General features: G+C 37.8%; 3 protein-coding genes across 6 annotated transcripts in view; all 3 read right to left on the reverse strand.

Annotated features, from left to right (window-relative positions):
- Positions 1 to 9,717: 9,717 nt before the first annotated feature.
- Positions 9,718 to 65,973, reverse strand: klhl4 (kelch-like family member 4). Of its 2 annotated transcripts, none has more exons than XM_067457786.1 (11): positions 65,857 to 65,973; positions 45,426 to 45,593; positions 42,998 to 43,134; positions 38,130 to 38,326; positions 32,437 to 32,649; positions 30,620 to 30,806; positions 30,194 to 30,418; positions 27,512 to 27,674; positions 14,966 to 15,178; positions 13,648 to 13,819; positions 9,718 to 10,583 (listed from the first exon to the last, which is right to left on the reverse strand). In XM_067457786.1, the coding sequence occupies exons 2-11, from the start codon at positions 45,566 to 45,568 to the stop codon at positions 10,524 to 10,526; spliced, it is 1,710 nt and encodes a 569-aa protein (XP_067313887.1). In that variant the 5' UTR covers positions 45,569 to 45,593; positions 65,857 to 65,973; the 3' UTR covers positions 9,718 to 10,523. The 2 variants fall into 2 exon arrangements, with proteins under 2 accessions (XP_067313887.1, XP_067313886.1); XM_067457785.1 differs by lacking the exon at positions 65,857 to 65,973 and adding an exon at positions 62,220 to 62,789.
- Positions 65,974 to 66,281: 308 nt separating this feature from the next.
- ahnak (AHNAK nucleoprotein) lies at positions 66,282 to 97,637 on the reverse strand. 3 transcript variants are annotated; one of them, XM_067457788.1, is made up of 6 exons: positions 97,374 to 97,637; positions 85,899 to 85,960; positions 85,462 to 85,618; positions 85,052 to 85,257; positions 74,879 to 84,770; positions 66,282 to 74,002 (listed from the first exon to the last, which is right to left on the reverse strand). In XM_067457788.1, exons 3-6 carry the CDS (start codon positions 85,616 to 85,618, stop codon positions 67,323 to 67,325), a joined length of 16,935 nt encoding a protein of 5,644 aa, XP_067313889.1. In that variant the 5' UTR covers positions 85,899 to 85,960; positions 97,374 to 97,637; the 3' UTR covers positions 66,282 to 67,322. The 3 variants fall into 3 exon arrangements, with proteins under 3 accessions (XP_067313889.1, XP_067313890.1, XP_067313888.1); XM_067457789.1 differs by having other exon boundaries at positions 66,282 to 72,442; positions 73,790 to 84,770; XM_067457787.1 differs by having other exon boundaries at positions 66,282 to 84,770.
- Positions 97,638 to 129,834: 32,197 nt separating this feature from the next.
- eef1g (eukaryotic translation elongation factor 1 gamma) overlaps positions 129,835 to 144,179 on the reverse strand; it is a 15,722-nt gene continuing 1,377 nt past the window's right edge. Inside the window, exons 4-10 of the mRNA XM_067457791.1 lie at positions 136,648 to 136,790; positions 136,420 to 136,563; positions 134,897 to 135,026; positions 134,098 to 134,323; positions 133,839 to 134,011; positions 133,536 to 133,660; positions 129,835 to 130,131 (exon numbers count right to left, since the gene is read on the reverse strand). Of these exons, the coding sequence (XP_067313892.1) occupies positions 129,973 to 130,131; positions 133,536 to 133,660; positions 133,839 to 134,011; positions 134,098 to 134,323; positions 134,897 to 135,026; positions 136,420 to 136,563; positions 136,648 to 136,790 (1,100 nt within the window). The 3' untranslated portion in view covers positions 129,835 to 129,972. The remainder of the gene's footprint in view (positions 130,132 to 133,535; positions 133,661 to 133,838; positions 134,012 to 134,097; positions 134,324 to 134,896; positions 135,027 to 136,419; positions 136,564 to 136,647; positions 136,791 to 144,179) is intronic.

Consider the following 144,179-nt stretch of genomic DNA (forward strand, 5'->3'; position numbering starts at 1 on the left):
ACTCCTTGACAGGCTTCCACATCCCAGTGCCTTGGTTTAAATAGCAATTTTCTCACAATTTACAAATAGCTGGAAACATGGGATATTGTGATTAATCAACTGAACAAATATATAACACTGGCCTGGTGGTTTTTGGATATTTTACTGAAAAATATATTTTAATATATTTTATATTTTAAATATTTTACTGTTTTTAAAAATAAACAGTTGCCATGATTTACTGATCATGTACTATTTTTTAACAGCATGTACTTTTCACTTAAGCAAAAAACACGGTCAGGTCAAAATGTGTGAATAATTTTGGTCCCAATTTTTTATAAATTTTACTGGTAGTCCACTGTATACAGGCTTTTTGGGTATAATATTATTATGTCACAGTTTGCTTTATTTTGCTATCCTAACTTACATAAATCACTTATAGTGTCCTGTACCCACTAGTAAACAGTTATATCTGGTGACTGAATATCTTTTGATTTGACTGTAATGGACAGCTTGTAGAAGTATACTACTTACTACAGAGTACACGCTAATAAAAATCAGTATGTAGATTTTTTTCTTAAATATTTAAGTATACACATAGATATTTAAGAAGAAAAAAAAAATCTGCAAACTGATCTTTAACAATCTACAGCACTGAATTCTTTTTTCAGTCCTGATTTTCAAGAAATGTTATATTATTATCTATTAAAATGACATCAAGGATATTATATTTGTTGATGATCTTTACAAATATAACTGAATCAACTGACTTCATCTGAACAATGACACTATTTTCTTTTAGAGCTGCTGTACAGATAAAATTAATTAGTTTCATCGTTGAATAATTTCCTGTTGAATCACTAAATCTGCATTTAAACCATCTTTATTGTATAAGCCGCTATATAGACAACGGAGACTTGACTTGACTATTATCAAGGTTTTCTTAGTAATATCACATATAAATAGGAATGTCAATGAAGTATCAAACTTGTTTTTCAGTAAGTGTGTTATCTGTGGCTTTGGAGTCATTTTTATTTAAAAAAAATGTGTTGTACTATTTTATTTTTCATTTAATTGAAACGGTTATTTATAATATTCAATAGTATGCCTGGCAGATGACAGTTCTGTTACGTTTTACAAAACTCTGGTAATGGCGTCTGTGAAAGCGGATAACTTCTTTACTCAATTAAATATTTTACAATGTGGAGAACCTTTAGGGTAGTGCGAACGCCTTTGAATTGGATGCATGGACTTTTTACTGCCTCAAAAAAGTCCCTGAACTTTGCAATTTCCAGCTTTAAATATCCACACAATGACTTGGTTCTTCAAATGATGTAAAGCTTGTTAAACATTAAAAAAGGCAGGTTGGAAAAGACGCACAAGGCTGCATTTAAAGAGAATCTACCTTCTCAAATTTTCAAGCTGAAGGCTATACTACAGTATGTCAACTTATGCAAAGCACCATAGCACCCCTGTGAAATGCACGGTAAGATCAAATTAATCTTTTGAAGTTGTTAACAGCGATAGGCTGAAATCCAGAGTCTGAACCTGGATCAGGCAGGTGCAGTATGTGCTGCCGTGGGCAGGCCTTCTGGCAGTGCGTATGAGCTTTGGGCTTACACGGTGCTGCGAAGCAGTTTCCCACCATGATACCACCTACAAAACGTTCCAAAAGTGATTAAATTAACTCGGTGTGCTGCAGTACTTGTGTCCCTTTGGCTGGCAGCTATAGACTATGACCCATAGGTTAAACACTGCACCTCTGCCCTGGTTTTCTGTGATTATCCTCTGAATATTTTGGGGCATTGGCTGATGTGAATAAGTGTAAGTGACCTGCTTTGCATCTGAACGTGCAGGTGTACAGTGCTTATGAGGTTGGGTGCGATTCTAGCAGAGCAGATTGCACCACAATTCCAAGGGGATTGCAAAGTGGTGAGGTTGCTATGATGATTTATTATTAAATGATGTTAGATAAGAGTGATAATGTTCTTTCTGTATACTGATTCGGTTTTGGTGCCTTGTTTATCACGGTGGCCTGTTGTTTGAGGTATTTCCACACTTAGTAGAAAAAAAAAATCAGAATAACAGAATATCTCTGGGACTTGACAAGGAACTAGACTAACCCAGCCTGAGGTCTTTTTAGAACAGTTAAGCATTGCGGGTAACCGTTTATTCAGCAAAGTAATGGCCTGGAACTTTAATTGTCATGGGTAGTTCATCTTCACCAACAAAAGCAGCTCACAATGAGGTCTCGGTAGAATGCCTACTTTTCACCTAAACTGGTGGTGATTAAGTTCTTGCTACTTTTTGCAGCTGTGCAGAGCAAAATAACTGCTCAGGGGGGTGTACGTGTTGATCTATCAACTGATTCAATAGCATATTTGATATTTATTTATTACTTTGTTTAACCTACAGTGTCCTTAAGAAAAATGGTTTACACTTTATTTTAAGGTGTCATTGTTACAGTGTTCACCAACTAGGCATAACATTAGGACCCTATTATTCCTATTATGGTGCACTTTTTGCTGCCAAAACAGACCTGACTGGTCGAGCCATGGACTCCACTAGACCCCTGAAGGTGTGCTGTGGTCTTCTAAGTTGAGAGGTGGGCCCCCTATTGATCAACGTAACATGGATGCTGAAAAATAAAGTGTTACCCAAAAATGAGAATTATTTCATTATATGTTAGCTGTCATGATGTTCTAAATCCGTATGACTACTTCCTTTCGGTTCTGTAACACGAGAGGATAAATTATCAGAAAATATCATATTTGTTGTGCAGTTACAATGAACAGAATCATAAAAGTAATACATACCGTAGAGCCATGGGCTCTATTTAAAGTATTATAAAGCCATCCAATAACATTGTGTGAAGAACAGACTACACTATAGTTGTTTTTCACTGAAAATACTGTGACGTCCACTCATTGACACAACACTCCTTGACGCATTTATGAGAGATCCTGATGATGTCTGATTTATGAGTGAGTTCACAACACCAATCTAAATTATTATCAGTTGAAATGACTTACTGGAGAGGAAGATTACAAGTGAATAACATTTGAATATTGTAAAATTGATCATATATTTCAGAACTTGTGTTATAAACCATCAGTTGTATGAACCAGTTTTGAAACAATACTTACAAGTGTTGATACTTTGAGGATTTTGCATCCTTTACTTGAATATCCTGTCCTTATTCATTTCAGGTTTGGAATGATTTGAGGGTGAGTAAACGGTGGCAATGTTCATTTCCAGGTGTGCTGTTCCTTCTCTTTTTCAAGCTATTCATATTTTTGTTTGATCTGAAATGTGAGACATATTGTATTTGCGCTCAGCTTGTCACTGATCCTAAAACTGTGAGTCAGACAGCAGACTTAGTTGAATTTAGAAGGGTGTTTAATTAATAATCATGACAGCCTAGGGAGCATTTCTGATGTAATTGCAGCCTATTATTTACTAACGTTACTAAAGTTGTTAGAAGTGTTAAACTTGGGCGCAGGTTTGATAGGCCCAAGGTCTAATACATTTCACATCTTCACTCTTCAGTTTCTTGTGCTATTTTCTCCTGAGAGGATATTAAAAGATAATCAGTATTTCAGTTCAGAAGAAGACATGATTTTGTCAAGGCACTCCTCACTGAAGCTTGATTAGTTCTGTGTTCCCATTCTTCCCTGGTTCAGATGTTACAAATGATTAGAAATGCACTGCAGGACAAAGTCCATCGCAATTTATACACAAGGTTTCCTACAGGTAATGTTGATATGCTTGTCCTTCATAGCTTTGTTAAAAGTTCACTTATGAGCTTGTCTGGGAAATTGGCATTCATATTTGTGGAGGATCAGTCCTCTTGTGTTTGTAATAGTGACTCAGTGTATGTAGTCACTGAAATACAAAATGTCTCCCTTGGAAGTTGAAGCCCATTAAAATGATAGATTGCACTGTGTCGTAGTTTATGCTTAGGGACAGTTTACACCCACAAAGCAGTCTAATTGTATTCATTCCGGTGAAAAATCCACAAACGTTGAATCTGGGCTCTCAGGCGAGTTGGCAGCAGTCTACCTGACATCAGAAGACTGCCTTTGAGGGAGAAGAGTGAAAATTTAAATTTTGACAATGAAAAGACAGGCTCTATATCATCTGAAGTCAGTGGACAGGCCTACCATGCATAATTTCAAAGACAGCACAAAGCCTGTACAAGCAAGCGATGGATGGGTTCATTTCTTCTCTAAAGCTTGTTGATCTGCACATTCCTCCCATCACATCTTGTTAAAATGAATGACAATCAGTGCATCATTTCAGCCTCTGAGACAAAGTCTCTACTTCTCATTTCAGATTTGAAACATCTGACAAACTTCACACTTGCCTCTTATGCAGTGTGTCATTTTCTGGCACAGCAGAAAATACCTCTGAGAATGTATGAATAGCAATTAAGACATTTTCAAATGAGGTGGCTTTGGCACAACAGTTCATCTTTCTCTGCCTCTTGCCTCCCTTGCTATATCACTTTTGACATTTTTGACATTGACAGCAATTACTATATATATATATATATATATATATATATATATATATATATATATATATATATATATATATATATATATATATATATATATATATATATATATATAGTTACATGTACTGTATATAGGCCAACTCTGTATATAAAATCATATATACTGTATTGTTGCTTTATTTGTATTCTCTATTTGTTTTGAGCTTGAGCCAAGCTGGTTTGGTTTGTCAGAGTTTTAATATTTGTTGTAGGGGCCAAAAAACAAACAAAACAAAAACACTTTTATAGAAATAGTATTTCTCTTGACATTTAATCACCCATAAAAAATATTTGCTGGTCTGAGGCATAGTCCTAGATTATTAATTTCCTCCTCAGGGGAATATTCTAAGTTTCATATCAGTCACTAAAAGTAAAAAACAAAAAGAGCACCAAGTCTTCTGAAAACTTGAAACAGGACAGTTTTCAAGTTATTGTATATATACAACAATCAGGCAGAAGATTATGACAGGTGAAGTAAATAACACTCATTATCTATTTATCACTGCACCTGTTAGTGGGTGTGCTATATTAGGCAGCAAATGAACATTATTTCCTCAACATTGATATAATCAGGAAAATTGGTCAAACGGAAGGACTTGAGCCAGATTGACAAGGGACAAATTGTAATGGCTAGAAGACTAGGTCAAAGCATCTTCAAAACTGTAGTTCACTGTGTAGTTCTTGCCCAGTCTGCAGTGGTCAGTATCTATCAAAAGTGGTCCAAAGAAGGAACAGTGGTGAACCTGCAACAGGGTCATGGGTGGCCAAGGCTCACTGATGCCCATATGGTCCCATCAAACAGGCAAACTACTGTAGCTCAGACTGCTCAATAAGTTAATGCTGGTTCTGACAGAAAGGTGTCAGAATACAAAGTGCATCACAGTTTGCATATGGGGTAGCAGAGCTGCAGACCAGTCAGGCTGCCCATGCTGACCCCTGTCCACCGCCGAAAGCGCCAACATCGGGCACATGAGCATCAGAACTGGAGCATCAGAACAGAACCGATAATGGAAGAAGGAGGCCTGATGAGGCACGTTTTCTTTTGCATCACGTGGATGGCCAGGTGCGTGTGCATCCTCAGGAACACATGGCACCAGGATGCACTATGGGAAGAAGGCAAGCCGGAAGAAGCTGATTGATGCTTTGGGTAATGTTCTGCTGGGAAACCTTGGGTCCTGCCATCCATATGGATGTTACTTTTACACGTACCACCTACCTAAGTATTGTTGTAGACCATGTACACACTTTTATGGAAACGGTATTCCCTGGTGGCCAAGTTTGAGGTGTTGATTTGGTCTCTAAATTCCCCAGATCTCAAGCCAATCCAGCATCTGTGAGATGTGCTAAACAAACAAGTCAGATCCATGGATGCCCCACCTCCCAACTTAAAGAACTTTATATATATATATATATATATATATATATATATATATATATATATATATATATATATATATATATATATATATATATATATATATATATATATATATATATATATATATATATATATATATATATATATATATATATCATCCATTAGTTTTCTTATTATTTTTCCCCAATGGGTGTCTATATGTCAGCCCTAAATGAACCATAAGTAGGAAGGTGATGAAAACAGGCACATTTGTAGTTGGTAATAAATAGTAAGCGAAAAAAACTTTGGAGTCTTTAGGACCAACTCTATAGCGCCACCACCAGTTCAAAATTTCACATTTGAAATGGTTATAATTATTAACCCTTTGTTCTAGAAACATTAAACTTAGTACCTATATGTTCATGAATTTTGTTTTATTATTTTTTTAATTCGGAGATACCATTTTGATATTTTTGCAAAAACATACTTTTGAAAACATAATTCAGTGTAATAACGTTCATTGGTTTATGCCTATTCTGAAAATGTTCATTTTTTCAATAATGTGACTGCCATTTTGAAGCAAATTAAAAACAGTTTGTTGATTTTTTTTTTTTTTTTTTTTTTTTTTGTTGCTTCTACAAATGTTGCCCAATTTAGTCCAAAATAAACTCAGATGATATTTGGACCAAGGCACAGAAATAACTAAACAGATTTGTATTATTCACTACAGTTCCTGAGAAATATCTTGTTGTCTTAAGCTAGTTAGCTATCTGCTTAAAATGTTAAGTAAAGCTTTTGTGTGCTCATTCTCACATAGAAGGCTCTCATTGGCAGCCTGGTGACTGTGCATCAACTGAGTAGCACACTGTGCTAACAGGCAAATGCAGAATCTGAACTTATGCTGCGCATTTATGTGCAAAATCTTCATTTTGAATTGATTCTCACAACCACGGAACTTCGGCATCTGCGACGCGCATCTTCCCAGTGGTGCAAAGAGATGATTGACAGGGACTTGACCCAGAGATAGTGGGTTTACATCCTCTGTGTACAAGTTGGTAAAATTATATTTATATGTAAAGTTGTGTCATTTCCTTTATTAATCAGGTAAGCGTTGTTCTTATTCTTTCTCTTGGAGTAAAAAAAAGTGTGTTCGATTTGAAGTCTGTGTTCATTCTCATCTCAGCTTCTGTTCATTTTGAGTTCATTCTCTCTTGTAGGCCTACCTCTGAACGGACGGACGGACGGACGGACGGATAGATAGATAGATAGATAGATAGATAGATAGATAGATAGATAGATAGATAGATAGATAGATAGATAGATAGATAGATAGATAGATAGATAGATAGATAGATAGATAGATAGATAGATAGATAGATAGATAGATAGATAGATAGATAGATAGATAGATAGATAGATAGATAGAGTATAAGCATAATGTATATATAGTTTCTTCATATTTCATCAGCCCGGTCTAATAATTATGCAGCATCATTATCTCAATTACGTGCCCTTGACCTATTTATGCAAGTTGACATTTATTGTTCATAGCAGGAATAGAGAACTTTTTTCATAAATCTTTTTTTTCTTTTTTCTTTTTCTGTAATGGGACAAGAAGTGCAACAGCACCATCTACTGTAAACATACAATTATGCATATGCATAAAAATGTAAAGCTATGTTCTTTAGAGCCAGGTTGAGTCTGTCTCACTGTAAGTCATTGCAAGGTCTGCTGCAACTTTTACTGGATCGAGTCCAGGCTGTCGTGTTTATATTGAATTCTTATTTGAGCTCTGCAATCAGTATGCAAAGTAATTTGATGGTCCTGGTGATATCGACAGGAGCGTAGATTACTTTTATGTAATGTCCAACAAAATCACATTTTCTGTTTTTTGTAAGATTAAATGAATGTATGCTGAACATTTTGTGACAGATTATTAATACGTTTTGTGATTTCACAGAGCTAAAGTGAATATTCTTATATTAGAAAGTTGCTAATGCTAAAACGGATGAAACGTGAGATGTTGTGAGTGGAGATTGATTGATTATATATATATATATATATATATATATATATATATATATATATATATATATATATATATATATATATATATATATATATATATATATATATATATATATATATATATATATATATATATATATATATATATATATATACTCCTACCTTCATTTGGAGGTCTTGTCATTGATTTCTCAGTTCCTGCTTGGATGAAACAGACACAGCTTTCCAAGTTTCCATGAGGCCATGAACTGGAGGTCAGGTAATTTCTGAAGGCTTTTCAGATATTGCCATTTCCAACATCTGGACGGACTGAAACAACACCTGCAGTCGTTTTACCCTTTTGCACTCCCTCTCCACCTGTCTTCTGATGTGCTGCAGCAATTGCGTCGCATTAATAATCAATTTTTATTCCCTTTGAAATGTTCAGTCTTTGTTTTGCTTTTGCTCCATTGGAGAACAAAGAATATAATTGCAATCTATCCATTTTATCAGATACAATCTGGCTTTGGACATTGCTCTGTCCTTTCGCATCACTTTCATCTTGTGACATTTCAGACTATCAACAAATAACACATTAATTTTTTAAAGGTTACACTGCACCAATTCGGGTCTTTTTTTCTATCCTTGAACCTCTTAGGTGAACCTCCTAAGTCTCTGGCCCTGTTTGATTGAAATGCTATTGCCTCTTTTCATTTCATATTGATTCAGTTATGTCCTTCATGTAGAATAACGATTCTGTCCATGTACTAGATGTATTGACCGCTGTAGTATCTTGCTGTTATTGTTAGATTTTGACTTCTAATCCATAATAGTTAGCATAAACAGTAGCCTTACTCTTGGGAACATGTTGATTTTGTTGCAGATGACGTAGTTAATCATGATACTTTTTCATATTAATAATTTTCAGATTAGTATTTCAGGTATTAGTTTCATAGAGGTTGCAAGACATCTAACAGGCACTACAGCTGAGGCAATATGTATCCAATGTTGTACAAGAGACAACCACTGGAGGCCACTGGAGTATTACCAATAAGTAAAAAGAGCACGAAACAGCATATGCAGGACCTGCAGCGCCTATTAAGATGGTATACGGCATTGAAATACTCAGAAAAGAGAATAACTTTTTATTTCTAAGTTTCTTCAGCATGCCATATAAAACAATGAAAAAGTCAAAGAAAGCGTTTCTGTATTACAAATGCGTCACACTAGTAAACGTATTCTTGATCAGCATGTTACATTCCAGTTAAGTCAGGTAATGAGGCTCTTCAATAAAACATTATGGCAGTCAAACAACAAATTAATGTCAGTACACCACAAAGCAAGAATTTACATAACACAGTTTTAATGACTGATTTGGACATCATGGTTAAAGACCCTATTAAATCAAGAGTTTTGTGGCATTTGGCCCAAGTCATATATTGCTATTGTATTTGTAAATGTAGGCAAAATTATCTTTTAGCAGATATACAAATTTTACATCTTCATGGCTGACAAAACTAAAGCCGATTTAATATGAAAAAAGGGAACGAGCCCTTTGATATATATATATATATATATATATATACATATATATATATATATATATATATATATATATATATATATATATATATATATATATATATATATATATATATATATATATATATATATATATATATATATATATATATATATATATATATATATATATATATATATCATGATAGATTTCATAGGGTCTTTAAAATATTTCATAATGGATTTCAAACATATTGAAGTAGCATGCCAATATGTTATGACAATAAATCAATAAATTACACAGGAACAGGGACTATATACAATACAAATTACAAAACCTTTACATTAAGGTGAAATATCAATATGATATAATAGTATATTTTCTACTGTAAACCTTATTACCATTAAACTCATGACTTACCAACACGTGCTAATTACTTTGGTGTTTTTTCTTTGTTGTTATTATCTGTCGCTTTTTTTTTTTCACTTTAGTAATTTCGTGCTGAACCTAGTCTCAGACAACATGTGTACTCAGATGAGATGAGTTTTCACAAATATTTGAGCAAAACCAGGATGATTTGTTGCAAGCGTACAACTGGAAGTATTCACAGTGGTTTTTAAAATTGTGTATCTAAGATCAAAATACATTTTCCACAAAATTGCACAAGTAAACAAGTATGCTGCTGTCTTTAAAATACATTTGATTCTGATATAGTTAAAAGATAGAAGAATGTCAAAAATGTGTGATGAGTTTAATAAGATATATTAAATATTAAAATGAAAAAAGAAAAAAAAGTCAGCCTGGGTACATTTTCAAAAGTATTCTTTTTTCTCTATATAAAATGTGAAATTGTCTTATATCATTTTATTACAATTAAGTAAAATCTTATAAGCATGATTTATTTATTTTAATTTTCTTTTTCTTTCAGTCCGTAATAGTGCTGAAATATCTGAGCAAAAACAGAATGAACTTTAAATCTGTTGAGATGAATCCAGTGTTGGCGATAGCTTTGATGAACTCTGTGTATAAGTGAAAAGAGCATTCCAAGAGTTGACATGGCATGCCTCTTTTTGAGGTCAAAGTTAGGGGACTCTGTGCCTTCAAGGCAATTTCACGACCACCACACAGGCCCCAGCTCTCCCGATGTTTAGAGGAACCTCCTGTAATAACAAGAGACAGAGGTTAATGACCAGTGTCCGACCGCAGCAAATTCCCTCCTCCGCAGTGCTCTCAGTCACACTCTGTCCACTTACAGCCCATCGCAGGTAATCTTAGGAAAGAGAGAGAAAGAGGCAGCCATGGGAAGCTCAGACAGGAGGCAAACTAGACCTGAATAGAGTTGTTCTAATGCAGACTGGTTGAGGAAAGAGTGGTTAACCTCATGGTGTTCAATGCCATTGTGACACAGTGGAAACCAGATGAATGGCAGGAAATGCTTGCACTTCCTGTTCACAGACGTACATCATCCAAGCATTGAAGGAATTTTCACAAAGCGGATTGTTTTGACATATCCCATGTTCTTGAACAGTTCTAAGTGCAATTTGTATTATTCTTCTATAAGCACATAAAATGCTTGTTAAAAATATGGGCAGTTATAATATTTATTCTAGAGTATTTCAATTTAATACAAGTTTAACTGGCAGTACGGGTGGCATAATAACATAAATATTAATATTGAATGGTGTCTTCTTTCTTTAAAAAAGCACAAATCTGTCTTGCATTGAGGGTCAGTGAACTTACAGTTCAATACAATTGAATGTGGCCGATGAAGACGCATGTTAATTTTACTGTGAAAAAAAGTTATATAGAGATGTTTTCTGTTGTCATAATGTGTTGTCATAATGTGTAAAACTCTAAACTGACCATAAAAATTAGAGCAACTTCAAGTCAAGTCAACTTCATTTAAATAGCGCTTTTACAATAATGATTATTTCAAAGCAGCTTCACAGTGTTAAACAGGAAAATATTGCAAAAAACATTGATACGGCTGTACAGTCGTTCTGGAGAAAACAGTGATGTTAGCAGCTCATTTTAATTTATCATATAGTGACAATGTGGGCAGATCAGTATTAAAGTTGATAAGATTGAGAATCAGGAACATTTCTTTAAGCGGTGGTTCTAAACCACCGTCATTGAAACTATAAACATCTAGTTTTTTTTTGTTTTGTTCTTGCTGACAACACTTTGTTTGTTATTTGTCCCAGTTATCCCTTTTAAATATTCAGTTACACTCAAGAGCTTCAAATGCTGTTTCACAGACAGTAAAGCGTCACAATAAGGAAAAGCAGTCTGCGGTTTGCCTATTAATTTGTCCCTATAATTGAAGATATGGGTGCAAAGATTGCCCCTCTATGAGTTCTTGTTTATAACATTCATAAGATATCGTTAAGCAAATCAGAAAAAAGCTATTTTTCCTGTATATCAGTAGAATTGCAAATGCGATACTGTTTTTGGCCCTGTCCCAAATGGCACCCTAAACCCTCACGGCCTTCCTCTGAGTCCGCACTTTTACGATGTAATGCCGTTTTGATTGCCGGGAAGAAGTCAGTTGTGTAACCCGCACCAGAAGTGCCCATTGAGGGCACATAACGAGACTTTTGAACAGCACGAGCGAGCACCCTTCTGAGACCTAAAATGACAAATGGGACCCCCTGCGTTCTTATGGACTTAACGGACACGCGCACACAGCGGCCATTGTAAGTCCAGAAGACTGAAAGTGCACAGGAAGTGTGCCATTTGAGACAGGGCCTTTGTGAAATTTAAATTGAGCAAATGATTCAATTACCCATTCAAATTGTGACCAGTCTCCTTTTGAAATAATTGAATGGTTTGATGACTCACTAATTAAGACTTTACACCACCTACTGGCAGTTTTAGTTTAAAATTTTAAAACGTCCCCCATGTAACATGCATTGACAATAGTAATAACTATAAATTACGCATAATTACATGCAACTAACCTTAAACCAAACCATATTTCCACCATGACCCTATTGTGAGTACATGTACTATATATATTCTACACTAACAATGACACTAAAATAATACGTGATCCAATTTTTAGTGCAACATGAATCATGCAATTTAGTTTGCAGTGTAAATATTCATACCACCTTTGAGCATTCAATTCTTTGTAAAGACATCAAATTCAACTTCAGAAAGATGAATTTTGTTGATATTTATTTAATTTGATTGGTATCAACCCTAAATTGTTTTATAACTCTAATTGAATTTACTGATTAAAAATATATATTTTTAGAATCATTTTTTGAATATCCTGCTGATTTCAGTAATAAAAATGCTGCAGGTGCTTTAAATGGATCACAAGTTGTTGTTTTTTTCTTCTTTTGAGATGGGAAATTGACAGGCCTGTGCTGCAGTTCTAAGGATGTTATTCCCTCCAGGTCTCTGTGCCAGTCATGTGACTGAAAACTATGAATATGGTTAGAAAAATCAACCAGAAATGGACAGCATCATTAGCCGCTTTTTCACTATCGAGCCAAAAGGTCCTAAGAATGGTAGGGACCGGTTCCAGTTGTGTTTCCACTTGTGCCTGATACAGCATGGCACGAATACAAACCATTCTCAGGCTGGAATTCTCAGCACGGTTGTCTGCACACATATAGGCTAGTAGTATCTGTGAAGTGATGTCGCCACTCAGGATTGGTCACTTGTCTGTTGCCTGGCAGGCAGTTTCTCTGTAACTGGCTATGCTCTATTTTGAGCGATGTAAACACAAATTCGTAATACATTTAAAACAAATATATTAACATTCTCCCTTATGCGGTCGATATTTACATCTCGTAAACCATTGTGTTGCCAAGACAACGACTGACGCTTTTGTACGACATTTTAAAGAGCTACCTTTATCTGAAAAAAACAAAAATGAAACCAGAACTGTACCAGCTGGCCTGGATTGGCACGGAATAGAACGGTTACGCAATGAGAAATATTCGGCCCGACGGTGGAAAAGCAGCTATTTTCTGTTGATCTAAAAAAATAAGTAAATAAGCACAAGGAGAACAAGAAAGAAAAGAAGAAAAAAAGTATGTGTTTTAGCTATGTTTTGTTTAGTATTTATTAAATGTGATTGTTAGAACTGGAAAAGTCATGTAAATTAATAAAATTATTTAACTCTATGGGCATTTTTTTAATCATTTCATTTTATTTATTATTTTTGTTGAGAAGCAAAACAAAAACAAAGAACGGATTCAATGTACCCACCTCAGTCCATTCATTGTTCTGTGCGTCATAGGACTCAACACTGTTTAAGTAGGTCTGACCATCATAGCCTCCGACCGCATATAACCTGTCTCCGAGCAAACACACCCCCACTGCATCACGGGGGACGCTCAGGGAGGACACTGTGGTCCATGTGTCTGTTTTGGGGTCATACCTGTGAATGCAGTACAGAATGTATGAGACGTAATACAACACAGTACAAGCCTGTGCTAGCACTTTGAAAATAAGCCACTGAAAGAAAGAAAAAAGAGATAATTGCACAGAGCAGTTAAACACCAGTAAGTCTGTAATCTAGATAGTGGAAGCCTTTGAAAGCACAAGGACTGTGATTATCATCTCTAACAATGAAATCTATGTACTTTCAACATTTAGGCCTGGGCTTAGGGCCAGGATTAGACCTTAGTTCAATTAGGATATTTACAGCAAGTAGCTTTTATAAACGTGCCTTATATATATATATATACACACACACACTGGTGTGCATCTTGAGACAAAACAATGGCACTGACATATTTGTCAGTGCAAGTTGCTTTCAGTTAAAACAGCTCAAATCATATTAGTCTGGGACTAGTTTTAGACTTATACACTGTAAAAAATTATATGTTCAATAAGTTATGACAACACATGTTTTACATTGTTGTAACTCATCAAAATAAGTTAAGAAATGTTAAACTTGTTTTTATTAGTTATACAAGATGTAACTCATTTTTTAAAGTCAGTTTAACATAATTTAAGTTGAAATAACTTAAACATCTAAGTCGATTGTACTGCAAAAGTTCAAAATTTGCCTTTTTTTTACAGTGTAGAGTAATAACTATTAAGTTGTTCAAGTTTCCGATGGTCTTTGTTCCTTAATTAGGCTAATGGCTTAGGTAATGTAGCTACTTATTTAATGTATTTAATTATACATTGACTCCAAACCTATTTGTTGCTTGGACACTGAGCCTTTTTTATTCATCTTTTCCACCATTTGATTTAACATGCTATTATTAAGGTAAGGTTTACCCCACATTGCAGCTGGTGTAAACTCTGTAGTTCAAGCTCATCACCAGCAGGAGGCGTTTAGCACCAGTTTACTGAGGCTTCCAACCACATTCCTCGATAACCAAGGTAACAATGATTTCACAATGAAGAAAGGTGTGTCCAGATTTGCAAATAAATGTGTAAATTATAGTACTTGGCACCCATAACTACCTGCCAAGACTCACAGCCTGCTTTTGCAGGGTGTTGTTTTCATTATTATGAAGATAATTAGGTGTTGGGTTTCTTTCTTCCCAGATGTTGTGGCGTGGTAGCTTACCTCTCCACACAATCAGACAGACGAGAACAATGGCTTGAAGCTGGTGCGTCATGTCCCCCGACCGCATACAAGAAACTGTTATATGTGGCCACACCCACTCCTCCCCTTCTTTTTGACATCGGTGCACACATGCTCCATTTATTGGTGTGGGGATCAAAACATTCCATCGATCGCAGACAGGAGCTTCCATCACGACCGCCCACAGCGAACAACCTGTAAATACACAAAGACAAAAATACATTTGCAACTTATTTTACTTCAGAACTGTAAAGTATTTTTGTACTGGTATATGCACTGTGGTAATTTTGAACGTAAAAGTGGGCAAATGCCTTTGCTGGGTCAACCTTAAAATACTTTTTTGGTGATTTTATTGGTGATTTGGCGTGTTATCGAAACATTAGTTATTAAAACAGGCATTGAAACAGTGTTTTCCCATTAAAGGGGTGGTTGCATGCAATTTCACTTTTTTAACTTTAGTTAGTGTGTAATGTTGCTGCTTGAGCACAAACAGTATCTGCAAAGTTACAGTGCTGAAAGTTCAATGCAAACAGAGATATTGTCTTTTAAAATTATGCCAGTTTATTGCCTACAAAAACAAGTTTCTTCACAGGTTGGTGATATCATAAACCAACCCGATCACACATAAATGCGTATAAATAGTACGAGTGTGCAATGTCGTGGAATGTATACGCCAAAACTCATTTTGGCGTGCATATGATACGCTGTTTTTCGCGTGCATATGATACGCTCTTTATGGCGTATATATGACACGCGCTTGGGTAGGTTTAGGGTGGTGGGGCGTATATATGACACGCGCTTGGGTAGGTTTAGGGTGGTGGGTTCGTATGTATAATACGCCATAAAATGCGTATCATATGCACGCGAAAAACAGCGTGCCATAGACACGCCAAAATGAGTTTTGGCGTATACATTCCACGACATTGCACACTCGTACTATTTATACGCATTTTTGTGAGAATAAACCCTTGCTAGTCACTGCAGGGTGTGACTTCTGCCCATAATGGTAAGGGTCATGACGTTTCCGGACAACCTGTGCTTGGCACTTCAGCCAATAAAAATAGATGAAACGTTTGGCCATACGACCAATCTAAGACCATTGTGTTTTTCAGAGGGATGGGCTTCATAGAAGCAGGAAGCAAACGAGTCATTCAAAGGACAGTGGAGACAGCGGTGTGGAATAAAGGTAAAATATAAGAAAAATGTAGCGTTTTAAAAAAGAAAAAAGTATTAAGACATGTTATACTGCACCCCATAAACACAACCAAGCCTAGAAAAAAAACACGGAACCACCCCTTTAAAGTCAGCATGATGTTGTGATGGTATTTTCTTCCCTATTGTGATTCACACTAGCCTAACGAACCAGACACATATCAAGATGTTGGGTCTGGGAACACACCATTGGCAGGGCTCAGTCTGAGGCGGGATCAATGGTTGTCTTTCAGATTCCCTCTGCACACAATAGGATAGCGCTACAACCAACCAGAGCACTATCAGTGGTGAGACAACAATCACAAGCGGGTTGTGGCTGAGTCCCATGCGTTTTCCGACCAGTAGAGCAAGTTGATAGATAAAACTTTTATATACGGCAAAACTCAGAACGCATCTTGCTTTGTTTAAGAATGACTTCAGTGCCATTCTTTGTTAGCAGGGAAGTAGCAGGGATTTCACACAGAACCGTCACAATGTGTTTGGATTAACTAGAGTTTGGTTTTTCAAGCTCGCAGGTCTACGGAGAGTTGCTAGATGCCCTGGCTGCAAATTACATTACATTTGCTGTCACTAGGGTGCTTCTATATTTCTAGGCTAATTTATCACAGCTATCAGCTTCTAAAAATTGAGCGGATCATTGGATCATTGTGGTTTGCTATGGCTGCTATTTACTGCTGAAGAATTGTCAATTTTGATTCATAGTGACTTTAAAGACTTGTACCCATTACCTAGATAGAAAATAGCTGCCAGAGGCCATTGTCAAGATGGCTGCTGAGTGAACTGGCTTTAGCCAGCCCTGTATCTGAGTTATAAATAATTATAGAGGACTAGTCTACTGCCATCCTGCATCACCTCAGGCACCAGTGTCAGATATTAACCTTTTTAATTGAGAGGATTTATTTGCCCCCTTAAACAGAAACTGATAAATCTGGCATAAAATCAAACATTCACTATTATGCATGTTGTCTTTTTGTGAACAATTCAAATATGTGTGTTTAAATGGGTCAATGGCATGATGTACATATTTTTGTACAAGTTCATTATTTGCTTTTAAAATAATTTGATAAATTCATGACATATCACTTTCAAAACATATTTAGTTTGAAATCATTTTTAAATAATACATATTTTTTGTTTGTTTGTTTTGTTATCTTAAACCCCCAAAATATCAGGTGGTGAAACTGTCTAAACAAATGAACAAACTACACTGTAAAAAAATCTTCAAATTGAAAATTGTCTAGTGACTGATCACATCTAAATTTTTCAGTTGGCCAAATTGATTTTTTTTACAGTGTAAGAAAACTATATATATATATATATATATATATATATATATATATATATATATATATATATATATATATATATATATATATATATATATATATATATATATATATATATATATATATATATATATATATATATAAAAGAAAATAAAAGAAATAAAAAAGAAATACTATGACATCGTTTTTGGGATTGAAAAATTCCACATTGACAAATTGTATAAATATCAGTAGTTTTAAAGCTGTTAATAAAATGTAAAAACTTTTGTCTAGCAATTTTTATATTCTTAAATGTTAGGGTGAACTGTAAAAAAATGTTTTGAGAATTTGAGTATTTGAGATAAGTGGTATATTTCAGATGAGAGTTTATGGGTTTCTTTCAGGATTATTTGGATATGTAAAAGTACTTAAATATTCTAAATGTATTAAAAATGTATGTGGTTAAGGTTTATGGTCATAAGCATCCAGAAAAAAAAACATGTTCTATTATACCTTTCTTTTCTATTATTGACGTTATAGGCATAAAACCCTATAAATAAATAAAGTAAATATCTCTCACTGTCAGACAGTTGGTGCGAAGAAAACTAGGAAAATTAGGTATTGAGTAACGTCTCGGTTACGTATGTAACCCTCGTTCCCTGAAGGAGGGAACGGAGACGTACGTCAGAACTGAACCGACGAATGGGATCTTACTTTAGAGACCAATCCTACTTCGAGCATCTAACAACGAGCCAATGAAATTTGGCATGCGATCACGCATTCCACGCTCGCCCCGTAGCGCGGGTATAAATAGGAAGTGGAATGGTAGATCAGCGCTTTTTCTGCTGAGGAGCCGAAAGGTGACCGGACTCCCAGCGGAAGCACAGCATCTGGCGACGGGACGTACGTCTCCGTTCCCTCCTTCAGGGAACGAGGGTTACATACGTAACCGAGACGTTCCCTTTCAGTCGGTCACGTTCGACGTACGTCAGAACTGAACCGACGAATGGGATCCCTATGGAAAACGCCAGGATGCTGGCCCTTCCAGCGTCCTGCTTGAGCGCACTGCACCGTCTAGTATGGTACGGAAGTCAGGGCTCCAAGCAGGGAGTACAGTCACTGCTGTTTCTGCAAGACCCACTCAGAATGACTATTGGATAACGCTGGGAAAGCGTGCCTACCTCGTATTTGAGAGAGAGGGTACGCTGCGGGGCCACGTCCTTCAGGGAAGGAGAGGTGGCAGAATACACATAAGGACTAACCTGGCAGGGTAGTGCAACATATGGCAGTCTCTGGGGTGGTTCCAGCCTGATTGAAGGGGGGAAAGAACACGCCCAGAGACGACAGAGCGGGCTCTGTCGAGGGAAAGACACGGGGCTAGCCCGAAGGGTAGCTGATACCGTGGAAGAATACACATATGGGGTTGCCGTGAGGGAACCGCTACATATGGAACCCAGCCTACAGCCACGTTTCACAAGCATACGGGTGCAGGCCTGGCGTCAGACGGTCCGCAACGTCTGACACCGGAGGGGTGACGGAGGAGCTCGACAGGGTTAGCCGGTTTCCCGGGGAACACAACTGGAGACAATAGACGCACGTATCCGGCCCAGAGGGCGGGAGTGGCGTTTCGCAAGCCGACACTTAGAACGGGCACTTAGCGCTCCTGGCCACTGGGGGCGAGGATGCGGGAAGATACCGGCTCTACACGTAAGCTATAGAATCTAGCAAACGTGTTAGGTGTCGCCCAGCCCGCAGCTCTACATATGTCTGTCAGCGAGGCGCCTTGAGCCAGCGCCCAGGAAGAAGCAACACTCCGAGTGGAGTGAGCTCTTACACCGAACGGGCAAGGCACGTCTTGGGACTGGTAGGCCAAGACTATAGCATCCACTATCCAGTGGGCTAACCTCTGCTTGGAGACAGCCTTTCCCTTCTGCTGGCCTCCGTAACAGACGAAGAGTTGCTCTGAGGTCCGAAGGCTTTGGGTCCGGTCAACGTAAGCGCGAAGAGCGCGGACCGGACACAGCAAAGCCAGGGCTGGGTCTGCCTCCTCCGAAGGCAGCGCTTGCAGGTTCACCACCTGATCCCGGAAGGGAGTGGTAGGAACCTTGGGCACATATCCGGGCCGGGGTCTCAGGACAACGTGAGAGTTACCTGGCCCGAACTCTAGGCACGATTCGTTGACCGAAAGTGCATGCAGGTCCCCTACCCTCTTGATCGAGGCCAATGCCGTCAGGAGCACTGTCTTCATTGACAAGATTTTCAGCTCACAAGACGCCAAAGGCTCGAAGGGAGGGCTCTGAAGTGCTCGGAGCACTAGAGCTAAGTCCCAAGAGGGTATCGAGGATGGACGAGGAGGATTTAGTCCCTCGCACCTCTGAGGAACCTGACGATTAGGTCGTGCTTCCCCACGGACTTACCTTCTACTACATCATGGTACGCTGCTATTGCTGCAGCATATACCTTGAGGGTGGAGGGAGACAGCCTTCTCTCCAACCCATCTTGCAGGAAGGAAAGCACGACACTGATCGAACACCTTCGGGGGTCTTCCCGGCGGGAAGCGCACCACTCAACGAACAGGTTCCACTTCAGCGCATAGAGGCGCCTCGTAGAGGGGGCTCTAGCTGAAGCGATGGTGTCTACGACAGCTTGTGGTAGTCCATCTAGAACCTCCGCGTCCCGTCCAGGGACCAGACATGAAGATTCCAGAGGTCTGGACGCGGGTGCCATAGTGTGCCCCGTCCCTGAGAAAGAAGGTCCTTCCTCAGGGGAATCGGCCAAGGAGGGGCTGTCGCGAGGAGTGTGAGTTCTGGGAACCAGGTCCGGTTGGGCCAATACGGCGCAACTAACAAGACCTGCTCCTCGTCCTCCCTGACCTTGCACAGAGTCTGTGCAAGAAGGCTCACTGGGGGAAACGCATACTTGCGTAGGTCCCGGGGCCAGCTGTGCGCCAGTGCATCTGTGCCGAGGGTACCCCCGGTCAGGGAATAGTACCACTGGCAATGGGTCGAGTCCGGAGAGGCAAACAGGTCGACCTGTGCGGCTCCGAACTGGTCCCATATCAGCTGGACCGCCTGGGGGTGGAGTCGCCACTCTCCCGGAGGTGTCGGCTGACGAGAGAGCTCGTCGGCTGTCTGGTTCAGCACACCAGGGACATGAATGGCCCGAAGCGACCTCAGCTGCTTCTGACTCCACAGGAGGAGGTGGCGGGCGAGTTGGAGCAAACAACGGGAGCGTAGACCACCCTGACGGTTGATGTACGCAACGGCCGTGGTGCTGTCCGTACGGACCAGTACATGCTTGCCACGCAGCGGCCCCTTGAGGCGGCGGAGTGCCAGATGTACTGCCAGTAACTCGAGGCAATTGATATGCCAATGCAATTGCGGCCCCGTCCACAGACCAGCAACTGCATGCCCGTTGTACGTGGCCCCCCAGCCTGTGGTGGAGGCATCCGTGAATAGCACAGCATGCCTGGACACTTGTTCTAGGGGCACCCCGGCCCGGAGAAACGAAGTGCTGGACCACGGGCTGAAGGTTTGGCGGCAGTAAGGAGTCACTGGGACCCGGTACTGACCGCTCTGCCACGCCCACCTCGGAACTCGGCCATTGAGCCAGCGTTGAAGCGGTCTCATATGAAGCAATCCGAGCGGCGTGACCGCGGCTGCAGATGCCATATGCCCCAGGAGCCTCTGAAGAATTTCAGTGGGACCGCTGTCCTGCTCTTGAACATATTCAAGCAGTTCAACACCGACTGGACTCGCTCCTCGGTGAGGCGCGCCGTCCGGTTGACCGAGTCCAGCTCCATACCGAGATAAGAGATCCTCTGTGTAGGACAGAGTTTGCTCTTCTCTCGGTTGACCCGAAGGCCCAACTGGCTGAGGTGACTGAGCACCAAGTCCCTGTGTTCGCACAACTGGTCCTTCGACTGGGCTAGGATCAGCCAACCGTCGAGGTAGTTGAGAATCCGAACGCCGCGTTCTCTGAGCGGAACAATGGCTGCCTCCGCGACCTTCGTAAAGACGCGGGGCGACAGGGACAGCCCGAAGGGCAGGACCTTGTACTGATATGCTTTCCCCTCGAACGCCAAACGTAGGAACGGTCTGTGTTGAGGGAGAAAGACACACGGAAGTACGCATCCTTCAGGTCGATCGCTGCAAACCAATCCTGGGGACGGATGCATTGGAAATGCGTTTCTGCGTCAACATCCTGAACGGGAGCTTGTGCAGGGCCCGATTCAGAACTCGCAGGTCCAGGATTGGTCGTAACCCACCCCCTTCTTGGGCACAATGAAGTAGGGGCTATAGAACCCCGTCTTCATATCGGCTGGAGGAACCGGCTCGATCGCGTCCTTCGCCAGTAGGACCTCGATCTCTGACCTCAAGACCTGAGCATCGCTGCTTCGCACGGAGGTGAAGAGGATGCCCCTGTACTTGGGCGGCCGGCGCGCGAACTGAATCGCGTAGCCGAGTCTGATGGTACGGATGAGCCAGCGAGACGGCCCGGGGACCTAGCCAGGCCCCCAGAGACCGTGCAAGCGGGACCAACCGCACCACAGACATGCCCGGGGTGGGGCAGCGAAGCGGAGTACTCTGGCCCGACTCGGGAGGCCCGGAGGCGGCCCGAAGTGTTGCCTGAGCACTCCTGGTTTGGACAGAGAGTGGGTGAGAAGGCCCGGAGGCGTCCTCGGAGCCCACTCTGCTGCCCACTGCCCGGAGGCAGGGAAGTGAAGCACTCAGCCCCGACCCGGGAGGCCCGTGGGCGGCCCGGAGTGTTGACTGAGTGCTCACGAGAGAGGAAGTGTGTGGGTGAGAAGGCCCGGGGGCGTCCTCGAGGCCCACACAACTGCCCCCTGGCGACGGGAGGGTAGGAAAGGAGTGACAAGGCCCGTGGGCGTCGCACGCTGCCAACCTGACCCTCTTGGGGCCCAGAGAGAGAGGAAACTGCTCTTAAAATGTGGGTACCGCTGGACTCCGGAGAGCCAGTGGCAGAACCGAAACCAGTCAGGGCCCCCCGGTCCTCCTCCGGGGGGGTGGGGGAGGGATGCGAACATCGTCTCCCCCGAGCAGCTCCTGTTCTCCCTAGCCGGCCCGTCTCAGGGCCGCGTCCCCTTGCGCTTGCCTGCCGGTTAGCGGGCCCTGGACGGGTTGGGCGTCCCTCGCGTCCGGCACCCTGCTCCTCCAGTGGAGGCTGCTGCTCGGCTCTAGCAGGGTGGAGGCGGACGCAGGAGGGGATGCCCTCGGCGACGAGCCGGCAGAGGCGCTGCGACCGACGACCGAGCAGCTGGTTGTCGGCACCCTGGTGCAACGCCTCCGTCTGCTCTTGGGCCACCAAGAACTGCTGGGCAAAGTTCTCGATGGTGCCGCCGAGGAGGCCAGCCCGACAGACAGGCTTTTCTTGCGCATATCTGCCAGGTTAGCCCCCTATTCCTGGACCACTAGTGTGGACATCGCCTGACCCAGGGAGCGTGCAGTGATTTTCGTCGCCCATAGGGCGAGGTCCAACACCGCACGCAGTTCCTGCACAACCCCTGGGCTGGGACTACCCTCGTGCGTGCAGGGCAGAGGGCAGTGAGAGAGGGAAAACAATGATACTTTTTTTTTTTTTTTGTCTCATTTTTGGCCCTTTTGACCCTCCATATTTCCCTCTCTCCGATGCAGCAACTGACATCTGTCCTCTGCCAGAGCCAAAAATGAAACGCTAAGCCCTTTTCTCTTTAGGATCAGCGATTCCACCTTCAACTACCAGCAGGCATGCGAGACAGTGAACGTGGCCGTCAGAACGGCACACAGCGCACTGAGCGCTCAAGCCTCTATGAAGAAGGCAAGGCGAACAATGCCCTGACGTGGTCGTGTTCTCATGAGAGAATCCGTACCACCCACGAACAGAGTCTCAGCATGCTTTTGATGCGATAGAGGAGTGGGGGCCCGAGGGGATTTACCCGGCGGGGAATCCCCACTGTAATCCTCAGGCCACCAGCGCTTATCAGCCAAAGTAGCCCTTTTCCAGTAACACTAGAAATGAACTAGATCGGGGGATAGGCGAAGGGACTCGACCCCATCTGAGGTTTCATAGTCTCGACCGCGCATCTAGAGCGCCGACTGACGCGCGCCGGTTGTCGTGACAACCACCGCTGTCAGCCGGCCGCTCGACGGCACACGGCGCGCTGAACACTCGAGCCCTTTATGAGAAGGGGGAGACGAACAACGCGCCGACGTGACCATGTTCTTTTACCAGAACATGAATCACCCACGATCGCAATCTCACATGCGCTCGTGGCCGTCAAAGAGGACAGGAAACAGTTGCATACCAGGAATACACGGTTTGAATGACATCTTGAAAAAGACGCAGGGTCAAACCGTGTTGCTCTTTTGTGAATGGAAAGCTGCTCTTTTAGTGTGCTGAAGCACTCAGGGAGATGACCGCGGCTCCACACAGTTCGTTCTGCAAGCCTGTGTGAGCTCTCAGTGATGTGTATTTGTGTGTAACGCCCAGCGAACCAACAGTTTGTATGGGAAACGCTCAGCGAACCAACAGTTTGTATGGGAAACGCTCAGCGAACCAACAAGCTCCTTTAGATCGCTTGATCACTGATCAGACGGTCTCTCACTGACGCGCCGTATCACCCGCACTGGCAGACTCTCTCACTCAACACTCTTTGACTCGTAGTCAGACACTCTTCGTAGGAAACAGTAAGCACTGCTCGGCTCCGAAGTAGAAAGCGCTGATCTACCATTCCACTTCCTATTTATACCCGCGCTGCGGGGCGGAGCGTGGAATGCGTGATCGCATGCCAAATTTCATTGGCTCGTTGTTAGATGCTCGAAGTAGGATTGGTCTCTAAAGTAAGATCCCATTCGTCGGTTCAGTTCTGACGTACGTCGAACGTGACCGACTGAAAGGGAACTATAGGTTCTAACATAATACACTAACGTTTTTCAGCAGACGATATTTTAATGTCAATGTCAACCTTATTTATATAACATCATTAAAAACAAAGATTGATGACCATGGTGTTGTAAAATAAACACTACAGGTCCTTCTCAAATAAGCATATGCGATAAAAGTTAATTATTTTCCATAATGTAATGATAAAAATTAAACTTTCATATATTTTAGATTCATTGCACACCAACTGAAATATTTCAGGTATTTTATTGTTATAATACTGATGATTTTGGCATACAGCTCATGAAAACCCAAAATTCCTATCTCAAAAAATTAGCATATCATGAAAAGTTTCTCTAAACGAGCTATTAACCTAATCATCTGAATCAACCAATTAACTCTAAACACCTGCAAAAGATTCCTGAGGCTTTTAAAAACTCCCAGCCTGGTTCATTACACAAAAAACCGCAATCATGGGTAAGAGTGCCGACCTGACTGCTGTCCAGAAGGCCATCATTGACACCCTCAAGCGAGAGGGTAAGACACAGAAAGAAATTTATGAACGAATAGGCTGTTCCCAGAGTGCTGTATCAAGGCACCTCAGTGGGAAGTCTGGGACCTGCGGAAGCAGTGGACTGAGTCTGGAGTAGAAACATCCAGAGCCACCGTGCACAGGCGTGTGGAGGAAATGGGCTACAGGTGCCACATTCCTCAGGTTAAGCCACTTTGGGCTACAGAGAAGCAGCACTGGACTGTTGCTCAGTGGTCCAAAGTACTTTTTTCGGATGAAAGCAAATTTTGCATGTCATTCGGAAATCAAGGTGCCAGAGTCTGGAGGAAGACTGGGGAGAAGGAAATGCCAAAATGCCTGAAGTCCAGTGTCAAACCCACAGTCAGTGATGGTCTGGGGTGCCATGAAAGCTGCTGGTGTTGGTCCACTGTGTTTTATCAAGGGCAGGGTCAATGCAGCTAGCTATCAGGAGATTTTTGAGCACATCATGCTTCCATCTGCTGAAAAGCTTTATGGAGATAAAGATTTGGTTTTTCAGCACGACCTGGCACCTGCTCACAGTGCCAAAACCACTGGTAAATGGTTTACTGACCATGGTATTACTGTGCTCAATTGGCCTGCCAACTCTCCTGACCTGAACCCCATAGAGAATCTGTGGGATATTGTGAAGAGAAATTTTAAAAAGAGACACAAGACCCAACACTCTGGATGAGGCCGCTATGGAAGCATCCTGGGCCTCCATAACACCTCAGCAGTGCCATAGGCTGATTCCCTCCATGCCACGCCGCATTAAAGCAGTCATTTCTCTTATGGAAAATAATGAACTTTTATCATATATGCAAATTTTTTGAGAAGGGCCTGTATATTGACAAAAGTATCTTTCCAAATCAACTGTGAACTTCTGTCAACTTTCTGGAGAGCCAATAGCTACAGACTTTTAAACTTCATGTGGCCTTCAGATTAGCTCAGAAACAATGAATTTCCATGGCTGAGCAGCTGCATCCAAGCCGTACATCAATAAGTGCAATGCAAAGTGTTGGGTGCAGTGGTGTAAAGCACTGGACCAGTCTGGACCAGTCTGGGTTTGGTGGTTTCCAGGAGAACGATACTTGCCTGATTGCATTGTGCCAAGTGTAAATTTAAGTGGAGGGGGGATTATGGTGTGGGGTTGTTTTTCAGGGGTTGGGCTTAGCCCTTTAGTTCCAAAGTGAAAGGAAATCTTTATACTTCAGCGTAAGACATTTTGGACAATTCCATGATCCCAACTTTGTGGGAAAAGTTTGGAGATTCTGAAATCTAATGCCATAATTACGTTTACAATAAAAATCGTAATCAATATTTATCCTACTATATTATCATAATGGTTTTAATTATTCTTTCCTAGTCTATTTTCTCTTAGCCAATCAGAATCAACTTGCATTAATGAAGTGGCTAGACCTTGAAAATAGTATACATTTTGGGACAGTTGTATGTACGAGAGACGGGTAGAGAGGGAGTGCAGCCCACAAACTCTTTGTGAGACTTGAAGCAGGCTTCTGCTGATGAAACTGCAAACTATTTTTCTGTATTTTTTTCTTTAATTAATTGCACTCTTCACTCTTGGTCTTACTTTTTCAGAACTGTTCTTGGGTCCGAAACTGTTATACCCTAACTGCCCTTTCCTGTTCCAACATGACTGCACACCGGTGCTCAAAGCAAGGTCCATAAAGACATGGAAGAGTGAGTTTGGTGTGGAGGAATTTGTCAGGCCTGCACTGAGCCCGATAGAAAATCTTAGGGATAAATTAGAGTGGAGACTGCAAGCCAGGCCTTCTCGTCCAACATCAGTGCCTGACATCACAAATGCGCTTCAAGAAGAAAAATTCCCATAAACATAAGTACTATATTTTTAGCCAAACCTGGAGAAAATTTAGCAATCTATGGTTGGATGACCTTACTGAGACCTTTTACAGTGTTACTAATAATTTAGAGCATTTTTTTTTAAAATCTGGATGTCCTTGGATATGCAGAAAGTCGTGGCAAGGGGTCCCTGGGTCAGAAAAGGTTGACAACCCCTGTCCTACAGAAATTCAGAAAGATATTCTGTTGAAAAGACAGATCAATTAATCACTTTGAAAAGTAGGACACTGGGCTCTAGAGGTAGCTTGATGGGTTTGTTTTTGACCTGGTTACAGAAATGCCCCAAGAGTCTTCAGTCAATGTTCTGCTAGATTCAAAACCAGCTTCTGTTTTCTTGGATAGAGCTATCAGAAGCTCGCCTGCCACTCAAGTGACTTTAATGTAAAAGACACTAGAGATGCTTCGGTCTCAGAGCCTATTAACTCCCGTCTGGCTGTACAGGGTTACGCAGTATATTGGATACAGAACCTAATTCAGACCTCATCATGAGGAGAATCCATGGAGGAAAGCGATCAACCACAGCACACTGCACATATACTGCTATCGATAGAAAAGCATTTGTTTTTGTGTTTTTTCACTTCTTTTTGAGTCAATTAAATTCCAAATAAAACATTTTTACATACTGCAATGTTATTAGAGTGGTAATACAGTGTAGTATCCCCTGTCTGAATTTATATTTTTCAGTTATTCTGTAAGGAGCGGCGATGTTTAAAATCGCAACAATTCTACAAAGACAATAAGAACAAATGAATTCCTTACTTTCCATTGAGAGCAGTGACTCCAACAGTGCTTCGCGGGGTGGACATACTGGCCACATAATTCCACTGCCTCGCCTGAGGGTCCCACCTTTCTACTGTGTTCAAATAGCTCCATCCGTCATGGCCTCCCACTGCATACATTGGCCCCTCTAGCACAGCAATTCCTTTTTGAAGAAATAAATAAATAAAAGTAAAGAGAAAACCACTGTGCTCAGCTTTTGGTGGTGCACATCATGCATTAGACAAACTCACAATCCAATAGCACTTGTCTGTCTTGGTCTTTGTGCTATAGTGAAACTGGCAAATGTCAAAATTTGAATGGAAATACCGTGGATTTAATTTCAATGAACATCAATATCACATCCTTTTTAACCAGATATCAGTAGCTAAAGACATTCTTCCGGTCTGACCCTGAGGATGAGAGCCCTGAGACGCTGTGGTAAGCATTAAGTATTCATGGTGCATCTCGCTGCTCCCTTTTACAGAAAAGGTCTCTCATGTTTCTGTTATAAATCTCTGACTGTCGCTTTCGGGGGCTTGACATATAAATTGTCTCTTGACCGACATTTTGGTTCTGATATTGCAGTGCACTTTATAGACCTCAATGAGCAACCTTTGAGTGTCAGTTTTATGGGATTATTGTACAGTGCATTTTCTCCTCCTTGAGTTTAAATCACCTGCCATATTTTTTATATACATTTTTATGGGTGGCCCATATTGCCTTTATTAATTTACACAGTTGTTTTGATGTGTGACCACCTGGTTATTTTTATAGTTATTTATTGAGGCATGGGTGTAAAGCCACACACGTTCTATTATGCCTCACCTTAGAAATAGTTGAGCAGCAATAAGGCTTGCCTTTATTTTATAACCGAACAATTAGATTTTCTATTAAATTTAAATTATCTATTAGGTTAGTAACAAGTAAAACTCAATGTCATGAAAACCAGCACTATTACTGCTGATTTAATTTATTATTATTATTATTATTATTATTATTATTATTATTATTATTATTATTATTATTATTATTATTATTATTATTATTATTATTGCGTCTGTTTTAAATGTTAAACTGTGCCTATTGCTGGCGACACCTGCTGGTCAAGAAGTTGTAAATGCAACAATAATAGCCCAAACATAGGCTATAATGACACCTTTTACAAACGAACTGAAAATGTTTTCATGAAAGTGTAATCTGTTAAATGTACAGATCATTAAATACAATTCAATGAGAAGTGTCTGTGTTATTTTTGTAATGTATAGCTTTAGGAAGGACTTAGTTAACAAGGCCAATTATAAACAAAATAAAATCACTTTATTTGTTTGTCATTAAAACTGAATCTACATTATAAATCTGACTGGAGATACATTGTTACATAAAAACTGCAGGCACCATTTCGAAACAGTGTAAACTTTGCTATAATAAAAATAATAAAATAAAAAAAAACACGTGCCTTGGACAGTTTGATATGCCCTCTGGACCATTCTAAAAACAATGTTTCGTAAATGTTTCAAAGATTCATGGAGCCGTTTCAAAATCACCCAATCACTAAACCAGACTTATTCAAATTTTTTTTTTTTCAGTTTAACAGGTTCAAGTTATAAACACGCATCGTCTGCAAATTACTCCCTAGTGCAACCTTTGAAGGACATTATATTTCACACCCTGATTGACTGCTTTTGGTAAATTGAGACACTGTCACACAGGACACGTTCTTGCATTTCTTCTGGCTTTATTCTGCAGGAAAGTCTTGTCTCATCACGAGTCAAAATATACTGATACACATCTTGAGACATTTGTATTCTGTTCCATTCCGTTGAGCTCTGTCTAGCAATTGTTGAACCAAAACTTGACATGTGTGAACAATGATTATGTATGGGTATTTTATAGTGTGTAAATATTAATTCAGTCATGCAAACAATGAAGTGGTAACCTAGAAAGTATAGCAATTTAGCTTAGCAAATTAATACGTATCAATGTATGAGCTATGCCTTCATAATAGTAGGAGTTCTTCTTCTTTAGCAGCTGATTAGCAATGTTTTTCTTTCAGCTAATAAGTCAGGCCTACTTGGTGAACTAGCTTCATTAATATTAATGAGCAAAGCCTTATATATTACATCATTTATTATTAATGTGAAGTAGTTTCTGTGCTCTTTACAGAAGTTATGTTTAAATGTTTTGCCCCCCCACAATAAAAACTGCAAAGCTTTGATCATAAAACGAAACATTTAAAAAGGATCTTGCAAAGATATATTATTGGGAGATATATGACAACTGATATTTAGATTTATTTTATGAAAATAGTTTTAGTTGAAATAGTTGAAAATAGAAAATAGTGCTTTACTGTTATAAAGATCTCATTTATTTACATTACAAGCTATCAGTATTTCATCTGGCACTGCAACTGCACCAATTGCATATCTTTTGCTCAGTTTTGGGCCTCTGAATAAAACTGGGGTGTTTTGTTGTTGTTGCAGTCGTTTTGCCAAATGTGAGCTCCATATTCTAATATATTATACCATATGAGCCATAAAAATCTGACGCATCAAATGATACCCATCCATATTTCATACTGTCAATAAAATAAGCATATAGTGAACATTATTGCGTAAGTTATTAGCATATGATCATGCTTTGTATTAAGACTAGACAAACATCTGAAGCATTCAAAGAACACACCTAATCCGTGTCTGTGGGTTGACATTGGAGGCATGGTGGACCACACTTTAGTGATTGGATTGTAGCACTCCACCATGTTAGAGGTCTTGAGTCCATCCCTTCCTCCTACCACATAGAGTTTGTTATCGATCACTGCCACCCCGAACTGAAGTCTACGCCCATTCATGATGCCAACCTGGATCCATTTGTTTGAGCGAAGGTCGTACTTCTCTATTGTTGTAGACCCTAGAAGTAGACAGACAGTTTATTGTTAGTTGTAGTGTTGCATGCTGCTCTGCTAATAGCTGTCAAACTGTCTCTCAGATAGAAAATCAAATAATGACTTGAATTCTGCTGGTCAGACTCTGTACAAAAATGTCTTTTTTTACTATTTTTATGTCAATGAGAGGTACTGCTTTAAGAAAAGTCAGTTAAATAATAGTTCACCTTTAGAGGCGTCCATCCCTCCAACAGCGTAGAGTGATCCAACAGTGGATTTCCGTGGTTTGGTTCTTGGGCTCTGCAGCATGGGACGGCGCTCTGGTAAAAGATGGTACTTCATGGCTTCCATCAGGAGCTTTTGGCATTCCAAGTCTTCTGAAAACATCTTATTGTTTTCCAGATCAGCAAGAAGCTAAATAAAGACAACAGTGCATTAGCATCCAAAAAAAGGGACTAAACAGTAGAATGGGTAAATCCAGCCTGATCTGCCGACGACTTGATTTTGCCTGCAACTCAGTCTGAAATGCGAAAACCAAGAATGTACTTGTCAATTCTACAACACGGTCTCACTCCCAACTCGTCCCATATTGACACTTGGTCAGGACCTCTCTGCACAGGGTCCCCCTTTAACATAATTTTTTCGATGGACAGGGTGCTTTATTAATTTCAATGAGAAACCTCTGGCGTCATACACAGACGTGTTGGGCATATCATCATAATGAAATTATATAATGGGTTATGATTTTGCCATTATGACATGTTGGAGTATATTTTTATTTACATTTATTTTTATTTACGCTAGACACGTTTTAACATGTAACCCAACTCCATCCCTAAACCTACCCATTTGTGTGTTATATGATATAAAACACAGAATATAAAAGGCAGATACGACTGCATGCACAATTTATTCAAAAAGTACAAATATTCCAATTGTTCCGAGGACAATCGTTGATTTGCGTGAAGAAAATCTCCAAAAGCAATCAGCGGCTCCATCCGCCGAAGATCATGCACAAATCAAATTTTAAAACTTGCCGCCCAAAGAAACGTTATGTCAGATTTTATAGTGAAATTCCATTGGTTGTTGTATGTCTCATGACCGATTGTGTCATGCTAAAGAGTTGTGTGTATCATTTGAATGAGATATGAATGAGTTCGTTCTCAGAGAGACAGGATCATCATTTCAGCGATTAAAACATCAAGATCAACTCAGTTCTTTACATGAAGACATCGTATGACGCCTTGGGAGTGAGAATGGGTTGAATACTTTTATACTGTTTTGGTCAGTTTTTGCATTAAATACCTGTGACTGTATTTGTGTAGTTTTATATTGTTGAGAAGTGGGTAGGTTTAGGTCAGGAGTTGGGTTAGTTGCTCCAAAATATAAATAGCCATTAAATATTCATAAAATCATGTCTACTTTTACAAATGCAAAGAATTAAATACGTCTTGATCTGACGCATTAGGCAAACAATTCAAAATTAATGGGGCACTCTGCTTGTTAAAAAATTACGCTAAAGGTGTACAACGTGTGTTAAAAAGAGATGCAGAGGGGTCCTGACCAAGCATCAATATGTGACGAGTTGGGAGTGAGACCTTGTTGATTTCTACTGCTTCTGTTACACTTTCGCAGACTGGCTTATCCCCCTGGCACGCTATTGGCGGGTTTAACACAATGACGGATAGAGAAGCGATAGGTCGTTGCCCGTTGATTACGTCTCTTGTGGTCTGATTGGTTGAAGAACTATCCAATTGAGTACAGAGTCATTTGAACTACGCTCGTTGATCCAGCCTCTTGTGGTCTGATTGGTTGAAGAACTATTCAATTACGTAAAGAGTCATTTGAATTATGCTCGTCAATCATGCCTCTTGTGCAATAGAAAATACTCCCCAGGCCAATGTTCAAACTTAAATTGAGCTTGGTCTGGTGATAGCCAGACAAACTAAACAGTGGAAAGGTGAAGAATACCATTATTGGATTAGGTTTTTAGGTATTACATTCAATTCTCTGAAAGAGTCTTATATGCATGTTATTGGCAAACCTGTGGTGGTAAAAGGGGAAGTCGAATATATGCCAGTAACACTCCTAGATCCTGCTGCCGGTGCTGCACATCAAAGCGAACCCACATCATCAGTGCTTGAAAAATCGTTTCTTCATCTGGAACATTGATGTCATCACTGGACAAAAGCTTGACGATTTCCGTTGTGGGTAGCAGGAGGAACTCCTGATTCTGAATGACCTCCAGAAAGTGTTCCTGAAATATCAAACAATTGTATTTGATTATATTATATATGTGTTAGACATTAACTCTGCCTAAACAAACAAAAAATATTTATTTGAAATATCAGTTAGGTTTTATTCTTTTAAAATGTTGTCTCGCTGTGTCTAATGCAGCAATTCAGTTTTAAAGGGTTATTTCACCCAAAAAATTTAATTCAGTTCAACTCTCAAGTTGTTCCAAACCCATACAAATGTTGTTAATCTGCTGCACTTTATTCCAATTTACACTGTAAACTGTACACTATTTTTTATTTATTTTTTTGGTTTGAGTTTTATGAACATGTTCCATTTCATTTGGAATAACTTAAATGTAACCGAAACTGGGTTTCCATTCTATTGGATTTATATTCTATTGGATTTATATTTCACAGCATAGTTTGCCATGACAGTCAAAAGAGACAGTAAATGCCAAAATGAGGTGTTATATTGTGTTTTTGTGCAAGATTAACCATAAGCAGGATATTTAGTAGTGATTCATGTTTTTGTTATGCTAGTTTAAAGGAGTGGTTGGCAAGGTGGCATTTCTTGAATTAGCTAGTTAAAGCTAGTCAAGTTTCCACTACTATAAATTAGATATTACATGATATTCTTAAGTTAAATGTATGAATTAGCTTACTCAAATATTTTAAATTCAGAGCAATTCAAAAATGAGATTACAAAATAAAATTCTGCAAGTTCTGCTTACTCAAACTTTAAATTTCTTAAATTAACAACTGATTGCCTCAATTATTTTAGTTTTGCCAACTTATTCAGGTTTACAGTATAGACATTATACTGTCAATAGCAGACATTAGAGTATTATTAGATTATTAGTCTTAATATTTGCTAACACTTTGTTTTGATGGTTCCCAAAAAGACATTCTGCTGACTATAAGTAATTTTGCAACTACATGTCAACGTATTGTACCAAATCTAGTCCTAGTAGTCTACTACTCTAATAAGAGTAATAAGAGTTGTTTGACATGTAGCAGCAAAATCAGTGGGATGTCTAAAGTGGACTATCAAAATAAAGTGCAACCCCTTTACTGTAATCTCAGTGATCCAACTGTTCAGGAATCATTACAATAATGGAGTTTGTGAGCCTGGAGTGTAGTGTGCACCATGGGTTGTTTTTTGTTTAAAAAAAAGCTTAGTTTAAAGTTGTGATATAAATAAATAGCACTCATAACCTACTCCTGAGATAGTATTTTCACTTGAAACAGAGTAGAGGTTTAGACCCAAAAGAGTATTCGATATGTCATGACTTATCAAGCGGATGGCACTGAAACAGATTATAACATCTTGTTTTGAATGATGCGTTATGGAGAATCTAATAAATGTTTAAAAATCGGCCTTTCGCATAGGTCTTCTTCGGCCATTCATCTCAGTGATATAATGATCTGCTCCAATGCATCCACAAGGACATCCGAGGTTGCTCTCTGATAAAACCGTTTTGCAAGGTTCAACTTGAAGCATGTGAAGAGGATGCCGGAAATCTCTTTAACAAGCTTGTTCATTACTTATGGCACTTCCAGAGTTTCCTTTGTGCATCAGAAGTAATCTCCATTGATTCTGTTACAAATAAGGGTAGTAAACATCCTATTGATCATTAATCAGATCTAAACAGCATCATCTCTGCTAAAGCCGTGCCTGGGCTCTCTGAGCTTAGCTCAGACACACATAATTAAATGAGTACCATGCATTGATTTTCAGCCCCTCCTCAATATAGATTTAAACTCTACTTCTTCTGGTGACATTGATATAGATTCATTATTCGCAATTACCATCACAAGCACCCTGGCAATTAATTGAATACATTAATTCTGTTTTACTGCAAACATTCATTTAAAGGCCTCTCACGGGCATATATTTTAGGGGAGGGTATTAAAATTAACAGCAAGTAACAGGTCCTGCAGCAATATCAGTGTGAGAGGCAAAAGGCTCCATAATATATAGATTGATTAAATTTTAAGGGAGGATGTGATAATTTAATGGGTTGTGCCAAATCTAACGTATTCATGAGGGTAAATATGACCTAGAGCAGTGTTTGTGTTGTCAGTCATTTATCCAAGCATTGTCTCAGTTGCTTTATTCTGCAAATGCTTTTACTTCTGTGATAGCAAACACATCGGCCTTTTCATTTAAAAGAAAATACCTAGATGTCCAGCATGCTATAGGCCATAGATCTTTTGAACTATGGCATTAACCCGTGGGAGACTGCACCTTCTCCAAAAAAAAAAAAAAAAAAATGCAATGTGATGTGATGTGATGTGATGTGATGTCAGGATGAGACAGAAACGAGGGGAAAAAAGTTTATCACAAAATAACTTTATAATCTGACCACCACGGCGAGCAAACCAGGAAACTCTGTTAACGCTGTGTTCATTACCGAAGCGATGGAACAGGAAATTTTCTGCTTGTGTTCTCTGATTAGATTAACCTCTCTGCTCTGGAAAGGCCTTTGTAAACAGCCTGTGCAGATGTCCTTCAGGAGATAACGGCTATCTTCCTAAGTTGTTTCCGCACTTGGTCAGAGAAATGTCCATCAAGCAAATGTGTTCTGTGGATCCTTGTGCTCCTGAGAATACTTAATGTATTGACATTATTTAACCAAAGCTGCTTTAGCTATATTTCTCACACATCAAAGAGATCTGCATACCCCAAACTGACCGCATGCTGTATCCTGCTGGGATACAAAATGTCACATCAAGTAATTTTATGCTTGGTATTCTCTATGTCAATGACTGGGTTTTAAAACTTTTGGTATTTCCTGTTTTTGATATGCAGAAAAAAAGTTGACTGGTACAACATTTTACTTTAAAGTTTACCTCAAAATGAAAATTCTGAATTTAGTTTGGTCAATGGAACACAAAAGGAGACATTGTGAGGAATGTTCATGCTGCTATCTTCCATACAATGAATGTGAGTGAAAATTAAGCAGGGCAATAAAAGATAAGTACTAAGTTCTAAGTATATCTGAAAACAAATGATATATTTCAGTCTGTCATTTACTCAAAATCTAGCCTTGAATTTCTTGCTTGACAGTTCTAAAAAAACCATTTAACTTTCTTTGTGTGGAAAAGAGCAGCTTGTATACTCTAATATAAATATCTCCTTTTGTATTACATTTGGCATACGTTAATGTCACATGATCAATCTGAATCCAAAGTTACAGTGTGAAATTGAGTACTATGCTCCCAAGCATAAGGGGCATTCCTTGCCATTAATGATTGGTTAACACGCCTAAAAATAATGTGCGGTGACCATAGACTGTAAAAAAATATGGACGTAGTGTCCGTGATGTCACCCATAGGATTCCGATAAGCCGTTCTGAAGCTTAAAGTACGGGCGAGCTGGGCGTTGCCATCTTGTGAGCGAGTCATCGCGTGTCACTCCTGGATAACAGAAAATGGGCAAAAAGGCGGGATGTGCGCGGAGCTGAGGTGACGCAATGACTATAGACGGCAGATAAATGGCTATCCACTTGCAACCACGCCTTTAATTATGCAGAACTTTAAGGCTTTATATAACGTAAACGAATGAGTTATAAAAAAAAATCACCCCCCTCACAGTTGTCATGAAGATCAAAATTAGCCGTATAGGCCAAAACCACAATTTGTACCAGGCTGTAAACATGTTTTTTTCTGCTGTAAAGTTGAGAATTTTAACATGGGGCTCAATGAGATTCTGCTCCCTTCTGGAGCCAGTTGAGGAATTGCAGTTTACATTCATTCCGTATTGGCTTCAAGAGAGATCGCGAGAGGATGCCGCTTGGCGGTGACTGATATCATAGACAGTAAAAGATATGGACAGAGCTATCCCATTGACTTCAACGGCCGAAAATGAGGCCAATCAGAGGCACTCACTTCCTGATGGCTGGGCGAACTGCGCAGGCTCAGACTGAGCTTGACGACGTAGATGTGACGTAAGCCTCCTGTCTGACAGCTGTAGGTCTTCTAGTAGTTGTGGAAAGTGAAATCTGAATCACGTTGTTTAAATATTTTCTCCCGTTGGTTTTGGCTCACTATCGGCTTCTCCCCATTCTTCTCCTTTGACGTTATCAGACTTTATGTCTCCACGTCCCCCCGACTGCCTCATAGACAGTTAAAGATTGCTTCTGAGCATCTCCTCTTGTCTATACGGTAATTTCTCAACTGTGCGACAGAGTCGCGTTGGTTATGACGCAATCGTTAGCCTATATTAGCCTAAGATACAAGGTAACGGAGCCTTTTATGCATTGTCGTGTTTCTTTAGAAATAAACAATGGACAAATGGAGTCTTTAAACGCCTCAGATGTAAAGTTATTCACTGTCAAAGTGACTCAAAAATGAATAGGATGGGATGCTAACAGCAGGTGATGGCTTGGTAAGCAATGGCCGTCCCTATGGGTGGAGCACTTTCCGAGTGCTAGAGTACCCCCTTGACTGATATAGGCCTATAAGTAAAACTTATAAACATCCGTTGCCATGATTTTTGGAATGACTTATCACAAGAGGAAACATTTTTGTTTTAGTCACATAACATTATTTAATGGAATTGCCATATTTAGAAAATATCTGCAAAAGTTTTGTGCAAACCTGTAATGGCTACTTTCTATGATTACAGAGCAATTAAATAAAAATAAAAAAAAGATATAAAAAAGATAAATAAATACTCCGATATAATTTAGGATAATTGGGTAAGTATCTTACATTTTCTTTTGAAATTTCCATTGTGTTGATTATTTTTTCTTTTGGCTGGGATTTTAGACCGTTTTCACATTAAATTACATTTAATTGAATTATATTACTTTTCTTCCAGCCAATATAATAGTGGTACAGAATTGATTTTGATCTTAACTTGCAATCTGTATTATCTACACTGTACAAAAAAATTCAGATCTCCAAATTCAGATTGAAAAGGTTCTAATGACTGGTCACATCAATGTATTTATTTATTTATTTTTTTAGTTGGCCAAATTGAATTTCTATCTATAAATTCTATGGGGGAAATTTAGATGTGAACAGTCAGAACCTTTGGTATAAGATATGCATACCAAACCTCAATAATTCTGACAAAAACAAGCGTAAATTGTAAATCCCTTTGAACATTACAAAATAAGTCAAAAGCAACAGCAATATAAACCGACAAATAGTAAAACAATGCAACCGTATCATTTATTCATGCCAGAGTGCATGCTGGGAACATCGCCAGTGTAGTACTGTAGACATTGCTCTAGTTAATCTGCAAATATATGAGAGCTTACTACAATGCAGGCACAACTAATCATTGGGATTCTACAACACAACACTGCTAGTCATTCAACTCCCCTTCACTGTGAAATCACAATATACAGGCGTCATTTAACTGTAATTCTGGAATTACTAACGTGAAAATTACTATAAAAGGTCATCGACAAGCAGTCAGGGCAAATGTTAGCACTATGTAGCTAATGTATCATTTATTAGGCAAGTTACTTTGTATGCCAGGTCCTACCATAGTGTAGTTGTGAGCGACATTCAAAAGATCCATGCATCCCTGAGCATCAGCGAATGAACGGATCCCCAGGCAGTTGGATGGGTGTAGTTGTTTCATCAGAAAGTTGCAGCAGACCTGAATAACTTGTGAGAGCTGGAGGAGGCAAGCAGCAGCTAAAAGACTTTCAATTGTCTCTTCTTTTAGCTCAAGGACTCCTGTAAAATTAGAGAAAAGAGCAAAATATGCAAGAAACTTTTCAGAATTATTGTAGTAATAAAAATATGTTTAACAGTTTGGGTTTGTAAATTTGTATTTTGCCCACTGGCATCAACAAAAATGTAACGTTTGTGGATGTAACACTTCTGCTAGTGCACTTTTAAAGTCCCCTTGTAGTCAATAATATTATCCCATATAATCTTTGATCAACAAAATACGTATTTAAAAGGTTTTTTTCCCCTGTGTGTGTGTGTGGGGGGGGGGGGTCGTCATGCCTTAAAATAGCTTGAATGTAACTCAGTGTTAATTTTATTGGAATAGTTGTCTTCATGTAGTACAGAAGCCCTGAACTGCCATGGATAATATTTTTCGTGATTTTAAGATAACAAAAGTTGTTTTCTCGTGAAAACATAATTTTCTCGTTATCTCGAGATAACAAAAGTTGTTTTCTCGTGATCACGAGTTTCATTCTGAAATACCGCACTGTACCCAGAGTCCACTGTTGCTGTAGCAAAGAACACAACTTTCACTGGCATCTGATCAATAAATAACAGCTCACGGCTGGATCTTTCAACAAAATCTTTGCTTTACTTAATAAACATTTAGTTTGTGTAATTAACATGTTTAAATGATCAAAAGAGAGGGTGCCTTCAGAAGGATTGCAGATTATTCTGTTCTATTCTAAAAATCGTTTAGTTTCGATTCAGCCCATTTTATTTTCCTCATTCGTTTGAAATAACATTACATACTTTTTTACATACTTTATTTTTTTTGTCCATTTTTCTAAAAACTAGCAAACGTTTAATCCAGTTAATACCATCTCATACAAAATACAATCGTTTTAATTAGCTAGTATCACTGAATTAAATTAGGCTGCAATGCATCTTTACATGGGCTATACATCACATTTAGGCGATACATTGAGTGACACAATGTGGCAAACTAACGGTTATTTAGTTTTTCTTTGTGCATGAGGTGTATCCCTCACTGCTGCAGATAACCCACAATTATTTGTGTCGCCATTAACAACCATCATTTATATTATTTATGCAAATATATTTATATTATTTGAAAAAAATGGCACCCCAGCCAGATATACATGCAAGTGAGATGTGGTGTTTAATTTAAGTAGTTTCAAGGTTGTTTTTGTTTTTTAAGCTGCATAGTATGACCTCAAACAGATAGTTGTAATAAACAAGATTCCAAGTGTTAAGTGCTTTTTAAATGTTTAAAACAGTACATTGCTGTCAAGGCAAGACACATTTCATTGTCAAGTTATAATACATTTTTATTCATATAACTGGCATGAGAGCACAACAAGGCTGAAAGTGTTGGCATAACAACGTGATACTTTCTGTCTGTGCGTCCTACAAAAGACGTATGGTTAAATTCTGATCGAGGATACTCTGTATACTGCATACTTCACAGGATGTGTCCTCTGGAGGACGCAGCCTTCAAAATTAAATTAAATGAGACGGAGCTTCGGTGTATTTCGAGCATGTTTTTTTAATTACAGGTCATGCATTATTCATTTTTGGTTACAGAATAAACTTTATTTAATTTCATTCCCATTTAATTCATAGTCAGGAGGAAATACTATTTTTGACATATTATTCAATAAATTATCAGGGTTATAAACAAAAGTCAAGATGCTTTTTAAAGGTTTTAGTTAGTTAATATAACTTATAATAGTTAACTAAAACCATTAAAAGTCTTCATTACATGAAATTAAATAAATGCTAAAAATAAAAATAAAAAGCATAAACTTATATTTATTTGAAGCTTTAGCTTAACCTGATATACTAACTAAAACAGAAATACAACATTATAAAAACTATAGATGTTTAAAAAAAAACTAAAAACAGTTCAGGTGACTAAAATATGACTAAAACTAAATGCCATTTTAGTCAAAAGTGGCAAAAATCTGCTGTCAAAATTAACACTGATGTAACTCTACACCCTTGCTTTATTTAGTATATGTGTCACTCACACCAGAGACCCACTCGCTCAACTTTACTCAAGTTACTGTAGTAAATTCTGCATAATACTATTGCTCTTTATAACATCATTTCACAAAACAGTAAATAATATGATTAGCCTTTAGCTTGACTACGTTATTATGTTACTAATATCACACAAGCCAGGTTCCTGTTTGCCCTCTCAGTCTGCCTTCTAAAAATCAGCATCCTTAGTTTTGAACAAATTAGAATGTCAGTTCATCATAACATTGTAATATAAATCTTATATATAACTCATCCACTATACTGCTAAATGTACAACATTGTTTATATCAACAGAAAAATATAGTGGAATAACCTGGCTTCTCTTGAGACTCCCCTACTTTAAAGAATAGTAAATTATATGCTAATTCCCACCTACACGATGACTTGATTGGTTACAAGGTAGTTTGTGACATAAAAAAAACACCACCAATAATTTTTTTTCACTGCAGTTTTAAAGGGTTACTTCAGCGATTTAGCACATGGCTTTGTATCAAACCCGGGAGTATATTTGAATGATCGTGCTCCCCCATTATTTCCTATGAAAGTTAAGCTTCCAAAGGCATCAACTGAAAACAGGCCAGACTGAACAAACGCTGTGAATGTATGCCGCGGATGCTCTTACCTCAGCTCTTATGATGAATGTAATATGACTCCTGCTGCGTTTGTGCCGTGACACTTGATCAGCTCACTCACACGTTATTACGTTCAGTTTTTAACTTGTAGTGTCTGTTCTCTAACTAAATAACCCATTTTCACTCCCAAGGCGTCAAAAACCGAAGCATGGTCAAGTGCCTTCTGCGTCACAATTAAGACACAAAAGGTACCTCAAGGCGTCATGTTTCGACGCGCTGGGTGTTCCATTCATTTCAATGAGAAACCTTTGGCGTCATACACATACGCACTGGGTATTGGGAATGTTATCGTCATGGTGAAATTGTATTAGTTTACAATTTTGCCATTATGACATGTTGGAGTGTGTTTTTCAATTTAATCAGCAAGTATAATTTTATTTACATTTATTTTATTTAACATTACGCTATTTAGACATGCTTAACTTAACCCAACCCCATCCCATCCCTAAACCTACCCATTTGTGTGAACATGATATAAAACACAGGATATAACAGTCTGCATTCATGAGTTATTCAAAAAGTTAAATAATCCAAGTTTTCCGAGGCCAAACGATTGATTTGTATGAAGAAAATCCCCCAAAGCGATCAGCATCTCCATCCCCCGAAGATCATGAACACATCAAATTTCAAATATTGGCGCCCGTTACGTCAGATTTCATAGTGAAATTGCATTGGCTCTCGTATGTCTTGTGACCAATTGCGTCATTTCGTCAGCATTGATTGTAAAATGTCATTGGCTCTCGTGTGTCTTGCGACCAATTGCGTCATTTCGTCAGCATTGATTGTAAAATGTCATTGGCTCTCGTGTGTCTTGTGACCGATGGTGTCATGCTCAGGAGTCTTTTGAATTATTTGAATGAGATATGAATGAGTTCATTCGCGGTGCGGCGGGATCATCATTTCAGCTATTAAAACATCAAGATCAACTCTGTTCTTCACATGAAGACATCGTATGACTTCAGAAGACTTGAAATGCAACATGAGTTAATACTTTTATACTGTTTTGGTCCGTTTTTGCAATAAAGACTGTACATTTATTTGCCTGTTATGTGTTTTATATTGTTAAGATGTGGGTAGGTTTAGTGTAGGAGTTGGGTTAGTTGCTCCAAAATATAAAAGTAGCCTTTAAATATTAATAAAATCATGTCTGCTTTTATAAACGCAAATAATTAAATGCGTCTGTTTATGACGCCAAAGGTTTATCATTGTAATGAATGGAGCACCCAGCGTCGAAAAATGACGCCTAGGGGCACCTTTAGCGTTTTCATTGTGACGCGGAAGGCACTTGCTTCGGATTTTAACGCCTTGGGAGTGAGAACGGGTTGGAACTAAGTTATTTTATGAAAATGAAAAGAACAGTAGGGGTGTTGCCGCGGTGGGACAGTGATCAAGTGATTCAGTAGCGGTGGCTTTGGGAGTGGCAGTGGGGCAGTGAAGCAAGTGCATTCTGGGAGTTGTTGTCTTTCATCCCCATTAGACAAAATACTAAATGTTCTGTCTTTTCACTGTCTAGAAGGCACCAAATTCAAAAATAATTTCACATTTCTTCTACATTAATGATAGCCTAGAAATCTAGACGCACCCTAGCGGCAGCAAATCTAATCTTCCGCGAGTGTCGTCTAGGAACTCTCAATACACTACAGAGCTGTAAAAATGAGCTCAGATTCACATTGCTCTGGTTGGTTGTAGTGCTAACCTATCGTGTGCAGAGGGAGTTTGAAAGACAACCGTTTATCCCGCCCCTCGGATTGAGCCCTGTCAATGGTTTTGGTCAAGGTCAATGGTCGAGAGTTTCCAGACCAAACATCTTGATGTGGGTCTGGCTTGTCAGGCTACATTAATGACCCAGTTTAAATACAAATCGTAATGCTAAATCGCTAAAGTAACCCTTTAAGGAAAAAATACTCAGCAATGGTGTTGATTTATGAATTTGGACATGTCTTAAAAACACCACACAGACATATAAACAACATTAAAATTTTGATTTTCACCACAGGGAGACATTAAATAGTCCGTGTGGAATGCAAATACTCACCGGTATATGCAAAATGAACCAGTGCTTTCAGCGCCTCAGGATCAACACCCTCCATTTTAATTTCCTCTTGTTTCGCCTCCCTCACATCATTTGTGAACATGGCAGCAAAGTAGTCTGAAACTGCACTCAGGACAAGCCTGCAAAAAATTGTGCAAAATGTTTATACGTGCAACTGCATACTTCACGATGAACTCAAACAACTTCTTAGGAGTTGTCTTCGTAGAAAATTCCTCCCATACAAAAAGATTTATCTCAGCGCTGTGTGAGCAGCTATTTTCACCAGGTTGTTTCATGCATCTCTGGAGTGATGTTGATTGAGCTCAGTGTCAAACTGGGACATTCAGTAGAGCTTTGGCTACAGAATTTTTTCCAACAGAATAGCATCAAAACACTCAGCGGCCGAGAGATTTCTTTAAATAAACACTGTTTTCGAGTCCTTGAAGAAAGTTAAACATGATCTGTAGTTTGAAATGGAGCATGCAGCACAGTTTTGACACTTCTGATGCTATAATTTGCATATCTTTCTTAAAGGAGCAGTTCACACAAAATTGTGTTATCATTTTACCTTTATGTTGTTGCCAGCCTATGTTGTTTTCTGAATTATGATCAATGTACTCATTGCCATTATCCATGAAATTGCAATGAATTGGCCTTGATCCATAAAATGTACAGTATTTTAAAAGTAAAAGTTGTCAGTGAAGCAGACAGTCTGTTAACAGTCTGTTAATAAAGTGTTGCTGGATGCTGAAAGTTGTACATTAAAAATTACAGAAACTCAATAGATGCACAAGAACCAATGAGGCTTCATTTGTGTTGTGAAGAAGAATTTATATCTCATGAGTTTGTAACAAAAATGGGTTTGTGACAGAATTTTCATATTTGTGTGAATTCATTTTTATTCAATTTCCTTGCACAAAAAACTTCAGACATTTGACTTCAGAAGACTTTATAGGGGTATAGTATAAATCAAAAGGAACAATTTTATGGTAATTTTGTAGCCTTCTTCAAACGTGAAAGCTGCAGTCCACATTTATTGCACAAAAAACTGTACAATGGGGCTAAACTTTACATTATTCCAAATGTTTCCGAGAATGTTTAAATTCAGAGAAATAAGCCATTTTAGAAATTTTTTAATTTCATTTTTGATTTTCATTTCATTTGTTTTATTATACAAGCGAACAACTGTTTGGAGACATTGACAGACCGAAACTTTTCTTCATCATACAATATGTTTTAAAATGAATTCCATGCCAATTAGCAATCCTTAAGGTAGCGTGCAACAAGTGTCTCGTAGCAGCTGCCGAGTAACGTTATTACATAATATTTATGTTATTTAACACACTCAGATGTATTTAATATGATAAAAGAGTTTCATTACCGCACATACGCTTGACTGGAAGCAGAAGTGGAGACTGTGGCATAATAAAAGCTCTGCTGCTGTCGCCATGTGTTCAGCTTGGCCCTGCTCTGCTTCATACTACAGTACATAATCTCATCCATGAACATGATGGATTTCTGCCCGAGTCCTGTCCCGATTCTTTTCCTCCGGCTGTGAGGTGTTGGCTATAAAGATTCTGCGCTCAATCTCAGCGTCATCAAGCTAAGCCTTTGATTTGAATAGGCGACCTCTAGCAGTGAAAAACTACATGCCTTTAATTAGTCTTAACAAAACTGAAAATTATTAGGAAGACCTTTGCCTCAAAATAAATTCAATAATTTTAGTGATTATCATTTGCTAGAGGGATAGTTCACCCAAAAATGAATCATCAATTACTCACCCTCAAGTGGTTCCAAACCTGTATGAGTTTCTTTCTTCTGTTGAACTAAAAATAACAGACATTTAGAAGAATATGGGTAACCAAACAGTTGATGGCCCCATTGACTTCCATAGTATTTTTTTTTTAAACTTTTTTTCCTGCTGTGGAAGTCAATGGGACCTTAGGCATGTTTGGTTGCCCGTATTCTTCAAAATATCTTCTTTTGTGTTCAGCAAAAGTCATGACAGAATAAAATTTTGGGGTGAACTATCCCTTTAAATAAATAAACAAAATCATCAAATAATAGATACATTTGAAGTACTTTTTGAATGAACTTTGCGCTGCCGCCCGCGATCACGTCAAGGATCAGCCTGAGTTCCATATGCATCTTGAAAAGTAGATGTTTTGGAAAGTGCTGCGTCAAGTTTTTGTGACATCTAGTATATTTCTCCTTTTGTCTTCAGTAAAATTTCAGTTGTTTTAAGTGGCTGTACAGAATACTTGTAGTTTAATTTTGTCTAAGAAAGATAAATGTAAATTCAACCTCTTTTCAATTGATATCTATAGCATTGCACTGCTTTTTAAGCAGCGTTCCCCTCTGTCCTGTTCATCTGTCTGGTTTAACACTGAAAGTAGGACATTTGAATGTAAGACACTCGGTGGAGACTCACCTGTGCGCGGGGATCTTGTGATCTCCAGCTATCAAAAGTACATCACACAGCTGCTTGTGCTGAAGATAGGTCTCCATCTTCCGAAAGGTCTGTTCCGCATGATTTGTGGCCTGGAAAAATTCATCTGAGCAGTTGGAGCTCATCTTAGAGAAACTGTTCAAAGCCAACCTGTGGGAAAGAGGAAGACCAGTGTTGAGCTGAGACCGAGTGATGCGCGCTTCTGTCAGTTTTATATAACTATTTGATCTATGTAGGTGACAGGGAAAACTTAACTAACACCTGCACAAGCTGCTCCGTCCACCTGTGACTTCATCTTTCTTTTTTTCCCTCAATTGACCCGTCATTTCTGAGATTCCACAGTTACGCTGGCTGACAGGTTATGTTGGAGCAAATGTGTTTGGATTGTGGTAGGACATGTGCATTTCAGTGTTTATAGAACACTCATCCAACTCTTAAAGCTGTGTATTCAAAGGGATCAAAGATTTTTTATTTTATTTGTCATCATATACTTAACATTATACCGTTAGAAACCTGTATGACCTCCTTTCTTTGGTCCATACAAAACTAACAGTTGTTATTGACCCCATAAACTGTTCTTGCATGGACAAAAATATTCTTCTTTTGTGTTCCACATAAAGAAGAACAAATCTTTGGAATGACTGAGGGTGAGTAGACAATAACAAAAGTTTTAATTTTTGTGTGAACTGCATGTTCCTTTAACATATGAATTGTATGTGCACATCCTGAAATGTGTGTATGTATTATTTGGACATGCAGAGTCAATGGATTATTTGACTCCAGCCATCTCCCACGGCAGAGTTTCAGTTAGTGAGCCCATCACATACAGGCAAGGTTTTTGAATATAAATGTGAAATGTTATATTGGAAAAGCGGTTAGATTGAGCAAATTTAATAAGTATATGTCGTGAACAATTTTGTGCCATTTTTCACTCTTTCCTCTGCAGCATGACAGCGGGAGAATTACTTCGTAACACACATGCTTATGTCTTTTTTTAAAGAATGATAGCAATGCCCAATTTTACAGTTAAATCCGCTCTATCGCTGTTACCTTCTCAATTTCACGCTATTCTATGGCTTCATCAAATTTATGGCCTTTGCACCCACAAAAACAAGCTCTGCCGATGACTGTCGTCGTGTTGTTTGAGGCAGTTTTTGTATGCATGAATCATTCTCTGCAGAAGTAAAAACAATACACTTTTATTCTCCTCCCAATTGGACATTAGTGATTCTATGTGTATCTTCCTTCACACTTGTCAGAGCTCAAATTGAAACCATTAGAGCTAAACTCCGTAAATAAATGGATTGAAAGCCAGAGTTTTCCAAAGGCGCAGATTACCATTTGCACAAACTTTTCTGCTTTTATTTATTTATTCTTTTGGATGCGCAGGACTTTGCGGGGATCTGGTCTCTTCATAGAGCCTTGATGATGTAAATTCTGAGCTGCTCTCCCTGCAGACCGGTAGATTACAAGCCATTGTGCTGCATCTGAATAATCCCTCTGACTCACAGCAAACAATCTAAACCCTTTATTTTGCTGTCCTTCACGGAGCAAATCCGTGGCTGACATTTAACCAGTCCACAACACTGTTCAAAAAGTCTAGCTGCCGTGGGGACGCACAGTATATGCATTTTGATTACTTTTCTGTAATCGTATGCCATAAAAAAGGGCATTTTTTAAATCTCAGCAATTCCGGATTGCTTTGTATGATTGGTTATATTAGCCACATAATATTTGCATAACTAAAACAAAGCATAATCATTATGGTATTTTTAATAACTGCACATCCTATTGTCCATTTCATCTTTAACAAGAGTTGCAAAACCATAAAGTTTGGTATGAATATTAAGAACCTGATAAAACGTTATGATCTCGTAAAAGTTTTAATTACAGAGTATATCCCAGTGAAAGCTACGCTCGCTAGATCAATGGTTTTGTGAACTGTGACTCCGTCCTTAGAGGCGACACATAAAGCAGAATTTCACCCTTGCGTCCTTGACTTTGAAGGAAGACATGCTCCATCATGTGAGCTACTTTTTAAACATGCTGCTGTATAAATCACATTAACTCCAGATACACACTTCTACTCTCTCTCTTTATAGCAGAATACCTGTGATAAGTAGTCAGTTGGCCCATTTAAAAAGATGGAGCTGGCTTGACATGAGTTAGCTTGATGAGCAAGGTGACTCTCATACGGAATATATTATCTTTATCTCTCTGGTCAGCTGTCAGGGGTAGGCGATCTCACTGATATTTACAAGCGGAGGGGGGCTGACTTCTAAACATCAAAAATTGTCATGGGGTTTCTCTGATCTTATGCCACATGCAAAGCCAGGCTGACGGATCATACTGTTATTTCACATATAGGCTATTGTAGAGCATCCAAAAAAGTCGGTCCACTTGCAAAGCATGCAAATCTTGTATATTTGCATGCTTCGTTTTTATGTTTTAAGATAATGTTAACGTATGTAGTTGAACAGACCACTGGAGAAACAGTTTAAGTATTCAGATGAGATATTTCATTGTCTGTGCTCATGATGCATAAGACAATCAAGTGTTAAAGAAGACATTAAATTTGCATTACATTATGCCAACATGTTTTTATTCATTAAAAGGGACACATTCGCAGCTGCACGCATTTAAACATTTATAATAGCGTGTTTATATTGTGTGGACAGCAAAGGCTATCGGTCCCAGACTCCTTCTGGTCGTTATAGGGTTGTTTTTTATGCTAAATAGATGAGTAATTTATCTCCATGACATTATGACTACTTTTTGGCACAGAGCTGGGTGTACTGAATAAGAAATAAGCCAACATAAGAGGGGCTGTAAAACCTAGATGCATTACTTTTGCTCAAAGGAATGCTGAGAGGACTTTTATGTCTACCAATATCGGAGAACCAAATTGCTTCTGTATCACTTTCTGAAAGGTTGTAAATTTACTGAAAATGTTTTCTTTCTGCTTGTGAAATTGGCTTTTTATATAAAGGCTCTTTAAGAGCCACAATGCACCTGAAACATGATGTATAGCGAACAAAGGCACATTTTTGTAACCCCTGAATAATATCTGAGATTCATATATGTGCTAATATTACATTTGAATTGCTTTTGATAGGTTTCATCCTTTTAATATGTTTCTCTTTTAATGTTTTTGTTGTTGAGAGTATAGTTTTCGAGTACTACTTCTGGCTGTAACATTTCATATCATTATGCTTTATGGGCAGGGAGAATAAATAGCTCATAGTTCAACTGCTATATGACATATTTCATATTATATACTCAGAGTGCATTTATAGGAATCTATTTGTTGTGTTATGTGGTGTATTACATAACCCCTCATATCTCCATATAAGTACAGAATCTGAGCCGTTATTGAACTTGAACTGTATCACTCCATTCAACCAGATCAATAGCAAGTGGGAAGTTGTTACAGTTACCTGAGCGTTTTTTTGACAAGTGCCTGCCAACAGGCTCTTCAAACGCTATTTCAAGAGCCTAACACAGAGTGGAGCACCACAAAGTGCTTAAACAGATTTTACATCATTCCCTTCTAACAAAAACAGATGCTTATCATCAGTAGTATTATATGCTTTGAATATTTTAATCTTTAAAACCTGCTATTTGTTAAAGTGCACTAGCTCTGCATACTGATAAGTGTTTTTTTCCGATACTCTCAACCAATTTTGCTCAAAAATATTTATACTCATGCTTTCACGATTTTTAATGGTGCAACTCAAGTTGTCAGTCAAATGAGAATTATGCTAGGAGGCAGGTATGAAGGATTTTTCAAGGATGTTATAATAAAATATGTGTCAGCATCTCTGCCCACGTGTGTTCTGCGCATGTTTTTGTTTGACCTTTCAAGAAATAGCTGCTAGCTGGTTGCAAACATCCTGAAGCAGCCCTTAGCGATTTTAAGCGGCACGATCTTATTCCTCATAGAAGAGCATGTCTGTCTCTTTCCTGGTTTCTGAAGCATGCTTTGTTATTCAGTGATCCACAGTGCACACATTATGTTGAAGCTGCACAACAGTGCTTTCCTGCTTAAAACAGAATATCTGAACCAGTTCTGTGTGTCGGAGGGCTTTTCATCCATATTGCAAAATGTCCTTCCCTTTTCCAAAATGTCATTGCATGATTTTGTCAATGTAAACAATGTATTATAATTCAGCTTCTGGATCTAATCTAATTCCTGTCTGTGTTTAAAATACTACAAGTATAAACAGCACCATCAGACGCAGAGACAAAATACTGAGTTCAAAAAGTCTTAAGCCTACGATGCTTAAAAAAATACCAGGCCAATGTTTGTAAGGTTCTTTATTTTTTGCCTGGCATATCTTTTAAAGCACCTGGCATATCTATAATTCTTCAGTTCATAGAATACTTATAATATGCCATGTGTGTCTTACAGACAATTCCATAACAATAAACTAAAAAAGATGAATGAACCTCACTTCTAAAAGAGGATTACAGCTATCTGTGCTCGCTCAAAGCCGTGAGTAGAAATCATCTTTATCACCCAGACAGCTTAACTGGGGCTTCATTCCTCCAGCATTTTCACACCACACTGTCCTTTAAGTCTGATGTAGTGAGTACATAGGGCTCAACCTCATTTTCAAGATTGATCTGTTTTCATGTAAGCCTCAGGATTTGTGCTGAAGGAACTATTTTCTTTTAATTGCTCAATTCCAGCAATCAAAGAGCATGTCTGTTTAAAAGAAAAATATCTAGCCATCAGCATTCAGAAAGTGCTCCAAATCATTTGTCCATTTGTCAGAATGGGTTGTGTATGAGTAAATAATTGCCTTAAATAATACAACTGTAAGGGATTTTCCATGTCAGAAAGCTACTGCGAACTCGGAGGACACAGAATGAGCAACTGCTGGAAATCTTAGTGAACTGTGATAGCACACAATCTTAGTTTACATGAAGCACTTTAAACTAAATCACAACCTACAAAACTTGCGAAGTATGTTGTTCAATCGATTTGTCCTACCTTGTCAGATCTTGCTACCTCCCATTAAAACAGTAGGTAGTAGAATTCGACAGCGAAAAATGCTACCTATCAGATTGTGCTGTGGTTTGAGGCTTTATTAACATCCATACGCACATCTGCCCTATATTTTTCCTCAATTTTTTTTTTTAATATTAATTCTACGTGGCATTGATTCAACAAGGTGCTGAAAACATTTTTTAGAAATGTTGGCCCATATTGATAGGATAGCATCTTGCAGTTGATGGAGATTTGTGGGATGCATATCCAGGGCACGAAGCTCCCGTTCCACCACATCCCAAAGATGCTCTATCTGGTGACTGTGGGGGCCATTTTAGTACAGTGAACTCATTGTCATGTTCAAGAAACCAATTTGAAATTATTCAAGCTTTGTGACAGGGTGCATTATCCAGCTGGAAGTAGCCATCAGAGGATGGGTACATGGTGGTCATAAAGGGATGGACATGGTCATAAACAATGCTCAGGTAGGCCGTGGCATTTAAACGATGCCCAATTGGCACTAAGAAGCCCAAAGTGTTTCAAGAAAACATCAGCCACACCATTACACCACCACCACCAGCCTGCACAGTGGTAACAAGGCATGATGGATCCATGTTTTCATTCTGTTTACGCCAAATTGAGCAACAGAAATTGAGACTCATCAGACTGGAGGCAACATTTTTCCAGTCTTCAACTGTTCAATGTTGGTAAGCTCGTGCAAATTGTAGCCTCTTTTTCCTATTTTTAGTGGAAATGAGTGGTACCCAGTGGGGTCTTCTGCTGTTGTAGCCCATCCGCCTCAAGCTTGTGCGTGTTGTGGCTTCACAAATGCTTTGCTGCATAGCTCGGTTGTAACGAGTGGTTATTTCAGTCAAAGTTGCTCTTCTATCAGCTTGAATCAGTCGGCCCATTCTCCTCTGGCCTCTAGCATCAACAAGGCATTTTCTCCCACAGGACTGCCACATACTGGATGTTTTCCCTTTTCACACCATTCTTTGTAAACCTTAGAAATGGTTGTCCAGATTGTGAAATACTCAGACCGGCCCGTCTGGCACCAACAACCATGCCATGCTCAAAATTGCTTAAATCACCTTTCTTTCCCATTCTGACATTCAGTTTGGAGTTCAGGAGATTGTCTTGACTAGGACCACACCCCTAAATGCATTGAAGCAATGATTGGTTGATTAGATCATTTGCGTCAATGAGAAATTGATCAGGTGTTCCTAATAATCCTTTAGGTGAGTGTGTGTGCGTGTGCGTGTGCGTGTGTGTGTGTGTGTGTGTGTATATACAGTCCCTGACAAAAGTCTTGTCGCTTTCTAGAAAAGTTCTATCTATTTTCTAGAAATACCTGATATTAACCTGACATTTAATTCATTCATTGTTGTTGGAAATAGCTCATATGAAAAGCTAAAACCCTCCCAAATGATGTTAAATGTACTGAAATACGGCACTTTAGGTCAATTTGTACACAAGCGACAAGACTTTTGTCAGGGACTGTATATATATTCACAGTAAGGCCTGGTAGGACAATCTGACACCTGCATGATGAAACAACATGGATGAAATGTTAGGACACCTGCACAAGCATGTGAGTCAAACAGACGGAGTGTATAGAGAGCAACAGTCTGGTTCTAGATGTAAAAGCTCCATTCCTCCATAGGGAAATAGTTTTTAACAATAACTTATAAACCTTTAAAGACTTATGAGCTTATGAGGTTGTTAATTGATAGTATTTGCTTCTGTTGAAGCTGTCAGCCTACATTTTTTTTCAATTTAGTCTTAAAATAATTTCACTTTAGTAGTGTGGTTAAGAAATATATTCACCATGATATAGAAAATTCCAGCATATATAATCAACATTTTTAAATACATAGTGTTATATTTCTTCATTGTTTTTGATTTGTTGATGCTGTTTGCATTGCTTCATGGGATTGAGTCTGGGATTGAGCTTTGCTTGGTTAATGGATTATAACGTGTTAACTAAGACTATTTTGAAATCCCTATGAGAGAAACCAACTACACTGCACTGTAAAAAATAAAAATAAAAAAAATAATAATGTCTTCAATTGAAAAAATTTCATTTGGGCAAATTGAATTTCTGTGAATTGATATGATTTAATTCACATAAATTAAATTTGGCCAACTGAAAAAAATTAGATGTGATCAGTCACTAGAAAATTTTCAATTGGAATTAAGTTAGCAAGTTAGCAGTTGCTGTCAGTTAGCACTTTTAGCTTTTTAGCACTCAGTTAACACTTTAGCATTTCCTGAAGTCAATGGGAATTTTTTTGTATTTTTTTTTTAAATGCTTCTAATAAAATAACAAGCTACATCAGTAACACCCACCTTTGAAGCTTTTACTTGTCTTCTAAAAGTGGTTGCTAACAAGTGACTAAATTGGTTTCACTGTCTTTTTGTCCTTATAATCACCCTCTTGAAATATAATAACTTCAACTTTCAGGGGAAATGATTTTAAACAAAGACTGAAAGACTTGTCAGAAACTTAGTGATTAACTTAGTGACTGTGGTGTAGTTGGTTTATTTAGCTTTTAACTTCTGTCGATTGTATTTGCAAAATCGTAAATGTAAATGTTGTGTTAATTTGTAAAGTTTGAAAAAGTGGCAAGAATCATAGGATTTTGTTGGTCACAGTCAGAGTTTATTTTCTGCTATAATCCAAAAGCAATGGAATAATCCTATTGGGTTTTTGTCGGGGGAACCAGGGTGATCCTAACTTTCAGGATGGCCAAAATGTCATCCCTGGACCCCTGTATTACAATGAGTGTGCATTAATTCTGACTTAAATTAGTTTTTCCCCATCTACTACAACACAAACTACAGTGTAAAACATGGTGTGTACACATAAATATTGTATAGTGTATATAATTTAAAGACAAATTTAATTTGTTCTGTAAACCACTGATTAATAAATGTGTTTTGTTTTGTTTTTTCCATGGTGAAAGCATACAAAACTTCAAACTTCTGTGATGCATATCAGACCATCATTTTGGTACTCTAATTCTGAGAAATTAACTGTTCTTTCACATTGGTCCACAATGAAAATAATTTCACTAGATTAAATGAAAGAAATAGAAACGCCTATAGCTGATTTTTCAAGCTATCTATTTTTAAGTAGCCTTGCAATAAATTAAATAATTTTAGCAAAATGTCTCCTTAAAAGTCAAGTCACCTTTATTTATATAGCGCTTTTTACAAGTCAAATTGTTTCAACGCAGCTTCACAGTGTTAACAGGAAAATAATGCAGCTCTGGAGAAAACGATGTTATTCAGATAATTTCAATTATCATATAGTCTCAATGGGGGCATATCTGTAATATAGTTGAAATTTTAGTGTACCCAGCTGAGCAAGACAAAAGCCGAAGGCAAGAGGTTACTGTGGCAAGGAACCAAAACTCCCTCAGGGCCAGAATGGAGAAAAAAACCTTGGGAGAAACCAGGCTCAGTCGGCGACGAACCCGACGAACACACAGTGTATGATTATGGTTCTGGAAACTTTAAGGGTCAGAAGTCATATTAGATAAATAAATATAAAATTAATAGAAAGATTGCAGTCGTCACACCGGAGACATATTTATTGAGTATTATAAAGTGATACCTGACGGTGTATTTTTGCTATGAAACCCAGCTTACCTTTATTTCGACTACGTTAGGCACCTAAAATAATAAAATAAATATTATAAGAGGCAGAAAGAGTGTATGGGCTTCTTATAATTTTGTTGCAATGATGTAATGACTTAATCTACATTTGCTGTTACAAACCATCCAAACCTCTTTAAAAAGAAAGTTGTGTAGGCCAATAGAACAGTTATGGCCCTTTGTGACTGCGAACACATAAAATTGCTGCTGCTGTAGCAATCAAAATAACTTATTCCCTCAACAGGCCTACCTACAGTATATATAAATTCCACTTGTCAAAAAGTCTAGTCCTTTTGACTTTCAGTCCTGACTGAACAGATCAAATGTGTGGCTGGTTTCTTTTTTCTAATCGCAAGGTCTTTTGAAGCATGAAAAATAGATTATTTTTTTGTTGTGGGTTTGAATAAGGGAGTAATGCCAAGAGGAGCAGTTTTTATTATTAATACCAATTAATATTCCCGCGCCCATTCAGTGTCAACACAGTGTCAAATGATGATGCATTGCATTTTAGGATCAAGGTTAATTGCCAGGAATTGGTTTTTAATAATCTGCACTCTGTGAACAACTTCTGTGAATGCATTATTAATGAGACAACAACAAAAACATTATGAGTAGCAATACAGGTCACAGATCTTCAAGGCCTTTAATTAGATTGTATGGAATATAAACATACCTCTTGCGGAAACGGCGGAGGCAAAATTACCTAGTGTACCATTATGTCTTAATATCCAGTGCTATAACACTCGCCATGTGGTAGTTAAAGCTTAGTGAAGTGCATTGAAGTCATTTTACTTTAATTTATTGTTTTATGTATTGCCCTTTGTAGAGATGAAATGAGTTATTCACAAAACACGATACTCACAGACATGTTTGCAATTCGCTTGTCTTTCATGCCATTTTATCTGCACTTTAAAAAAAAAAAAAGATAAAGTCACTGAGGATATCTGTAAACATAACCACGCACAGTTCTTCAGAGGCCGAGCAGGTGTGAAGATGAAAGCATGTTTTTTTGTTTTTTTTTTTCAAATAGAACCTCCAGGTCAGAGCTCTTATCATACGTATTGCATTTGTTGTTGTTTTTTCAGACTATATTGTCCCTACAGTGGTCAGTGTCTCATCATAATAGCAAGCCAAATAGTGCTTACTGCAAGGGTTATAATAGCTGTGCAGAACATGTCCGAATTCCAGTGATACACCAGTGCTACGTATTTAGCCTTAAAGGAAAAGCTGTGGATCAGCACCCAGGAAAGCCTTACGCCATTAGGAATCCTCTGACAGAGGGGCTTTACATCGCTTTGTACATTATTTAAAGAAGACATTTTGAAAGCGCTGGTTAAAATATACACTATGCATAAATCCGTTGTGTTTCCCTCGTCATATTCAGTAAGAAAAATGAAGCCAGATGTTTGCTAAGTATGCATTTTATTCTGATATCCATTCTCAGCAAATGCAAATTATGAACATCTACAAATTATGCTGAGGCTAATAGACATGTTGAAAAGCTGAATGATAATTTGATTGAATATGGAACACTCAGCAGTGTTAGGATAATTTATTGCCTGTCTTTAATGTATTGACTCAAAATGACAACAAATCCTGAATTATCAATAATTATGCTAATAGCTGCGTTTTGCAAGACAAACAACATTCCGCTGCAGAAATAAGGGCGTGAGTGTGTTAGTAGGTGGTACTTTTACAAATATAGTGTGTTTTTAAATATACTACACAAATATTTACATTGTATATGCATTATAGTGACGCCTGTAATAGCTTGTGTAAGCATTATTAGATGAACTGCAAGACAGATGGTGTTTTGTTTATATATTCATGTAAATGGGATATGAAACTAATTATAAAGGCTATTGATCTTTGCACCCAATCGGAATAACAGTCTGCTGCCATCGCTATACACAGATTAATGCATTAGCTGAAAATTTGATTTTCTCAATGTTCTTTTTTTTCCCTGCTGTCCTTTATTAAAATTTGTATGTAAGCCTGTGTGAAGTTTTTTTTTCCAAGGCTGTTGTGTTATGCTTTCTTCTGAACACATAAAAACTTAATTCACTGATTAATTAATAAAATCCCTGCCAAAAAAATCAAGTCTTGATTTATAAAGATTGTAAAGCTTTTGAAAAGCCAATTTAAATACATTTGTTAGAAATAGTGTTCAATAGTTATTTGCTCCATCTGTTTAAAATTCAGCGACTGTTTAATACTTTAAAACAACTAGCACCCCCCAACACACACGTTGGTCTATGTGGTTTACAGGGACTCTCCATAGGCGTAATGGTTTTTATACCGTACAAACCGTATTTTCTATCCCCTTACACTGCCCCTGCCCCTAAACTTACCCATCACAGGAAACATCCAGCATTTTTACTTTCTCAGAAAAACATCCTTTAGTATGTTTTTAAAGCTATTTGAAATATGAGGACATTTGAAATGTCCTCATAAACCACATTTATAGTGTAATACCAGTGTAATACCCATGTAGTTATACAAATTTGTGTCCTCATAAACCCCATAAACAGGCTCACACACACACACACACACACACACACACACACACACACACACACACACACACATACACCTACCCCAACAGTATATTTCCATTCATCTACCTGGACAATGCCTCTTGACTTGTCAATGCTTTATGAAGGTACTATAAATCACTCCCCGAAATGAAGCTCTACTCATCCTAGGACAAGATGGTGTCATTATTTTTCAAGGCAATTGAGAGGAAATTGAGATATCATTCAATGTAACAGCTGCTGACTCACGTCTCTGCTGTTTCCTTATTAAAGGGTCAGGGCCAAAATGCATTTCATAGACAGCATTTCATCAAAAGAAGGGGGTCTTTTTTTGTTGTTGTTGTTGTTGTTTTTTTACGAGGACTGCACAACTACCAATGCACGAAATGCTTTTTTGTACAATTTCAGCATTTGAGAGCCTAAAAGTTTTCAAATGCTATGTAATCCAGGTGATCATAGAACTGTGTGTGATTATTTGTTTTTATGATAGACATACTATCATTATTATTGTATGCACTATTTAATGACAGATTAATGGACTATAAGATTTTTTTTGTCTAAATGTATTAAAATCAAGTATATATATATATATATATATATATATATATATATATATATATATATATATATATATATATATATATATATATATATATATATATATATATATATATATTATTTTATTTTATTTTTTTGTTTTTGTTTTGTTTGTTTTTAATCCACTGAGGCCCTAAGAAAAAAATATGAGATGGGAAGAAAAATTTGGCAATTCTTTTGCATTCCCTCTCAAGTGTTTTGCGTTACCCCGAGAAAGTTTGGATTCGCTCAAAAACCTTTGCCTTCCCTCGCAAAACTTTTTTGTTCTTTGTGATTCAATGCAATGTTTCTCAGGGGAACGCAAAACCTTTGCAAGAGAACGCAAGAGCATTGCCGAATAATTTTCCTCCCATCTCATTTTTTATTTCTTCACCATGTCCCTTTAGGGGCTCCGTATGTTTCCACTATGACATAAAAAAAAGGTAATTGCGTCTTTTTAATCTGAGAATTCTACAGAGTGCCTAAAGGGACACAGTGATGGGGGGAAAATATGAGATCGGAGGAAAATTTTTATGTCAAAACATTTTGCTTTTTTTTGCGAATGTTTCACGTTTCCCCCCGAGAAACTTTGCGTTTGCTTGCAAAATGTTTGCTTTCCCCTGAGAAACTTTTTATTCGCTCGCAAACCTTTTTGGATTGCGAGGAAATTTTCTCAGAGGAATGCAAATGTTTCTGCGAGGGAAACGCAACGTTTCTGAGAGCGAATGTTTCTCAGGGGCAAACAGTTTCTCAGAAGAACACAAAATGCATTGGGAAAAAAAATCCATCACCATTTCCCTTTAGGGGCTTTTTTCTCCCAATTGCGAGTTTATATCTTACAAATTCTGAGGGAGAAAAGTCAGAACTGCAAGAAATTAAGTGTGAGATATGACCCCTTAAATGCAAGAAAAAAGTACAAATTGTAGCAGACAAAACTCCACAAAAAATTCAGCAAAATGACTTTCAGCTAGTCATTACAATGAGCTACAGCAATACTCCTTTTGAACTCCTCTCATTAAAGTTTATTAAATAATTGCAGTGCATTCAAGACAGTGCATTCTTACTACTGAGTGGACATCAACATTTTATCAAACATGCTATCAGGCCTGTCATGATACATGTGGCCATATGCTAGAGACAGAAAATTAGTATTAGTACAGTTACCAAAAGATGATTCTCAACTGCGATTTCATGGGAATTCTTTAAATGAAATTGTATAGTGTGCGCATAACAGGTTTGTAGTTAAACATGCCTTGACCCTTTGCAAGCCAGCATGCTGTCAGCTTGTTAGATTGGTTAAAGAAATGATCACAGATATGGTCCTAAGCCCTTTACGCATGCAGGGGTATGTAGGACACCAAACATTCCTCTCCGCTTTTTGAAAAGATATTTCTGTTTCGCAGAAATATGAATTTATTCTAAATGAGTGTCTGTCATAGTAAATAGGTCTAGCTTAAAAGCTTATCTATGTTTTTATTCTACGTGTTCGATTTAGTGAAAGAATGGTGTGAGTGAATGTTGAATGAGTTTTTGTTGAATTTAACACATTAATGTTCTTTTCTAAACTTATTTATAGAGACATTTCGGTTATATTTAGTTTTAAAAGAATATAATTTGAACAGATTTCCCTCATTTCTGCTTGGGATAGCAGTCTGCCCTCCACTAACATGATTTTACCGGTTCAGTTCATCATTACAAAATCACCATGACCTCTGTAATTTCACTATATATTATATGTGCCTTCATCTTGCTTTCTGTTTCAACAGATAATACTAAAATGATAGATATTTCATCAATCGCTCTGAATTATTTAAGGTGAGCAGGTCTGCAGCCTCGATATTACAGAAGATCGACAGAAACATTCTAAGTATTCAGCAGTTTTCATCAATTCCCATAGTGGTACAGCTTCTAGGCTGAATCCAGATTAATTTCTTCCCTAAAATATTTTATTCATTACTGCCTTGGCTGCCTCACAAGATTTTGACGTTCCACCGTTTTGACGTTTCACTGGTAATGGAATCTATGAGTGTTATATCATATGAATATAGCTTACATTTTATAGCTTACACTATTAGGCATGACATGTTTGAATATATTTAAAAGTTAACATAATTTTGCATTTGTTTTGAGATATTGCATGTCAACACAGACGCTTTCTTGGCCTTTTCATCATTTTTATTAGCTGTGCCAGTGTGGAGAGGACAGCAAATGGAAGTGGGAATGGAAAACTAAGCCGGAAACCGAACTGTTCCGCCGTGAGTATGAAAAATGTCTATGTTTAAATGATTTTCATAGCAAACTATGAGACCAAAAGACAAATAATGAGTACTCATTTTACATATTCTCTCTGATTTATGATTGCACTCAATGCATTACAACCCCCTGTTCAGTTAGCTAGAGCTCCCTTACTGATGAACCTCATACAGGGCAATGAAATCCATAACCAAAGAATAGGTGTTTTTTTTTTTTTTTTTTTTTTTTTTTTTTTGCCTTTTGGGTAAAAATTTGCAAATGAGAACTTAGTATGATCTCACTATTAACTCACACAGAAATGCACAATACAATCCGGAGTCTAGAGGCATATTAAAGGCTTCATTTCCATAACATTGTGCCTGTAAGGCAAATGTATGCTTTATTTACGCATACTAAATGAAAAGTGATAAAAGGACGGGGAAGAAAAACACAGAATAACAAACAAATGTAACAGCAGATGTATCATTGCATACCTAGAGGCTCTGAGGTATGATAATTTAAAGAACATGATGGGGAAGCCTTAAGAGATCAAATCTCTTTTGTTTGATCTAATTCTCTGATTAAATATTCATTACACAATGCACAATAGCCTCTCTGTGGTGCTCATGAAAACATAGCAGTTCATTTTCAGGGGGTAAAAATAATTTTCTTGTAAGATTACATTTGCAATTTGTATGCATGTTGCAGCTAATGTCATTTCGGTATGAAAATTGTTTTTTTTATGTGGTAGAAGAAGAATGAATATCATGGAATATGTACTCATGTAGTCATGGTACTTATGTTCACAAGACCGTATCAATCAGTGGAGAAGGCTAACACTAAGAAAGCTTTCAGACCGGCAAAGTAATTAACATAAGCTTTTAAAGGGTCAAAACTTGTTCATGTCTTGCGTATATAAGCAATGCGGATAAGACTGGCGTGAAGATGGCTCAATAAGGAATAATCCAGCCAGATTTACTCGTTTTATTTATTGTCTTTGACCTAAATTGGTTGTATTACTATACTGTTAAAAGATAAAAGGTTAGAGCCACATGCTAAAATATTGATATTGTTGTAAACATCTATGAGATATGTATATAGCAGGAGAGCATTGGTGGGTGCCAACCCATGGCCATCTATGTTAATACAGTAATTCATTAAAAAAGAAAAAAAGAAAATTGTTAATGCCCTCTGAGCCGTGTAAAAAGCATGTATTGTTGAATTTACCATCAGTCTAGCACCAGCTATGACTGCAGGCAATGCTCCTTATCAGAACAATAAAGACAGAATGAATAAAAATCCCTATACTGCTACTAAGTTAAGGGGAAAATACAGAACATAGTGTGTTAGTCTATATTTATCCATATATTGCATACAACAATTTGGGGAATTTTATTGTGATGACATGTCTTGCAAGATACTGAAAAACTCTGTTAACAATGACAAAATGTAGTTTTCTGATGTAGTTTTGTAATGTGTTTATATTTTCACTGGGATGCATTTCTCATCTAGTACTGATATATGTTCAGCACATCATGATATCGATTTGATTACATACTGTATTTAAATCCTTAATCATAAATGTAATGAACATTTTTTCACAAACACTTGATAAACAGTTACAGTCTTATGTGTGTATGTATAAGCTAGGACTTTGTTGATTGTGTGTAAAATGCGATGCACTTCTTTGGAAACGAGTGTGTTTTTGTTTTTTATCTCTCATGACATCATCTTTTAGCCTGGGTCAGTTTCTTCTCTTCCTCATGTGAGAAAATGTTTACTTCCTGCCTTACTCGGCCTACGGTGACATTATACTAGACAGAGCTACTCTGTGGAAAAAAAACAAGATCTTTCTCTTGTAAAGATCCAGCACTTAATATGTGAATTGAAAGCATCTGTGGAAGCAGGCCTTTATAATCTCATAAATTTTGATAGATCGGAGCTCGCAAATGAAATGTTCTCTTTCTCTGAACTGATGTGTAAATATCATCCCCGCTAAAGATAATTCATCCTGTTGCCCTTCCCAAATTTATAGCCCTTGCGCCAATGGCCTCTGATGTAATGGTATCCTCTCTGTAACATTTATAAGTCAGAGGATGCGTGCATTAACATGCCGTGAAATATTCCTGCTGCAGGTTATGAAAATGCAGTCTGCTAAAATGAAGAGCGAACCACCTCGCGGCTTACAGAATGTGTTATACTGCCAGCTATATCCAGACGCCTCTATGTTTTCCTCTGTGTTTTGTGAGATGTCTGCTTGATGAATAATTTATCCATGGATATTTCAGAGCTCTGCTTCTACAACCCGTATGCCATGTGAATGAACTATTCCCAGGTGAGCTGTGGTGGCAGCTGCAATGGTGGAGTTGATTGAAAAATTATATTCTCCGAAGACCAAACCAGCGTGTAAGTACTGGCAACACGGCGCATGGAAATAAAACAAACTGTCATTTCTGAGCGAATTTCACTGGCGTAATGAGCTCAAATAAAGTGACAGTTAAATACTGTACTTGTACTCAATCCTGACGCTCCCTAGGGCTTACCATAAATCCACTCTGTGCCAAAATAACACCTTGCTCATCTCTTGGCACCGTACTGTCTGTTTTCATTACTGCGTGAAGGGCAAAAATAGGATTTTCCTCTAAAATCCGCATGTATTATATGCCTACAGGCAAAACTTATGTGTTAGCTGACAGCAGCAGGCACCATTTCACACATCTGGTTTTACGGTTCTATTTCTGCACTGAGCTTTTTTTTGTTTGTTTGTTTTTCTTTTTTTACCTGTCTGTGGCTTCCTCTTCAGAGGGATCCTCCGGATTGCTCTTCACATCCTCATGGCTGCTCTTCGCCTCCTCTTTCCTGGCACTGCAAGGTGAGTTGCTCTTGGGAAGCTCCTCGCTAGCTTGGAGGTGCTGGATGATGTTCTGCTGGTGCCACGATTGATTGCCCGGCCTGACATAAACAGGCGTGGGTCCAGGGTTCGGAGCCAGAATGCTGTGCACGGGGCTGTTGCTCTTGCGGAGTCCTCCTCTGTCCCGGGAGTGACTTTTCAGGCGCACCGGTGTTCCCCGGTGGTCGAAACCTTCCTGTTGGATATAGCCCCCATTCCCAGCTGATGTTTGTGTGCTGTGGCTGAACCAGCGCCAGCGGAGCCTGAGGATCTGCTTCACGTCAAACTCCTTTTTTCCAGACACAGACATCCTATTTGCCCTCGATGCGATGCCAGTTGCACATGGAATCCGAGGAATAACGAGGCAGAACGTCTGAGTCTCGACTTCAGCTTCACCTCTTTTGTCTTTGTTGCCGGTTTTGGCCAATAAAGGGACGATGTCTGCAGCTTCTGCCTTGTGTCTTATTTCCCCTCTTCTCCAACTCTGTCTGCTCCTTGTCCGTAGTTATAGCACACACATGATATCCTCTGCCTGTTCCACCCTCCTCCCTTCCCTTTGTCGTTCTGTGTCTCTCTGCACATACGACACACACACACACAACACACACACACAAACATGAGGAACGCTTACAGCAACCTGCACCGATTCCAGCAGCAAATAACGAACAGCTCTTACCCGAGAAGCGGAGGTGCCAAACTGACAGGACGCAGAGGTCAAATCTTAGTGGGGGGAATCTTGTAGCACGGGAAGGAAAGCCAAAACCAGCACCATCTCCTTCCACGAGCAGCATCCTCTGTGCTCGCACTCACTCTCTGCCCCTTTCCTTTATGCGTGCACACATGCTCTTTCCCTCGCTCCAGCTCTCTCTCGCTCACGCATGCACATAGACATGTCTCCCCACACTGTCCCCCCCATCTGACGGGATCCCGAGGGAGAGAGTCTCAGCCTCTCAACGAAGGAGGAAACCATGCAGAAAAATTATGCTCTCACTGTCTTTCTCAAGCCATAGTGACAGATAAACACCAAAGAGTATCACTGTTTTGACTTCTTCGTTGCAGCACCAGTCCGTGCCTCATCACTAGTTAATGTTCAGGAAATGTCTACAGTATGTGGCTGTGTAAGGCTGTTGAATGCTGTATATTAAGAAATATGCGTCGTTTAAGCAGGGCTATGCACATTTATAGCATATTTCATACACAATGGTAATTCAAAGTGCTTTATGTAGAAGGAATTAAAATAATCAAAAGAAATACAAATAACTTTAAAAATATACATATATATATAAATATATTAAAACGGTACCATTTGGAACCTTCGCAATTTGAACACAATAACTTAACCAATGTACAAGAAAAATATATGAAAGGTTTTAATTTGCTTACTCTTTTGCTTGGGGTTTGGCAATGGTACCAACTGATTATTTCTGATTTAAGTGATTGCTATTTTTGAATCCAACACTGAAAAAAAGACAAAACTAAAACCCTTTGTCCTTATTGAAATGCATATAAAGCTAAGCAAATTTATCACAATCCACATGGAGATGCGATAACCTCAGCTGTAGAAAATGAATTACTGTTGTTTATCTGGTCCCATATGGAAAAGTGGATGTAAATGCACTGCAGAGTGTGTCTCTGTATTGCTCATTGACTCTATTTGTATCCAAAGATTTGCTGGTCTTATACTGCAGATACAGTCAATGATTTATTCATGTGCAGTGCCTTCAGTTCACTGTTCTTTTGTTATGCTCAAAATATGGACACCGTCATTCTTTATGGTATCCATTACGGTAAGGAGGTTCCCTTTGCTAACAGTATTAACAGACACAACTTTTACATTTTTAAATTAGAATAAGATCTTTTTTTTTTTCATTGTTAACTTATCTAATTTACCATAGTTAACTAATGTTCACAAATAGAACCCTTACTGTAAAGTGTTAACTTTTAGTTTTTAATTTAGATTGTTTCAGAGCTTTGTTCTACAGTTGATAAACTGTATTACTGTAATTATTTCAGTAAAAGGGGTCATTTGATACATACATCTTGCATTGTTTGCTATTTAATATACTAACTGAAAACACACATTTTCTCATTACATATTACAATCTTGCCTTTTGAAAAAAAGTGCGCTGAAAACATATATAATGTAGAATATAACTTTAATTAGATAATAAGATAAGGTTTTGATCAAATCTTCTGATCTGTGCAATGCACATAATACTACAACAAATTGTAAAATTAAGCCATCGCTAGTTGTTCTGAATCTAAACTTTTTTTTCTTTTTGAGATTTCTGTGATCCAGATGTTCTCACCCCAGCTGTGTGAGACTGTTTAATTACCAATTTCTGTACCTTGATGCATTATGTAAGGAGTGAACAGCAGGGGGTGGAGGGCATGTAGGATGGATAAATTTGCTTTGGATGTGCAAACTAATCTTATTTGAAGCTATCATTTAATGATGTCTGGGTGAATAAAGTTAACCTATACAGTTAATCCATGATGTCGTTCTGAAGCCTTTTTTGTTTTTTTATATTTCATTTAAATATTACATATACTTCATAAAAGGCAACTCTACCTTAATATGACCATGAAACAACAGGCACAGTAGATGAATAGAAATCAGTTTTATTAATATTTAATACTAATAAGATAAATGCACATCATCTTGGGAAATTAGAATTTAACACGTCGGCAATGCAAGATATAGTCCATCACTTAAAAATTGTCGGTTCTTAAAGAGCCCTATAGTGTCCTAAGTTCATAAAAATAATATACATCCTTGAAAATGTGGGTTGACAAAGAAAGATATTGCGGATTATTTTGTTTGAGAATTTCACCATAAATTGTATATTTGGTCTAGGGTCAGTGTAAAATGCACCAGTATGAACTGAAATAAATGCAGTCTAACCTTTTGTTCCGAGGAGTCAAGGACACCATCTGTCTGCATCTTCTTTGATACAAGAGACATCAGCCTAGTCTGCACGTTGTATTATCCACAAACATGTGTCTTACCAGATAAAGAGAGTTAGTTGATTATTTCTACCTGCATCCCTCAATTCTATAAGCAAGAGGGACATTTGAGTTTGAACAACACTCCAAACCCCTTGACCAAGTAGACATTTTGCACTGTTAATAGTTTTATTTTTTTTGTTTTTAACTATCATTTTCATCTATTATTATTTAATTATTATTATTTATTAATATAGTCAAACCGGTCTTCTTCTCAAGGCTTTCACTTATAAAAAAGGTGTCTAAGCGAGAATATACCAAGCACTCAAATAGGAAACCAGTTTTATTCTATTAAATTTAGTAAGATACGGTCTCTTAAATTATGACCCATCCGGAGTAACCGTGTACACACACACACACACACACACACACACACACACACAAAGGGAATTTGAAAATCAACCCAATGCATCAAACAACCTTAAAAAAAACCTGTTCAAAGATGAAAGAAATCCACTATAATCCACACATTTTCATGTATAATGTCAGCATTGCATAGTAAAAGACAATCATCGGTCTTACCTTTCAAACAAAATAAGAAAAAGAAGCGTTTCTGCCTGTATTCCTCTCAGCTTAAGTTGCTTGTCATAGATACCAAGTTAACAAAAGAATGCATGCCGTTCTCTTTTCTCACCCCAGTCCTGCTATCTAATATTTGCATACAAAACAAACCACACTTTCCTCCCTCAAAGGAATTTCCTGATCATTTCCTTCCTTAGTACTGATTTGAAGAACCAGGACAGGAAAGCCCATTTCCTGTTTTCTTGGTGTTGGCTTTTGTCAAAGTAGTCATATAGAAATACGGAGAATAACGGAGTTGAACGAATACAATCTTATTGTCAGGCATTCTGCATTCTATATTATTGTTATACAAGTGAATTTTCCAACAAAACAGTTATGTTACATTATCAATAGGATTTGAATGAAAAGAGTAACACTCAAGCATGTATTGATAGTTGATCACTTTATTTAAATTTTTTGCAACTCATACAAGAAAAAGGAGTTAAAAACTTGAAGCCTAAAGGTCCCACTATTTACAAAGGCAATGCACATTTTATGCCTTTTCAAAATATTTGTTTAACCATTGGCATTAGATTTCCTATAGTTATATCACCACACAACAGCACAACATTTCATACATTTAGTGAGAGGAAGAGAGAGAGCCAACTAGATGTAAAGAAATGTGGAAGATATAACTAAGAAAAAAATGCCTTAGAAACCATTAAAAATCAAAGCAAGTCGCAGCTTTTGTCAACTGCTACCTGGTGTGCATTTTAAAGAGATTCAATCAATCACCGGAAAAGACAATCTTAGATATAAATACTTTAGAAGATTATAATCTCTGTGTAAATTCCATAATATCTGAAGTGTCATATTATTTGGGAGACAATGTTATGTTATCAAATGTATCTATTTTGAATCAATTTATTTACAGTTTGTACAGCCCTTAAACTTCATTGTGCTTACAAATGATATCTGTTTTATCACTGTTGAAATTCGTTATTCATCTGTGATGAGTACATATGATACATCACTAAATATATAAATGAAGTTGAAGTCATAAAATCATTTCAAATGCAACTAAAATCATGTTTCAGGTGTAGACAGACCATTTTGTATCCAGACAATTTTAGAAAGGACAAGAGTCCCAAAACTTTCAAAGGTACAAAAATATAACAAGTTATCAGATGACAACTCAAATCTAGATGCAGAACATTTTATATTAACTACACACCTTGTTGGATTGGACATGAAATTTCTATCTACAACACAAAAGAATTAAAATCACATAACAGTTTTCTCTTATTTACAGTTAAATTGTGATTTAAAAAAAAAAAAAAAAAAAAAAAAAAAGTCTGTAACGATTATTTGTGGAAATTGAAGAAACAGTGCACTATTGTTTAAATGAAAGATGTACATGTAGTCAAGACCAACAAAAAAATATATATATATTGTGAATGTACTGTGTATAGACTCTAATGTAAAAATTATTTCTTTGGCGAAACGGCTATTTCGAGTTGTGGTAACCGAAAACTACCTTTTGAGCCACTATCACTGCTAGATGTTGACGACATTCTGGACTTCTTTAAAGGCTGAGCAACTCCACCAGCACCCTCAATCCTAACCTCACTTTCATCTGTCACTTCATATGAACCTTTACTTTTTGAGCTAAAACCTCCAATTGTAGCAAACTTCAACGTTCCTTTTTTGCCTTTAACCACTGTTTCTCCAGCATCTACTGAAATGTTGCCACCCTCAGCCTGTAAATATCCTTCAGTGGAAACAGGGGAGGCTAAACCTCCCTCATCACTTACAGAGGATGACTGATGTCGTGATTTTTTGAAGAAGTCAAGGGAGGCTGATTTACTCTTTGGTGAAACTTTAAATCCAGAGCTTCCCTCAACTGCCAACTTGCCACTTATCAATTCTCCAGAACTAAGACTCAACTCCTTAGACACATTTGCACCACCTTTAGGGGTAAGATCAGCATCATCTCCCTCAACATTAAGATCAGCTGCGCTGCCACCTTTAGATTTAGATTTGAGAAATAGTTTTGGCATTTTGACTTTCATTTTTCCACCACTGCTTTTCATATCAGTGCTCTGCATTTCTAGACTTTGGGAACTAACTTTAGCACCAGCAGCCAACTCACCTGAACCTACATCTACTCCCATCTCTCTTCCTTCTACTTTAGGCAATGCAACACCAAACTTTGGTATTTTGATTTTAGGAAAGGTTACATTTCCTTCTTGGTACTCAAACTCAGATAATGATGCATCTGACTTCATGCCTAACCCACTTGCAGCCTCTCCTTTTTGTCCCCTCACATTAAAGCCTGGTATTTCAATGCTCCCTTTTACTCCTTTTTGTTCAGTGCGATTTAAATCAGTATCTAAAGCCACACCATGGACATTTACAGATGGCATTGTCAACTCAACATCATGTGGTTTTCCTTCCATATTAATTTGAACTTTGCCTTTTCCGTTAATACCTGATCCTGCTACACTGACATCAGGGGAATGCAAGGTCTCCAATGTTCCACCTCTAACATCCAGTTCAGGAGTTTTTAATTTAGAGCTAGAGATACCGATTTTTGGCATTTTCATTTTCCCCCCTTTTGTTTTGAAATCTGGACTGTCCAAACTAGAATCTGGTGTCTGAATATCAGTTTTAAGGCTTGCAGATGGCAAATCAACATCAGATGTTTTTATATTTCCAGATGCAGATGAGCTACCTTTAACTTTTGGAGATTTTATGTCAAATTCCACATCAGGAAAATGTAACTTTCCAAAAAATGGTTTCTTAACTTTGGTTGACTTCAACTGTAAATCAGGATCATTTGCCTCCAAATTAATTCCAGTCTTCATATCACCATCAAAGGTTTTAGACTTCCCTTTCCCTTTAGTCAGTTTGAATTTACCCTTCTTTCCTTTCACATCTATGTTCATATCAGGTCCTTCTAAACTACCACTTGCATCAGGAATATCTGCATCCAATTTTGGGCTTTTAACTCCAAATGAAAATTTTGATTTCTTTGTTTTTGGAACCTTGATGTTTGCATCTGGTCCACTAACATTGACATCAGGTTTTTTGATATCAATGCTCGCCTTAATATCTTTTTCAGGTACTGAAGGACTGCCACCCGAAGACTTTATTCCAAAGTTGGGCCCTTTGAATTTTGGGAACTTAATATGTTTTACATCCCCCTCAGCTCCTTCAAAGTCAAGATCAGGAGCATTAACATCAATTTCAGGTCCTTTGATATCAAAGTCAGCTTTTGGGAGATTGATGTCAACATCTGGACCCTCCAATTTAGGGCCTTTCATTCCAAATGATGGCATTTTGATGTTTGGCATCTTAAAACCACCCTCAGGACCCTCAAGATCTGGGCCATCAATTTGAACTTTTGGTCTTTTAATATCTCCTTCAATGTTTGGAACAGACATGCCCATGTCACCTTTAAATTTTGGACCTTTCAGATTGAAGTCAACATCTGGCATAGAAATGTTTGGACCAGACATGGTAGGCATTTTGAACTTGGGACCTTTGATTTTCCCTTCAGGCCCATCAATGTCAAAATCAGGAGTTTTGATGTCGATTTTGGGTCCTTTAACATCAATATCAGCTTTTGGGAGATTGATGTCAACATCTGGGCCTTCCACTTTAGGACCTTTACCTCCAAATGATGGCATTTTGAACTTTGGCATCTTAAAACCACCTTCAGGACCCTCAAGGTCTGGGCCTTCAATTTCAACTTTTGGTCCTTTAAGATCTCCCCCTACTTTAGGAACAGACACATCAACGTCACCTTTTAATTTTGGACCTTTCAGGTTGAAGTCAACATCTGGCATAGAAATGTTTGGGCCAGAGATCGATGGCATTTTGAATTTGGGGCCCTTGATTTTTCCCTCAGGTCCCTCGATATCCATGTCTGGTGCTTCAATGTCTCCTTTAACTTTTGGAACTGATACATCAATATCACCTTTCGGTTTTGGACCTTTCAGGTTGAAGTCAACGTCTGGCATAGAGATCTTTGGACCAGACATGGTAGGCATTTTAAACTTGGGACCTTTGATTTTCCCTTCAGGCCCATCAATGTCAAAATCAGGAGTTTTGATGTCAATTTTGGGTCCTTTAACGTCAATATCAGCTTTTGGGAGATTGATATCAACATCTGGGCCTTCCACTTTAGGTCCTTTACCTCCAAATGATGGCATTTTGAACTTTGGCATCTTAAAACCACCTTCAGGACCCTCAAGGTCTGGGCCTTCAATTTCAACTTTTGGTCCTTTAAGATCTCCCCCCACTTTAGGAACAGACACATCAACGTCACCTTTTAATTTTGGACCTTTCAGGTTGAAGTCAACATCTGGCATAGAAATGTTTGGGCCAGAGATAGATGGCATTTTGAATTTGGGGCCCTTGATTTTTCCCTCAGGTCCCTCAATATCTATGTCTGGTGCTTCAATGTCTCCTTTGACTTTTGGAACCGATACATCAACATCACCTTTCAGTTTTGGACCTTTCAGGTTGAAGTCAACATCTGGCATAGAGATCTTTGGACCAGACATAGTAGGCATTTTAAACTTGGGACCTTTGATTTTCCCTTCAGGCCCATCAATGTCACAATCAGGAGTTTTGATGTCAATTTTGGGTCCTTTAACGTCAATATCAGATTTTGGGAGATTGATGTCAACATCTGGGCCTTCCACTTTAGGTCCTTTACCTCCAAATGATGGCATTTTGAACTTTGGCATCTTAAAACCACCTTCAGGACCCTCAAGGTCTGGGCCTTCAATTTCAACTTTTGGTCCTTTAAGATCTCCCCCCACTTTAGGAACAGACACATCAACGTCACCTTTTAATTTTGGACCTTTCAGGTTGAAGTCAACATCTGGCATAGAAATGTTTGGGCCAGAGATAGATGGCATTTTGAATTTGGGGCCCTTGATTTTTCCCTCAGGTCCCTCAATATCTATGTCTGGTGCTTCAATGTCTCCTTTGACTTTTGGAACTGATACATCAACATCACCTTTCAGTTTTGGACCTTTCAGGTTGAAGTCAACATCTGGCATAGAGATCTTTGGACCAGACATAGTAGGCATTTTAAACTTGGGACCTTTGATTTTCCCTTCAGGCCCATCAATGTCACAATCAGGAGTTTTGATGTCAATTTTGGGTCCTTTAACGTCAATATCAGCTTTTGGGAGATTGATGTCAACATCTGGGCCTTCCACTTTAGGACCTTTACCTCCAAATGATGGCATTTTGAACTTTGGCATCTTAAAACCACCTTCAGGACCCTCAAGGTCTGGGCCTTCAATTTCAACATTTGGTCCTTTAAGATCTCCCCCTACTTTAGGAACAGACACATCAACGTCACCTTTTAATTTTGGACCTTTCAGGTTGAAGTCAACATCTGGCATAGAAATGTTTGGGCCAGAGATCGATGGCATTTTGAATTTGGGGCCCTTGATTTTTCCCTCAGGTCCCTCGATATCTATGTCTGGTGCTTCAATGTCTCCTTTGACTTTTGGAACTGATACATCAACATCACCTTTCAGTTTTGGACCTTTCAGGTTGAAGTCAACATCTGGCATAGAGATCTTTGGACCAGACATAGTAGGCATTTTAAACTTGGGACCTTTGATTTTCCCTTCAGGCCCATCAATGTCACAATCAGGAGTTTTGATGTCAATTTTGGGTCCTTTAACGTCAATATCAGCTTTTGGGAGATTGATGTCAACATCTGGGCCTTCCACTTTAGGACCTTTACCTCCAAATGATGGCATTTTGAACTTTGGCATCTTAAAACCACCTTCAGGACCCTCAAGGTCTGGGCCTTCAATTTCAACTTTTGGACCTTTAAGATCTCCCCCTACTTTAGGAACAGACACATCAACGTCACCTTTTAATTTTGGACCTTTCAGGTTGAAGTCAACATCTGGCATAGAAATGTTTGGGCCAGAGATCGATGGCATTTTGAATTTGGGGCCCTTGATTTTTCCCTCAGGTCCCTCGATATCCATGTCTGGTGCTTCAATGTCTCCTTTAACTTTTGGAACTGATACATCAATATCACCTTTCAGTTTTGGACCTTTCAGGTTGAAGTCAACATCTGGCATAGAGATCTTTGGACCAGACATGGTAGGCATTTTAAACTTGGGACCTTTGATTTTCCCTTCAGGCCCATCAATGTCACAATCAGGAGTTTTGATGTCAATTTTGGGTCCTTTAATGTCAATATCAGCTTTTGGGAGATTGATGTCAACATCTGGGCCTTCCACTTTAGGACCTTTACCTCCAAATGATGGCATTTTGAACTTTGGCATCTTAAAACCACCTTCAGGACCCTCAAGGTCTGGGCCTTCAATTTCAACTTTTGGTCCTTTAAGATCTCCCCCCACTTTAGGAACAGACACATCAACATCACCTTTTAATTTGGGACCTTTCAGGTTGAAGTCAACATCTGGCATAGAAATGTTTGGGCCAGAGATGGATGGCATTTTGAATTTGGGGCCCTTGATTTTTCCCTCAGGTCCCTCGATATCTATGTCTGGTGCTTCAATGTCTCCTTTACCTTTTGGAACTGATACATCAATATCACCTTTAACTTTGGGGCCTTTCAGATTTAGGTTAACATCCGGCATAGAGAGCTTTGATCCAGATATTGTAGGCATTTTAAACTTGGGACCTTTGATTTTACCCTCAGGTCCCTCAATGTCAAGGTCGGGGGTTTTAATATCAATTTCAGGTCCTTTAATATCAACATCTGCTTTTGGGAGATTGATGTCAGCATCTGGACCTTCTAATTTAGGACCTTTGAGTCCAAATGATGGCATTTTGATCTTTGGCATCTTCAAACCACCTTCGGGGCTCTCCATTTCAATATTGGGACTGTCAATGTCAACTTTTGGAACCTTTATGTCACCTGTAATTTTGGGTCCAGAGACATCTATATCACCCTTGACTTTTGGACTTTTCAAGTTGAAGTCTACATCTGGCATAGAGATCTTTGGACCAGACATAGACGGCACTTTGAACTTAGGACCTTTGATTTTTCCTTCAGGTCCCTCAATGTCAAGATCAGGTGTTTTAATGTCAATGTCCGGTGATTTTAAACTGACATCAGTACTAGGCACAGTAACATCAATATCTCCTTTGGGGGACTTAAAACCAAATTTAGGCATCTTAAATTTTGGCATCTTGAACTTCGACTTTTTCACATTTGCTTCTGGAAGATCGACCTCAACATTAGGACCTTCAGGACCAGATACTGATGGCATCTTCAGTTTTGGGCCCTTGATTTTTCCTTCAGGTACTTCTATGTCAAGTTTTGGCCCCTTGATATCTACATCTGGTGTTTTAATGTCTCCCTTAACTTTTGGAACTGACACTTCAACATCACCTTTCATCTTTGGACCTCTCAGGTTAAAATCAACATCTGGCATAGAAACCTTTGGAACAGAGATTGATGGCATATTGAATTTGGGGCCCTTGACTTTTCCATCAGGTCCCTCAATGTTGAGCTCTGGAGGTTTAAAGTCCAAGTCTGGTGCCTTAACTTCAAAATCGCCCTTAGGGATTTTCACATCAACATCTAGACCCTCCACTTTTGGATCTTTAATTCCAAATGATGGCATTTTGATCTTTGGCATCTTAAAACCAACCTCAGAACCCTCAAGGTCTGAGCCTTCAATGTCGACTTTTGGTCCTTTAATATCTCCTTCCAATTTTGGAACAGACATGTCAACATCACCTTTGAGTTTTGGACCTCTAAGGTTAAAATCAACATCTGGCATAGAAATGTTTGGACCAGAGATAGATGGCATTTTGAATTTAGGGCCCTTGATTTTTCCCTCAGGTCCTTCAATGTCAAGCTCTGGGCCCTTGATATCTACTGCTGGTGCTTTAATGTCTCCTTTAACTTTTGGAACCGATACATCAACATCACCTTTCAGTTTTGGCCCTTTCAGGTTGAAGTCAACATCTGGCATAGAGATCTTTGGACCAGACATGGTAGGCATTTTAAACTTGGGACCTTTGATTTTCCCTTCAGGTCCATCAATGTCAAAATCAGGAGTTTTGATGTCGATTTTGGGTCCTTTAACATCAAGATCAGCTTTTGGGAGATTGATGTCAACATCTGGGCCTTCCACTTTAGGACCTTTACCTCCAAATGAGGGCATTTTGAATTTTGGCATCTTAAAACCACCTTCAGGACCCTCAAGGTCTGGGCCTTCAATTTCAACTTTTGGTCCTTTTAGATCTCCCCCCACTTTAGGAACAGACACATCAACATCACCTTTTAATTTTGGACCTTTCAGATTGAAGTCAACATCTGGCATAGAAATGTTTGGTCCAGAGATAGATGGCATTTTGAATTTGGGGCCCTTGATTTTTCCCTCAGGTGCCTCGATATCCATGTCTGGTGCTTCAATGTCTCCTTTAACTTTTGGAACTGATACATCAATATCACCTTTCAGTTTTGGACCTTTCAGGTTGAAGTCAACATCTGGCATAGAGATCTTTGGACCAGATATGTTAGGCATTTTAAACTTGGGACCTTTGATTTTCCCTTCAGGTCCATCAATGTCAAAATCAGGAGTTTTGATGTCGATTTTGGGTCCTTTAACATCAAGATCAGCTTTTGGGAGATTGATGTCAACGTCTGGGCCTTCCACTTTAGGACCTTTACCTCCAAATGAGGGCATTTTGAATTTTGGCATCTTAAAACCACCTTCAGGACCCTCAAGGTCTGGGCCTTCAATTTCAACTTTTGGTGCTTTAATATCTCCTTCCACTTTTGGAATGGACACATCAACATCACCTTTCAGTTTTGGCCCTTTCAGGTTGAAGTCAACATCTGGCATAGAGATCTTTGGACCAGACATGTGAGGCATTTTAAACTTGGGACCTTTGATTTTTCCTTCAGGCCCATCAATGTCAATATCAGGAGTTTTGATGTCGATTTTGGGTCCTTTAACATCAAGATCAGCTTTTGGAAGATTGATGTCAACATCTGGGCCTTCTACTTTAGGACCTTTACCTCCAAATGATGGCATTTTGAACTTTGGCATCTTAAAACCACCTTCAGGACCCTCAAGGTCTGGGCCTTCAATTTCAACTTTTGGTCCTTTAAGATCTCCCCCTACTTTAGGAACGGACACATCAACATCACCTTTTAATTTTGGACCTTTCAGGTTGAAGTCAACATCTGGCATAGAAATGTTTGGGCCAGAGATAGATGGCATTTTGAATTTGGGGCCCTTGATTTTTCCCTCAGGTCCTTCAATGTCAAGCTCTGGTCCTTTGATATCTACTTCTGGTGTCTTCACCTCAATATCAGCTTTAGGGATTTTCACATCAACATCTGGGCCTTCCACTTTTGGACCCTTGAGTCCGAATGAAGGCATTTTGAACTTTGGCATCTTAAAACCACCCTCGGGACCCTCGAGGTCTGGGCCTTCAATTTCAACTTTTGGTGCTTTAATATCTCCTTCCACTTTTGGAATAGACACATCAACATCACCTTTCAGTTTTGGCCCTTTCAGGTTGAAGTCAACATCTGGCATAGAGATCTTTGGACCAGACATGGTAGGCATTTTAAACTTGGGACCTTTGATTTTTCCTTCAGGCCCATCAATGTCAATATCAGGAGTTTTGATGTCGATTTTGGGTCCTTTAACGTCAAGATCAGCTTTTGGAAGATTGATATCAACATCTGGGCCTTCAACTTTAGGACCTTTGCCTCCAAATGATGGCATTTTGAACTTTGGCATCTTAAAACCACCTTCAGGACCCTCAAGGTCTGGGCCTTCAATTTCAACTTTTGGTCCTTTAAGATCTCCCCCCACTTTAGGAACAGACACATCAACGTCACCTTTTAATTTTGGACCTTTCAGGTTGAAGTCAACATCTGGCATAGAAATGTTTGGGCCAGAGATAGATGGCATTTTGAATTTGGGGCCCTTGATTTTTCCCTCAGGTCCCTCGATATCTATGTCTGGTGCTTCAATGTCTCCTTTAACTTTTGGAACTGATACATCAATATCACCTTTCAGTTTTGGACCTTTCAGGTTGAAATCAACATCTGGCATAGAGATCTTTGGACCAGACATGGTAGGCATTTTAAACTTGGGACCTTTGATTTTTCCTTCAGGCCCATCAATGTCAATATCAGGAGTTTTGATGTCGATTTTGGGTCCTTTAACGTCAAGATCAGCTTTTGGAAGATTGATATCAACATCTGGGCCTTCAACTTTAGGACCTTTACCTCCAAATGATGGCATTTTGAACTTTGGCATCTTAAAACCACCTTCAGGACCCTCAGGGTCTGGGCCTTCAATTTCAACTTTTGGTCCTTTAAGATCTCCCCCCACTTTAGGAACAGACACATCAACGTCACCTTTTAATTTTGGACCTTTCAGGTTGAAGTCAACATCTGGCATAGAAATGTTTGGGCCAGAGATAGATGGCATTTTGAATTTGGGGCCCTTGATTTTTCCCTCAGGTCCCTCAATATCTATGTCTGGTGCTTCAATGTCTCCTTTAACTTTTGGAACTGATACATCAATATCACCTTTCAGTTTTGGACCTTTCAGGTTGAAATCAACATCTGGCATAGAGAACTTTGGACCAGACATGGTAGGCATTTTAAACTTGGGACCTTTGATTTTTCCTTCAGGCCCATCAATGTCAATATCAGGAGTTTTGATGTCGATTTTGGGTCCTTTAACGTCAAGATCAGCTTTTGGAAGATTGATGTCAACATCTGGGCCTTCAACTTTAGGACCTTTACCTCCAAATGATGGCATTTTGAACTTTGGCATCTTAAAACCACCTTCAGGACCCTCAAGGTCTGGGCCTTCAATTTCAACTTTTGGTCCTTTAAGATCTCCCCCTACTTTAGGAACGGACACATCAACATCACCTTTTAATTTTGGACCTTTCAGGTTGAAGTCAACATCTGGCATAGAAATGTTTGGGCCAGAGATAGATGGCATTTTGAATTTGGGGCCCTTGATTTTTCCCTCAGGTCCTTCAATGTCAAGCTCTGGTCCTTTGATATCTACTTCTGGTGTCTTCACCTCAATATCAGCTTTAGGGATTTTCACATCAACGTCTGGGCCTTCCACTTTTGGACCCTTGAGTCCGAATGAAGGCATTTTGAACTTTGGCATCTTAAAACCACCCTCGGGACCCTCGAGGTCTGGGCCTTCAATTTCAACTTTTGGGGCTTTAATATCTCCTTCCACTTTTGGAATAGACACATCAACATCACCTTTCAGTTTTGGCCCTTTCAGGTTGAAGTCAACATCTGGCATAGAGATCTTTGGACCAGACATGGTAGGCATTTTAAACTTGGGACCTTTGATTTTTCCTTCAGGCCCATCAATGTCAATATCAGGAGTTTTGATGTCAATTTTCGGTCCTTTAACGTCAAGATCAGCTTTTGGGAGATTGATGTCAACATCTGGGCCTTCCACTTTAGGACCTTTACCTCCAAATGATGGCATTTTGAACTTTGGCATCTTAAAACCACCTTCAGGACCCTCAAGGTCTGGGCCTTCAATTTCAACTTTTGGTCCTTTAAGATCTCCCCCTACTTTAGGAACGGACACATCAACATCACCTTTTAATTTTGGACCTTTCAGGTTGAAGTCAACATCTGGCATAGAAATGTTTGGGCCAGAGATAGATGGCATTTTGAATTTGGGGCCCTTGATTTTTCCCTCAGGTCCTTCAATGTCAAGCTCTGGTCCTTTGATATCTACTTCTGGTGTCTTCACCTCAATATCAGCTTTAGGGATTTTCACATCAACATCTGGGCCTTCCACTTTTGGACCCTTGAGTCCGAATGAAGGCATTTTGAACTTTGGCATCTTAAAACCACCCTCGGGACCCTCGAGGTCTGGGCCTTCAATTTCAACTTTTGGGGCTTTAATATCTCCTTCCACTTTTGGAATAGACACATCAACATCACCTTTCAGTTTTGGCCCTTTCAGGTTGAAGTCAACATCTGGCATAGAGATCTTTGGACCAGACATGGTAGGCATTTTAAACTTGGGACCTTTGATTTTTCCTTCAGGCCCATCAATGTCAATATCAGGAGTTTTGATGTCGATTTTCGGTCCTTTAACGTCAAGATCAGCTTTTGGGAGATTGATGTCAACATCTGGGCCTTCCACTTTAGGACCTTTACCTCCAAATGATGGCATTTTGAACTTTGGCATCTTAAAACCACCTTCAGGACCCTCAAGGTCTGGGCCTTCAATTTCAACTTTTGGTCCTTTAAGATCTCCCCCCACTTTAGGAACAGACACATCAACGTCACCTTTTAATTTTGGACCTTTCAGGTTGAAGTCAACATCTGGCATAGAAATGTTTGGGCCAGAGATAGATGGCATTTTGAATTTGGGGCCCTTGATTTTTCCCTCAGGTCCTTCAATGTCAAGCTCTGGTCCTTTGATATCTACTTCTGGTGTCTTGACCTCAATATCAGCTTTAGGGATTTTCACATCAACATCTGGGCCTTCCACTTTTGGACCCTTGAGTCCGAATGAAGGCATTTTGAACTTTGGCATCTTAAAACCACCCTCGGGACCCTCGAGGTCTGGGCCTTCAATTTCAACTTTTGGGGCTTTAATATCTCCTTCCACTTTTGGAATAGACACATCAACATCACCTTTCAGTTTTGGCCCTTTCAGGTTGAAGTCAACATCTGGCATAGAGATCTTTGGACCAGACATGGTAGGCATTTTAAACTTGGGACCTTTGATTTTTCCTTCAGGCCCATCAATGTCAATATCAGGAGTTTTGATGTCGATTTTCGGTCCTTTAACGTCAAGATCAGCTTTTGGGAGATTGATGTCAACATCTGGGCCTTCCACTTTAGGACCTTTACCTCCAAATGATGGCATTTTGAACTTTGGCATCTTAAAACCACCTTCAGGACCCTCAAGGTCTGGGCCTTCAATTTCAACTTTTGGTCCTTTAAGATCTCCCCCCACTTTAGGAACAGACACATCAACGTCACCTTTTAATTTTGGACCTTTCAGGTTGAAGTCAACATCTGGCATAGAAATGTTTGGGCCAGAGATAGAGGGCATTTTGAATTTGGGGCCCTTGATTTTTCCCTCAGGTCCTTCAATGTCAAGCTCTGGGCCCTTAATATCTACTTCTGGTGCTTTAATGTCTCCTTTAACTTTTGGAACGGATACATCAAGATCACCTTTCAATTTTGGCCCTTTCAGGTTGAAGTCAACATCTGGCATGGAAAACTTTGGACCGGAGATTGATGGTATCTGAAATTTGGGGCCCTTGATTTTTCCCTCAGATCCCTCAATGTCAAGCTCTGGTCCTTTGATATCTACTTCTGTTGTCTTAACCTCAATATCAGCTTTAGGGATTTTCACATCAACATCTGGGCCTTCCACTTTTGGACCCTTGAGTCCGAATGATGGCATTTTGAACTTTGGCATCTTAAAGCCACCTTCAGGACCCTCAAGGTCTGGGCCTTCAATTTCAACTTTTGGTCCTTTAAGATCTCCCCCCACTTTAGGAACAGACACATCAACATCGCCTTTTAATTTTGGACCTTTCAGGTTGAAGTCAACATCTGGCATAGAAATGTTTGGGCCAGAGATTGATGGCATTTTAAACTTGGAACCTTTGATTTTTCCTTCAGGCCCATCAATGTCAATATCAGGAGTTTTGATGTCGATTTTGGGTCCTTTAACGTCAAGATCAGCTTTTGGGAGATTGATGTCAACATCTGGGCCTTCCACTTTAGGACCTTTACCTCCAAATGATGGCATTTTGAACTTAGGCATCTTAAAGCCACCCTCAGGACCCTCAAGGTCTGGGCCTTCAATTTCAACTTTTGGTCCTTTAAGATCTCCCCCCACTTTAGGAACAGACACATCAACATCACCTTTTAATTTTGGACCTTTCAGGTTGAAGTCAACATCTGGCATAGAAATGTTTGGGCCAGAGATAGAGGGCATTTTGAATTTGGGGCCCTTGATTTTTCCCTCAGGTCCTTCAATGTCAAGCTCTGTTCCTTTGATATCTACTTCTGGTGCCTTCACCTCAATATCAGCTTTAGGGATTTTCACATCAACATCTGGGCCTTCTACTTTAGGACCTTTACCTCCAAATGATGGCATTTTGAACTTTGGCATCTTAAAACCACCTTCAGCACCCTCAAGGTCTGGGCCTTCAATTTCAACTTTTGGTCCTTTAAGATCTCCTCCCACTTTAGGAACAGACACATCAACATCACCTTTTAATTTTGGACCTTTCAGGTTGAAGTCAACATCTGGCATAGAAATGTTTGGGCCAGAGATGGATGGCATTTTGAATTTGGGGCCCTTGATTTTTCCCTCAGGTCCTTCAATGTCAAGCTCTGGACCCTTGATGTCTACTTCTGGTGCTTTAATGTCTCCTTTGACTTTTGGAATTGATATATCAAGATCACCTTTCAATTTTGGCCCTTTCAGGTTGAAGTCAACATCTGGCATGGACATTTTTGAACCAGAGATTGATGGCATCTTGAATTTTGAGCCCTTGATCTTTCCCTCAGGTCCTTCAATGTCAAGGTCTGGACATTTAATATCAACATCTGGTGCCTTCACCTCAATATCAGCTTTAGGGATTTTCACATCAACATCTGGGCCTTCCACTTTTGGACCCTTGAGTCCGAATGAAGGCATTTTGAACTTTGGCATCTTAAAACCACCCTCAGGACCCTCGAGGTCTGGGCCTTCAATTTCAACTTTTGGTGCTTTAATATCTCCTTCCACTTTTGGAATAGACACATCAACATCACCTTTGAGTTTTGGACCTTTCAGGTTGAAGTCAACATCTGGCATAGAGATCTTTGGACGTGACATAGATGGCATTTTAAATTTGGGGCCCTTGATCTTTCCCTCAGGTCCCTCAATATCTACTTCTGGTGCCTTAACCTCAATATCAGCTTTAGGGATTTCCACGTCAACATCTGGGCCCTCAACTTTTGGACCCCTGTGTCCGAATGTTGGCATTTTGATCTTTGGCATCTTAAAACCACCCTCAGGACCCTCGATGTCTGGGCCTTCAATTTCAACTTTTGGTGCTTTAATATCTCCTTCCACTTTAGGAATAGACACATCAACATCACCTTTGAGTTTTGGACCTTTCAGGTTGAAGTCAACATCTGGCATGGAAATCTTTGGCCCGGAGATTGGTGGTATCTTGAATTTGGGGCCCTTGATTTTTCCCTCAGGTCCTTCAATGTCAAGCTCTGGACCTTTTATATCCATATCTGGGGCCTTAACCTCAATATCAGCTTTAGGGATTTTTACATCAACATCTGGGCCCTCCATTTTTGGACCCTTAAGTCCGAATGATGGCACTTTGATCTTTGGCATCTTAAAACCACCCTCAGGACCCTCGAGGTCTGGGCCTTGAATTTCAACTTTTGGTGCTTTAATATCTCCTTCCACTTTAGGAATAGAAACATCAACATCACCTTTGAGTTTTGGACCTTTCAGGTTGAAGTCAATATCTGGCATGGAAATCTTTGGCCCGGAGATTGGTGGTATCTTGAATTTGGGGCCCTTGATTTTTCCCTCAGGTCCTTCAATGTCAAGCTCTGGAGCTTTAATATCCATATCTGGGGCCTTAACCTCAATATCAGCTTTAGGGATTTTTACATCAACATCTGGGCTGTCCACTTTTGGACCCTTGAGTCCAAATGATGGCACTTTGATCTTTGGCATCTTAAAACCACCCTCAGGACCCTCAAGGTCTGGGCCTTCAATTTCAACTTTTGGTGCTTTAATATCGCCTTCCACTTTTGGAATAGACACATCAACATCACCTTTCAGTTTTGGACCTTTCAGGTTGAAATCAACATCTGGCATAGAGATCTTTGGACCACATATTTTAGGCATTTTGAACTTGGGACCTTTGATTTTGTCCTCAGGTCCCTCAATGTCAAGATCGGATGTTTTGATGTCAATTTGAGATCTTTTAACATCAATATCTGCTTTTGGGAGCTTGATGTCAACATCTGGGCCCTCAACTTTTGGACCTTTACCTCCAAAAGATGGCATTTTGATCTTTGGCATCTTAAAACCACCCTCAGGACCCTCGAGGTCTGGGCCTTCAATTTCAACTTTTGGTGCTTTAATATCTCCTTCCACTTTAGGAATAGACACATCAACATCACCTTTGAGTTTTGGACTTTTCAGGTTAAAGTCAATATCTGGCATGGAAATCTTTGGTCCGGAGATTGGTGGCATCTTGAATTTGGGGCCCTTGATTTTTCCCTCAGGTCCTTCAATGTCAAGCTCTGGAGCTTTAATATCCATATCTGGGGCCTTAACCTCAATATCAGCTTTAGGGATTTTTACATCAACATCTGGGCCGTCCACTCTTGGACCCTTGAGTCCGAATGATGGCACTTTGATCTTTGGCATCTTAAAACCACCCTCAGGACCCTCAAGGTCTGGGCCTTCAATTTCAACTTTTGGTGCTTTAATATCTCCTTCCACTTTCGGAATAGACACATCAACATCACCTTTCAGTTTTGGACCTTTCAGGTTGAAATCAACATCTGGCATAGAGATCTTTGGACCAGATAATTTAGGCATTTTGAACTTGGGACCTTTGATTTTGTCCTCAGGTCCCTCAATGTCAAGATCGGGAGTTTTGATGTCAATTTGAGATCTGTTAACGTCAATATCTGCTTTTGGGAGCTTGATGTCAACATCTGGGCCCTCCACTTTTGGACCTTTACCTCCAAATGATGGCATTTTGATCTTTGGCATCTTAAAACCACCCTCAGGACCCTCGAGGTTTGGGTCTTCAATTTTGACTTTTGGTGCTTTAATATCTCCTTCCACTTCTGGAATGGACACATCAATATCACCCTTAAGTTTTGGGCCTTTAAGGTTGACGTCCACATCTGGCATAGAAATCTTTGTACTGTAGATTGGCATTTTAAATTTGGAGCCCTTGATTTTTCCATCAGGTCCTTCAATGTCAAGCTCTGCACCCTTGATATCCACATCTGGAGCTTTAATTTCCAGGTCTGCTTTGGGAAGATTTGTGTTAACATCAGGTGCCTCCACTTTTGGACCTACGATTTCAGAGGAGGGCATCTTGATCTTTGGTAGCTTAAAACCACCCTCAAAATTGTCAATTCCAGGGCCTTCAATTTCAACTTTTGGTGCTGTAATATCTCCTTTCACTTTTGGCGTGGACACGTTGACATCACCTTTCTGTGTTGGCCCTTTCATGTTTAAGTTCACATCAGGTACAGAAAACTTTGGACCAGAAATTGTTGTTATCTTGACATTGCTGTCTTTAACTTTTCTATCAGATCCTTCAATGTTAAGCTCTGGAGTCTTGATATCCATTCCTTTTGCTTTAATATCCATTTCTGCTTTTGTGAGATTTAGATCAAGATTTGGACCTTTCTCTTCTGAACTTTTAATTCCAAATGAGGGCATTTTCACCTTTGGAACTGTAAAGTCACCCGTAGCATCCTCAAGATCTGATTTTTTTATATCAAATTTAGTTGTCATAACATTGCCTTCAACCTTTGGAACAGACACATTAACATCTCCTTTAACTTTTTGTCCTTTCAGGTTTAAGTCCACATGTGGCATATAAGTTCCCTGACCAGAGATTGATGGCACATTAAATTTGGCCTCTTTGACTTTACCCTCATATCCTTCAGTGTGAGGTTCTGAACACCTGATATCCATATCTGGATGTGTAATTTTAACTTTAGCTTCAGGTAGACTTACTACTGTATCGGGTACCTGAAACTTTGGACCTTTGGATCCCTCCAAAGTAGTGCCTTTCACTCCTAATGATGAAGCTGACAGATCCTGATTGCCAGTTATGCTAAAACCACTTTGACTAGTATCTTTAAGACTTTGATTGTTATAAATCATTTCCACATTAGGACCATCTACAGTAAACTGTTTAGATCCAAATTTTGGTTCTTTCACATGGGGCATCTTGAGTTCACCACCAATTTCCTCTGCATGAACAACATATCCACTAGTTTTGACTTTACCTTCTACACCTCGAATGGCAAAATCCGATCTCTGACTGATTTCAGCTTCAGGATGTTTAATATTTACCTTAGGCCCTTGTACATCTATGGTAAATTTAGACAATTTGTTTTTATCATCAGACCCATCCTTAAGCACTTCAGACAAAGTTTCCCTGCCAATACTGCCCCCTGTATCTCCACTAATAGAAAAACCTGAAACACGAGTGTCCAGAACAGGGCCTTTTACTGTAGCAAACCCAGTTTCTTTTAACATACTTGATGTTTTAAAACCAGCTTCCATTGGAGAAGAAACATTCCCCACTTCTTTGTCTAACCCCACTTTACCTGAGAGATCACTACTGCCTGTAGAAATTTCAGTCATTCCAAAACGTTCTATCGCCCTTTGTCCTTTTCCCCCTGACAGTCCAGTGTCTGACACATTAATTGTAATCTCTCTCCCACTACCATCTAATTCACTTGTTGTGGTAATAGATCCTGCGCTACAGTGCTTCACAGAGGAACCAGTGATATAGGGCCCGCCAAGAGATATGTCCCCCATTTTTATACCTCCATGTGTACTGCTAACCAGGCTACTATGTGGTAATCTGATTTGAGAAGAATCCCCCTCTGACTGCTCATGCTGCAAGACCTGAACTTTGAACTCCGGGCTTGAGCAATCAATCTGCTGACTGGTTCCCCCTGGCACGTCCACAGTGTAGGTAGTTATTCTCCGAGTGATTGTAGTAACGGTGCAACCATCACTGCTTGTGCTGCTGTGGCGCTCTGTGCGCACATCAACGCCCTCAGCAAGATCCTCAGACTTCAGTCTAGGTTTGATCTTCTTAGTGTAGATTCTTTTGTAGTCTTCGTCATCTCCACTCTAAAGGAAAATAAATTATAAATTAATAAGATATTCTATGTCTGTGTGAAATAAATATACCAATAAAAAAATATTAATAATAATAATCCAATCAGTTAAATAAGTTAAATATGGAAATACTAATCATACTAAAATCAGTTTACACGCTGTAACAATGTTTGTTGTGATACAATGTGTACTAATGCTGAATAACAATATTTGAAATTAATTAAATGTATGATTCACATGGTCATGGTGCTGGTCCCATGTAACACATGTACCAACAATTGAGGTCACCTTACCAGGAGAATGTCTGAACTAGAGCCTCCTAACCCTCCACGTCCTTCCCATGACAAGGTCCCCATTGGAGAGCGGCAAGGTGACTTGTCTCCAGTCTTGTTTTGTAATTTTAGTCCAACCTTATGTCGGTTTAGAGTCTTCAGTAGCTCAGCAGTTTCTTCTGAGCTCATGTTATCAAAGTAAATGGTGGCCCCCACAATTTGGTCACCTGTTACAAAGGGCAGTACATGGAAAGTTCAAATTAAATGTAAATTGTACTTAGAAAAACTACAGGAGCATTAGCTCAGAGACCAATAACCCAACAACAAACAGAAAAAAAGAATGGTGCTCATTTATTGCTCTAAAAATCTAATATTTCTTGCAATATTAAAACATACGTTTTTCTTCATCAGACCATGAAGGGTTATTTTACCTTCATATACATTCCCAGTATGAGCAGCAGGGGACTCTTCTTTCACCTCTTTGACAAAAATCTCTCCTTGACCTTTTTGTTCAATGGTGAGCCCATGCTTATCAGGGCCCATCCACTGTGGGTAAAGCACTTCCCTTGTGTCCTGCTCGTCAGCCATCTTTAAAAAAAAAAAAAAAAAAAAAAACATTACACAATATAAAATAAACAGTAGAACTCTTATTATACAATAGAAAATATACTAGGTTTATATTGCTTACCCTGTAGTATGAGGTAGATTGAGTTATAAATGAGCACAAGCAATTATCCAACATTAAAAAAATATTTTCGAAATGATTTTCAGTAATAGTCTTAAGATGTCTGCAGTATTATGCTGTACATTACATGTAGCCATTATCATCACATAACGATAACATTCATATATTATTCATTCAGTATACCTTTAAATGTGTTCCTTCTTCACCTGTCCCCTAGTGTGGACCGTGTCAGCACTTGTTCTTTCCTTAATACAAAAAACAAAACAAAAAAGTCTTGATTTGAAGTTCACATATAGGTTTATGACATTATGTTTATTTCAATTTTATTGAACAACTGTACATGACGAGCAACCTTTCACCACTAGATGGCAATACAATCTACAACAAAACATTGAAGTAAACAAGCATGATTTCTCTTTGGGAACTCAGCACATTTTTCAACTTTGAACAGATTATCTGTATCCCATTTCTACAGCATCAATACAAAAGCACTAAACTGCATAAAATGCTTTACAACAAGAGCAACAGCTGTATTGCAGTCACTAAATGTATTAGGCTCAGTTTAGTATACAGCTTAAACATATCTAAAAACAATCTTGATATCCTTAAATTGAATATCAAACAGTAGTTCACAGAGCTGGGAGTTTTATACTTGAACATTGCCTAACATTGAGTTATTTAGCTGACATGTGGGCCTGCCATTCCAGCTTTCAAAACAACAAGTTCTTTGTTTCAGAGATATCACCCCCTCATAATAATCCACCCTACAATTACACAGGACCTCTTGGATATGAAAACACCTACTTGCATATTTCACTAAACATTGGCAAATAAAGTTCTAGTTTATTTTAATTATGAAAACACTTTGGCCAAAACATTTCAGTGCCACAGTACTACGATTTGAAATGTTATTTTATTGTATGATCTCAGAATGAACATGTAATAGCAATGCCAACATATAAATATAAAATAAAATAACAGCTATGATATCTAATTAGATCCGGCATTTCACTAGGATCTGAAGAAACCATGAGAAACTGGATGCAATAAAAGTACATCAGCAAAATGTAATGCTGTTGAAGCCAAGACTAAATTCAAATCTGTAGAATGAAATGGAAAGAAGCTTTGTCTCATGAGATAATAAATTGGGTGGCTGGGATCACGTACAAGAGTTACTCAAGTAATCTGAATGCTCCCTTGAAAATAAATATACCCCCTTCTAAAAAAAGCCTGACCCCGACTTTAATGGATTACTGAAGGAATGCACACACTTAAAATGTGAATACAATGCTGAAAAATATTGATAGCCAGTGTGCAACACTCAACTATTTCTGAAACTAACAATGATCAAGTGAATTATATAAATGTAAATATTTTTCGTCTTTCAGCAATGGTCAAGGAACTGCAAAGGTTTATGGTTATTTAAGAATACAAATAAAAAAGTTAAACAGTTATTGCTTTTAGTCTACGTCTATATTAGTTATAGGTTTATCTATATGCAAATAAATTCCAAAAGATGGCAATTCAACTTTAGAAGATATGCTTTTACAATGTACAGTCTTTCTTCTGAAGAAAAAAAAAAATCATCATAATGGACAGAGAAATTCTGTTTACTTTCTAGAATGAGAACATTCCCTCCCCCCTAAATTATAAATAACACTTGCCTCCCACTAAATATGGTTTCTATTGGGGAGAAAGAGGCCTGGTTTCAAGTCCATGTTGACCATTGTTCTCCAGAAAGGACAGAAAAGATCATTTGAGAGAGACAGTCTGTCTTCCCTTGATACCACAGCACAGACCAAAACACTTTTGCGACCCATTTGAATTGTGCACAAAATATTCTACTTACTCTAAAGGACAATTGGAGGTATTCAAAATATTAAGGGGTTAGACTGCCTTAACATTATTAACAGCACTGAAAAGAAAAAAACAACACTGAGCCATGCAATGAAAAACGACATGGCTTTCATATAAGATTTTTTTGTGACTGTAATGGGGTATGTAGATGGGAAGGAAGGAGGTGGGAACCGGACATTCAACAAAACAAAAGTAACGCAGACAGCCCCTCACGGACAAATGCCCGCACACACATAATAAAACACGGGCAGCCCCTAACGGACCACTCCCTGCAAACACACAACAAAACGTAAACAAAAAATAATAAATCCAGTCCTGGTCCTCTCTCGTCTTCCACTGTCTTCTCTCCTCCTTTTATACTCCAGTCACTCCGCCGTGAGACGAGAACGGTGTGGCACGCAGCTAGCGCTCATTATCATTCGCCACCGGCCCGCTCTCACGGCCTCTCGCCTAGCTGCTTGCCACAGTGACTGTCACAGGCTGTTCAATTCGAAATGCTTTTTGCCATCGTATCACACGTGCATAAGCATAATGCACGATATTTAGCATTTTGTAGATATCAGAAATCTCTGCATGTAATTTCAGTGAAATGCAAAACATGAGACATGGAAGCTGTGAAACCCAAGCCAGAAGAAAAAAAAATCCTTATTATTGTTGGCTAAAGTCAGTATTTATGAACAGAGGCGGGGGAAACCTACAGTGCTATGTACTCAAGAACTCCCTAGCAAGCATTGCAAAAGCTTATTATTTCACTCCCAGCATGTTATACATTCTGCCTCTTAACTTGACGCCACACCCTGCACTCAACAATCCTGTACCACTAACATGTTCCTTTTTCCTTCACTCTTCTTTTAAAAACCATATGATCTACAGTGCTATTTGTGCAGCAATTCTTTTCACAACTCAGCAATTCAATTCTCTGTAACAGATTCCTCATTATGCATCACTGGAGGAGCAAACTCTGTGAATGGGAAAAAGGGCACATCTGCATCCATGACTGATGTGGAACAATCAGAGGCAACAGCGGCACATAAAACATGCCACTAAACCAGTGGCTAATACATTAATTGTGTCACAGTAGGTACATCTCACACAACCATATGAGAGACATCCTTTAGCTTTCACAAGAGTATAAACCATGACACTACCAGAGTAATATTTGGAGGGAAACTTCTTAAAGTATATGGCTCTTATTCAAAATCATATGATCTGCTATGAGACATACAAACAGATACTTCATAATACTTTTTGTGCAACTACAAGGCTTCAGCAATGAAAGAGAAAATCTTTGTGAACTGTTAAGTTAAAAATAAAAAATGAGGACCTTTTAAGCAGACCAAGCTATAGCAACGTATAGCAACAAAGAGCAACATAATATAGTGTGCAAGACATTGACACAAAAGCAAAAAGGAAACAACTAGATTGTATGGGTAATTTACTAAAAAAGATTTGAAAAGAAACAGTTTAGCCCATGAATCTTATTAGGTGACATAACATACGCCCAGTAGTTCTTTCTGAAAGGCTTATGCTTTCATTCAGTCCACTGTCAAAGCAACTGATAAGCAGAAGCTTCTAGTTGGTCTTATAGCTGATGTTTTATACCAGTTATACGCCAACCACACTTCAAACACCGAGTGCCTCCTGAGATAGTCTGAGAGCACTAGAAGCATTCACACTAAAGGCATCTGAAAAATTAACATGGATAATGTATTTTTTTTCATTAATTAATATATAATTAAATATGTTGTTTCAGGCAAGTATATTTGCCGCAACCAGTGTCTTGACAAGCTAGACTTAGGGTAAGTACAGCTCTTTACACTGAGAGAAGAAAAATGTGCATGAGGAGTTTCACTTCCCAATGTTGACTTGTCACAGTAGGTAGGGTTGTGCAACCCTCAAGGTGGAATTTAAGGTGGAACATTAAAATAAGTGGAAATCTGAAATAATTACAAAGGACTAAAGTTGCATTGCTGTTTAGGTACATGCAATTTAGAATGTACCTACTACAATTTTATTTAAATCCTGTTCGATCGGTTTAACAGGTTTGAATGCACAGTAATTTAATCTGACATAACCATTTACCTCACAAATTGATTTAAAAAAAAAAAAAAACTTGCAAAATTTACAGTAGTTCCCTCATCCTCTCAGGGTTAAAGTAAATTTTGCAAGGCTTTTTTTTTTTTTTTTTTGCCAAGGCTAATGCTCTAACTCTCTCCTGCCTCCTATATACTGTGAATGAAATCAGTGGTAAATGTAATATTTCCAAGTCAATATTTCCATGCATCAAATAGTCAGATGACAAAATCTAAAATGGTGAATTACAAAACCTACATTCTGTGGAAAAGGAATTAAACTCAACCACTCTATTATCTTTTAAAGTAAAAAAAAGCTCTTAATATAAAAGGTTTCGTTTGCATAGTTTTCGAGACCTTAAGCTAGTGAATAAGGCAGACTTATTTCCCTTTTCCTTCAAAAATGCAGCCCCACCCTAGTTGGTTTTATACTTTGGTTTGCCCTAAGAGGGCGACAGCGACTGAAACAGTTACAATATGAGCACACATCATGGGCGTTTTCTTTAGCAAGTACCAAAGACAGGAGCTTATACGTGTCTGCACAAGCTTAAACATTTCCTCTGGATGTTTCTATTAAATAATTGTCAGACTACTTTTTGCCAACTAGGCAGAAACACACCATTAACTTTGTGTTTGAATTTCAAGTTTGCTAAGTAGGCCTAGCTATTGTTAAATACAATTACCATCACTCCCTGAAAATAAACTCATCCTCACATGTCTGCAAATCCACCCTGTGATCTGAATACTGGGAATCTGTTTGAGCAGTCACAGAAAGAGTGAAATCGCATGTCATTCTCAGATTTTACTGTGTTTAATTCTCACACCTTTGTTTGCAATGTCGGATGTCAGGAACAAATTCAAGATGACTGTAAACTAAAACTATGCGAGATGCAGAAAGCCATTCATAGTTACCATGCCAATGCCATGAAACTGTCACTTGCCACAAGCAAAATTAAAGTTCATGCAAGTTTCTCACAGGAAAGCAAACATCATGTGCAAATCCTCATTTGCTAGCCTAAATGCCCCACAAGTCACATGGTATGACTGAAGACACTGGAGTACACAGTCATTTCACTCATTTAATTTCACAGAAACCAAATTATCAAAGTCATTATCCACTCTTATCTTACACATAAAAAAGGGGGAGCGCATCAGTCTTTTTATTTCCATGTAATGAAAAGGTTTAGATGGCCAATTCACGCGGGCAACAATTCCTCTATGTCAAACACTTCAATATTTGCTCCACTCAGTATTTGTTCAAATAATGTAACTAGTTAACCAAAACTGATCAGTGTCGATCAGTGTCAATCGTTTAAAAGTCATGCAAGGCTTTTGGCATGGCCAAGTCAAATGACTTCTTACAAAACAACAAATAAAATTCTCCCTCGACTCAAAGAGGAATTATCAAAGACAGAAAACTACTGAGTTTGAGTATGCAAGTGCCATCAGCTCTTATATACACTATTTAAATCTTTAAAGTGGTGCATTGTCCTTCATGGCCTTTGAAGCGGTCCCGTGGCTCCCAGTCCAATTTATCATTCCCTTTTGATAATTTCTGCATGGAGGAGGCTGAGGACAAAGAGATATCTGTTTAAAGCCTTTTGGTTTAGGCTAAAGAAATGTTGAGAATTTGTTTCCTTTACTTAAACGTGTCTTTCAGGCATTTAAAGCAATGATGCATTGCAAGCAATGATGCATGGCAAGATAAGATGCACGTGCGTTCAATGAAATGTGGTTTCAGTAAGACTAATATATATATATATTTTAATCCCTAAAGTCAGCTCACAGCTGTGGTCACTTGAAGAGGTTTCCCCTAGAGCAGAAAAGCATGAAAATACTTCATGTAACATTAGCACTCCAAACAATGCTGGGATCAGCACAGACAGGTACATGCTTGCGGGGACCTGCCCTCATATACATTTTCCCAAGTGCTATTCCACTGTTATTTACTCTGCTAGAAAACAACTCTTGACAGCAAAAGCGTTCATTTAAAGCCATCCCAAGAAAATAGAATATTTATCCAAACTTATAATCAATGTACCTCTCAGTCCCATTCTAAAAAGAATGGACAAACTTTGCTCTAAACATTTACAAAAGCACAATCCGTCTTGAAAATGGGCTGCTTCTCTGAAGGGGTTGAATTAGGAGTAACGAAAACACATCACTTTCTTTTGCCAAGTTCCAACCTATTATTTGGGAATCCATTGCTAGAACCTATCGCTACCCTGTTGTTTCATTAACAGACGGTTATTTCTGAGCTGTGACTGAAATAGTCATAAGCTCGCTGTGATAAAGGCCAGTCTGGACGGGGCTGTCACACTGTTTGCAAAGAACAACATTTGGCAGAGCAGCTGTGTACACTCAAACGGGTGACATCTACGAGCCCTGCACTTAGTTGTATCAAGTTTGCTGTCACCTCGCTAAAGGTGGAGCTAGCCCAACAAAACCGCTGGTTACAAACACATTTTACTAACAAGGTTTTAACCATATTGAATTCACAAAAGAGTTAAACAATGCCATCTAGCTTTAAAAAGCTTTGCAACCACTCAATTTAACAGAATAAATATCCTTACATATTGTCGTGCATGAGAAAAACTGGTGCTTAGAACCAAACGCGACCATAATCACAGGTCTAAGATGTGTCAGACGACACGGCAATGCTTCCATCTGGCTGAGGTTGTTTTGGAAACAACTGTGCAAATCTAAAAAGAGCAGACTTTATGGCACAACACAGGCGGCAAACGCTGCAAATCCAAAGCTGGGGACACGCCCTTCGCACAATAAGAGAAACCTACATGCACACCATCTCTCAGCCCGCACATAGCGCACAGAAAGCTCAGAGCCCCACCCAGGCCTCCAGTCACACGCATTCCTTGATAGAGCCGTCAGGCCAACTGGAAGAGAGCCCAGCCTCTCCTGCAGTGACTAACTCCAAAGCAATGTCCTACTCTCTACCCAACCACTTAACTCACCCAGTGGGTCTGAGCTGGGTACAAAAACAGGGTACTCTTTCAAAGTTTCCACTTACTAACACCCGATGAAGCAAGGAAACTTGATCCTTTTCTTAATTCATTAAAAGAAGGGAGCCAGCCAATTTCCAAATTCATAAAGACTAACAGAAGCCCCTCATGACACTGATTAATGCACAGCAAAAGTAGTCATAAAAATGGTTGTTTGCATGGTTGAAAAGGTCTCATTTCTCCAATGTAAATGAAGATTTATATAGTCGTGCACGAGCTCACATTTGTAAAGGTTTAGCAATGCCGTGGGTTTGATAAGTGATAGAATTGTTGGGCAAACAACCAGACCACTAATTATAGAAAAGCCACTGCAAGCGTTTAATGCCACACTTTTTCCATTAAAGTGTCGTAATATTTAATAAGAGATAAACGCACATACAGTCAGCCTTTACACAATGCAATAACATAAATTGTGGCCTCTGGCTTTGCTTACAGGAGACGCTTGGTCGCCCTTTAGCAGACACGTTTCTCCAAAGCAAATTATAGGATACTTTTTATTGTGACAAGTGTAAGTCATATTTCTCCATTAAATGCTCATCATTCATTTTCCTTGCAAGAGGCAGGCAACTATGACATAAAGCAAGCGCTCATACATAAAAAGGGATAACTACAATTTGGTTTTAAGTTCCACTTTTACTTCCACGCGGACTCAATTCAAACCCACAAAGTGACCAAACTCTCGTGCAAGGACATACGCTTTCAGTCTTATTGTGGAAATATCAACTATTTACAGGAACAAATTGGGATCAAAAATATAACACCATAAAAAATGTGCTGTGAATTACACTAAATATATGTTGATTACCGAAACGTTAGAGAAAGCTCTATTGGTACATAATAAAGGCTGTCAGTATTCACATTGAGTCACTTTTTTTGTTTATCCTGTAAACAAGGCTTTCCAAACTGAGTCAAAGGATATGAGTCAGCAATCAAATATATGGTGATGACTGATGGGAAGGTAACCAGCTCAGGGTGCGTTGTATTTAATTCGCCATCAGATGGTTTTATATTTAGGTCTGAAACAGCACTGCCAAGGGTTTTGTAGAAGTGAAAAGGCATGTGGTTTGAAACGCACAAATAACTCAGTTCCCAACTTTTTGCTCATCTACAATTCAACTAGAAATAAACTCAAGTAAACTGTGCCTAGAATGATCTAACCTCTGCAGTCTCCTTGTGCTGTTGTAAACAAGTAGATGCATAACTACATTACTGAAATGGTGTGATGTAGTTCGAGCTGTAGTGAAACGTTCAGTCTACGTCAATAAATGCAGATAATCAAATCACCTTAGAGAATACTTCTGAATGCATTAGAATTATAAATAAAATATGCCCTCTGTGTGTAATTTATTTTTTCCACAAATATAAGCACGCAACTTTGAAACAATGCAAGTATCGTCACATGCAGCTCTGTCAGTCACTGGGAGCCAAGAATATGTATGTAGAGTCACTACAATATCTGTATATTATTGATTGGTACACTCTAAAAAATGCTGGGTTAAAAACAACCCAAGTTGGTTTGAAAATGCACCGACCCAACAATTGAGTTGTTTTAACCCAATGGTTGAGTTGTTTTAACCCAGTGGTTGAGTTGTTTTAACCCAGTGGTTGGGTTAAATGTTGCTTAAGACAACCCAATTGCTGGGTAAGAACTATATACTGAATGTAGTAGTTAACAGTCACTAACATGTTCTAATTGCACTAATCTGTAGGTTTGTTCAATTCAAATGCAGAAACCAAAATCAATATGTAATCCATTACATCAATCAGCAATGACAGGTGTAGCTACTAGTTAACAATTGGAAACAATTGCTACATGTCATGGAAGTCAGTGCATGCGATGTATGCATCACTGTGGTTATAATATAACCTATTTACTTGTTGCCCCAGTAAATTATGGTTTGTGATTCCTAAACGTAGCCGTTTCTGAAAACAAGAGGACTCACACATAATTGAAGCATTAATGTCAGACCAAAATGAACAGCCTTGGAAATTGAAGCTTATAAACTATAAACGGACTAACCATCTTACTGTCATGCGATCCTAATCAAATGCAGACCGTATCTTCTATTTCAAGCACAACAGCAAATGTAATCTAGCAATCCAACTGGATTGCAGAAGTACAATGGAACTACAGTCTAGCATGTGTCGTTGGCACACATACAAAATAGAAAAATAATATGATGTCCAAAATTACAAGCATGATACAAAATGTCTAAATAATAATGAAAGTTAATTCACAGAACATAATACTATAAAGTATTAAAAGTATTTAAAAGTATTTAAGGCAGCAAATGGGATCATCTGGAGATTATAATTATTTTAAAGAAAAATATAATATTAATAATAAAAAGTGTGCCGTACATATATGCGAAATAAATCTTTTAGCACAAAATAAAATAGATAAGGGCTAAAAAAAACTTGTAAAACTTGCAACTCTGCTATCTATTAAGGTATATTTGTGCAAGACTGTGTGTTACAACAACTCTGTCAATAAGGAAAATGATGAAATATGAATGCCTGACTCTGACTCAGAACCATATTGGCAAAGCCATAATGTATTGTCCAACTTTGTTCTAGCTACAAGCCAGTATTTCTCAACCATGGAATGATGATAACTCCAGGGTCTGTCTGAACAGGAAAATGTGTACCAAGATAATGCAACAAAGTCTTCAGACTTCATACTTCTTCAAATGATCCCTACATCCTGAAAGGTATTATCTAAGAAATCTTGTGTGTAACTGACAACTTATCTGTGATGGATAATCATCACAAATTCACGGAGAGTTGACTTCTTTCATCCTGTACACTTTAGAAAAAATAAATAAATGAAGATTCAAGACGTGAGAAAACAAGCAAATAGAGAATGAAACACCCCGCCACTCCTTCCTTGGCGTTCCCATCACAAGTCCTTGACAAGCCTTTAAGGAAACGACAAAGGAAGTGTGCACAAGTCCAGACTCTTTCCGTTTTCACACTGGAATAGAAGGTACTATGAAGCACACCATTATCTGACCTATCAACACATAGGAGGAGGAGGAGGAGAAAGTTGTGCCTCCACTGTAAACCTCCAGGACAATCACACATCAGATGAAGACACACAGGCCTCCAAACATTGTTTCTACTCAACATTCAAATCAAGTACCAATCAAGATAGCCTAAGCAAGAAGCTTGTTGTTCTGTTTTAAGCCAAACACTTTGTAACCTTCAAATACAACCAAGGTTGATAGAGATTGCTGAAATTGAGGCAACCACAGAAGAAATAAACTGGGGGGAAAACGTAACACCAAACTTCAAGTTTATAAAAATAAAACAAAAGACTTAAATGAAAACAATTTCAATATAATTACTTTAATACAGCTTTAACATAGTACTATATTACTGTCTGACTGCTTTATTCTGCTATGGAGTCATCTGTTCTGACAAAACAGAAGAAAGCTTTGGGTGTGGCAGGAGAAGGGGGATGGGCTCCAAATGTGAAAAATCTGCTTGTGAACATTTTTTAAATATATCTTAAATCAGATAAACTGCAAGACAGCTTTTTAGATGTCAACACTCCATAGACAGCTCCAAACTCAGCACTTATCTGCAACTTTCCCCTTTATGTCCGACTTGCTCTCTTTAATCCATTCCTTTCACACTCTTATTTTATTATATAAAAAACCTTCAGTGATCCTACTGCAAAACAGCTCCATAACTGAAGTCATGCCGCAGTCTGGCGTGAATAAAACACCTTATTCTTTCTGCTCCATAGCAAGCCTTGCTTTCCCCCTCTGTGCTTCAAACCTGGTTTCAATTAGTAAGTCTTTCCAAACCACTACATTCCATTACCCCCTCCTCCCTTCACCCCCTCTTACTCACTGCCCACACCCAGACCAGGGATCCAGGTTAAGAAAATCAAGGCAAAATAGAACAGAATTTCAAAACTGCATTTAAACATACACATTTAGGTTGTTTTAAGGATAAGAAGAATGTTCAAAACCAATTAAAATCTCAACAAAACGTATAATAAAGCAGACAAATACAAGAAAACAATTCACCCACAGTGAAGAATATGTGCTGACGTTGACCAAAAATCGTGAGCTATGACCAGATTTGGTATGGCAGAATAATGATAATTTAAAGAGGAAATATAAAAAAATTAAATAAAAACTGTGTAAGTTTGTAACGAATTTATGTCACTGTACATGCATATATGTCGTGTGGGGGGAAATAATAATATATAGAGTATAGCGTTCTTTTTTGTTTTACTTTTTTTCCAAGTCAGAGACAAGCTATCCACGTTGCACTCACTCTCTTAACTTGGGTAGCCTATATATTTTGCATGACATGCAAAACCTAGCATATTTGCCTTAAATATAAATCCCTTTTTTTTCTGAGTGATTTAGCAGGTCAACTAAACGCTGGATTGTGAACGCAAGCAAACTTTAGTATTGTTGGGAATAAAACGTGCGCAACAGATGACAATTGAGCATGTAGGCTACACACCCACCCAACCCTCTTCATGTACGTTCAACAATACGGATGATAATTTTGAGATTTTGTGACATAATATACTTTCATAGAACCAAATAAGCAAATATGTTTCGTTATTAGACATAATTAATAATATTTTAATTTCAGAGACGTCTCTAGGAAACTACTTTATGCAACGTGAGCGTCGCACACCAGAACTGCACAACTAATTAACCTCAGGAGACACACAAACGTACCTGGAACCTTCAACACCTTTGCTCTGGCATCATCCGCGGTCCACAGCTTTCTGCCACAGCCCAGAAAAGTTTTCCACCACGCTTTCCAAACTAAACTTTGACGTATTCGTGTACTCTCGTTTTTCTCGATGCTTGAAGTCTCTCTTTGTGATTTTCTTGCTTTGTTAGTTACTTTTCTCTCTCTTCCTCTCACTTTCGTACTATTTCTTTTCCTCAGTGCGCTTGTAACTCCGGGCTATGGAGAATGGCAGAGTTTGGGCTAGGGCTGTGGAGTTCTTCAGTGGAGAAGAGGGCGGGGGTATCAGTGTAGTAGGGAGTGGACCCTTATAATTTTAGTCCAGCCCACCTACTGTTTGAGTGGCATGCAGGTTTAACGCAGCGATAAAGCACGACAATGTGGATTGTAATCAAATTAAAACTAAGGTTGAACTAAGAACAAGAGTCCGTTTAATTATCAGGTTAGTGTAAGTTGGCACATTTTTAAACGTTTTTACAAGTTGTAATTATCACATGAAACATGTTTAATAATAAAAATAAAACAAATCCTGGACAATAACGTTTGAATTGTTTTTGTTTTTTAGTCAAGATTTTAAGGCATGTGCCTGCCCTGTACAGAAATAGACACACACACACCAAAAATGTAACTAATAATACAAAAAATTTATAATAATACAACAACAAAATTGCCAGGAGTAGAAAAACTGTGACAACTAGCCCCAGTGCCCTATTGTGTAATTTAAAATGTCACATGAGATGGTGGCACATGATCTCTTAAAGGGTAGGCTACAAAGTAAGCAGACAAGTACATTTGTAAAATTATGTTTGTGCATGTCTCTCCATATAACACGTAACACATATGGCCTACAACAAATTACAACTATCTGTTAATTTATTTAAATAGTTTTCTAGGCCGTTTGATTGTTGATAGTCTGTTATTGTGCTCATGCAACAGATACTAGAATTTTACTTTGCATAGCATAATCGAGTTTTGAACCAGATGTTCAAAGAAAAAACAAAGATGTTCAACTCACTGGATCTGTTCTGTTCGCTAGTCCAGCATAATTTCCACCCTTGTCAAAAAATCCTTAAGGATTTTTAATGGAAATCTGTACAGGATTCCATTAAAAATTTCTATCATATTTTGGAACCGTTCCTATAGGATTCCGTTAGAAATAATCTTATAGGATAATTTATGTCTTGTCCTTTAAGATTCTTATCTGATTCCTATAGGATTCTTTGGGAATTGTCTTATAAGATAATACATAAATATCCCATAGGATAAATCCTAAAGGATTCCAATAAGATTCCAAATGTTATCTGATTCCTATAGGATTCCGTTAGAAATAATCTTATAGGATAATTTATGTCTTGTCCTTTAAGATTCTTATCTGATTCCTATAGGATTCTTTGAGAATTGTCTTATAAGACAATACATACATATTCTGTAGGATAATTTTAACAGGATTTTATTGGATCCAATTGGGTCTTTCTCTCTCTCACACACATACACACACACGCATGCACGCACGCACACACACGGTTTTGCTATCTTTGCTTTCTACATGGTAGGGAAGGCATATTCGGACACAGCAAAGATAGCAAAATGTACCAAGGCTAATATGTCTGGATACTTGGTTCACTGTAAGAATGAAAAAAAAGTAGAATTAGACCCTTTTCACATTTCCGGGTTTCTCAGAGTGGAAGTCGTCATAGTTAGGTTAACTAAAAAATAATAAAATTAATTAAAAAACATGGTTTTACTACAGTTATATTGTAGTAATACTATAGTAAAACTGTAGTTTTAATTACTGTAGTAACTGGTATTTTTAACAACCATGGTTTTAATACCATGGTTTTACTACAGTTATATTGTAGTAATACTACAGTAAAACCATTGTAACCATGACTGCAGCAACCATGTTTTTTTTTGCAGTAAACATGGTTTTAAAAAACATGGATCATGTGCCATAAATTGGTTGTATTACTACAGTGTAACCACGGTTTTACTAAATGATCTTGAAGTACATTTAAGTAATTAAGTTACAACAAACATCTACAAAATAACAACAGAAAGAAGTTACCATTCTATGATACAAACTTTATTACAGAAATTACATAATCTGAACAAAAATATAAACTTGCATGTGTTCTCATGTGACATGAAATAATAATCTACAAAGTTGTAAATTATTGGTGATAAAGTGGTGCTGTGCAATGGTTAAAAAATTCAGTTGCTAATTTACAGATAAAAAAATAGCAATTTGATCCACTGTAATAATGATTTATATACAAAAATAACATTGTACAAATAAAAATGACTTAAAGCACCTTTAAATACACAGCATCTTCCTCCACTAAAATGTCTATAAGCTGTAAACATGTGCCCAAAACAAGCATACGTTTGCAATTTATACTGTACATAAATTAACAGGATTATATTATAACAACATTACTTAACAATTAATTACTTTATTACTTAAAAACATTACTAAAATTTTATTTTCTTTTTACGAAAAAATACATATACTACACAATAAAAATTAGAAGAAATTAGTGTTTTTTAAAAAAAATAATGTTTAAAATGATATCCACTCACAATAGATGAAGACATGAAGTCTCCTGGTGGGGGACGAATACATTCTAGGTGGAAAAGTGTCAAAAACATGTGATGCAGCATCCATGCCAGCAGCTGTCAGTGTGAAGTCTGCCGTACAGGCCGGCAGGTTACAGTCCAGCTTTGGTTTGGTTCTGTCTTGACCTTCAGACCAAAAGGATGTAGGAGCTAAAATGAGAAGAATACACACCACATTAACACACGGCTAGCTGGAATACTTAACTGTACTATCGAGGAACCATATAATAATATCCAAGTGCAATGATGTCTATTCATTCAGTGTTTTCACAACCCATACATTATTATGGCTCCAAAAGCAAAGCAGAAAGAATGTACATTAAAGGATTAGTGCACCCCAAAATGATAATTCCTGATCTTTTACTCACCCCAATGCCATCCAAGATGTTCATGTCTTTCATTCTTCAGTAGAAAATAAATAAACATGTAACATATACTTTTTTACCTCAAATGCTCGACTTTGATGTAAGGCTTTGTGGCCTCTTTACGTTGGAAAGGTCACGCGTGTGACGTATGTGGAAGTACCGTCCCAGTGTTAAAACAAACGTGCAAAGACTAAATCAAACACCCTTTACAAAAATAAAAGGTAAAACAACAATGTCGGACAATTTTAAAGTTAGAGGAGAACATGAGATGGAGTTTTTCGGCACTTGGTCAGCACTGACCTTTCCGGCTTAATACGCAGTGGGAAAACAACATCAAAGTCGTGCATTTGAGGTAAAAGGTATATAAATGCTTTTTTTTATTTAGTAAATGACCGATGGAAATTATCAGGAAATTTTAATTTTGGGGTGAACTAATTCTTTAACAATACAGAACACGATTTTAGATTCAAATTCAATTTCTATTTGTTATAAATCTGCCAGGTTCTCACACCAGCCAATCACAGCGCACTCCCTCTCCCGAATACTGATTACTCACACCTGAACCTCATCACACTCATCTCCACTATAGATAATACCAGTAAAACTCAATAGTTTTATGACCTGTTTTAATATAAACAGGGTTTGTGTTTTTAGGTTTACTTGCTAATTTAATATTGCTCACTGTCACTTATGTTTTGAATGCCAAAGCCTTCTTAATATGTATAATGTTGCTAAAGAAAATAACTAAAATCATGCTGATATTATGTCAAATATTATGTCAAATACATGCATTAAAATTACCTTCCTCAGTTCACCCGTTTCTTACAGCTCTGTCAGCAGCTTCCTCCAGAAATGTGGGAATCTTCCCCTCTGTTGTAGATGGGTTATTTTGTCCCTCCTGAAATCACAGAACATTTTTACAATATTTGTTTACCAGTTTGCAGCTAATTTTCGCGCTCCATGTAACTGACATCATCGATGAACAGTAATGTTACAGTGTATACTTTTAGATTTTTGATACGTACCATTGACAAATTAGCAGCAAAACCTTAACAAAACTATCAAAACATTTAAGTTTCACATAAAGATTTATTTAAAAGCTCAAGTTCTCATAAACAAGGGCTCAATCGATCAAATTGATAGCGTTAGCTTAAGTTACCCTCTTGTGAAAACAGTTGAGATGCCGACTTTTCCCGAAGACACTTCTATCAAGTAAATATTCAATTGAAGTGTGTCAGTTAACGTAAGAAAGGTGTCAGGAACAGTTGTGTGTATTATTTGTGTGGTTTTAGGGACTAAACTCACCTGAAACTAGTGAAAACAGCGTCGAGGAAGTGCTGCTCGTTTGACTCCGAGTCCCCGTTTCCATGGCAACTCTGCTCCAGTGTGGTTTGAAGAACGCGATTTGAATGTCCAACGCGCATGCGCATGACGCCACAGTCACACATCATTTACATAAACCATCTAGATTTAAAACATTACATAAATAAAAAATCTCATTGATATTAAATCATGAATTTAAAATTAATTAGTCATATGAGCCATTCATAGGTGCAAAATGCCACCCCTGTACTAGATAGTGAGACAAAGTGGCACTTTTATATGTATTTTATATTAATGTATTTTGTATTATTATAGGAAAATGCAACCTAATTATTTCATTTGAAAGTGTGATTGTTTTTCTATGCAAACGCTTTGCTTTGGTTATATAACAATATTAAGCCAATCTCTGTGTTTTTTCATTGAAAAGTGAAATTCCATTAAAATAAATCATAATGTCCAATAGGATTCTAAGAATCCAATAAGATCCATCAGGACAAAGTGAAATTCCATTAAAATAAATCAGAATGTCCTATAGGATTCTAAGAATCCAATAAGATCCAACAGGACAAAGTGAAATTCCATTAAAATAAATCAGATTGTCCTATAGGATTCTAAGAATCCAATAAGATCCTACAGGACAAAGTGAAATTCCATTAAAATAAATCAGAATGTCCTATAGATTCTAAGAATCCAATAAGATCCTACAGGACAAAGTGAAGTTCCATTAAAATAAATCAGAATGTCCTATAGGATTCTAAGAATCTAATAAGATCCTATAGGACTAAGTGAAATTCCAATAGGATTTTTTGACAAGGGCATAGCATTTTCAAAATAGAAAACCCAGTGTAAATCTCTGAGGAGTGTTTCATTCTAATTTAGTGACAGCTGGATTGATGAAACATCAGTGCAGTAATTAATTGAATCATTGAATAAGAATAACAAAAAAAAGAACAATCAAGACTCGGTGTCTTAGGTGTGCTCTATTTTTGAGCATTATACACTGAATAATGTTTCGTTTCATTTTGTAAATTAATTACATGTTGACAAAATGATGTGTGCACATCTAAAATGAGGTGTAACACATTACAACAAATTACAAAAATATTTCTTCATTGATTTTAAACGAGCTACAAAGACAAGAGCTCATTCAAACTGACCAGACAGCCTACAAACAAGGCCTAAATGACAAAATAACAGTCGCAGAAAAAAATACAATCAGTTTTTTCAAGACTGTTATATAAGCATGAGTCAGAACTCTCAAGAAAACTAGAACAATATCACAAGAATTTGTTACAAAAATCCAGATCTTGATTGATATTTAACAGTGTTTGAATGTATGTTTTGTATTGTTATGCTCTGTTTGTTATCAGCTGTTCCTATTTTTCATTTAATAGTCAATATTATGAATTTAAGAAAAGTAAGAAAAGAGACAAATTATAGATGGTCATAATGACAAACGCAATACATGAAATATTAGAAAATACTGAATAATGATTCTAATTAACTCAAATAATAAAGGCTGTGAACATTTTAAATCCAGTATTCAATTAAATGTAATTAGACTAACTCTAATTAGACTGTTCACTGAGGCAAGTTATATGCAATTCACAGCACAAACCTTTGAAGATGGATTATCTGCATCTAGATAACGCAAGATCTTTGAATTATAGAGATAGATAATATGTGATGGCCTTTGGAAATATGTCTTAATGTAAACTTAACCTCCTGAGAATGAGGGTAGAAAAACTGTTTTTGAATTTAGTATTTCAGCATTTCAGCATTGACTAGAGCATAAGAAAAAACTGGGGGGGGGGGGGATTTTTTATTCATATGTTATGCTATGTCCATATAACATGAAATTACATGTAAAAAAAAACTTTAAAAAAACTCACCAATCAACGAAGCAAACATTGTATAAAGGTTACTCTCAACTATATAAGATATACTGAAATAAATTAGTTTTGAAATTTTACTTTATGCAATATGTGAGTAAAATTGCCATAAATGAGTAGTTCCATTCTATACAATGTATCTAATTGGAATATTAATGTGTTCTTGGGCCAAACATATAATGAAAATAGAAGTGTAATAATCAGAATAATAATTGGCAACATTTTCATAATAATATATATTTCATATATTGATATATAATTTATTTCCCTATTGACTGTCTCCCAAAATGCCTAGTAAACATGATGTAAGTCCTGGCGTCCTGGACATGTATGAAGTCATTTGTAACAAAAAGTCATATTTTATAACATTTTCCTGTTGATTTATGACAAAAAAAAATTATAAATTATAATTACATATTAATATTAAATTACCATAAGAGTGCTAAATTTGATCAATAAATTCATTTTAAAAAGACCAAGACCAAGGAGTTGTCGTCATGGAGAAACCTCCAAACATTTGGTATCTGCCCTTCTGTGATGAATCAAGTGTCAAAAAACACACACACACACAACTGTGTACAGTTTGTAGATGGAAAAAAAAGAAGGCCCAGGAGTAAGGTGAAATGAATACCTAACCTGAAGTAACAATTGAACTTCACGGGATTTGCATGGCTGTTGAGATACCTGGAAGACTTGGAAGACTTATCTGACTTTCCATATATACCCTGCCGTTGACATTTTTTCAGTTATTCCTGTTTTATGTTTTTCTGAAAGGGGTTATTTTGCTGCAGTTACCCTGCAGCGACCAAATCAATGATTCATCCTTGTCAAAAAGCAGCCTTTCCTTCAAGCATATCACATGTTCCTCTAAACCCCTCACTTTTCAGTTTTGCTTCATTTTAACCTGCCATAATCTCACAAAATGTGTTTCACAAGGTCTAAATCCCATTTGACTGAGTAAGACGTCTGTGGTTGCTTCATTTAAATGGCTGTTTCAGCTGACTTATAGGACTTATAGACCTTATAGATGCAGGTAAACAGCGTAGGTGTGCATATGTGGCTCTGGTGTGGGAGGGTGGTTGGTTGGTGTTGAGGCAAACAGATAGATGGAAAGACAGAGAGGCAGAGAGAAAACCCTGAGGCACATACTGAACAAATCCACGTGTCACACCCATATTCAGGGCTGTGTAATGGTAAGCAGGAGATTAATTCACCAAACGAGAAAGAAGTTATACTGTCTGCCTTGTAAAGAAGGAGTGGTAAGCTGCTTTGAGTAAATACACATGAAATATACAAGTAATATGTTGCAGAAGTCAATATTAAAAACCTCACAACATTATTAGACATCTTGGGAATAGTTAGAAGAACAGACCAAAGTTCGAAACAACTGGAACAGTGTGCGTGCGTTCCTGTGTTCTCTTGTTGCTTTCTTGGTGTAGGAGTTTTGTCTCCCCAATGCAATAAAAACTTTTGGATCACAAACAGGCGAAGAATGTCAAGGAACAAAACAGTCATGCTTTCCAGTTCCAAAACCATGTGAGGGAAAAAAAAGACATGAAATTGCCACAGCAAATGCAACAAAGCTCTGTAGTTTGAGCAAATGCATATTTGTGAGATTAGTCACTGTAATCTAAAAAAGAGGATCGCATGATTTTCATTTGGATGAAGTGAGTTATCCAACGATTCTGGAGTAGTCATGAAATATATTGTAATACTTCAATGCTAGGATATGTGGGAACGGGTGTTTCCTGGTGAGTGGCTCATAGGTGTGTCTGCCTGTATGAACTAGTGTGAATAACAGCAGTCGGGGTTGGTGTGTCAGGGTGAGTCCAGGGCCGGCGTTTGCTATAGGCGAGCTAGGTGGTCGCCTAGGGCGACAATTGTGTTAGGGGCGCGAGCGCGCTCTAGTGCCGCCCATTACTTCCTATTAAGCATAGAATCGGAACAAGCGAAATACAACATAATGTTCATGAAACATGATGATCATAGGGCGCCCCCTCAGCCACACGTTTAATTACTTATCAACCTGATTATTGGATTGAATTGATGGTGATTATTGATTATTAGTTCAGGCCAGTGGCGAGGCCAGAAATTTTTAACTGAGTGGACCTTGGTGGAATAGGGTGGACCTCAATGACTACTCTCAAATTACACAAATTAAACAATATGGGACAAAATCACTTGACAGTAAATATAAGCTATATATGATTTATTTTTTGACAACAAATTCATATAATTCATATATGCAAAATTAATTTATAACAAGCAGCTACAAAGCCTATTGCAAGGAAGACAAATATAGATATTGTGCTGCTATATGACCACTAACAAGACATCAGTGTTCAGTAATTGGGTTCATTTTAAAATGGAATAACCAAGTTCTTGTCAACTAATGCAACTCAGTATAACTGTTATCAAACATGTATTTGCAGCTTAACCTGTGAGAATTTCGTCTCGTGTTATGCACCGTGGCCCGTGTTAAAAGTTTATTTCACTAGCAGACGTAAACTTATCTTCCCATCCCCTCAACAATACGCGATTGGCTAAACATTACTACTAAGCTTATTGATTGGCTGCTGCAATAAGTCAGCTATATGAAAATGTTTTCGCTCTACAGTAATTATTTTTTAATAGGGCTGTCAATCGATTAAAATATTTAATCGCTATTAATCGCATGATTGTCATGAGTTAACTCGTGATTAATCGCAATTTAATCGCACATTTTTAGCAATTGTAAATCTAAAATTAAGTTTTTAATACTCTAATCAACATGAGTATGCTATGCATGCTTTATGCAAATGTACATTTATTATTAGTGAAACCATACTTATTCAATAATAATCAATACAGCATGAAGATTAGACGTATCAAAGGTCATAGATGTTTATTTAAGAAATTGTTCATGTCTCTTAAGCCTAAACTTAAAAATTAAGAGTAAGCAGTGATTTTTCTCATTTTAAGAATATAAAGGGAGTCTTTACACTGGCAGTTTAATTCAGAGCAGGGCACAGTTCGTATGAAAAATTGGTAATGTGTACCAGTGAGCGCACCAGATCCACACCATACCTTGAGGAGGTCCATACTCCACGAGTAGGAATATAGTGCGGCCCCTTTAAGAGACGCGCGCTCCCTATTGAACTGCCGGTATTTTGCGTGTGCACGCCGAACTGGGCCGCGATTTACGTGGACAGTGTGAAGAACATGGACTCGGGAGCGCGCTTGTTCAGGGAAGTAACCTGTGCATTCGTTTTAGCCGATTGTAATGTATTTAGTTCAATAAAACAGGTGTACTGTAAGCGGTGATGGTGTTAATGATTTACCTCAGACATGAGCGAGAGTGAGCTGCAGTGCATCGCGCTCAGACTGCAGAGAATGTGCTCAGTGAAAAAAACGCACTTTTCTTTCTGAAGTCTAATAAAAGTTAAACAAAAAATGTGGTAGCTTAGGCTATGTGGTAGCTTATGTAGGCAATAACTACACTTTTGGTTTAGAATATTAATGTCAACCCTTTTCTTTCCCTATTAATGTTTGCTGCTGCGTCTGACTGCTCTCACTTTTTCCAACTACGGGCTATGCCACGGATCAAACAGAAAATGCGCGCTGCGTTAATAAATTTAGTGCTGTTAAAATGAATTTGCGTTAACGCGTTATTAGCATATTTGACAGCCCTATTTTTTAATGAAACTTTTTGTACGTGTTTAAGTGATTTGTGTTGTCACATAGGCATATTATTTTCTGCTATCACAATTTTTTTTTTTTTTGTCTGTTCTGATTGGGTGGGCCAGCCGTCAATCTGAGTGGGCCAGTGCCACCCTGGCCCTTATGTAGCCTCGCCCCTGGTTCAGGCGTTAGGTCAGGCAAGTGCTCATCTTGCGCGTTCATCAAAAATGAGGCGCCTAAACCTGCGGGTGCACATGGGACGGAAAAAGAGAAAAAGAGAAAGGAAAAAAATCGAAAGAAAGCCCAGTATAGAGGTTAGTCTTCTTATCTCAGCCAATAAGATGTCAAACTAAATAAAATGACTTAGTATCAATCTTATCAACTAATATTTATTTTATACATATTATTAATATTGTCACCAAGCTATCACTTGCTAGTTTTCTACATAATTACTATACGTATTGCAAACATGACTTCACTGACAATAATCTACAATAACCTACATGGATGTCATTTAAATATCAAAAGTCCAGTTCGTTATGAATATGGATAACGTATGCACGTTAGTTATAAAAAGTACAAACGCTCTCTACGTGCCGTCGGAAGGAAATAAATACGGCCTCATTTTTTTTTTTTTTACTGGAGCAGCCTAACGATAGATACCATATTATTTACATTAAAGACAAATATGCCGTGTTCACTAAATTCTTTACAGTGGCTGTAGTGTAGTGGTAAGACGCATGGCATAAAGATTTGATGCAGATCGATCAGAGGTTCGATCCTGCCTTTTACCACACTCGCTCTATTCCCTTTTTCCATCACATATCAGATCGGAAAGGCATTTATTTTCAATAAAAAGTGAGAAAATGTTTGAAAAGTGGAAATAAAGCGTCGAACGTGTTTAATAATAAGTGCTTCTCGGTTAGGGGTAGGCCTAGGAAAACAGACGTGCTGAATTAAAAATAGAGACGATAAAAGTGAGTGGGGTGGAGGGGTGGGGGGCGCAAAACTCCATCTCGCCTAGGGCAACCAAAGAGCTAGAGCCGGCCCTGGGTGAGTCATCCCGTATGACTACAATGCACGCAGTGCTATACCAAGAAGCGAAGGAAGGGAAAAGAACAAGGAGGGGCAGCGAGGATGAATTTATTGGGTGTGTCCTGTGATCAACTTTAGGGGATAAGAGGAGACACTTTATTTGAAGTTTAAAAAAAACAAAACAGATCAGAACAAAGTGATCTCAAATGTGCACTCTTGGTTGTGCTTTTACATGTAAATCAAATAACAGCTTTACTGCAGAGAGTACATAGTCTCTAATATAAAGTTTGAAAGCTTTCATTGATGCTCACCACATCCGCACAATGAGTGCAAACCCATCCAGCCAAACAATAAAAGTTGTGTTGTTAAAGGAAATACAATTTTTCACAACTGATCAGTTGACTGGTTTTTGTTCCCTAAACACAAATTTGTCTGGAAAGCTTTGTTTTGTAGTTATAATGAATAACAAAAGGATAAATTGGATAAAGTTTATATTTCATATATATTGTGTGCGCGTGTGCGTGTGCGTGTGTGTGTACACTGTATATATACATATATATATAAAAAAAATTTTTTTAAATAATATTTATTTAAATATCTGCATTATTTTTCATTAACCTCACAACAGAAGCTAAAATATATATTTATAAAAAAATATAACTGTATTAATTAATTAATTAATTAATTATTAATCAAATAATTATGCATATGAATACTTATAATTATGCAATTAAATAAAAAGTGTGGTTAATGAAAAATAATGCAGATATTTAGATAAATATTATTAAAAAATAAAAACAATTATATATAACAATATAACAATTATATTTTTAAAATTAATATAGATTTTTTTAGCTTCTGTTAATGTCCTTTTCAAATATGCATGTCCAAGGTATAAAATACACATTATCAGAATACATTTAAAGGGTTAGTTCACCCAAAAATGAAAATGATTTCATTAATTACTCACCCTCATGTCGTTGGACACCCGTAAGACCTTCGTTCATCTTCGGAACAGAAATGAAGATATTTTTGTTGAAAGCTGATGGCTGAGAAAGGCTTCAGAAAGGCCTCCATTGGCATTCAGTACATTTCCACTGCCCCACTTACAAGACCCATAAAGGCACTAAATACGACATTACAAAGTCCATCTCACTACAGTGGCTGTACGATAATTTTACAATACGATGAAAATTGTTATTGTGCACACAAAAATCAAAATAACGACTTTATCCACTAAGTTATTGACGTGAACTCGACGCATGCGCGAGAATATGATGCAGCTCCACCATTCGAATACATGACCCGGAAGAGGAGGAGCGCCGCTATCGCGTGAGTTCCAGGTGAGTTCATGTCAGAGACCTACACAGAACACAATATCTTGGTGGATAAAGTCATTATTAAGATTTTTTTGCACACAAAAACTATTCTCGTCGCTTTGTAATATTATCGTACAGCCACTGTAGTGAGATGGACTTGTAATGTCGGCTTTAGTGCCTTTATGGGTCTTGTAAGTGGGGCAGTGGAAATGTACTGAATGCCAATGGAAGCCTTTCTGAAGCCTATCTCAGCCATCAGCTTTCAACAAAAATATCTTCATTTGTGTCCTGAAGATGAACGAAGGTGTTGCGGGTGTCCAACGACATGAGCGTGAGTAATTAATTAAATCATTTTTGGGTGAACTAACCCTTTAATAATTATTTTTGAAAGGGGTGATGAATTGAGAAATCAACTTTCCCTTGGTGCTTTTGATATATAAAAGGTCATGGTAATATAAGAATATCCTAGTTTCATAGTCCTGTGCTTCATACTGACGTCAGTGCGTGACGAAACACCGCCTCAATAGAACATGTAATTTAGTAGCCCCGGCCAGCAGCTCATGGAGCTGTTTGGTCGATCACAAGCCAGCAGCAATAAACATTTGGAAGATAGCAAGCAAGATATTGTGGAAGAACACAGTCGCTGCTAGCCTGACGTGGTCATACTCAATTCTAGTCAGAATATGAGTCTGAAACTGCTCCATTGGGCTGTAATTATGGGGCGTGTTTCAACCGAACCAGGAAAGACATCAATTGGATAGACCTACAACCAATCAGAGCAACGAAGCGACGCATTGTCAAATGTCAACAGAGCTCAACTGCACTGTGTTGCCAAGTCCCCGTTTTTTTCTGCGGGTTGTTTTCCGCGGGTTGAAGCGACTATTATGTGATATATAGACCCATGAGTGCGAATTTTAGCAGGCAACCTTGCCAAAATAACACACATTATACCCCCCAAGTGGGCGGGGCTAAGTTCGGCTGGCATCCAAGTCGCTGCACAAGCTTCCTTCGGATCATAATATTAGGAATGTGTGATACTTCATTTATTTTGAATGAAGTTCCAGCTCACGTGGGGGAGACAGAGTTGTTCTGTCAACCCAGGCTCATTAGAAATACGTGACTCTGCCTACATTTTTGCAATACCTGAAATATGTACCTCTAGGTACGTTTACCTGCACCTTTTTGGGTGAAACGTCCACCAGAGGCGCTAAATGGTAATATTTTTTCTCCATTCCCAGACTGATCTCATGAAATGGCGTATATATGACACGCCAATTCGTATGCCATTTTGGCGTGCTATCAAGATCCATAATCGCTTTTTTGAGTGTTTATCAACGCCGTTACATTCTATCCCCCTACACTGCCCCTACCCTTAAACCTACCCATCACACACACACAGCCCCTAAACCTACCCATCACACACACAGAGCCCCTAAACCTACCCATCACACACACGCACACACACAGCCCCTAAACCTACCCATCACAAGAAACATTCTGCATTTTTACATTTTCAAAAAAACAATTTACACACACATTCAGACGCATTTTGAACGCGTAACTCTTCCCTAAACCTATCCATTTGTGTATTATAAAAAACAGGACATAACAGGCAGATACGACTGCAGGCACAATTTATTCAGAAAGTACAAATATCCCAAGTGTTCCGAGGCCCAACGATTGATTTGTGTGAAGAAAATCCCCAAAAGCGATCAGTCCATCCGCCAAAGATTAATAATACATTTCAAATATTGCCGCCGGAAGAAACATCACGTCAGCTTTGACATCATTGGCTGTCGTGTGTCTCGTGACCAATTGCGTCATTACGTGAGTTTCGATTGTAAAATGCCATTGGCTCTCGTGTGTCTCGTGACCGATCGCGTCATTCAACTTGTGTGTATCATTTGAATTAGAAATAGGAATGAAGGAGTGCGTGTGTGTTCTGTTCGCAAAGGAGCGCAATCATCATTTCAACAACTAAAACATTAAGATCAACTCTGTTCTTCACATGAAGATATCGTATGACTTCAGAAGACTTGGAATGCAACATGAGTTAATACTTTTATAAAGATTTTTGGTCAGGTTTTGCAATAAATACATGTGACTGTACATTTATTTGCCTGTTACTGTTACGTGTTTTATATTGTTGAGAGTGGGTAGGTTTAGGGTAGGAGTGGAGTTAGTTGCTCCAAAATATACAATTAGGCTATAAATATTCATTCTGTGAGATCAGGTTGGCGCGTCAATGTTTACGCAAAGTCATGATGTAGGCAGAGTCACGTATTTCGAGACGGATCTCACGAAAATGCGTATAAATAGTACGAGTTTGCAATCTCGTGGAATGTATACGCCAAAATGAGTTTTGGCGTGCTTATGGTACGCGGTTTTTCGCGTGCATATGATACGCACTTTATGGCATATTATACATACGAACGCCCCACCCCACCACCCTAAACCTACCCAAGAGTGTGTCACATGCCATAAAGTGCGTATCATATGCACGCGAAAAAACGCTTACCAAACGCACGCCAAAACTCTTTTTGCCGTATACATTCCACGAGATTGCAAACTCGTACTATTTATACGCATGACCATGAGATCGTGTTGGTATTTCCAATGAGCCTGGGTTTTGTTCTGTTCACGTAATTTTATTTCACTGCGGGATCGTTTGTAAACAAATCTCCGGATGATGCTGGATTTGGAGATGACAGGAATGGATCAACACGCTTATGTGAGTAAAACGTGTTTTTATATGTAATAGTATTGCATTGTTATAGATCGTTTTGCTTATGTGCATGTGTCTAACAGAACATACCTTTAGCACGCTGGGCTCAGACAAGATATGCCAGGGCACACAAAGCACGGCAATCTCATTATATTCCGTTCTTGTTCTGCTATTCTCTCTCTCGAGTTGACATCTACAGGGCGGTTCGCGCTTATATCGTCCGATTTTGCGGTGGGCTATGTGTAATATAAAAATGATAGTCCAATCAATCGTGGGTCGATGAGAAATAAATCATTGTGTTTGTTTGATAAAGACGTTTATGAGCCCTGTGATCGAGAAAATCATTCTGGTTGCCGCTTCTCCCTCACTCTCTCCTCACTCATGTGAACTGACAGGGGAGCTTAAGCTCAATAAATATGCAAATCTTATCCAATCCTAGCCGTGGGCGTTTACTTCCAAGTCTCCAGTGCCACGCCCATCAAAACCTAGCATTTTGGAGAGATCCTCAAAACCAGTGTAGAAAATAGCCTATTACTTATAAGTTATGATGTTTTTGAATGTAAAACATCAATAGCTGACCTCAGACAACAGTATAATTTTTTTTTTAAAGCCAGTTCACATTACACCTTTATAATAAAATAATAAAAACACATTTTAAACTGTTTTTTTATTTAAAAAAAATAAAAAATGTTTTAAGTTTTCATTTACTTTCATATATATATATATATATATATATATATATATATATATATATATATATATATAAACCTCCTTCCATCAGCAAGGGCATTGAAGATGAAACATGACTGGGTCTTTCAGCATGACAAGGATTCCAAACACACGAAAGAGTGGCTTCCTAAGAAGCATTTCAAGGTCCTGGATTCTCCTGATCTTAACCCCATAGAAAATCTTTGGAGAGAGTTGAAAATCTGCATGTTGCACTAAAACATCACTGCTCTAGAGGCGATCTGCATGGAGGAATGGTCTAAACTACCAGAGATCTCAACAGTGTGTAAAAACCTTGTGGAGACTTACAAAAAAACGTTTGAACTCTGTCATTGCCAGCAAAGGGTATAACAAAGTATTGAGATGAACTTTTGTTATTGACCAAATACTTATTTTCCACCATAATTTGCAAATACATTTTTGAAAAATCAGTCAATCTGATTTTCTGGATTTGTTCATAATTGAAGTGTACCTATGATGAAAATTACAGGCCTCTCTCATCTTTGTAAGTGGGAGAATACTTTTTTTTTTTTTTTTTTTTACAGTATTACAGGTCAAAAGTTTGGACACATTACTTTTTGTAATGTTTTTGAAAGAAGTTTCTTCTGCTCATCAAGCCTGCATTTATTTGATCAAAAATAGAGATTTTTATATTGTGATATATTATTACAATTTAAAAGAATTGGTTTTCAATTTATTATACTTTAAATTATCACTTCTGTGATGCAAAGCTGAATTTTCAGGATGGTTGCTCCAGTCTTCAGTGTCACATGTGACATCCAGTCTATCACATGATCCTTTAGAAATCATTGTAATATTCTGATTTATTATGAGTGTTGGAAACATTTCTGCTTCCTGATATATTTGATGAATAAAATGTTCAAAAGAACTGCATTTATTCAAAATAAAAACATATTTTCAAATAATATAAATCTCCTTTACAACCAATTTTTATCAATTTAACACATCCTTGCTGAATAAAATTGATTTATTTTAAAAATAAGAAAGAACAAAAATTACTGACCCCAAATTACAGACCAGTAGTGTATATTTTTGTTACAAAAGATTTCTATTTTGAAAACATGTGCTTTTTTTAAAATGTATTTATTTATTTATTTTTATGTTATGAAAATTTAGGTTATGAAAAAATATTAAGCAGCAGAACTGTTTCCAACTTTGAAAATGAATTATCATATTAGATTGATTTCTGAAGGATCATGTGACACTGAAGTCTGGAGAAATTCAGCTTTGCATCACAGAAATAAATGATAATTTAAAGTATAATAAATTGAAAACCAATTATTTTCAATTGTAATAATATATCACAATTTTATTATTATTTATTTATTTATTTATTTATTTATTTATTTATTTATTTGTTTGTTTATTTGTTTATTTATTTATTTATTTATTTATTTATTTATTTATTTAGTTATTTAGTTATTTAGTTATTTAGTTATTTAGTTATTTATTTATTTATTTATTTATTTATTTATTTTGATCAAATAAATGCAGGCTTGATGAGCAGAACATTACAAATAGTAATGTGTCCAAACTTCTGGCCTGTACTGTATAGTAGTTTCTGCTAATGTCCTTTTCATATGACATACCAGTAATCAGCAACTAAAAATGTCAGAAAATATAATTTTACTGCTAAAATAATGTGCATGCACTATAAAAAGGTATCCCTCTTAACAGACAGCTGTGGAGATTTCTTTAGATAATGTAAATGGAATTAAATTGTTTCTTTAACACTGCTGAGGCATAACAGACATATATGTTACTCTATCTAGAGTACACTACAAACAAAGACAAGGTTTTCATTCTTTCAATAGGTTCATCCTGTTCTTTGTGGGAGGGCTTGTTGCAGCAAGGGCGTTGGCCACCTGTATAAAGTAGGTTACTTTTGAGGATAGCAAATATTATTATTATTATTACATTTGGCTTTCCCCTTGAGTATGGAGGCTTGAAGAGTTTTTGAATAAGTACATAGATTTTTTGCCACAATATTTAATATGATCAAGGCCAAATTGGGGATAATTTACTGTTTATTTCTTTGTTTACGTATTTAATTTACTGATTTATTAAGCATATGCTTTCGTGTAATACTAGAAACTCTCTAAAGTCCCATCCCCCCTTTAAATGGTTTTGATTACTGTCTCCATAGCCACATTTTTTTATTTATTTTTATGGATTTCCCCTTTTTGAGATCCAGTTTGTATGTTCTAGTAAAAATGTAGGGGAGGAACATCATGAGATACAGGCTGAATTGTGGTTTCCCCTGCAGGTTGTGAGTCATAAACACGAGGGAGGGACAAACTGAAAAGGACTATTCTGGGATGGCTGCCATGGCAACATAATAAGCAGTGAGGAAGGTTATTGCAGGGATGTTTCCATGGCGATCTCCTCTGTGTATATAAATATGGTATGTCAAAATGTTTGAAAAGTAGTAACATGTTACGTTGCTGTGCAGTCAGTCAGCAATGTCATAATGAGATGAGCACAGACAAATTAGTTTTAAACTATTTTTATTTCTGCTAAATGTGCCTTGAGGACTTTGTAATGCTTTAACACTGGTTTCGGTTTACGTGTAACTTGTTCACTTTACTAAGAACATCCACACCTCTAATTGTGCCACGCTGCCAAAAATATACACGTTAAAGCATTGCAGAAGTGCTTCAGAGCTGCTCCAATTAGAATTCCATCACTTCCAACTTCCATTTCTTTCTAATATTTGAACTGAACAACAAATATATGCTCTTTGAAACAAGATAAAGTATAGGCAATATTATAAAAAGAAGATTAAATGTACAATAACCAATAAGGCTGTATTAGTACATTGTAATTTTACCATGCATATCTTTTTCACAATGAGACAATCAGTCCTGCAATATACAGTCAGACATGGTTTTATTCGTTTAGAATGCTATGACATGTACAAATGTTCCACATTATTTCGGCCTTGTGGTTACAAAAAAAAAAAAAAAGTAGCACTATGTTTATGTTAACTTCACTTTATCGTTTTGTCTTGTTTTTAGACGCATTAGGCAACCTATGATCATTACATTCCTATCATAGTTGTGAAGTTTCAAACCTCATGCACAAGTTAATACAGGAATGTCAAGCAATCTTTTACCCACAGAAGAGTGTATGTTAAATATAAATATAACATAAAAGTATGTTTCATCATAACGAAAGCCTTTACAATTAAATTAAGAAATAACCCTAAACTTTGGAGAATTTAAGTTTTATAGTAAAAATTGTTTACTATAATATACACATTTAATATTTACACATACTACAGTAAATACCCTCTGTCACACAGTGGATGCAGCAAAACTCAAATATAAGGTTGGATCTATTCTTAATCAGAACAAACTCAAATAAACACTTCTCATGGTATCAATCTCAGGATGTACAAATACTGTGAAAAAGAAATAACACTATAAAAAATTACGAGATCTGACCTTTGGCCATGACAAGACAAGCAGAATTTTTTCGAATCAGCATCCTTGACCAATACTGGACAGGCAGAGTGTTCAGAAAGAGAGTTTAGTGTGGTCCATTGGGTGGCGTGGTTGATGTTGTGGCATGCACTGAGGGCGTAGTGCAATAGTAAAGGGGAATCCACACTGATGTAATACCCACTCGACAAATTCTCTGAAAGTCCCTCAAAGGCCTTCTAAAAGGCTAACATTATCATAATGCACAGAAAATGTAACTCCTTCAAGTGGACTTTATTAGTGAAGTAATTTAGGGAATAGTGAAAGAGGGTGCGGGGGTGAATACAGCAATGAACTAACACAGGTGCTGTTTACACAACACCGTTTTCAACTAAAAAATGTTATGCATGTTAGCCGTTCATTTACACAACACCAGTGTTTTGGATGCCTAAAAACAGAGAACGGTCTCCATGTGAACAACAAAAACGCAAATCCGTCAAAATGATGACGTCATGGCCATGCATAGGCCTATTGCATGTTCACTATAGTATTTGCCACCTAATGGTAACACTGTAAAAAAGTATGTGATTTTAACGGTAAAAGGCTGTAAAAATGCTACAGTTAAAAACAGTTCATTAGTTAAAAGAAAGTTTCTGTACTATATACGAGGAATAACTGTAATAGATCTAACCTTATGGCTGTGAAATTTATAGGAAAACAATGTAAAATCCCTACAGAAAAGTATTGTAAACTCAAAAACGTATATTTTTTTTGTGTTTAATCACAGGGAACTTTTGTAAACTATTAAACATGAATGTTTTGTTATATTTACAACATGTGATTATAATTAAATGTATTTGTTAAAACTACAAACATTGGTATCAAAAACAGAGAAATATTGTAATACTGTAAAAACAATTTAGTTGTTTAGTTGCATGTGACATGCAAATATTGTAAAAACTAAAGTTGTTCTTAAAAATAAAAAAGTTTATTCACTCAAAAAAAATCATAGATATATATTTGAATTGCATTTAAATTTTCCATGCATTTGGATTACACAATTTTAACATATAAAAATTAATAAACTTAATGATATTAATTTGCAAGTCAAATATTAATGAAACAGTTAAGATTTATTGATTTGTTTCAATAATATGAATGTGATTCATATATGCCAGTTATACGTTAATGAAACCGTTAAAATTATGTAATGCTACCTACTTAGTTAAAGTACCATTGAAGCAGTGTTGAAATCAATTAGATAATTAAGTGATGATTGAGCATTAATTATGAACACCTGATGATAATGAGCAGAATCACTGAAGGACAGAAAAACAAGAACTACAACTGACTTCAGTTACACCCTTAGATTAAATCAACTGAAGATAAAAGAAGACATTAAATCTCTGAAGATCTCAGCAGAGGAGGATTAAACAACTCCACAAACAGCATTACCAGATTCACACATTACTAACCAGATGATATTGAAAATAATAGGTTAATTTAATTAAAGTCACCATGATGGTGAGCAGTGTTTTCTTTAGGTGGGCTCTTGACCTTTGACTCATTAACATTAGTTTTTCTCTGGATGTTTTAACTGTGTGTTTGAAAAGTACTTTTGTTATGACAAAAAATGCCAAGAAAAATGTAATCAGGTTATTTTGCTATTATTTGATGATGATATAATCATCGTGTAGGGATCACTGGTCTCATTCAGAGTCTAATGCTCTGGTTATGCTTTATTAATTTTTGTTTTATATCATTTGATTCAGCTTGAGATTCAGCACAGTTAATCTAATATGCCGGTGTAAAAAAATAATTGTGCACACAAGGTGTTATCTATTAGCCTGACAAGCCAGACCCACATCAAGATGTTTGGTCTGGAAACTCCCCATAGACAGGGCTCAATCCGAGGGGCGGGATAAACGGTTGTCTTTCAAACTCCCTCTGCATGAGATAGGATAGCGCTACAACCAACCAGAGCAACGAAGGTGAAGCAGAGCTTGTTGATAGATTAAACATTCGCCGTATCCGGTTGGCAAAACTCAGAACAGATCTGCCCTTTTTAAGAATGACTTCATTGCCGTTCTTTGTTCTTTTCTCAGAGAAAAGCTTAACTCCAAATCTTCCAGAGTCACGGTCAAAGCTGATTCGAAAGACCGCTGTTCTCCAGTTTCTGTGTTTACTAGAAGCACGTAAACGCAACTCGGCCGTCGTCATTATGGCCCCGCCCACCGACTCTATACACGATGTGATTGGCCCAGCAAGAGTTAGAGGGTTACAGCTCAGAAGGGTATTGAGAGTTGCTAGACGACACTCATGGGCAGATTAGATTTGCTGCCGCTAGGGTGCGTCTAGATTTCTAGGCTAGTAATCTGTGGCATTAATCAGACACACACAGACATCAAGAATCAGTGTATGAATCTCAACAATGGTGACAATCAATGACAAGTTTCATGCTGCAAGTGCATGCTGGGTACCACCAATCAAAACTCTCTCATGGGTCCCAGCATGCATTGCGGCATGCATAAATTATGCATCTGAATTGTGACTAATTTTCTTCGATTCTTACTCTTGCTTTTTACATGTGCTATTTTTCCTGTGATGTGTTATGGTAGCTTGTTTTATGTTCAGAGTTGATGTTTATCAGATTTTTTTATTATTATTGTCACCATTATTGAGATTCATACACTGATTCTTGATGTTTGTTTGTGTTTAAGCAATGCTGCAGATTAAAGCTTTTTTTTTTTATCCTGCATATTGTTTTATTACCACAACCATTCTACAACACAACAAACAGCATTACTAGCATCACACATTACTAACCAGGCTTTATTTCTGTTTTAAAGAAAAAAAATGTTTAATTTGAAGTCACCATGATGGTGATCAGTGTTTGCTTTAGTTGGGCCCTTGACCCTGGGCTTGGGTTTTTCTGGCTGCTTTAACTGTGTTTATAAAGCACTTTTTACTTCCATTTTTACCTAGTTAAAATATAGGTTGTAAAAAGTCATTAGAAAAAAAGTATAACAGAAATAGGCAAATACGATCAACATGAATTAATTGATAATACATTTAATTTTATCAAGGATATGTAAGATTTATTTGACTGCAAAGTACAAAATGTACTATTATGCTGAAGTCTAATATATATACATATATTTTCCTTTAAGGGATTAACCTTAGGTTACCTTACAGAATGCGCCATGATGGTATAAGAATTCCTGTGGTTTTATGGTCATTGCTGCTTTAAACCAGTGAAACCCAAACATGTTTAACCAAGTCAGGCATAAAATGTACACAATATATTGTACACAAATGAACACATCAAAGGTGTCAGTGTCAGACCCACAGATTGTAGTTATTTCACCTATGAAACGCCTGATGTGGTGACTTCCTGCAAATGAAACAGACATCGGCACAGACAGTAATGTGACGGGGTTAGATTTTACAGCAGCAATATAATAATTTACATCTATTTAGGCAGCAATATAATAACTTAACACCTGTAGGCAGGAATATGATTTTTATCATTTATGATTTTATGAATTTATACTGGATACTTTATACAGTATATAATTTGAAATTTAAAAAAAAAAAACAGGAAAATAAATAAAAGTATGTGTTAGTACTAAGACAAAGTTGCAAGTAAATTGAATAAGACTAAATAATAACTTAAAACATATTACCCTTTTTAAAATCCTGTGCATCTTTGAGCATAAATGATTGTTTGCAATCCTTTAACTGCCCTGAGCGGCAATGCCGTACCTTAATATCATAAAGCCAGGAAAAGGAGGAAAAACTCCTTGTGCAGAACACCCATAAAATTGCAGTCAGTGTTGGGGATAACACATTACAAGTAATGCAAGGTATGTAATCAGTTTTCGTTTTTCAAGTAATGAGTAATGTTTTGTTTTTTATTTACATGTAATAAATTTAAGTTACTTTCTTTTTCCATTCATTAACTGACAGCATTCTTGTCTCATGTTGAGAGAAATCGTGAGTAAGTGCAGAGGCGTTGTGTGCGCCGTGTAAACATGATGCTTTGTAATTATCGACTAAATGTGAGCGCGCATTCACTAATCTCACTTTCTATTCCCCAAAATGAACAAAAAGAGAGAAATGCAAACTCAGAATATTATGCAAAACTGCAGTAATTAAATGTTAAATAACACAAATGTGCTTTAAACTCAATGCCTTTACTGCTGATACTTATTGCAAAAATTACTTAATATTCACAGCACATTCATGTTTTCTTTATTTGTTTTATTGCTGTTGAACTTTCTTCTGTTTCCCATTTCACTTTTAGTGTGAAAGGGCCTTTACATTTGTCTTCTTTTTTTCTAGGCAAGTAATGCGAAATTAACATAACACTACTTTCCATTAAAAGTATCAATTAGCTCGTTTTTAAAGGACCACTCCGCCGTTTTAGAAATAGGGTGTATTCAACTTCCTTCCTAAATTTAGATATGTGGGCAAATGCATTTTTGTCAAAACAATTTTGCATTTAGTGCATGCATTGTTTGAATTTGGCAGGGTCGCCGCTAGCTTAGCTTAGCATAATGAATAGAATCCTATGTTGCCAGCTAGCATGTCCGAGTAAAAGTGAAAAAAATAAAATAAATCCACCTATTTACTTCTTGTGGCCTGTGTATTCAGGCCACAACGAGTACAAATAGTGATGCAGATTATGAGTCGATTTCCTAAGCAGATATTGACTTGGGACTATATTATGGGGAAGCACAGGCGAATCACATTTACTCGGACATGCTAGCTGGCAACATAGGATTCCATTCATTATGCTAAGCTAGCACTGCCAAATTAAAACAATGCATGCACTATGACAATAATGCATTTGCCCACATATCTAAATTTAGGAAAGAAGTTGAATAAGCCCTATTTCTAAAAATGGTGGAGTGTTCTTTAATGGAGTAACTCAATATTGTAATGAATTACTTTTAAAAGTAACTTCCTCAATGCTGCTTACAGTCTCATGACAAAACAGTCCCTAATCATCCAAGAGAAACATACAATATTAAGAACTAAAGGAATATAAACTTACTTACTTATAAATCATACTTGAATGATTTATGTGAAATAGCTTTATTTTATTTTTAATAAACTAAAATAGAATTTTTATTTTTATTTTTAAAAAGAAAAGTGTATTCTCCAAAATTCTGAATCACAATGCAAATGTGGCATTCAAAATCTAATTTGAACATGAAGATGAGAAAGTTTTAGGGTTTTTAATGAATGAATGAATGAATGAATGAATGAATGAATGAATGAATGAATGAATGAATGAATGAATGAATGAATGAATGAATGAATGAATGAATGAATGAATGGATGAATGAATGTTAAATAAAAATGTATAAAAAAATAAGATTCTGCAGAATAATCTAAATTGTGATGTTGATTATGAGTGGTCAGATGTTCTTTCTTCCACTGAATAACAAGATGCTTCCATAAAAATGTTTAAAATAATTTGTAATACAATAACATAACACAAAATAAAATACATCGGCTCATACTTTTGCACTCTATATATATATATATATATGTATATGTCCTAATATATATAAATATATATATATATATATATATATATATATATATATATATATATATATATATATATATATATATATATATATATATATATATATATATATATATATATATATATATATATATATATATATATATCAGTGATGGCATTTTTTTTGTTGTTGTTGCTGTGACCACCCCATTACAATGGATTATGATACCTACAAAGTAAAATGTGTCTTAAATAACCACTATAGTAACTGAACTCTTGAATATAATGCATACAGATTTGCCCACCAGGAAAATAACAGTTGCAGCTCCAGCCTTCTGCATCACACATAAACGGTGAAAGAATAGTTCTTTTGCATGACATTTCTGAGCATTGTAGTAGAGCTCTGGATGAAACCAACTTATGCTCCACCTCCCCCAATGGTAATCTGAGCCAGCAGAGTTATGTATGGGGTCTCATGTCCAAAAATGCAGGGGCTGTCTGTTTTCGCTCTCCCTTCTGATTTCTGCAATGCTTTACACGAAAACGAAAACCCTCCAGTTACTTTATCATACGAACACGTCGAAAAGAGTTGGTTGACTTTAAAACTTCTGAAAACAAAGAAATGGATGTTAGAAGTTTGAATCATCAGATGCTGTCCTAATGAACCGTTGTAGTGGTTCCCAGTGATTGACAGCACCATCCACATTCTTCCCTTTGGCACTTTGACCTTCAACCCCTTCACTGGAATGCCAAAAATTCTTTCTTGCACGTCTGTAGAGGAAAAATATGCAGGCCATCATTAGAACTTGGATACATATACCTGTTTGCACCGTTTCCCTGAGAAACGACAATGTATCAGGGTTAAAAAGCATAACTTCAGATTTTGTTTGATTTGGACGTAATTTCGCATAGAAATTGAAGCGCAAGAGTACAGTTGGTGAAGACTTTTATGGTGAGTTCTGGTGAGCCTAATTGCAAACTTGCATGGTTACTTTTTCCTGGCACAGGAACATGGTGTACTGACTCCAGGGGAAAATTCCCGTATCAGCACAATGTAGCACAAACCACGTTCAAAGATATGCTTTCACTGCCTGGTTTCTGTTCTTATGTTCCTCATCTTATATTGAGGTTTCATTACTGACTCATTGTTGCCATGGCACTATACTTGCGTACAAGGTAACACTTATGTGACGCTGTTTTGTGTCAACGTTCTAGAATTACCACTCTGATCTACAGAATATATTTATCTACTAAACTCCAAATACTGGCTGAATGTTTTTCGAAGCGGACTGCTTACAGATTCCTACAGATTCTGATGTGTGGAACAGATTCCTAACAAAGGCATACCAGGCTTTTTTCTTCTAAACTCTGTCTTTCAGCCACTATAACATTCTATTACAAGTACTTGCTGTAGCCTAATAAAATCAATCCGGAAGGAGCCGAGTGATGGGAGCTAAGGGAAGAGCCGGGGTAGGAATAACAGCAAGAGAGCGAGGAAGCGCTGGGGAACTTCAGGGGAGCTGGCAGCACTAGTATAGTGTTGCTGTTGGCATTACAGTGCGTATTGTTCTTGAATCTGGTTTAGTTTGACCCTTTTAACTCCCAAGCCTCTGAACCAATACAAAGGAAGAGGAGGTTTTCTGGCAAACACTCAGTTCCACACTCTCATGTTTGTGTGTTTCCTAACACGGATCATATTTACAGTCGCTTGACTCTTAAAGCATTGAAAATCAAGAATTTGTAAGGATTACAAATTAAGTTGATTTGTTTTTAACTTGTTGTAAGAACTTATGCATCTCTAGTGTCAAATCATATTGCAAAATAAGTGTAAGTGTAAGAGAGAGAGAGAGAGAGAGAGAAAGAGAGAGAGAGAGAGAGAGAGAGAGAGAGAGAGAGAGAGAGAGAGAGAGAGAGAGAGAGAGAGAGAGAGAGAGAGAGAGAGAGAGAGAGAGAGAGAGAGAGAGAGAGAGAGAGAGAGAGAGAGAGAGAGAGAGAGAGAGAGATTAGATACGGGATATGGGTTATGGGTTAGATATGGGTTAGTTCACCAAAAATTTAAATGATGTCCTTAATTCCTCGTAAGAATAAAAACCCGTAAGACCTCTGTTCATCTTCATAACACAAATTAAGATATTTTTTGATGAAATCCAAGAGCTCAATGACCCTTCCATAGGCCCAGAAAGGTTGTAAAGTCATCATTAAAATAGTCCATGTGACTCCACTGATTCAACCTTAATTTTATGAAGCAACGAGAATACTTTTTGCATTTAAACTTTATTCAACAATTTCTTCTAGCCTGTGTCAGACTCTTACGCTGTTGACGTAGTGTAAACACATCACCATTGGCCGACGAGGTTGACTCGCCAACAGTGACGCGTCGTTCTGCCACAGAACTAGGAAGCACTGCGCTCTTCACACTATACGCCAACATTGTAAAGGCTGTTACAAACTCCACAACAACAGTTCTCGCTCCCAGGGCTGCGGGAACAAAATTACGTAATTTTGTTCTCGCAGCCGTGGTTTGGGAGTTCTCGCAACTTGTTCTAAACACATTGTCTGAGCACAACTTTTTTTCTTGTGAGTGTCCGAGAACTATTTTGTGATTGGTCAGAAATTTAAAGTGGGCGGGGGTTAATGCAGAGAAACGGAGATGCTCTGTGCCTGCTTTTCTCATGAAGTATGGAATGTCCTGGGCAGAACGAACTTTGTTCTTGCCACCTCAAGAATTCTTGCAGAGTATGGCCCAATCTTAAGAGCCCTACACAGACCAGAAAGTCAGTTTGTTTTTTGCGTACAAAAAAGTACTCGTCACTTGATGAAATTAAGGTTGAAACACTGGAGTCATATGGACTTTACCTTTCTTTACTTTTCTTTCTGGGCCTTGAAAGTTTTAATTAAATAGCTGCCTATGGAGGGGTCAGAGAGATCACAGATTTAATCAAAAATATCTTCATTTGTGTTCCAAAGATGAACAAAGGTCTTAGGGGTTTGGAACAATGTGGATGAGTAATTAATAACAGAATTAAAATTTTTGGGTGAAGTAACCGTTTAATAAGAAATATTACTTGAACAGCAAATCAGCTTAATAGTCTGATTTCTGAAGGATCATGTGACACTAAAATTCAGCTTGGCCATCTCAGAAACAAAAAAATAATTTTGAAGTATTTTAAAATAGAAAACAAGGCAACATTTAACAATAAAGTCCCAGTGGTTAACATAAGTTAATACATTAACTAAAATTAGCAATAAACATTACATTTCTAAAGTAGGCCTGCTTATTTATCTTTGTTAATGTTAGTTAATGAAAATACAATTACAAAATACAAGAACAATTGTCAATTCATGTTAGCTCAGGTCAATTAAATAATGACTTTTCAATGTAATAATGAACAATGTAGAAAAATCTCATTCTGTTTCTTTTCTGATTGGGCTTTTTTTCTTCACAAAAGTTGAGATAAGCATGAGTTTAGTTTACTGAAATAAAAAAGTGAAAATGGAAAGTTATCGAATGTTATCGGATATTGTAAAGTGTTGGTGTAATTTTAATTTTAGTAAGATTAAATATGTTTTTACTTTATTTCTGATCAACATATCAGGCATCTTTTATGCTTTCCTGTTAGAGCCCACAAGACAGCTTAATTATCTGAGAAAATGTGAGGAAAATCAATGACTGTACTCTTCAAAGGCATGCAAGTGAATCAGCTATCACTGTGGCACAATGTCCTGCTAACACACTCATAAGGTTAAATGAGGGCAGTGTATCCGGCTGTAGAGAAGCATTTACATGCATGAGCCGAGGCCACACCCTGTGTTCACCGTTGAGCAACAGAACTGATCATGAATGCCATTTATCAGTGTAACTCTTTAGCATTAAAGTGATAACATCTTTTGTGAGTAGACACACTTACTGAAATATTTACTTAAACAGTAATCAATCACTCACAGTTTTGATTAGGTTGCTCCCCCATGTGTGTGTTTAATGTACTTGCAGAACATTTTAGGCAATGTTGTTTACCTCTCCCACACGGATCAGGGTTGTATTCCTTTCTGTTGTTTCAAATATGAAATACAGAGGATTAGTAACCATATTCAAGCATATTAAATCATTGAAGCATTGAAAACAAAATAAAAGGATAAGTTACCAGTTACGCCCATGGGTAAGGTGTGGCTTTCCCCCCCCCCATGAAGTTTACAAAGTCTTACCTCAGGTGTGTCAACTAATAAGACTAGTATACTCCTATGCCAACAGAAGTGTGTGCTTGGAAATCAGCAAATGAGTAATTTCTCATCCAGGGACAGGAAAAAGACACTGCAATATTGCTGCATAAGAACAGACTTGTTTGCACAGCCTTAGCTTGCACTAATTTGCCTTATTTAGGCCCATTCTGTAACTTGAAGCCTTGCCTATGGCAATAATTGCTGGTAAATAAATACCTGTGGTAAAGATTCAGACTTTATCACCCGGTTTCACAGAGTAAGCTTAAGCCTTGTCCTACACTAAAATGCATGTTTGAGCTTTTAACTGAAAGCAAATTGCACTGGCATATCTTGAAATGTCAGTGCCATTGTTTAGTCTCAAAATGCACACCAGTAGTGTCATTATTTTTCTACGGCATGTTTATAAAAGCTACTTAAATGTGCTAATTAAACTAACACCCATTCACACCAAGAATGATAACTATATTAGCCTCCACACCAGCGGACAATATCATTCTCTTTATTCTAAGTGCATGATTGTCTTCCACAAGCGTGATGGATTCTGATTGTTTTTATCGTCTGGATACATGGGTGCATTTGTTCTGAAAATGATCCCAGCAATATAATTTATTTGTGCCATTATTGTTATAGCTGTGGTGTGAACTCTTGCTATTTTTTAATATTGAGAATGATTTTTAGAACTTTATCTTTATAGTTATCATTCTTGATAATATACATGTCCTTCTCAAAAAATTAGCATATTGTGATAAAGTTCATTAATTTCCGTAAAGTAATGATAAAATTTTTTACTTTCATATATTGTAAGGATTACAAATCAAGTTGGTTGGTAGATTCAAATTTAGTTGGTAGATTCATTGCACACTAACTAAAATATTTCAGGTATTTTATTGTTTTAATACTGATGATTTTGGCATACAGCTCATGAAAACCCAAAATTCCTGTCTCAAAAAAAATTAGCATATCATGAAAAGGTTCTCAAAACGAGCTATTAACCTAATCATCTGAATCAACTAATTAACTCTAAACACCTGCAAAAGATTCATGAGGCTTTTAAAAACTCTCAGCCTGGTTCATTACACAAAACCGCAATCATGGGTAAGACTGCCGACCCGACCCAGCCCAGAAGGCCATCATTGACACCCTCAAGCGAGAGGGTAAGACAGAGAAAGAAATTTCTGAATGAATAGGCTGTTCCCCGAGTGCTGTATCAAGGCACCTCAGTGGGAAGCTGTGGGAAGGAAAAAGTGTGGCAAAAAACGCTGCACAACGAGAAGAGTTGACCGGACCCTGAGGAAGATTGTGGAGAAGGACCGATTCCAGACCGTGCACAGGCGTGTGCAGGAAATGGGCTACAGGTGCCACATTCCCCAGGTCAAGACACTTTTGGCCTACAGAGAAGCAGCACTGGACTGTTGCTCAAATTTTGCATGTCATTCGGAAATCAAGGTGCCAGAGTCTGGAGGAAGACCGGGGAGAAGGAAATGCCAAAATGCCTGAAGTCCAGTGTCAAGTACCCACAGTCAGTGATGGTCTGGGGTGCCATGTCAGCTGCTGGTGTTGGTCCACTGTGTTTTATCAAGGGCAGGGTCAATCCAGCTAGCTATCCGGAGATTTTGGAGCACTTCATGCTTCCATCTGCTGAAAAGCTTTATGGAGATGAAGATTTCGTTTTTCAGCACAACCTGGCACCTGCTCACAGTGCCAAAACCACTGGTAAATGGTTTACTGACCATGGTATTACTGTGCTCAATTGGCCTGTCAACTCTCCTGACCTGAACCCCATAGAGAATCTGTGGGATATTGTGAAGAGAAAGTTGAGACGCAAGACCCAACACTCTGGATGAGCTTAAGGCCGCTATCGAAGCATCCTGGGCCTCCATAACACCTCAGCAGTGCCACAGGCTGATCGCCTCCATGCCACGCCGCATTGAAGCAGTCATTTCTGCAAAAGGATTCCCAACCAAGTATTTAGTGCATAACTGAACATAATTATTTGAAGATTGACTTTTTTTGTATTAAAAACACTTCTTTTATTGGTCGGATAAAATACAAAAAAAAATTGAGACAGGAATTTTGGGTTTTCATGAGCTGTATGCCAAAATCATCAGTATTAAAACAATAAAAGACCTGAAATATTTCAGTTGGTGTGTAATGAATGTAAAATATATGAAAGTTTAATTTTTATCATTACAGTATGGAAAATAATGAACTTTATCACTATGCAATTTTTTTTAGAAGGACCTGTATGCATTATTAATTAGAATGCCATTGAACTTATTTAGCAGATTGTTTCATATGAAGCAATTTGCAGGACATATACACCAAACAATGCATGAGATTATGACCATCCTAATGTTGGTCCCGCTTCTGCTGCCAAAACAGCCTTGACCCATTGAGACATGGACTTCACTAGACTCCTAGAGGTGTGCTGTGGCATCTGGTAAAGATGTAAGCAGCAAATCCTTTAAGTCACAAGGAGTGGCCTTGTCCGTTTGCAAGGGGGACTTGTTTGTTCAGCACATCCCACAGATGCTTGATTGGTTGAGATCTGGGAAAGCTAAGTCAACACCTCAATCTCATTGTGCTCCTCAAACCCTTCCTGAACCACTTTTGTTTATCCTGCTGAAAAAGGCCACAGCCCCCAAGGAATACCATTTCCATAAAAGGTTGAACATGATCTGCAAGCAATAATGCTTAGGTAGGTGGCATATGTCAAAGTAACGTACACACCCGGCCATCCACATAATGTTAAAGAAAATGTGATTCATTCATCAGACCAGGGCACCTTCTTCCTTTGCTCTGATGCTCATGTGCCCACTGTTGGCACATTCAGCAGTGGACAGGGGTCAGAGGGTATCCTGACTGGTTTGCAGTCTGATGAACTGTGTATTCTAACACCTTTCTATCAAAACTAGCATTATCTTCTTGAGCAGTCCGAGCTACAGTAGCTCATCTGTTTGATCGGACCACACTTCAGCCTTCGCTCCACACGTGCATCAGTGAGTCTTAGCTCAACATTAAGTGGTCTATATACACACACCATACATACACAATATATATGGGACGAACTAAAACTCCACCCAGCCTAAAGAAAAGAAAAAAATCTTACCATGGTTGAAAAATTATCCTCACACTGTCACAGGATTTGCAGTTGGGTCTGCAATGCCATATCAGGGCATTAAAATGTTAATGGGATCCGTGACCTGAGGCTCCCTCTGGTGGATTTTAGTTGTATCTATTTTTCCAAATGCCAAAGTTAAAATATGCAAACATTCCCTTAATTAAATGGCCGAGACGCCATTTTGTTTTCGGCGTTTCAATGATTTCCAGATTTGAAGAGAACATCATAATTTATATGCTTTCTCAGATCCCAAGAGAGCATCAGGCACTGCATGTGGAAAGACTTTCCGGGAACATTAAAACCAGGACTACCTAATTAAAAGCAAGTTTTATACCATCAGTCCAAAGCTGGCTAACTGCTGAAGAAACTATGACTTTAGTTTTTTTTATTTCGAGACAAAAAAAAAGCACTCAAAAGATAAAGGCCTCTTTTAAAGCTCCCTTAAAAACACAACAACACAAAGTGGGCTTGTGAAAAAAGTTTTATTTCTCTCAACTCAAGTCTCCTTCCACCACAGCTCAAAGGCTTGTACATGGGGGTTCTCAAACAAATGTCATGTCCATTGATACGAATGTTGATAAATACAAGGTGCAACACGTTCTCATTTGAAAATCTTGCCCTGGTTGAAAGGTTTGCCTACATGTTTAAATTCACCCTCCCATGCAAAGTATTCCTTCACCATGGTCTTGCACTCCTCGCTGTCCACATCCAACTTGCGCCAAGTGTATGACTCGTAGTCAATCTGCCAATCATCACTCAGCTGGGGAGAGAACAAAAAACTATGAATCAAATGTTTTTTTACAGTAAAATTCTAATTATAACAATGAGTAAACTTTTGCACTGAATATAATGAGTCAACTGAAATTAGTCATAAATCTTGTGGCAAACTGACCTCACCATTTATTTGTTCTATACGCAGTGAAGTAAAAACAAATTGAGATTTGTACAGTCAGCTTGTATAAAAACTTGTCAACTAACCATATCAAAATACAGCTAACTGGTTTTGAAAACATTTCTGCCTATTATAATACTAACATTTGTATCTACTTAACTGCGCAAACACTAATGGCAAAAACAGCCTGTCAATTAAGCCTGGTTATCCTGTCCCACATGTAGGTAAACCCATTTTTAGGTCTTAGATTCTTTAAATTTAGGTCTCAATTTTTAGTCAACCGTGTCCTGTTTTTGTTCAGTTCGTTTTGTTTAGACTAAATCTATGGGCATTACAGGTCGTCACATTTTTCGACAAGCTGCATAATGGTTAAAGTGATCATTTTGCTAAAAAAAAAATAAACATGCAAAGAAATTTCTTGCAACAACTTAATTTTATTTGTATTTTTTAATAAAAATTGCACAAATTAATAGAAAGTTAAATCATATACATGACTTATTTAACCTCATCTAGGCCTGGTTTTAGCTTATGGACAGTTAAGTAACTAATAAACATGTCTTAGAAAAAAAAGCATTACTGGTGCACATCATATTTTAAGATATCAGTGCAAGTCTTTTTCAGTTAAAACCGCAAACATGTAGCCTTTACCAGGTAACAAATTAATTTGTGCCAACATAGAAATTGATTGATTTAAGCATCAAAACATACAGGAAGTCTTTTCCACTTTAGAGAGCTGATATGCTTCTTCAAAAGGCTAGTTTATATTTACCAACATTATCAACTTTCAATTTATGTGAAATATATAAGAGTTTTAACATTCAGGTTGTTTACTCCAGCAACCCTTCTGCATTTGTTGTTGCTTTCAGATGAATCACTGTGGGGATGGAAAGATTGTTTGGGTATTGGTCACAATTGGCCAAAACTCAAAAGCTAATATTCCTTTGTGCAAATACGATGCAATGCGCTTGAGTTAAACTTTCACCATGTGCCTTCAGATATAAATGTGCCTAATCTCGTTGGCAGTTTATAAAACCTGATCTAGTCAATGTGATTTGCAATGTTTGTAAAACTAATGCACCACATTAAGTATACTGTACATCATGGGGAAAGACTAGTTTGACCTAGAGAATATATATAATATCCTCATTAGAATATATACCTAGAAAGACCTAGATCATTAGTGTGTGTATGTATGTGTGTATATATACACACACACACACACACACACACACATACATACATATATATGATTCACTAATATCTGTGGAACTATTCACCAACCCTGCCTTTAAGTTCAGAGACATGTTATGCTATTAGAATGTTTTCACATCCTGATAGCAACCACTAAGATAAGTAAATGTATTTATATGTATATATATTTTCGGTGAAAAGCGTAGGATGTTTGTCCAATCACTGCAGTTTGTCTAAATAACATTCTAACTACCTTTAACAGTCAGTTTCTGAGAATTAGCATGGATTACAAAACAGAAAAATATGCACATCTCTCTTTACAATGTGACACCAGATACCAATCGCCCCAAGAACTGGCAAATCTTGTGAAACAAAAACTCAGGTGTCACATTAAAGGAAGAGTAAGCTAATGCTTTTCACCCACATTATCTAATGTTGTTAGTTTAAAAGTGAATTGTCGCAATAAGTCACCCTAGTGTTCTTGCCTTCATTTTAAAGCTACACTGTGTAACTTTTTTAGTTTATTCTTAGCTAAAACACTTAGATCTTTAAAAAATATATGTGCTCATTAATGTATATTTACTTCTTTCAAGTAATAAAAGTATTCTCGTAAGTTTATAATGTGCCATTGAAAATACATATGGGTGAGGGGTTTGAATGCTGGTCACCATGTTGCCCCTCCATCTTGACAGTACATTAGCCAAAGAGGGACATACCCGTAAATTCAAGCTTCGCCTTTCGCGTTTTAACACTCGATGGCACCGTGTCGAATGTGAAGAGAGGGATTGCCATGTTAATCTTGGACTAAATCGGCCACTGTAGGAGTTAAAACGAAATCAAAATTGAGAGGAACAGAAACTATTATTCACTGGATGGTCATATACCTTTTCACTGATGGATGGTGGAAAATATCACAGTGTAGCTTTAAAGGTTGTACACAAGAAGTGTCCTAAATGATTGCATAATACATTCATATTTAATGTGTTATTTCTTTTTATGTAATGTGTTTACACGCAGTTTAATTCATAAACATGAACCAAAAAATTGTTTTTATGCATAATGATCCAAAGATTGGAGCCTCTAAAAGGTTATATAAGAGGCGACCCGAGAAGCCCGACAGGTCCAGAAAAACTTGCGGGGTTCGGGTCGGATTCGGGCTAATGTTTAAACAACAGCCTCGTTGAGTTTCAGAGAAACCTTTACACTGTCCGGCCACTGCGTTTGCACGCATTTGTTTACCGTTGCAAACCATCTTTAAATATAACATTGTAACAATGGTCGTAAAAAAGGAGGAAGGCTGCTTAGACTTAAAAGAATAGCCTAAGTTGTGTTATAATAAACTCAATACATTCAACCCAGTTTCCCCACGGCTCTCCAGAGCATCCAGTGAACACACGTCCTCAGCTTCTCTCCCCCTCAGTCCTTGTTCTCTTGTGGCTTTTATACGATCTCTCAGTTTGAATTATTGCAATTAGCGTTCATCATTTGCACTTGACCTAACTACTTGATTAACACCACTCTCCCGACTCTCTCTTCATGCAGACCTCACTAAACCATTCCCCCTCAAACACAAACAAATTGCAAAAATGTTAACATTATTTGCTGTGCGAAACGGACCTCCGGTACGGGCTTCGCATGTAAATGTAATGTTCGGGTTAAATGATCTTGGGTACGGGCCGGGTTCAGGCTTCAGTTTAAAGCCCTGGCAGACCTCTAGCAGGTTGTACTGTCCCTTTCAACATACCTTCACATGTTCATGCTTTTTCTGTTACTAGGATTAGCGGTCTCGCGCACTGCGTGTATACAGCGAGCGGTTACGGCACATCAAAACAGCATTCGTTATTTAAATTGTGATACAAGAAACAGAAAGAAAACTTTTTTATAGAAAGTAACAAAATAGAGATAATTCAAATTATTGGTGGTTAAAAGTGGTTAATGGGCTACATCTCTGAATTCGTCCACACACGTGTACTGAATTAAAAGAAACATTCCAAAAATTCTCAGTACGAATGTGTGTACCGTTACACCCTACCAAAGACACACAACTGGATTCTGAATCTGATTGCATGTAAACCACTCACAGGAAATGCAAGGTCCTGGCCTCTGAAGACCCAGATACCAGAGATGCAACTGTCGTTGTTTGCACCGAAGAGGATGACACTGGCAAATGCATTCTTACGTAGTTTGTCAAGTCGCTGGAACATTCCTGAGGAGACAAGCAAGAAAGTACTTGAACATCTCTTTGAAAACTATGCAATGCTAAACTCTTGCGCAAGTAGTACATGCTGAACTGGAATGAACAAACCGAGAACAAGTCACAGCATTCCTAGCGATTTGTTTAAAGAGACAAACAAAATGTGTGAAGTCAATGTGACATGACCTACCTGTGATAAGATTACAGCTCATGAAGGCCATGGTCAGCTCCTTAGGGAAGCGGTACTCAGCATACCAGATTGAGAAGCCCTCACGATCAAAGTGATCCCAGAAGTAAGGCAATGCCACAGTCATTGTGTCCTCATTGGAGTATTTCCTCTTGAACTCATCCATGACAAAAGAACTAGTGGCAAGAGGACAAAGTCAGACTGATGAGTGAGCCAACACATTCAAACAGTAACCTCTCTAAAGTTAAGGTGTATCAAGTACCTTTTTGGAAGATGAGCAAATGGGTCCTTGGCTTTTGGCTCTGAAGCCAATGCAGCATCACATTCGTCCATCTCCTCCTCAGCAGGGGCGGCTTTCTTTTCCTCCTTTTTCTTCTCTTTTTTCTCCTGCTGCGGCGGTTGTTGCTGCTGCTTGCCTCCTTCCTTGCCAGCCTTCTCCTTCTTGGTAGGAATCTCCTTCTTTGGCTGCATCTCTGCAAACTTCTTAGCTATAGAAATTACAATAAATGAAAGCACGCATATTAGCACTCAATATTGAGAAAGAAAACTGCTGCACTAAACATTTTCACAGAGACTATGAAAATTAATAAAAAAACGTAATTTTCCTGCAAAATAATTAAGACACTATCATTTAAAATAATAACTACGCCAAGGATTGTACTGTATAAAAATAAATATAAATAAAATAAAAATAGTTAAAATGTAAGAAAAGCCCTCAAGGTCCTTCTCCATTTTGCGATACATGATCATTCAAAATAATAATAAAATATTGATGTGAAAAATAAAATTATGTATACAAATTTTAAATGTATTCCAAGATGCTTTAAGCATGTACATTCAATTATAATTACATGGTGTGTCACCATTTTTCTCAAGCCTGCTCTACAAAGCCTTATTACAGCACCTGCCTCCATAATTGCAGGATGACCTATAAACTATTGATTTAAGAAACATCAGCATAATGTCAAGTACAAACAAAGATATCCAAGAAATCGAGGTTCTGCACAATTCATGTTCAAGAAGAGCAAAAATTACACTGCAAAAGTGTTTAAGAAAATTACCATCAAACTGAGCCATTTTCTCACAGAGCTTAACCTCCCCCAAAACGGCCTTAAACTGAGGTTGGTTGACACAGGTCACAAACCAGCGAGTAACATTGGGGTAAGGCTGGCGGAACGCAGGCTCAAGAACCTAGAAATGTGAAAAGAAAAAGAATTTGCACACAATATTCAATTTGCAACTGAAAAATTCCCAACCACTAATACAAGTTATTAATCTAATGTAGGTATGGTCTATCATTATAACTTTATTAAGTACATTTTTATTAAAATGGTTCAGTCATCAGATGCATTTAGGGGAGTAACAATTTATCGTTATATTGCAATATAACAAATGTTAGTGTTGATGTGAACAATGAGTCACGATGAAGAGCTTCCTGTATAAGGTATAGTTCACTTAAAAATTAAAATTAGTTATGAAATAACCCCCATAAAATTTAAAGCCACACACAAAAAAGGTCAAAGGCATTGTGTAACAAATAAAGATTATAAATAGTTTTAATCAGTCTTCTGAAAACATACAATCGCTTTTTCTGATGAACAGATTTACAAAGCACATACTATAGTAATATTGTCGAATGTTCAAGTGTATGCATGTACAACAGGAGTGAGTGATTATTTTGATATTTGGATGATGCAAGCCTTTAAAATTTGGGAATAGTAATGTGGATCCGTTTTGGGTTTAGAACTAATTTACTGCATTGATCATGTCCATACAGACTGGAGTCGCGCTCCAAAAATTGAAAGCACAAATATTTAAATTGCCATATCACATGTCTAATTTTAGTAGAATGATGATTCAAAGCATTGTATTCTTATCTAAGTGAATTAACAGAGGGGGAGACAGGACAGTGAGCACCAGGAGTGTCTAAATGCAGCTTGCCTGTTTAGTTTAGAGTACGTGATAGTCCTTGAAATTCAGTGTCAGAACTATTATATATAAATGTTCAGTATAATGTATAACTCAATTGGAAAATATGCAGGTCCAGATAATGCCAAATGTATGATTTTATAAAAGGACCTACATTATTTGCAATGTATGGAGTCAGTGACAGACAGAATGCAAGTATTATTGACTCTGAGGCTGAAAATACAGAATTAAGTAAAAATTAAAATTGCCCTGTGCATTGGGGACTAGGACCAAGTACATGTCTATTGAAGTCCACCCCATATATATGTATTTTTGATCTTTCTTTTCCTGCCTGCAGTAACTAAGAGTGAAACATCACTTCATCAGTAATTATTAGGTATTGCCAGAATTTGCTACCTTATGGAATAAAGGTAAATTGCTCTTATTCCATCATTAAAGATTAAATTATTGTTGTGCAAAATAAATAAATATACATACACACAATTTTTACTAAATTAAGGGAAATCAAACACGCATAATATTAAAATCAAACACGTATAATATTTTTGTTATACAGTTTATAATGAATTGTTGATTTATTGTGCATCCCTAACAATAAGGGCATAGCTCAGCTATCAACTACAGCTCAGATTTTCATGACACCTTGTAGACTCACCTGTTTGTAAAGCCAGAGCAGAGAGCAGACAACAGTGATATCAGCTAGACTGACTCTTTCCCCAACCAGGAAAGTCCGGGTGTTTAAGTGCTGATTCAGGACAGCAAGGACTCGTTTAACCTCTTCCTTAGCCTGTTCTGTGGCCTACATACAAGACAGAGGACAGTCTTACAAAACATTCAAAGCACTTCATGACAGATAAAACCATTACAAATATTCAACTCTCACCTGTTTGTTGAACTGCATTATACCCAAGGTGGGGAACACCCAGGCACTAGCTGGAGGGATGATCTCAGAATCAGCAAAACTGACCCACTGCAGCACCTGGGCACTGGCCTGGGGAGTGCTACCACGAAGGGCATCACTGCTCACTGTCGGGACACATATCGGCATTGATGGTGTGCAATAAAACACAAAAAGTTTTTAAAACATCACAATGGACTCATTTACACTTGGCCACTTAATGCGTGAAAATACCTGGGGTCTCTTTATAAAGATGTGCATATGGCACTCCTAATTTTAAAATTACGACGGTTCCAAAAATGTCCCTAAAAACACTTTGTGAAAAGTCTGTTTGAACAACAATAAATAATATGCATGGGATGGTTTCTGTTCAGGGCATCTCCGTTAACGCATGCAATACATTTAAATTCCTTAACGTGTTAAAATAATTTAACGCAAAAAAAATAAAACGCCTCTAGATTAAAAATTATTTTGACTCATTTTTTTTTTAAAGTCGATATTTGTGATGAAAGTCGAGTCGACTAGTCGCTGATGACTTCATTGACGAACAAATAAGCCTGAGCCTCGAGCCGACACGGGTCTTCTTGTGCACAGGACAGCTATGGCATATGACACAGCACTGCCATAAGAATATTGGCCCTACATAAAGGCTTTTGTATCAGTTCTTTTTTCTTATGCTTGTTATATTTCTCACAGATATCTGCTCGTTCTGAATAAGATACAGATAAGTAGCACAATAAACATTACGTGTATATAAATGCATTAGTTAGTGATTGTGTGAGTTAATTCTACTTGGCAGCGTCGCTACTAATAGTGAAGCTGTGAGTTTTATTTATCAAGAAATATATATGCTAGAACTTTTCAATTTCTAAGCTATTTTATTGATAAATCACAAAACAGTGTTGATACATTTTTGCGCTACTTAGCATTAAAGTCGACTAGTCGGTGCAACCCCTAGTGTGCGCACGCTTCAGGTCAGAGTCCAGCAGCACGAGCACGTCCCGTGCCGAGCTTTATTTTCTCATGCGCACATATTTCTGTTGCTTTCTTTGTCATGCACTGCGTTTATATATTTAACACTTCTACTTCCAATATTTAGTGAACGGTGGCGAGCTCTGCACATAAGTCCTGACACCTGCTGTCACATGAGCAAAAATAAAGAAATAAAGTTCATATTAGTGCTGTCCTCCTTAAAGTACCGGTACTAATAAAATTCCATATCGTACCGTTTGTAATAGCAGGGTATCGCAATACTTTTGTAGTACAGGTATATCGTGCAACACTATTTCTTAGTATATAGGCCCTATTTCTATAAATATATTTACTCGTTTTTCATGAATATATTGTGTAACATATTACCAGATTTACAGCTACACTTATTCACTTATGTGGTTTCCTTTATTTTTTCCACACTAAATGTTTAGATTGGATACATTTATTGTGCACTCATAATTGTTTAACTTTTGCTGCTGAATAATCCACTAATCGATTTTATTTCACCATCTATAGTGGTATTTATGTCATAGACTGTGATTTTTTTTTTTGTATTTGTTGTTTTTCTTTATAAGGAAGTCTGTATTTAGCTAAGTTTGTTTAACTCACAAAAGAGTGATTTTCAATTCAACACACCAAGGTTTAGAAAATCTACATATAACAAACAAAACTGCATTGGTATCGACCGATACTCAGAATCTGTAATATCAGATCGTTTCTGAAAAAATGGTATCGTTGCATCCCTAATGAATACAGAAAACTTCAGTACATGTTGCCAAATCATTATAATGCTTTAGCAGGGAAAAAACAGCAGTATGTACTTTGTCACCGAGGCTGGCAGGACACTAACATTAGAAGTAATGGTTACCTCAAGCAGTTAAAATGATGTAACAACTAGGGGTGTAACGATACGCGTATTCGTATTGAACCGTTCGGAACCGAGCGGTTCTTGGTCTAATTAATTAGATTTGAAAAATAAAAAAGTATGTAAAATATAATATGCGTTCAACAAGGAAGCCAATAACCAAAACGACGTAACAGGCAATGCCCCTGAATAAGAGAAAAAAATATATATTTTTTTTAGACTGCTCAGTCAGGTGCTCGCTTACTCAGTACACGCTGAATGCTCATTGCAAAATGGCTATTGCGTTTAACAGACCAGAAATAGAAGATCCTCCAATAACTAACGGTTCTGGTGTGTTGGTGAACTTTGGATTAAGCTATGATGGTGTTGGCAAGAGTGATGGATTAAAAAACAATGGTATGTCGCATCTGCTACATGATGGTACGCGGGAATAACTCATGTCATGTCAATCAACTCATTTACGCCGACAACAAGACGATAAAAAGAATAAACAGCCACAAACTATCCCACAAACTATCCCCGCAGCATTTAGACCGACATTTCCAACTTATTCAAATGGAAAAAGACATTTATAGCCGCGGATATGAGACCTTACGCCCGTTTCACACAAACTCCGTCTGCAGTGCGTAGCCTATGCGGTGCATATTTTTTCTGTACCCATGTTAACGGTTGCGGACTTAAAACGCAACATGTGAAAGGACAACAGGGCGTGCGGCTCCTGCACCGCATACGCACTGCAAAACGCACCGCATACACACTGCAGACGGAGTTTTAAGAACGTGCTTAAAGTAATTGAGCCCTGTTACAATGTTCCTTCATGAGCCCATTTCAGCCAGTAATTCCTGATTTGTACTAAAAAACAAAAGCCCAAATAGAGAACCAATTGGCCAAAGCAACAGCAGATGTTTTGACAACAGACGGCTGGACGTCAAGCCAAGGGCTACACAAAGCTACCTGAATGTAACGGCACATTACATTACCGATGAATGGGAGCTGAACAGCCACGTTCTTCAGACACGCCCCCTTGAGAGTCACACAAGTCAGGATTTAGCCAAAGGGATGACAGAAGCAGTAGTGTGTGAAAAAAGTGTGGAGAGAGCTATTGTAAAGAGCTAATGTCTATTTCTGTAACTACATTGAAGATGGGTAAAGTATAGCTCCATCTTTGTTCAATGTAAAAAAATAAAAAAATCATACTTTGTTAGTTTAAAAAAAATAAAAAAAGGTAATTTATCTGCCAATTTTTTTTATTTTTGCTGTATCTAAAACGTACCGAACCGTGACACCAGTGTATCGAACCGAACCGTGAATTTTGTGAACCGTTACACCCCTAGTAACAACTAGTGATGTGAGAAAGCAGACTTAATGGTCATGCATCGGACAGAAATATGAACAAATTAGAAACGCATTCGATTTCAATACATATTTTGTTACTTTGATTTGAAAACAGTCATGTTCTAAAAAAAAAAGCAAACAGTTTGGATTTATACGAAATGATAACACTTAATATAATACAATAATATTAAATTTGTATCCTTATCCTGGCTCAATTTATCCGCTAATATAGTTAACTTTGGTTATCAATCTTAGTGTGAGTTTGTCTTTAGGGTACGTTTGCACTGCAGCGGTGTACCAAATTTTGCATACAGATGACAAGATCAAGATATCCTGGCTTAATCCCTTATTCTAGTTTTGTGCAATAGGCCCCAGGTGTCTTTAATATTGAACCTCTTCACAATATTCTAATTTTCTGAGATACTGAATTTGGGATTGTCCTTAGTTGTCAATTCTAATAACAAAATTAAAAGAAATAAACATTTGAAATATATCAGTCTGTGTGTAATGAATAAATATAATCAAGTTTTACTTTTTTAATGGAATTTAAATACATTTTGATAACATTCTTATTAGGGGTGTGCACGAATATTCGAATAGTCGAATATTCGATCTGTAATTAACATTCGAAAACTAAAAATACTGTTCGAATTTTATTTTGTTCATTGGCTGGCAGTAAATGCAGTTGTAGCAGATATCAAGTGGTACCCTCAGGACAGAAGGACAGCCAAACATGGATGAGATGAAGGATGTACATTTATTTACTTTAAAGAAAAACTAGGTTGGAGCAAAATTAGAAAACACACACACACTGGAAGGCCTACTGTCTCACTCCGCACTTCCCCGTCAGACTGAGCGCGAACGCTTAAAGAGGAAGCGATAACGCATCCTAAGGTGCGCCACTAATTAAGGCCCCACCTACAACAATTGGTAGGAACTCCCGACTGGAACCATTGAAAATTAAACATAATGTTACCCTTTCATTGTTATTTAAGTTGTGATGAAGTTAAAACATTTACAAAAATATTTCTTTCAACACAAATAAGGTAAGGAAAAATAAAATAATAAAAGTAGGATGACATAAAATAAAAAGTCACAAGCAACTGGCTACACAGTGCATCCATGAGAAATCCCTCTAAATCCCGCAGTTATAACTCAATCCACTGGGTGGCGTTGTGGAGCAGGTTAATAAGTTAAGTGCATTTTGATCACAATGTCGTCGTCTGCCTCGCAATGTTTGGAATTAACGTTACTTCGATGAAAATGGAGTTACTTTTGATGAAATCAATTACTGAAACTGAGTTATAATAATATCACCACCACAAACGAGAATCACATGAAATCCAAACACCAGTGGAATGAGCGATCACTGCTCAGGAGTGCAGGTAAGCTCATCTGTAGCTACCCCGAGTGAGAGTGAGATAACTTATGATAGCAAAATGATCTCGAGACAAATGCTTCCATTAAAGTTCTTTGAGGGTTTATGAACAGAAAACACAAAGTTCTTCACTCAAACTTCACTTAACCGTTATCTTTGTCTCCGCAACGCCTGTCAGTGGCGCATTTTCTCACCCGAGAATAATATCATAATCCAATAATATTATAGTTTCTCTCTACATGAAAATGTGAAACAATACAAAGTAAACACATCAGCCATATCAATCACACACACACACACACACACAGGTCGGTAGGCTATAGCCTATTGACGTGTGTGTGTGTGTGTGTGTGTGTGTGTACACGCTAACTGACGCGCTCTGCGCTCGTGCTCCTTAAGCTTATAATGCTTTTGTTCTTTAGGCATTTTTTTACACACTGTTTAATGTTTTAAAAACCTTAAGATATAATGTAAGAGTGTTGTGTACATTGCCTAATCATAAGCTTGTTCAGAAATGGTGACGACATGTTTAGAGAAAAAAAGAAAGAAACATCTCTCATTTTCTCAAAATACCTAATTTAAATAAACGAATATTCGAATATTCGATTTTTATGAGCCCAAATATTCGAATACAATATTTTGGGAAAATGCCCAGCACCTGTACCATCTTGCGTCGTAGACTATAATCCAGTAGGTGCCATCACGTACAGTCTACACATCTGCACCAAGGTTTATTAGTTCCATGTCATAAATTGTTATTTGTAATTATCTTATAGGATTAGGGTTGGGCATCGTTTTGATTTGAACGATTCTGATTCTTACTTTCGCTTCCGGTTCTTTTGGACTCTCGATTCCGATTCTTTGAGGGGTGGAGTCAAAACATGTCTGCATATGAAGAGTTCGGTTGCAAAACGCGATAAACGCCATTTTTTGACGTTTAGACTTTATTATTGGAAATCACTGTTTAGATGTACCTTAATCTATGTGTGAATTTCTGCCATTAATAAGATTTAAAAATGTACATTTTAAGCCTCCTACAAAATGTATTTTTTCACAAAACGCGATATTCGCCAGCCCAGTTTCTTTACAAAGTGCGATAAAGAACGTTCAGGATGCTGCGCGAGCTCAGGATGTCACGCGAGGAGAGAGTCACTGCCGGTGAAGTGCTCCGAGTTTGCTCAGTGATTTAACGTTGATAGCAAAACAAAAAACATTTTTAAAAAGAGGATTCAATAGGCTAACTAAAAAAGGTTTACCATTTCATTGTTTATACTGTAGGCAAGCTGTCAGTCACGTAGGCTACGTCACTGATCAACAGCTGTCTGTCAGTCAGAGAATCAAGCTTAACGTTATGGATTTCGATGACGGATTGGAGCCGGTCAGGAAGGCATCTAAAGAAAATCATCAAAGGGAGAAGACCAAACGGGCAAGGCATTCAGGGGAGGGAAAACATCCAAAGATTTATTTTGGTCATCGTGCGACTGCGAGTAACGTTGGTCTGTGTCATGCGCGCGCGCACACACACACACACAAGCTTTTCTTAATGGTATTACAGTAGAATAATATAGCCTATGGTGGATATATAGCGTTTTGCACAAAAAAAATTAAAAAAATTATGTTATGTTCTGGCCAAAATGAACTCAGAATCTTATTATTATTAATCAATCTTTGTACATACTATTCCATATATCTATGATGTATTGTTTTTTTAACCAATTTAAGATGTTTGACAACGTTAAGATAAATATGTTGCATTTTGGCATAGTTTTTGACTTATTTATGAACTATTTATGGGCATAAAATTAAATAAAAAATCCTGGATTTGAAGGATATTGTGTCCCTGGCCTACACTGTAATAGTTAATAATAGTGTAATAGCTCAAGTAATAGTTTAATGTACAAAAAATTGTGAATGAACTTGACTGTTGATGTCTTAAATAATAATGTCAAATAACCAACATTTCTCAAAATGGACATCTCGTTTTGCAACAAAACTCTTCATATTATGTAAGATATTTTTTATATAATTACTTTTTTTTTGTCTGTCTTTTGAAAGTCTAGGCAATCAAAAATTTATTCTGAAGAGATCACTTTATATGATAAAGTTTAAGCTTTTTCTCATATATATAAACATTGATCAATTACTATTAAAATTCTCACAAATATTTGCTAACTCAATGTATTTTTTACAACGGGGTAATTATGTTGCAATATACACACAGCACAAGAAAGCTTGAATTCGAATGGTAAATTGAATTAAAAAAGACGACTAAACAGCAATAAAATGCGAACAGATAAACATATTACCAAAAAAAAGCACAAATAAATACAATAGAATAAAAGATATAAATGAAATAGACTGCTTTATTTTTTCAGGTAGGCTAGGTCTAACATTCAGGTAAGAAACTGAATTAAAAAACGCAAAGTGGCTAATTAAATTTAAATTAACATTGGATAATGTTTTTTGCAAAAAAAATAATAGTTTCATATAAAACCATTAAAGTTCCACAAGTTGATCAGTCAAGAGCAGTGTGATCGTTTGTCTTTTTGTAGTTTGACTTTGAATAACAAATGACTGCTGTCCCTTTAAGATCTGCCGCACTCATGGATCCTGAACCCTTTTCCTGCTACTCAGTCTTCATTTCTTCCTGAATTGTTTACAACTATGTTTACATTAATACTCTCCAAAATGTGCACTGAGAATTTGTTTGAGTGTATTTGACCAATAATAAGCTGGAAAAAGAAGCAAATATTTGCACTTGTATGTCAGAGGGGGCTTTATTACGGTATGTGTGGGAGCGTGAAATCTGCAGGGATTCGTAGAATTATGTGCAATCCTGCACAAAATTCAGACCGATCACACACACTAACACTAACACGCTGTCGTAAGGAAAAGTCCAGCAGAACGAGCGTTCGCCGTGTTCAGAGGGTTAACCGGGCTGAGTGA

This window comes from Pseudorasbora parva, chromosome 11, assembly GCF_024679245.1.
Source record: "Pseudorasbora parva isolate DD20220531a chromosome 11, ASM2467924v1, whole genome shotgun sequence".
NCBI lineage: Eukaryota > Metazoa > Chordata > Actinopteri > Cypriniformes > Gobionidae > Pseudorasbora > Pseudorasbora parva.

Excerpts from the sequence above, each read along its gene's own strand:
- klhl4 (XM_067457785.1), bottom strand. The coding sequence starts at position 62,638 with ATGTCTGTGTCTGGAAAAAAGGAGTTTGACGTGAAGCAGATCCTCAGG. Across the intron at positions 30,807-32,436 it reads TTCCCCTTTTACCACCACAG|CTTCTTGCTGATCTGGAAAA; the intron begins GTTTGCCAATAA and ends GTCTTTATTTAG. Across the intron at positions 15,179-27,511 it reads GTCACTGCTCTCAATGGAAA|GTTGTTCGCTGTGGGCGGTC; the intron begins GTAAGGAATTCA and ends GTGTATTTACAG.
- ahnak (XM_067457787.1), bottom strand. The coding sequence starts at position 85,618 with ATGGCTGACGAGCAGGACACAAGGGAAGTGCTTTACCCACAGTGGATG. Across the intron at positions 85,258-85,461 it reads TACTGGGAATGTATATGAAG|GTGACCAAATTGTGGGGGCC; the intron begins GTAAAATAACCC and ends CCTTTGTAACAG. Across the intron at positions 84,771-85,051 it reads CTAGTTCAGACATTCTCCTG|AGTGGAGATGACGAAGACTA; the intron begins GTAAGGTGACCT and ends ATTTTCCTTTAG.